General features: G+C 38.9%; 1 protein-coding gene across 2 annotated transcripts; it reads left to right on the top strand.

Annotated features, from left to right (window-relative positions):
* Positions 1-46,876: 46,876 nt before the first annotated feature.
* On the top strand, positions 46,877-141,661 carry LOC113029339 (cadherin-18). 2 transcript variants are annotated; one of them, XM_026180171.1, is made up of 12 exons: positions 46,877-47,187; positions 68,858-69,390; positions 88,064-88,358; positions 92,494-92,613; positions 103,035-103,202; positions 104,228-104,415; positions 105,052-105,305; positions 116,107-116,243; positions 118,966-119,087; positions 121,557-121,674; positions 133,859-134,110; positions 140,540-141,661. In XM_026180171.1, the coding sequence occupies exons 2-12, from the start codon at positions 69,160-69,162 to the stop codon at positions 141,043-141,045; spliced, it is 2,391 nt and encodes a 796-aa protein (XP_026035956.1). In that variant the 5' UTR covers positions 46,877-47,187; positions 68,858-69,159; the 3' UTR covers positions 141,046-141,661. The 2 variants fall into 2 exon arrangements, 1 of the variants encoding a protein (XP_026035956.1); XR_003273388.1 differs by lacking the exons at positions 46,877-47,187; positions 140,540-141,661 and adding an exon at positions 122,002-122,197 and having other exon boundaries at positions 67,583-69,390; positions 133,859-133,907.
* Positions 141,662-144,179: the final 2,518 nt, after the last annotated feature.

Genomic DNA, 144,179 nt, shown 5'->3' with positions numbered 1-144,179 from the left:
GTTAATACACCCTGTCCACTAAAAGCATCTTTAAACATTACGAGGGCTCAGGTCCGATCAATAATGCATTTTTAGTTAAAATGAAAGACTCTAGAAATGTGTTCCTAATTTCAAGTTTGGCCCTACATGATTTCACTGACATTAGATGACTACTGTACCAGACTATTAGCTTTCTTAGGGTAACTACCACTGTGTAACAAAAAACAATTGTGACTTATCCCTGGAAGCTAAGTGTACAGGTTGCACCACTGGTCAAACAAAGATGTGAGAAACTCCTCACACCTTTGTGAAGTAGAAATTATAGCCACTCCAAATCAATCCAATTCATATTTGGACTATTATGTATGTGATAACTTCCACACTGAAATAATTAGAACATATTTTACAGAATAATTCTGAAACTGAAAACTCTATATTAGCACACACACATATCCTACAATAGGCAATTTGTCTGTAGCTACACATTTGACTCAAATGGGAATAAAGAATGAAAAATCCTCCTTCTGATGGACCAGAATGAGGATTGGATCAGCTGATCCAAAGCAGTACTGTAATTTATAGAGTATACCTTTTAAAGCATAAAAACCAAGACATCTGTTTAGCAGTATTAAAGACTATCACTTATTCTCATGGGTTTTAGCATATTTTAATAAATATGGTGGCAAGGACTAGAAGAGCCATAACCATCCCTTCCCACACACAATGTATTGGTAGCGACTAAAAAAGCGGGACTCTGTAGACACAGCTTTTTCAAGGATGGTGACTTGAGGTCAATGTCCCACCTAAAAGTGCAATTAATATATGAGATGTATGAAAGGGAAAGGGTGAAGGTGAGAGAAATGAGAGAAGGACAGGGAGGCAAATACAGTGGATACACTGACGGTCAGATACAGTAGACAGTCATTTTCTGTGTGCTCTGCATTACCAGCTTCATAATCATGCTTTTCATGCTTTTCATTCAGGGCCACATTACCATGGCACACACCCTACAGGCTGTCTGATTTCTCAAAGGGCCTTTGCATATTGAATCAATTCAAGTGAAACAGAGCCAGCACAACGTAATAGGAAATCCAGCTCTATCACTGTAGGACATCAGAGTCTCCTGTATGACAAAAATTTTCATTCAGCTGCTCAATCCGAGCTAAAAATCCAAACAATGCAAATGTTTTTGTTTTTTTTATTTTATTTTAAAAAAGGCTATTAACATCAATCTATTTATAAGACAAGAATTAGAGTTCACAGCATCCTTTAGATTATTTCAGATGTTTTTGGTTGTTGGGCAATTAAAAGAGAATATGAAGGCCATACGGGAACAAATGTAGCCTTTTGTCTACTTTGATCGTACTTAGCGAGTATAAGAGGAAGAATTATTTCTGGGATTTCTTTTTTAATTAATTTTTTTTTTTTTTATCGGGTGAAGTTGTTTTGTGTGCAGTTCTTCTCTCTGTTAGTGACGAGTACTAAAGGACACTTTGTGAGTATTTCTGTCACCCCAGCAGCAACAGACAGAACAGCAGCTTTTTACACCATTAAACAAGAAGGTGCTGGACATCTGGAGTTTATTACAACATGTCTTTCATGCCTATCCTCATTTAGCTTCTTGATGCGTTTGACTGTGGTGAAAATGGCACTGTAACCAATTTTCCTCTTTTTGTTTGTAGCTCAAAAGCATTTTGGTCGGTCTTCAGTACAAAGAAATGATTGCTCTTTGTTATGAACAATGCCGGTAGCTATTTTTCAAGTGTCTGTCCTTTGTTTCTTCACATGACAAGAAAGGACCTAATTACATTCATTCAGAAAGTGAGCTGGAGTGTTTTCAAGTGTAAGATGGAAACATAAACACACAAAACAAAGCCCAGACATGAGGTCAGTTAGTTGACTTATGTCGATGTTTCTCACTGTCAGCATGGGTCAGTACTAATGCAGTTTGCACTGACAGAAAGGTAGACGGCAACTGTGACTGTAATTGTTTAGATAAAAATCAAATTAACAAAGCAATTAATCAAGTGTGGGAATTATCTTTGTGAAGAATAATAACAATAAATTACAGTGAACCTGAGGCTGATTATAGTACCCTGCTAAGCAACAATCAATCTGACTACATTTTTTTAAAGTGGCAATGACTTTTACAATCTCATTCGCCTGCAGCAGTGTACCACTATTTAGATATTCAGTTAAGTTAAGAATAAAATGAATTGAAGGATGCTGACAAACCTTTTCTCTTCATCACGTGGTCATGCCTTTGACATGTGTTTCCACTCCACAATCTCCAGCAAATTGTTGATCATAGAAAAAGTAATTTCTGCATACACAGTAGAACCTCAAACATGTTTCTAAACTTTATGCCCAGTGACGGACATCACATTAAAGGATGCCACAGAAACTGAATAGAAAACATTGATGGTGCCATGTTTACATTTTTGTCCAATTACTCACCATAATGTTTCATCGGTGCTTGTGTTCCTTTCAAAGTGGCGTTTTGTACTCACAATGCAGAATACATTTGTTGTGCAAGGAAAACATCAGTGATGAAGACGGCTGAAAAAAATTGGCATGCTGTCAAGAACTGAAACACTTTTCTTTGTGCAGGCACCAGAATTTCTCTTCTTTTTCTCCTGTTTTCTCCCCATCGTGTTTGCTCCTGCAAGTGACATTAAATGTGTTTTTGCGGGTGAGTTGAAAATCCATAGCATGTCTTAACCTGCAAATGTGGCCTTATTGTGGGCTAAAAACCTCAGATTCCACACAACCTTTCATTTATGTGTGGCAAAAGTCTGATCGGTGTTTAAAGATTTCTTGGGAAGTTTTGTTTCACTAGTAGCTTCTGACTGGTTTTTGAATTCAAATTCCTGAGAGGGGGAATTAAGAACTCTTCTCTCCCTGTGTCTGCTTGTTTGCTCTCTGGCACTAGTTTAGCTTCCCCCCTCTTTCCACTGCTTCCCGCTGTGTTCTTAAACATTGGCATCTGTGTCTCTGCGGCAGGGTCGGTGGATCAGCTCGGCCGCCGCGGTGGCGGTCACAGCAAAGCTGCGTGCTCCATGTCAATAAGACCTCAGCTCAGCTTCAAGACCCTAGGCTGTCAGAGCCTAAGTCTCATCAGCTCGCAGTAGGACTAACAAAAACCTCAGCAGTTCATGCAAATGCATTCTGGTTTTGAGTCCCTCAGCGGTCCTGTGGTTTTTGTGCAAAAACACAGATTCCAGTGATTCCAAAGGCTTACTGAACCAGGGTGGTCCAACAGAATTAAATTATTAATTGCTACAAAATAATATCAAACTGGTGGTCAATGGGATGATTTAAAGGGTGGGATTGGTGATTTAAGTTAACAATCAGAAAGACAGAAGGCCTGTTTGCCCTGCAGGTCTGTTTACAATGCAGGCACAGCTCAGAAAAGACCAAATCGATCCAGAGCTACTCACCGACTCCAATTACACTAACAGGAGAATGATGATGGGGATCATCTGGTATGCCACACAAACCCAGTCAGGGTCGCATCGGCCACATCGCCTACTCATTTTCTCATTTTTCACTCAGAATCTCATGGGCTCCAAACAACCGTGAACTGATGATATGTATTCTAGCCTTCCCAGTATGAGATGAGAGTTTGCTGATTTAGAAATATAAGTTTGCTCCTTATTGGGCATAGATGTTTAATGATTAATAATTCAACGGGTGTAGAGAAGCTGCTGGACAACTAAATTGTTAGATGACACTTCTTCTTTTGTTCCTTTTTTTTGCTTTAAATATTGGGCTTCATCTGTATATGAACAAACCCAAAATAGATGAGCATTTTACACTGCACGTATTAATGTGAAATTCCATGTAACAATCTGTTTTCCACTGGAACAGCAGCTGGTGTTGTTTTGGTTTTTTGGGGTAGTATGTATTAAAAAAAGAAAAAAAGGCTGCAGTTGGAAATACTCTTTTCTAAATAAACTGGGTAATTTATTGTGCATATAAAATTACAGGTATACAATAGTTACATTGGTTGTTACATTTAGTCTTGTGACGTTAGCTGGGAAGACATAGCCGTCAAATTTGAAGGTTCTATTATGAAGTAATAGAACACAAATAGTTAAAAAAAGAAGAAAACTGAGTGAAAACAGAATACAACTGAGTCTCTGCAGCACAAACAATTCCACATTGGCACATACACTACACACAACAGAAGACAAATTTTCAGAGTGCTACCACTGTCACAGAAGTCCTGGGGCTAAGAAGCTTTCTGATTTACTTTGGTAATCCCAGCTGTAAGTCCCCTTATGACTGTCAGTGTGCACCGCTGATGCTAAATAAGAGAAGAGAGCGGTACAAAATGTAATTACTTTAAATCTTTATTTTGTTTGGATGCAATTAGCAATGCAACGCTACAATCTTGGGAAGATTTCCATTCATGCCAACGATCTGAAGTAATATTAACTGTACAGTCATGGTTTTGGGAGGGCCTGCTAACCACAAAACATTACGAGTTTTTCAGATTTTATATAAATGCCAGTGCTACCTCTACAGAGCAACGTAAATACAGTATGGTTTTTAAAAATGTGCCGTATTGCCCTTGGACAGGTTTGCTGCTTTTACATTTTTAAGTGAAAAAAAAAACACAGATGAGTGGTTTTTAATGATGGTAAATGATGTTAATAAATACAAAAACTGGTCTACAAAGAACATAGAGGCATACAGGTCAGCAGCTACTTGCAAGAAGGGGCATTTTGATGCATTATTACGAGATGCCTTCTTTCCCCTGGGAGAAACAATCAGACTTGCATGGAGATTGTGATTCTCAGACTGGGTGAAACATAATGCACTTGAGCTATGTGCCACACAGTAGAGAGAAAAAATGGCTTTCATTAAATTACACTAAAGTTTATACATCAGCGATGATAAGCTCTCAGAGGGGCCAGCCATAAGATTGAAATGTGCCATCTCTCACTATATGAGGGGAAAAAATGAAATATTCAATTGATTTTCTTTTTCCTTTTCGAAACGTGTATATATAAAAGGAAATCTCATGACAGAGTAAAGACAAGGTGAAGTGACAAGAATGTTGAGCATCACAACCACTGAGCTCATATGTTGGCACTGAGATATGGACACCAGCAATGTAAGTGCTTGAACAGCGTGCCCACAGCTACACAGTGGAGCTTAATAATGAGTGTTATTACAAAGACCAGATGTTCTGCGCATAATCCATTTTCTAATTTGATTAACAAATTGTCAATATAAACTCAGCCTCTTTAGGGAGGCTACATTAAGTTGCATCAAGCACTAATTTAGCTGTCTGGTAACCACTGCAGCTTGTAGCAGGATGTGCACCAGATAGCATGCATATGCGAGTTTGTTTGCCCTTTTAAAAGTAATTTCAAGCATATGTCAAACAGTGGTGTCGTCACTGTCCAGATATTATGAAATAGGTATCATTATCCCTCTATTCAGCTGGCAAACACATTCTGAAAATCCTACTAGATGCTCATGACAGTGAATGTTCCATAATCAATGTGGTTCCTTTGCTAGAAGAAGAAATGTCACAATTAAAGCTAGGATGACTTGAGATGCTGCTGCTTTCGCAGTTACATTTTTACAAATTAAATCAAATTGACTTTGCTCCGGTTTGATTTTCAGTTCCACTGCGTGCATTGGATCTTCATCAACACTAATTGCTCTTCAAAGAGGGTAAAAAGATTGAGGGATCTGCTGTGACAGCTCAGGACATGGGTAGTAGGCATGTATCCAGAATACAGTAGTGGGGAGAGAAATGGAAAATATACCCTGCTTGTTTACAAGATAGAGCAAAAAATTAGTTTTCACACTTGCTCACGTTCATCATCATCAGAGAGAGAAAGAGGCATATGTGACAGGCTCTAAGTGGTTAAAGCAATCTTAACAAGCCAGCCTTTGGAAAAATTACAAAATGGTAAAACACTTGGCTACCATTTGGACATAGTGAATTAGGATAGTTGCACTTAAACTCTAGAGCTCTACAGTAAAAGATGGATGGCCGTATCAACGAGCTTTATGATTCAATTTGACGGGATGACAATGGGGTTTTTTTTGCTCTGTGTCAGGAAAACTGTTTTCTATTCAAGTTTGTTGATTGCATAAAAGCTTCATATCTCACTTGGGACGGCTGATAGTGACTTGATAGATCCAAGGGCATTAATCTGTCAGGATCCATGACCTGCCATCTTTAGATCATTTTCTTCTGAGTAAAAGTGTTGTCACTTGCACTGGACTCAGTACCTTTGAGTTACACATTATCAAGACCCTGTGTTGCAGCAGAGAAATGTAACCGATAATCTTGATGTGTTGAAAGTTCCTAAGTGTGTGGTCCACACTTATCCAGACGGACAACAACAAAATTTGTAGCTTTGTGAAGCTTTTGGAGTGAGGAAGCATAAAGATGATCTTAGTCTCAGAGGTGCACGAAATGACAAAACATCTTTTAACTTCGGTTTAGGAAACAATTCTGAATATTTTGGACCCAATCTTGTTGTATATACACACCAAAAGTTCTGCATTTTTATCAAAATGGTATCCTCAAAAGACACACTGGCAGCAGCAGGAAGAATTTCATAGTTTGACCCAGTAGTTGAAGCTGTATCACGACCACTTTCATACATATATCAGATGTCAGTGGGGCAGTTTGAGCTCCTGTTGGCAGAGTTGGGACCAGATCTGAGGAGGCAGAGAAATAATTTCAGCGAGTCGATTGACCTGGAGCAACATCTAGTTGAGTGTCTGAGATAAACTACTGGAGAATAATTTCACTATTTCCATATAACTGTATATTCAGTACCAGTTTTGAGCTACGAGGGCACTTGTTGCAAAATGCTGTTGTCTGATTGGTCAGGTATGTTTATTCATACAATCAGAAAAGTCTAACTTGATCAAAAACTAAAATAAAACAAATTCTGTAAGTTCGCCCTTCAAAATCACACGGTCTGATTCATGGGCTGCATTAATAGTTGAATCTAAAAAATATTTTTAACCCTCAAAACATTTGCACAAATTTCACACTGTGTGTAAAGGCCTTCAGGGTCACAAAGGCTGAGGTGTATAATGCATAAGAGTCACCAATGCTCTGCTGACTCAATAACTGCAGAACTGCAAATCTTCTCTTGCAGTTAAATAAAAAATAAAGAACAATGTGCACCACTAGCTTTGTTATATGGCATTTAATCTGCAGGTTGCTCAGTACTTTTATCCATATGGATTAGGTAATCTGACATTTTTGTAGCAACATTTAAATGTGTCAGTCATCCTTTAGTTTTGCAGTGTTATCACAGAATAAAAAAACTGTTTAAATGTTATCTATTCTCAGGAAATCATGCCGGGCATCTTATCACCAACATTTATTCATCATTTCCCGTGTCAGCTCTAAATTGGATTAGTTTACCTAGCGCCTATGTGATAATGTGCAACATTTCACACAGGAGGAGTTTTAGTTATATATTTGCAGTGAATCCTTAACAAATATGTCATGTTGGATTGTGCGACTGTGGGTCGAAAAAGGCTTTTTTTTCTTATTCACCTAGCAGCCTTGACTTAACAGACTGTTTTACAAGTTAATGTGGGAAATGACTTTGTTGGAGCTGACAGCTCAGATCACTAATGAGGATTTGGCTTTGTTCTGATTGAGGCACCCCATTCTGAATCAAACAATCACACATCAAATGAATGATGTTGTTTGCATTTGTCGCTTCCCTTGATGAGGGGGCAGGAAAACAACAGAATCTGTTTGTGTTCGACTCGTTTAACAACCAATTAGTCATAAAGCTTAAGCTTTAAGCACAACTCAACTGGACAAAATGAGAATTCACATTCCCCACTATGTGGAATTAAAAGTGCTTTCTAACTTATAAGCCTATTTTTTTCATGCCAAAACAATATTAACACATTTTCTTTCTTTTTTTTAAGACAGAAAAGTCCTCCCATAGGAGCAAAGAGGCCATTATCAGCGGTGCACATGCAGTATCACAACCAGCATAGTTGTCATCTCCCTGCTACAGGTTATTCTTCATGCAAGACCTTCATTAGGGAGCCTCTGATTCATTGTCTAGTTAAATCCTTCCTCATCACGTCAGAACGAGGATAATGTGTTTAAGGCTGACATGCTGAAATGCAATGTTGCATCGCAAAAAAGTATGAAGAGACAAATCAGGTCATCTCTCTGGTAGCAGCAGCAGCTCAGGAAAATATTTTAGGTGTTTAACCGGACCATCATTATCTGAAAAGGTAGAAATAACCCTTAAAACAAGAACATTACAGTAAAATCGGAGTCAAGCAAGCGATCCTATCAGTTATGTTTGGTTTGTTGGCTTTTTTAAAAGTCTTTCTTTTGTGAAGCAAATTGCTAAGAGACATCTGTGCATGGCCAGGAAGTTTCTTTTTTAATCGTGATTACAAAAGAAGGGAGTGTATTTATTTATTTTTAATAAAAGAGATGTCATTTGTTTTTAACAGACTCAACAGAACACATTTGTCTCATTTTGTATCATTTTGCTCTCCAGAATTTGACTGTTGTTTAACCATGCCCAGTTAAAGAAGATACCAGTGAGGGAGAAAGCGGTAGGTGTAAGGCATGCAACACCAGGCACAAAGAGCATTCCAGTTCTGCCATATGAATAGAGTCGAAGACTTTAATGATGGTGATGGTGATGATTTTTGTTATTATAGCTGGCTCTTTCCAGAACTCGGATGTTTTTGAAAGGTGTCAGAGAAGCATCGTGGTGCAGTTTGACAACTTTTGAATATGATTCAAAGCTGCTCTATGTCTGCAAGGCCAAACACGGGGTTATTTCAGGAGTAACCTTGGTGTAATGTGCTGTAATTTTACAGCTTCCCCTCTATGAGATCTAAGCACATAGTTCCAGCTTTCATTAAAATAGCTGCCATTTTCATCACAACAGATGCCCCTGCACTCAGCACATGTCCAAGGTCATAAATCCAGATTACCTACTTCTTGTGTCGCATCTTGCGCCATCTGGTGTGATTTAAGCAGCAGGCAACAGTGTCTTTTTTGTTGTTGTTGTTGTTTTTAACTCCAGCCCGTTTCTGACCAAAGAGAAAGATGGTAACTGCTTAGAAATTACTTGGCCACAACTTCAGACAATTAAAAAAAGAGCTTAAAGCTATTAGTGATTCAGCATGCTCCCAAGATTTTTCTTTTTGCTTATTTGTATTTTTGTGTGTTTTGAATTAACATTTGAACTCTTGCTGCTCAGAAGGAATCTGCTTTAAATTACATTTTGCTGCAGAATTTGTCTTTTATGTTCTTTTTATGATTCCTTGGAAAACAAAATATAAGGAAGTAAAAGAGTTTGCTGTCTAATTGCACTTTGTTAATTGCTGTTACTCAAACAGGTGATATGGAAATGATACCGATGAAGCTGTTTGGACAGTGCAGTTGACTTTTAAAGTTAAAATTGCAACCTAATGCAACAATACATTATGATAATACATTGTTGTATTTTATGAACATAAAAAGAAAAAGAAGTCATAGTTGTGGAGTGAGTAAATGTTTGGACACCCAGCTAAGTCAGTGGGAAGATGACACACTCTTTGAAGCTAGTGAGGTTTTCTCATCTTAATTTGGATTTTCTTTTCAGCCCTTCTAACGTCAGATTACTTTAGGTTTTAAGGCTATTTTGCGCTCATAATAATGTTCAGTCAAGGACATTGTGAAAAGTGTTCCTACTTACACTGCCTTATGTAGTTCATTGGTTCATGGATGATTTTGTAGTACAGTCATGGTAAAAAGAAAGTACCCCTTCCAATTGATATGTTTTACATATCAGAACATAGTCCGAATCATACCAGGACTTAATGAGGCAATGAGGCGAAAAGCAAAAACATGTATGTAAACAACTAAATACCCCCTATGATTCAATAGCTTGTAGAACAACTTTTATGATTTTAAGTAGTTGTTTTTCATATGACTATCAGTCTCTCACACATCTCTTCACAGCACTGTCTGTTCATTGAGGTTTTTGGGGATGTGTTTCAGCACATCTCTCTTAAGTTTTCCCCCCACAGCACTTCAAACTGGTTGAGCTCAGAACTTCGATTGGGCCTTTACAATACCTTGATTCTTTTCTTTTTCAGTCATTCTGTTGCTCATGTGCTTGGGATCATTCTCCTATTGCATGATGAAATTAGCTTTAACTGTCAGACAGATCACATTTGACTGTAGGATGATTTGGTATATAGATGACTTCATGGCTGACTCACTGACTGAAAGTTTCCCAGGCCCTGTGGCTTCAAAACAAACCCAAATTGTCATCTTTCAACCACCATAGTTGACAGTTGGTGTGAGGTGTAACAGTGCTATGTTTTCTCTGAATGCAACTATATGGGCTAAAATCGCCTAGAAGTCTTGTGATTCATTCAGATACAGCTTTTGCAAACCAAAGCTGTGCTCTTATGTTCTTTTTAGGAAGTAAAGGTAACTCCTCCAAATAAGCAATACTCATACATTCTTGTAATTCTAGTTTCTAATTGTACTGTAATGAACTTTAACATTTAACATGCTAACTGAGGCCCGCTGGGTCTGAGATGAAGCTGAGATGTTTTCCACTGGTGAATAATTATTTTCACTGTAGAATGATGGACTTCAGATAGTTTGGAAATGGCTTTATAACTCCTCCCACACTGGTGGTCAGCAACAACTGCTTCTCTAAAATAATTAATGATCTTTCTCTATCAGCCTTTGAGGCTGAAGTCAAGGTTTCTTTTTGTTGCTGTGAGAAGGTCTGAAGGAATGAAAGCTCCTATGCAGTATGCAATATAAAACTTATCTTTTTAATCTTATTCTATGTATTTATTTGTTTTTGTATTATTTTTGTCTCTTGTTGCTCTTAACTGCTTAAGTTTAAAGCATTGTCCTTTTTCCATTAGGTGAGATAGTCCCAGGAAAAGGGAAAAGAACATTTGCTCATATATACAAGGTATATTCCTGTTCTGGATTCATAAATTAGCTTCTTTTCAGAGCTCTTAGTTGTTGACAGTTATTACAACTTTTGAAGAGTCTCATAATTTAGCAATCTCAGGAATTGTCAAGAGATGACAAATGACAATTCTTAGTGTATCTTATAATAAATCAATGAAGGTGTGATTTAGGAAATTGAGTTCTGAGACCTCCCATCTGTAAGTATTCTGATACGCCCTTAGAGGGTCGCATTGTCATTTTGATTGACAAGGCCATAACAAATTATGTAATCTATTAATTACCTGTCATTTTAATTGTCTTTTGTTATGATAATGATGCAAATATTATGGCAGTTCATTTTAAAAATAACTTTATCACAATAATATCTAGTTTACGACACAGTATGCAGTATGCATTTGAGGGCAAAAGATGAACAGTGGCACTGCTCGTGTGGTCACTTTTTATGTCAGCACCCCAAATAGGAGATAATTATTTTCCCCCATAATAACCTCAGGGACCACTGACACACCACAGCTATTGTGCCTAAACAGGCAAATATGAACTAAATTAACTTAAACTGGATCCTCGCTTGATCGGGGACATTGCTCCAGAGGCAGCTGCATGCTGTCTTTTAGTTTTGTATTTTTCCCCAGATAAATCATTTCTCATGTCCTATTTAATTTTTCTCTGAATGTTGAACTGTGAATGCTTCACTGGAACACCGGTAACTAGAATTACCTGTGGTGTCTAATGGCTCTGTCTTACAAGACTAAAAAACAGGGCAGCAGACTCCTCGCTTTTCCACATTCAGTAACCGATTGCAAATATCTATAGCAACTACGTCATTCTTTGTGACGGACTTTCTGTTTCAACTATACAAGATTCTGACTGAATTCTGTTGCTATCTGCATGCACAGAAATTCACATTCATTACTTGCATTCAGAGTTTTTTCGGTTTGTAAATCAGTCACAAACTGGTAGCAGCCTGAGATTTTTACCATTTTATCACCATCTTGGCTCAAAGAAATCTTACAAAAGTGAACTGGCTCTCACAAACCTGGTCCCTGTCTGTGAAGCAACCATTTCAAAGGCAACAACATCCAAATTCACTGCACACATTAGCAATAATCTTGGTTTTTAGATGGTCTCCAAACACTATTTTCCCTAGTGTGACTGTAGCAAAAGCCAGAGTTTTGAGCGACCGTTCCACCTGGGCATTGATCACAAGTTGTCAAGATTGTCTAAAAAAGGGACTTCCTGTGAGCAATAATGATTTTTCTTTCATTTTCCCATATGTTTATTCATGTGCATTTATAGAAATCACTTGATGAGTGATCAAACATGATGTATCTACTGATTTATTATTCTTTTTGTTCTTTTTTTGGTTAATTGTTCTAAGGGTGCAATTTGAAAAATGTAACTGATTCCCTTATTTTTCAGTTTTTTTTAACCTCCTGGGACCTGGCGTCCACATATGTGGACATCACATTTTGGGTTATTTAGACCAAAATACTCAATTTTGCTCTACAAGGGCCTGATATCCACTTACGAGGACGTTATACTGCTACTGTTCTATCGACATTTTAAACGAATATCCTCATATGTGGCTCTCATTTTTCTTAGAAACCAAAATTCTGTAAAATAAAAAATCTATTATTTCTTTGTTTTTACATTCATCAGGTCCCAATCAGCCCAAATATCAAAGAGAAATTAAAAATGCCGTGGAAAAGTTCAGGTCTTAGGAGGTTAAAGTTCAGCCAAAACTTTAGAAGACTAATATTTGACCAGTCCATTTATATACTGCTGAAGTGTCAAATAAAACTTCTCCCAAGCTCCAGTGCACAGTCTGATGTTGAGCCAATACATTCAAGAATAAAAAATAACGGATTTATATCAAATAACCATTAATGCTTGCTTGACATACACTGGTATCTAATCTTCTGTCTGTAGCGATAACTTTCTGCGCACTAGCTGGAAGTTTTTCCCATCTAGTGAGTTTCTAGGTGTTGAGCGAGACACCTGTCACATTCTGTAAGAAATTAAAGAAATAAAAAGTGTTAAATGTCAGCTTGAATGTCAGCCGGAGGAAAAAATAAAATCTTATCAGTTGAGGCCATTTAGTGAAGTTTGTACTTCACTCTTTCATTTTCAGTTCGCCTGGTTTGTACCTCGCTCAAGAATTTTATCATGGTTCAGGACACTTTTGTTTTCAAGGAAAGACACAACAACACTCTAGTATATAATTAGGTATGTGGATTATGAGCATAATCCATAAGGTGCAAAATCCTTTAAACCAGCATGGCTAAATCACAGAGTTCAGTTATTGTCAGAACAGTTGTAAACTAACATTAGCTAACAGTGGCGCTACCTAAGCCATTTGGAGAGCACTTGGATAACAATTTCTTTACCACCATAAGTGTTGCAATCAGTGGCCCACAATACAATCTCATAACTCTGTTTATGTTATATCTGAGTCTTTTCCCTTTTCTTTCCTCTCCTCCAGTTATGTCTAGGTGTCTTGGCTCATTCAGCTGTCCTGCTGGTTTGCTGACATGATCAAAGGACCACACACTAGTTATGTTGTTATTATTATTATTTTTTATTTATTTAAAAGGCCTGCAGTTTAAATTTTCAGTATGCTTTCAGTATGCTTGGACAAATTATGACATCACCGTGCCACAATAGAATGTGCTTGGTTGGGGTTGCTATGGAAAGGAAGAGGATATTTTTTAAACTTGCTGAAAGAAATATACCATTAGAATATATGTAAGGGCACATGTTCACAAATTATATGAAAAAAAATAGACATGTTACAGATTAGCAAGGGGATAATCACAGCTTTTCTTCCATGTATCTGTCAGCAGAGTAAATAAACTGTCTTTCCTCCAGATGAAACCCACTGACAAAGTTTGCTTGCTTTTACTTGCATTGCCTTTAGGTAGCAGTGCTTTGACCATAAACAGCAGGTCCAGACAAAGTAAAAAGTGCTAGCACTGCTCCTCTCCTGGGTCTCATTTTGAGTGCTGCCCACTGGTGACACTTTGTCCTTTTATGTAACATTCCTGCTTAGTGCAGCTTTAATTTTGGATTCTCGCTTTAGAATAAAATCAGACACTGCAGTCAGTGGCAATAGCTGTGCCAGGAGGTCTTCTGTATCTGCCAAGGACCACTGACGATATGGCACTTCTTCACTGTAGCACAGTGGGAGAGCTACTGACACCTTAGTAACCCTGGGCCCTGTGATGGAGAATCTCGCTTTTCCAGGTGGACATGCTCATTGTCCGACTGCCTTATCTCTTCAGGGCCATTCCTCCTGAAGATCACTGGGACTGACAGAGCCGAAGCGTAGGCATTCCTACAGAAATTTCTGGAGCAGGCAAAGCCCCGGAGAGAGTGTTGGCGATGCAAGCAGGAAAAATCTAAGGCGTCTGGACTAAAGGCTGTCTGGAGTATCCTAAACGGTCTCTCTGAGATTTAAAATCTAGTTTGTTAATTACCATCGCTGGGCTATATTAGGGTGAGTGGAGGCTCTCTCTTGCTTTCACTGCCATAGTGTTTAAGTGGTAGTGAAACAATTTAAAGCACCCTTGAGACTGGATCGATGAGATGGCCCATTTGTGTCCTAATCCATTATATTTGACAAGAGATTCTATATCTCAGGATGAATTGTCACTGAAGCCTGAGTGTAGTTTGATGGGATCCCATTACAGAAGAAAAGTTTAAATACAGCTGACATTGCGCTGTCAGTGTATGTTAATAGAAATTACTTTTTTTTTCTTCATAGCAAGAAAATTGAATTACCTGGTATGATTTTTTTTTTCTTTGCAGGTTCTCCCTGAACATATATGGGTTTCCTCCCACAGTTCATGTGTATGACCATGTTAACTGGTCATTTTAAACTGGCTGTAAAGGTCCTTTTAAGGTGCGCCCTGCAGGGGGTGGCAAGAGCACAACAGAGGGAGGTACCCAAGAAATCTGAATATTTATCAAAAATATAATAAACGTACAAGACCGGTACCTGGTGGATCTACATAAGAATTTAAACACGATCTTGTGTTGGATATTTGGTTTGCAAACTGTTAAAGTATTTCAACCTTTTACTTAAGTAGATTTATTACTGATTCATAGTGAACGAGTATATTTGAAGTAACAATTATTAAATGGAATGACACACTGTACTCCTGATATCATGATACTCACCAGAATCAAAATTGAATCATAATTATTGATTCACTGACATTCATATTACTTTAATGCTGCAGCCGTTGATGTTTTTAATTACTTGTATATTGCTCGGTAGCTTGATCTATAATAATGCAATTGATCAGCACCATCTAACTAAAGTTTTAAAGTAAGTAGCATGGAGTACAAAGAAGAACAACTACACCCAAAATAAAGTGGTGTAGAAGCAGATGACATTGAAATATTTCAACAAAGTACAAAGTTTTTAAAATACTTGCAGTTAAACACCAAAGAGGGAGGCAATCATATTTCATGGGCCAGGTGCCATGCTACACCCCTGCCCACACTTGACCACAAGCTCGACAGGTGGTTAAGAAAAGAGCTGGATAGTAATGTACCTACATATATATTTATTATTATTATTATTTATTTATCATGTAACCTACTAATGGAAAGTAATGTTATGTTAGCTACATTTTTTTTCCAATTTGGCTTTGTATTTTACAGAACTAAATTATGTTCACAAACAAACTCACTGTTTGTATTTCTCCAGTGGATGTATTTGTTCCTTCTTTTTCTTTTTTTTAATGCTGCCACCTGGTTAGAAAGATTACAGTGATGACATTTTGAAAGTTCAGAGATCTGTACCAAAAAAATAAACAAACAAAACGATAAAAAAACAAGATAATAATGATTTGTTACAAATCAATCATGCAACAGCAATCTCTTTATCTGTTTATTTCCCTGAGTTAATAAGAAAGGATTAATCAGCTAATAACGTCAAGCCTGGATAAAAGTGTCTTACACTTGCTGTGTGTTGCTTTTCACACAATGCACCTGCTGATGTCCATGTGGGATTTTTCCACCACAGTGACTGGAAATAACACTGGACTCTGGAGTCTAAACTCTTCTCTCCTGTGCTTGGAATGAGAATTTTATTCCACATTATACAACTTAATGAGGTAAGAGATTAAGATGTTGCCCTTGCATTGCAAAGGCTGTATTGGCACACTGGACTCCAAATGACTCTGCTCAGCAGTTACCTCTCATTGCATTGTTTGGGGCGAGAGTCATGGAGTGGATTCTGATTACTCAACAAATCTGTAATTTGAATGTAAATTCTAGGGGTGGAATTTGGAGTTGGTAGACGGGGATTTCTTATGGCCTCTTAGGTTGACTGGACAATTCGAGACAGAGGTTGAATAATGTGCTGATTCTTGCACAGATAAACAGAGGTTTATTTAAAATAAGAAGCATGAACATAATGGCATTATTATTCATATCTAACAGGAGTTTGCAGTTCGTCTGCTAGATTCCTATCATACTTATGATACAAGTTTACTGGGTTGCATTGATATTTGAAGAACCACAATTCAAAAACAACTTAAATGAAAATTATGTCAAATTCTCTGAAACTTTACTATGAAACTATGAAAAGGAAAAAGACTGAAATGGACACCACAGAAAGTAGAATAATTTACTTCCTTTCATAGATTCGTTGCGACAAAGTAAATCTTCTCTAAGACTTCTCATGTCACACTTAAAAGGTGAAAATGAGGAAGTGTTACATTTGAAAGGCTCTTTCATAGTTGAGGATATGGTATGAACAAAAGATGTATTTCAACTTCTATATCAACCTCAGAGGTAACTGCCTCTGCCTCCATGGGTCAGCATGCAACGCTGGAGGGCTGTTATGGGTGGATAGTATTGATTGGGCTAGGTGTAACAGCAACTGACATGGGAGTTCACAGTAAAGATTATGTGATTCTCCAATCTTGGATGCACTCTGTAGAGAGCCTCTAGTTTGTAAGTGTGATGTCTGGAGGTCTGAATTTGTTAAATATGGTGGTAGGGACACAATTCCTTCTGACCCTATGGTAAGACATGGTTCTTTTGGGCAGTGTAAAGAGGAACCTTACTTCTCTCGTTATTTATATGCTTTTAAAATACTTACTTTTTTTCTTAAATAAAAAAAATAAATCAACAAGCATAGAAAAATAAACGCAGCGTTATCTCACAATTATTTTACCTTCTGGTAATCTAAAAAGAGACTACAAAGCAGTATTTTAACTTTCAGAGTATTCATAACTCAGCGACCTGTTCCAGTGAGTTGACCTACAAACACAGCTTGTTAGAGTAGGTGAGACGATTATCTCACCGGATTCTTTCTGCCATTCTGCAGAACACCAGCTGGAGGCCGTATTTAGCAGCAGACGCTGACTTGCGTGACCTCTGCCATTGAGACGCAAGCTGGATTACCTGGTGATATGGTCCTGATTCTCTAATCCCAGATCTGTCTCTCAAAGATTAGTGCTAAGGAAATCAACTTTACATGAGACTGAGAAGTGACACGCCTCAACTCCCCACAGTGCACCCCACCACTTTTTTTTTCTTTCTTCTTGAGCCGCTCTGCAAGTAGCTCTTAGTAAATAGCTGCTGGTGCAAGTGGTTTTAAAATATTAATTGAGCTAATTCCAGCTTCCCCAAACATTGCTCTCATTAGATAATGATTTTTCCCACAAGCAGGAGAAGGAGGAAGTTGTTTGTTGGGTTTCATCAGAACAAAAACACAGTAGACTTGTCATTTTTACATTTTCACTTCAGACAAACTATGCCCGGATGAAATAATTTGCTCTACAGTAACTTGAAAAGAAAATGTAAAAAAATAACGGTAGTACTTTAATTAAAAGAAATGTTTTAATTAGTAAATATTATATCAAATGTTCATTTGAACAATGCTTAGCATTTCTTGAGGATTGTTGTCAGAGTTAAATTCTTAATTTACATCTATGAAAAAAAAGGCGAAGGATAACAGTCTGACAGAGATAAAAAGTGATTCCCACAACAGAGGGAGGTCCCCAAGAAATTTCTAAAGAGCTATTGGTGTGATGAATTTAAATTTGAAATTTTTTTTATTCAAATTTATGTCAATATGTACAGAGAATGTCAGGAGAGGGGTACAACAGCCATCTGTAAAAAACAGTGGAGGCTCTGTCATTGTTAAGGGCTTTATTCCAGCCAGTGGAATTGGAGATCTTGTAAAAAATTGGTGAGCACTGAGAAGCAGATTTCTATCAACCATGCAATGCTGGAACACATTTGGCAACACAGTGACAGTGTAGTAAAGTCGTATCTGTGTAGAGAAACACACAATAGAATACTCATGGATTGGCCTCCCCATAGCCCTGATGTCAACATTACTGAAGCAGTGCCAGATCATCTCGACAGAGAATGGAATAAAACTAACTCTTTATCCCAAAAGGTTGATTCTGTTGACGTAACGTTTTCAATGGGAGAAACGTTTCGTCACTCATCCAAGTGACTTCTTCAGTCTCAGCTGACAGCAGGTTTCCCCGACCTTATAAACTTAGAAACCATAGAAACATTTGCATAATGACAGAAACTAGCACCACTGAATGAGCATGCGCTGTGAGGTCAATCCCCATTAATATGCAAATTCTCATGACAATTCACATCTTTATATATCGCTAGAAAGTAGTTTCAGGAATTGTATAGACATGATATGTATTTTTAATATTGTTAAGATTTTATAGCTTTTTTTTTATTATTTCCCAGAAAATACTTGGAGCTAAGGTGTAAACAGCTGAATTCTGCTGTATCCGAGACACATGGTCTTTGAATTTAATGTCTACTTTGGTGTTATGGAACATAATGAGTGCCTCCCATGGAACACTCTGTGTTGGAGAAAAGAAGCTGAAACAAGGCCTGCATACAAATCGAGACGCTTGCAACATTTGTGAACAGTCTCACTTCTCAGTGGGAGAGCATCTTGTTGCTCCAAGATTATGGAGCCTTATTCTCAAAGGAAAAGATAGTGTAATTTGCCAAAGCAGCCATGACTGAATGAGAGAACTATTCTTTCTCTGTAGAAGATTTAAAGCATGCCTGATTATGATCATCTTTTTTCTTTTTTTTTTTGCATCATGTCTTCTTGGATCCAGAGTTTTCCTCAAAATGCTTTTTTACCTGCACTGAATAAGGACAGAGGTTTATTGCTTTAGTTTGAATATGATTTTATGAATAAAACAAAAGTTTGACATGACAGTATGATACCTAGAGTGCAAAAGAAGTGTAATTTTTTTCTTCCTAAATGGTGTTACTCCATGCTATCGTAAGACAGTGTTTGTTCTGCTGAGAAATATGGCTTATATAATCTGAAACTGTCTGTGTGGCCGTGTGCCTTTTGATAATATTGTGCTTAGCAAACTCAGCTCATGGTTACAGGTCAGCAAAGCCAGCTCGCCCACTTAGTTTCTGTTGCAACCCATGTGTTTAAAAAACACATAGTAGGCTCAAGATTAGAAAACATGTAATTATGTTTACAGTAACGCAGCACTGTAAAGCGTTAATGTGCTAAATTCAGTAATCAGATTACATTTACAATTATGTTGTTACTTTATTTACAAAGGTGTTTCAGTTATCTGCATGTCGGGTGGATAGAAAGAATACAAAAGTAGTGGAGGTGTGGTCTGCAGGGCTGGTGCAGCGGGCAGCGCAGCTGGGGCCACTCAGGTAATCAGGCTATAACTATTTTAGTGATGCCGGTACCCAGAGGAGGGTGGTCGCCACCAGGCTGAGATATGTTAGCTTGAAACTTGCCACACCAAAATAAACGCTGTGTGTTTTCACAAACATTGAACAAACACGCTTTTGTCTTTCTGTCCACTTCCACGACAACAAGCTGATTTTAGCTGATGTAAAATTGGAAATGAAAAATGGTGGAGCAAAACAGCGATGCAGCTTTTCAGAAGCAGGGATATGGACATTACTTTTATTTTTATTCCACAAAAGGAAAAAGCATGATTGGAAAGTGCAAACTGCGTCCAGAAACGCTTTGTGTTTTTGCAAATATCTGCACAGACAGCATACTAACAGAAAGACAGCCAAGAATCCACAGTGATGATAAAGCTATGAATGCAGATGCCAGCCCAGCGACCAGATCCCGATCTTTAACAAGTAGCAAACTGATGAACAGTCTTCGTTTTTCATGCTCGTGTTTCTACAGTAGAATCAATCAGGCGATAGCTTTGAATTCTCTATGAGCTATTATGTTTTTTTTTTTGTTTCTTTCTATTTTTGTATTTTTTTTTGGGGGGGGGGGGTTGCTTTTTGTTCACATGTAAACTTTAAAGAAGGATTGTATGCGTGTCTTCATTAGGAAAGGGATTGGCGTTAGTGTGTGGGACTGTAACTGAGTAATGAGAAAGTAATATAATGAGTGGTGCAATAAATTACTTTCTCCTTTCTCCAGCGAGTAATTAAGTAAGGTATTGAAAAGTAATGATTGGGTGAAATGCATTAATTTTTTTGTAGTAACGACCACAACACTTGTCATGATTGTCTTGAATGCCGATGGTGGGCACACCATTGTTTTTCCATCCATCCTTTTCCACTTGTCAAATTCAGAGTGAAAGGGGGTTCACAGCTTCACAATCTTAGGGTAGGTGTGGGGGGAGGCTGGGGGTGTACACTCTGAACAGGGTGTCTGTCTGCTGTAGGGGAGACAGAGACAGACAACTTGTCACGGGTAATGGGGGAAATACAGACTCAGTCGCGGAGCTCTGGATGCGAAGCAAACAGTGCGTTTATTTACAGTGCTCAAAACAGTCACAAAGCGAAGTACAAAAATCCAACGGTGATCATCTCCAAATTCCCAGTGGTGTGCAGGTGAGTCTCCCAAGTGATTATCTGAGTGTGTTTCTCCTCCGAGGGCTTAATCCAGCGGACTCCTTCTCTCCAACCTTCTGCTCCGTATCACTTCCTCCTATAAACAAGTGACGACAGCTACAGGTGAGAAGGGTAGCCAGCTAAGGCTATGTTAAAAGTAAGAAAACACTCTTTACTACCGAGCCTCCAGTACAATCCAGCGTCGACTGCCATCCAGACACATAGTTAAGTACCTCAGTCCACAACGAGGATGATCAGTGACAGCTGGATGGCAAATTAGGTGCAGGTGTGTCAGCCACTGGGTGGAGGAGGAGAGAGAGAGAAGCACACACATACACACACAGACAGGTCGCTCCGGGAAGGACTGTCCGACCATGACAGTACCCCCCCTCTAACGGGAGCCCCCGGGCGACCCACGAAACTTGTCAGGGTGCCGACGGCGGAACTCTCTCACCATAGCGTGGTCGAGAACCGCAGACCGCGGCACCCAGGAACGCTCTTCCGGACCGTACCCCGCCCAATCCACCAAAAACTGGAAGCCCCTACCGCGGCGCCTGGCATCCATTATGCGAGTAATGGAATACGCCGGAGCGCCAGCGATATCCAGGGCGGGTGGCGAGGGCCCGGGAGGCGGGCACAACGGGCTGGTCCGGACCGGCCTAATTTGAGAAACATGAAACACGTCGTGTATCTTCATGTTGCGCGGGAGGGCCAGTCGGACAGTCACTGGATTCAGGATGGCTTGCACAGAAAAGGGTCCAAGGAACCGGGGAGCCAGCTTCTTGGACTCAGTCCGCAGAGTGATGTTCTTAGAGGAAAGCCACACCTGCTGGCCCACCCGATAGGCCGGTGTAGGGACGCGGCGGCGGTCAGCCAGTCTCTTGTTTTGAGCGCTCGTACGCAGCAGTGCCGCTCGAGTTGCCCGCCAGATCCGTCGACAGCGCCTCATGTGATGTTGCACGGAAGGCACGGCCACCTCTCCCTCCGTGATGCAGAGGAGCGGGGGTTGATACCCCAGGGATGCCTCGAAGGGAGACACACCCATAGCGGCCGACATGCTAGAGTTATGGGCGTATTCGGCCCACGCCAACTGCTCACTCCATGACGACTGGTTGGAGGAAACGACGCAGCGCAGCATGGCCTCCAGCTCCTGGTTCGCTCGCTCAGTCTGCCCATTAGTCTGCGGGTGGAACCCAGAGGACAGGCTGACCTGGACCCCCAGCTCGGTACAAAACATCTTCCATACCCGCGAGGTGAACTGGGGCCCACGGTCAGAAACAATGTCCAGAGGAATGCCGTGAAGGCGGAAAACATGTTGGGTCAAGAGCTGGGCAGTCTCTAGAGCGGTGGGAAGTTTGGTAAGGGCAACAAAATGGGCAGCCTTAGAAAAACGGTCAACGATGGTGAGTATAACAGTTTTACCAGAGGACGGAGGGAGGCCAGTGATGAAGTCCAGAGCGACGTGCGACCACGGCCGGCTGGGGACAGGCAGTGGTCTGAGGAGTCCCGATGGAGGGGAGTTGGACGTCTTATTTCGGGCGCACACAGGACATGCGGCCACATACTCCCGGACGTCCTGAGAGAGAGAGGGCCACCAAAACAGCCTTTGTAAGAAGGTGACAGTTCGGTTCCTGCCCGGATGGCAGGTAAACCGTGCGGTGTGTGCCCAGTGGATGACCTTACCCCTGACCGCTGAGGGAACGTACAATCTACCTGCTGGACCGGTGCCGGGGTCGGGTTCTTGTCGCTGAGCATCTTGGACCACCCTTTCTATCTCCCAGGTGAGGGTCCCCACGATGCATGAGGCTGGCAGAATGGGTTTCTCCTTCTCCTCAGGGTCCGTGTCTGGCGCGAACTGGCGCGACAAGGCGTCTGGCTTCGTATTCCGGGACCCGGGCCTGTAGGTGATGGTTAGGTTAAACCGTGCAAAAAACAGTGCCCACCTGGCCTGTCGGGCATTCAGGCGCTTAGCCGCTTGGAGGTAGGCGAGGTTCTTGTGGTCCGTCCACACGATAACAGGATGTTCGCTCCCCTCCAACCAGTGCCGCCACTCCTCCAGCGCCAACTTGATGGCAAGAAGCTCCCGGTCGCCCACGTCATAATTCCTTTCAGCCTGAGTGAGCCGACGGGAGAAAAAGGCACAGGGGTGTAATTTACCTGCCTTGCGCTGAGAGAGAACCGCCCCAACTCCAGAATCAGAAGCGTCCACCTCCACCACAAACGGCAGGGCGAGGTCAGCCTGGGCCAGGATGGGGGCCGAGGCAAACAAGCTCTTGAGACGGTCGAATGCTTGCTGAGCCGCTGGAGACCACTGGTACGGCTGTTTGGGCGACGTGAGTTGGGTAAGAGGCAATGCCACCTTACCGAAGTCCCGGATGAAGCGTCTGTAGAAGTTGCTGAATCCCAGAAAACTTTGCAACTTCTTCCGAGTGCCGGGCACAGGCCACTCCAACACAGCTTTGACCTTAGCCGGGTCTGCTCGCAACCGGCCCTGTTAAATGATGAAACCCAGAAAAGAGACAGTTGAGGCATGAAACTCACATTTCTCCGCTTTACAAAACAGCCGATTCTCCAGCAGGCGGTGCAACACCAGTCTCACATGCTTAACATGCTCAGCTCCGGACCTGGAGAAAATCAGAATGTCATCAAGGTAGACGAACACGAAGTGGTTTAAAAAAATCTCGTAGGACGTCATTTACCAGGGCTTGGAAAATGGCAGGGGCGTTAGTGAGTCCGAACGGCATTACCAGGTACTCGAAGTGGCCCAGATGGGTGTTGAAGGCCGTCTTCCACTCGTCCCCCTCGCGGATGCGGACCAGGTGATAAGCATTGCGGAGATCAAGTTTGGTGAAATGGGTGGCTCCTTGAAGGAGTTCAAAAGCTGAGGTGAGCAGAGGTAGAGGATATTTGTTTTTGATAGTGATCTTGTTCAGTCCCCGATAGTCAATGCAGGGGCGTAGGGACGCATCTTTCTTTTTAACAAAAAAGAAGCCTGCACCCAAGGGAGAGGTGGAGGGACGGATGATGCCTGCTGCCAGGGAGTCTGTGATGTAGCGCTCCATAGACTCGCGCTCAGGTTTCGAGATACTGTAGAGTCGGCTAGTGGGCAAGGGGGCGCCTGAGAGCAAATCAATCCCGCAGTCGTACGGACGATGGGGGGGCAGCGATTGGGCCCCGTCTTTGCTAAAGACTCGACCTAGATCATGATATTCGGCTGGCACGGTTGACAAGTCGAGGCGAGAGGGCGGCCCCGCAAGATCGTCTGACATGCAACCCGGCACAGCAGAGCGTAAACACTGCTCATGGCAACGGGTGCTCCACCCTACAATACATCCCTTGGCCCAATCAATCTGTGGATTGTGTCGCTGGAGCCAGGGGAATCCCAAAACTAAGGGTGTGTCAGGTGCCTTGAAGAGAAACAGGAACATCTGTTCAGTGTGGTTGCTGGAGAGAGTGAGTGTGATTTCTTGAGTGCGGTGAGTGACAGCGGCTAAAGGCCTGCCATTAAGCGCTGACACCTGGAGTGTTTCCGGGAGAGGAACAACAGGCAAACCCATCTTGTGGGCCAAAGCCTCATCCAAAAAACTTTGTTCAGCTCCTGAGTCTATTAGTGCATCACAAGAATGGGTGCGGGAAAGAAACCATAATTTAGCAGGGCAGCTGAGGTGGAGGAATGTATTCACCGGCGCACCCGTCAGTATCCCCACCTTTACTGACGGGCTGAGTCTTTTAGCCGTGAGGGACAGGAGTCCGCGAAATGCCCCTTCTTCCTACACACAAAACACTCACCCACCAGTTGTCTTCTGCTCCGGGTGAATTTAGTCCGTCCGAGCTGCATGGGTTGCTCCTCGTCAGCAGGTGAGTCCGTTCCCTCCTCTCTCCACTCGAGAGAGGGGAGTCCAGTCGAAACTCCTACGACCCCTACTGACCGTCGCCCATCTCCAGTCCGCCTGCCAAACTCCCGCATATGGTCGTCTAGACTGATACACATGTTAACCAGGGCACTTAACGATTTAGGAAGCTCTTTAGTGGCCAACTCACGTTTGACATTCTCGTTTAAGCTGTTTAGGAATGCTCCTCGGAGCGCCTTTTCCTCCCAACCCGTCTCCTCGGCCAGGATCCAAAAGTCCACGGAGAAGTCTGCCACGCTTCGCCGGCCCTGCTTTAAAGTAAACATGCGATGAGCAGCACTGTCAGGGTTAGAGCCTTTGTCAAACACACACCGAAATTTGCTCAAAAAAATCACTATATGAGATGGAGGATTGGGCGCTCAGGACTGCTTGAGCCCAGAGTAGCGCTCGTCCAGTCATGAGCTCCACCATGAGGGTGATCTTGGCGATATCAGAGGCATAAGCTCGAGTCTGCTGCCTAAAAATCAGAGAGCATTGAGCCAAAAACCCCCGGCTCTTGTCCAACTCTCCACTGAATTTTTCAGGTATAGGGAACGTGTGTTCTCGCTGAGGCGGAGGCGGAGATGGGGGAAGGGGACAGGCCGCCGCTATATTTAGAAGCTCCACTGGTGGTTGTGGTGGTGTACTGGGCTCTGGTGGTTGAATGGGTGCCCTAGGTGTAGCAAGCAACATACCTTTCAGTTCAGATACCACCTGTAGTAGCGCAGACTGCTCCTTGGCCACATGCTGCAGCATCTGTTCATGCCGCTCCAACCGTTCAGCTTGAAGCGCGAGCTCGCGCTGGACGGGGGTTGAGTCCGCTGAGTCCATAGCTGGCTGGATTGTTCTGTCACGGGTAATGGGGGAAATACAGACTCAGTCGCGGAGCTCTGGATGCGAAGCAAACAGTGCGTTTATTTACAGTGCTCAAAACAGTCACAAAGCGAAGTACAAAAATCCAACGGTGATCATCTCCAAATTCCCAGTGGTGTGCAGGTGAGTCTCCCAAGTGATTATCTGAGTGTGTTTCTCCTCCGAGGGCTTAATCCAGCGGACTCCTTCTCTCCAACCTTCTGCTCCGTATCACTTCCTCCTATAAACAAGTGACGACAGCTACAGGTGAGAAGGGTAGCCGGCTAAGGCTATGTTAAAAGTAAGAAAACACTCTTTACTACCGAGCCTCCAGTACAATCCAGCGTCGACTGCCATCCAGACACATAGTTAAGTACCTCAGTCCACAACGAGGATGATCAGTGACAGCTGGATGGCAAATTAGGTGCAGGTGTGTCAGCCACTGGGTGGAGGAGGAGAGAGAGAGAAGCACACACATACACACACAGACAGGTCGCTCCGGGAAGGACCGTCCGACCATGACACAACTATGCATGCTTTTGTTCACACCTATTACCAATTTAATATTACCAGTTAACCTAATATTCATGACTTTGGACTGTGGGAGAATCCAGAGTACATGACATCAAGGCACACAGAGAGAGCATGAAAGCTCCACAAAGAGGTTTGAAACTGGGATCTTCTTTCTGTGATGTGACAGAGCTAGCCACCACAGTACATGGCATCATTATTTTTGAGACACTAACATCAGTATTTTTGTTTTGTACAGTACTTTGCAAAAGTTCTGAGCCACTCCTCATTTCAGCTTTTTTTGCTAGGAAAATATCAAGGTAGAAAAATGTCTTTCTTTTAATTTCTTTAAGTATTTTCTTGAAAGACATTTCAAATGACTCTTTGGATGCTGTTTGCTTTTGTTCCAGTCGCTGTCAAGATCATCCCACACTGCTTTAATAATGTTGAAACATGGGCTTTGAAGAAGCCAATCTATAAATTACTGTTTTTTTTTCCATCTATGCTTTCACTTCATTGGCAGTATGTTCTGGATTATTGTCATACTGAACAATTAAGCTGTTGCCAAGCAGATGCTTTCCAGATGGTATTGCATGGTGGATTAAAATCCGGTCATAGTTTTCTGCCTTCATAATTCCATCAGTTTAGACAAAATCCCCAACACCACTATCTGAAATGCAGCCCCAAACCAAGACACTCACTATTGTACCTCTTTCCTGACCTCCTCTTTACCTACAATTTCAACAAAAAAAATTGTTTGGATTCATCACTCCATTCCCTTCCTTAAGGATGGCTTTCGTCCTCTGTTATGTGTAGACACAACTATTGAGTGGCTTCCAAACGGTCCTCTGAAAATTGTCAGTTAAAATTTTGAAAGACCTTAAGAAAACCTGGAGAACTATGGCCCAGAACCACTTCAGGAAAAGTTTAAATGTTCTGGTTCACTAGAAGAAAATTAATGAATAAAGAAATGAGGGCTTGTTTAAGATTTAATCAAGAGTCTGTTTTGTGTGCCTACATTATTTCATACCTTAACATATGAAAAACAATGAAATCCATGTTAACACATTTTAATAAATGGCAGTTTTACCTGGTTACAAACAAATACACCAGTTAAAGAAAAACAGGAAAATGCAAAATAACAAACAAAAAAATAGCTAACATATAATAAATCGCTATTCATATGTATCATGTTGATAACAACAATGTTTATATTTGTAAATTAATTATTACATTTATTAATCATGTAAATTCCCTGCACCTGTCATAGACGTCCACATGGCGGTCAAAAACATTGCCCAGTAAAGTTCAAATGTTCAGCGTCATATTAATGTCCAGGTCGGGTCATGGTTTGACGTCCAAATTGTGGACCAAGTTTTGAGTAGGAGGACATAAATCTCATTACTTACACTTGTACTTGCCCAATTAAAAACAAAAGACTTCATAACATAGTAATAAAAAATCAAAATGGGTATGAGTGTACGTTTATTCCTTCGTGGCCAATGACAACAAATCATATCATGAGAAAAAAAAAATGTTGGTAATTAGTGTTTAAGTCTCTATAATATTATTTTTATTAGTTGTGTTTTTTGGGGTTTTTTTTTACTTCAGTCTAACATTCACCACCAAAAAATTATATATAACTAAAACTTCACATATTTTAACTTTCTGTAATCATTTCCTGTCTACAGTGTAAGACTATTTGAGTGACACAGGTGTTTCCACATTGCTTCCTCTTAATCTGAATGACATCTGACAGTGTGGATTTCCCCTGAATATTTTTTTCCCTCCCAGGCTTCAGGCACCTTTCAGCTTGTCTCATCTGCAGCAAATCCCTTCCAGACATTTAGGTGGTGTTGCTGTAGAAAACACGCCTGTCACTTCATGTTTTATCACATGCTCTTGACTCAGCAATGAGTGAGAACCTCTTAAAGCCACAACCAAATTGTAACTTGTATCCATGCCAGTGATGCCTTTGAACTAACTGTGTTTAACCATCCGAAAGGGTGTAAAAGATATTGGAAATGATCCACAGGCTTATTAGTGTTAGTATAGCTTTTTTGCTGTGAATGAAACACAAGATGAGACAGAGGCTGACTGGGACTTCAGCACTAAAAGGACATTATTCTAATTGGTCCCTTGAATGTTACAATCCCCATGTATCCCTGCCATTATAAGAAAAGATTGCAATTTCACTTGTCACAAAATATTACCTTCATTTTATATGTGCACAGCACCATCTAAAAGCTTCAGAGAGCTTGTTTAGCAGACGAGTATCCTTCAAGAAACCACAGTATTTTGTAAGCAATACTTTCTCCTAGAATAATAACACAGAAGGTAAATGTAAAAGGCAATTTACAGTAGTAAGTTTTGCATGCAAATTTCAGCTTTTTGTAATATTTATATTATTATTGATTAATAGTTAATTATTGCATTACTCCACTAAGCTAATGTATTTATCAAGTTGAGGGTTAAGGGTTAGAAATTAGCATAGTTAAGTAAAGTGCAAAGTGTGTGATTGAACATTTTGACCTATGACTTTCTGCATCCATCCATAAATTACTGGGTATTTCTTTACATAGATTACTAAAGATCATTTGTTTTTTAACAACTAAAAGTCTGGAAGCTGTAGGCTGACATTTTAAAGGCAATTTAAAGTCGTTTTTACATGGCCTGTTTGCTTTGTATTAATACATGCAATAATGAACTATAATTGACTATAGTGCAGCAAAAGCTGATAGAAAATGAAAAATAATAATGGCTAAACAATGCACCCACCCCGCTGGGTTTTAGGAGCTACTTAAAATATATTTTATGTCAATATTGCAAAGAATTTGAAATACAGTGTAATCAGAATGGTCACATGCAATATTGTCAGATTCTCTTACAAAATACATTATATGGAAGCATATTATTAAATCAACTTTAAATTATGTCTTGATCCATTTACTGACTTAGATATCACATAAGCAGTTTAAGTGACAACACCATTTCTACAGATCGGATCCCAAATGACAGTGTGACATAAAAGATGTTCCACTGCTGTGTTGAAGCAATACCCTGACCAGATTCTGATACCCGAATCAGTCTTGGATGTATTGCATTTTGAGCCCATCAAAATAGCCGGCACCGCAGCCTGACACGCACAAAATGTGACAACATGTTGTTGTTAGGCAGACCACAAGCGGTTGTTTATTTTAATAGCAATATGCCATGTAAGCACTCAAATTAATATAAACATGGAAAGCTGATTTCTGGAACAATATTTCTCCTGGCTTGCTGATGATGTTGATGTCTGCTAGCATGGCATCTCGATTGGTCTATGCTTTTTGCATTGCAACAATATGAGTAAAATAGTTTTGTTGTTTGTTTTTTTAACATTTATACCATATTTGCTTCAACTATGACATGATGCACAGCTCACTCAGTGGTAGTTGATTCTCTGTCAGCTGCACTGAGATATATCCCAGTGGCCTGAGGGTTATTTTGGCCTACCATGAACAGGCAGCTTATCACAAAGAGGAATAAGTTTATGGAAGGTTTGCAAAGCATGTGCATCTGCTGCTACCTGCTGTAACATCTGTAATGTCTACAGATAACTTTTGCACAAGTGGCCCACTGAAGAAAAGGAAATGTGGAGGTGGCTTCACATTTTAGCCCCCCCCTAAACGCAACTCCAAGGGGATTTGTGTTTCATCCCAAGATTGAACCAGGGACCTTTTACTTATTTTGAAAATGTGTAAACCAATACACCCTAGAGCAATTGCTGGACATATAGCTAAAGGTGGCAAAATAAGTAACAATCAGCAGTAAAGTACTTTATATATGTTATAAACATGCCTAACTTAAACATAAAACAGCTGAAAGGGGGTATGCACACTGCCCACTCAAAAGTTAGAATTTATTTAAAAGGAAATAGATAGGGATATTGCACACAATTCATACCATGAACATTTTGCAGACAGAAGACTGGCAATACAGATGGTCAGACTATAAATTGAAGTTGTTGTTGTTGTTGTTTTTATCTCAATTTGATCAGTTGTTATTTGCTCAGTTTTTGAACTGTTCAAACAAAATCACAAACTAAAGGCAATACTATGATGGACTGCAGCTTAAGAAAACACCAATAGGAAAAGTCTGCAAAAGAAAAATAAAACAGCAATAAAAACAGAAATTGAATAACAACGTGACAGAATTCAGACAGAATGTGACTCATTGTAATGAAACATGTTTAAAAGAATATATATATTCTCTTATTTAAAAATAATAATAATAGCAATATCTTGTTAAACTAGATCATGGTTAAACATTTTCAGAAACTACTCTTAATGCCTTTAAATGATCAAGTTCATCTGAACTATGCTGACACCCGTTTCTCCCACACTTACACAAGTGTTATTCAAATGACATATAGCTCAATTTTCCAGGTTCAGAGTACAACCTTGGCAGAACTTTGTTAAAGCAATTCTGGTTTACAAATCAGTCACCTTCACACTCATTGCATCAATAGGGGAGAGTTCATGGTGTCTCATATCAATCCTCTCACACAATCTTCTCAACCTAATGAGCGAGTCGTTGTTGATTGCTTATTTGTCCCAAAATCCTCTTTTCAACCTTGCTTACTGGGTAGCAGTGAACTGATGCTGGTATTTGTTAAGGGAACAGAACCCATATCATCACGAAAAGTACAAGGCAGGCTATATTAAGGAGCTATTCAATACAGTGATGTACCCCTTGGAGTCACCTTTCATTTCATTTTCACAACGTGGAGTCATGTAGTCATAGATATGTACTATTATTATCTGTCCCATGAGGTTTGTCAAACCAAAAGATGAAATGAATCCATGTTTTCAGCCTCTTCTGGTGCATTGCTCTTAATGCATTTGCTGCTAACTGTTATTCGCCATGCAGTCTCTCATCCAGCTATTAGGACAGATGATTCAATGCCTTGTGGTCGCTGTGCCTGACCTGATATTAACGTTCCAACTTGGATTTCATCCACAGCTGCAGTACTCAGACGCAGTATTGATCACATCAATGATTCAAAGGGTAAAGGGAGTCACAAGCAGCAGACAAATGACAATAATAAACAAATATGCCATCACTGATAGTATTTAAATTTAGAGCATCGTTTTATTTTTATTTGCAGCTGTCAGATAAGACAAAATACGTATGATTTGTCTTTATTGAATTAAAGGATTAATTAAGTGGCATAAAGTGAATCAGTGGTGTATGTTAAGCCTGTGGCTTCCAAGGAAAGCGATTGTCCAGCTTCTTTGTACGAACATTGCAACAGCTCAGCTATGTTCCTTATGTGTATTTGAATGGAATAATAAAAAAAATTAAAAAAACTCACAGCATTTCAAAAGATTCAGGTACATACATATCCTACTTAGTTGTAAACAGTACATCATCAGATTGCCTATCCAAGCTGTCTTAGGGCAAGAGGCAGAGTACACCCTGGACAGGTCGCCAGTCTGTCGCAGGGCTAACACATAGACACATGCCTGATTATATAACATATATAACGCAGCACTGAAGGTCCACATAATACATCGAAGAAATTTGGAAACACCAGGACTCTTCCTAGAGCTGGCACCCCAGCCAATCTGAGTGATTGGGGTAGAAAACATTTAATCAACGAGATGACCAAGAACCAGATGATCCCTCTGACAGAGTTCCAGCATTGCTCTTTACAGAGAGCAGAATCTTCTAGAAGGACAACCATTTTTGCAGGATTTTGCTAATCAGGCATGTAGTGTTCAGAACATTTCTAAGTAAAAGGCAAAGTTTGACTAAAGGCAACTGGACTCAGATTATGCTGGAGGAAACCAGGAAATGAACAACACCACCCCTGTAGTGAAGCATGGTGGTGGCAGCATCATGCTGTGGGAATGGTTTTCAGCTGCAGGAACTGAAAGACTAGTCATTGTCAAGAGACAGATAGATGCAGCAATGTACAGAGACATCCTTGATGATGATAACCGACTCCATAGTGCTCTTGAACTCAGACTGGGGTGAAGTTTTGTTTTACAGTAGAAAGAATACCCACTTATGTATTATATATTTTCACTGAATCCTTATTACAATAGACTGAGCTTCTGATGTATGTAAATGGTAAATGGCATGTATTTGTATAGCGCTTTACTTAGTCCCTATGGACCCCAAAGCGCTTTACACTACATTCAGTCATCCACCCATTCACACACTGGTGATGGCAAGCTACATTGTAGCCACAGCTGCCCCGGGGCGCACTGACAGAGGCGAGGCTGCCAGACACTGGTGCCACCGGGCTCTCTGACCACCACCAGTAGGCAACGGATGAAGTGTCTTGCTCAAGGACACAACCACCGAGACTGTCGGAGCCGGGGTTCGAACTGGCAACCTTCCAATTACAAGGCCAACTGCCAACTCTTGAGCCACGATCGCCCCCATGTACAAAAATGTACAAAAAGTATGATAAAATACTTGAAACATTAAGAACTATGCTCTACAACTTTAATTATGCTGAGTGCCTCAGTGTGAACTAAGTCTTTGAGCGAGTCCTGATTGGTTACACTGGCTATAGCTAAGGTCTCTGTGCATGGGAGGACAGAGATCATTGGGCTAGTAAGAGGCAGGACACACAGCTGTGGAGGGTTTCCAACATTAACCTCCAAATATTCTATGGTTTTTGAATTACTGATATAATTTTATAATCTACACACATAAAATTCAGTCTCATGTAAGTGTGACTGCAAGAAAGAAAGGCACCCACCTACAATGGCATAGAAACACGCTTCACAATCACACATACAGTATCTGATGGTGTAAACCGCGCCATACGTGATGTTAAGTAATTCATTCACAACTACATTTTAGCACTGCCATTTAAAAATGGAATAGAAAGGTTTTCACACTTCAAAACAATGAGACACCTTTAAAGCAGAATAAGATTTCACTCAATAACAGCAGAATTAATTACCACAAGGTGAAAGCTAAAAAATGCTACTTAATTTTTAATTTCCACATGATTTCCAGTCTCAATTGTAACTTTTACAGATGGGATTGTCAAGACACTAAAGAAGGTGGACACCTGAAGAAGATGCACAACCATTTTCTTTGTATAAAGCTTGGCTATCTGCAGCTTAATAGCAAGATCTGATTCGTCTTCCCAAAAGAGATGACGATCAGTTGTGTGAGAGGGTGGCCTACAGTTAGATAGACCTTTCAATATAGACGTATCATCTACTTGTTTTGAATAGCTGTAGCAATTTAAATGTAAGATTTTAAAATCCATTTATTATTGTAAAAGTGATGTATATTAGTACATATCTTGATCTTAACCTTACAGTAACTTAAAAGCTATAAACTGAAAAATTGAAAATATCATTATGTGAGATTCAATTCCTGGTCTCTCCTGTTCAAACATTAACTAAAAGTATTTGCACCACTACTACTCTGTCTATGCAGACTTTATAGATATTTTAGAAAACAGTTAAAGCACGTGTTATTTCAGGAACATTTAAGATGGCAGGAACAAATAGCAGATGATTGTCTCACTGGAGGGTTTGATAGATCTGGCATGCTGTACCTCCCTCACAGCTGAATAACTGAACAGAGGACAAAAAGCAGGATTACAGAAATATCTACTATTTTTCAACAGGTTACCTTGGAGCCCCCAGTTAAGCTTTAAGATATGACAGCTGGGACTTGACTCATCCCTGATATTAGCGGGGTAACTACAAACCAACAGTTTCTTTTTCTTTTCTGTTTTGGGTGTTTTGGTTATACAGGGAGTGCAGAATTATTAGGCAAATGAGTATTTTGTCCACATCATCCTCTTCATGCATGTTGTCTTACTCCAAGCTGTATAGGCTCGAAAGCCTACTACCAATTAAGCATATTAGGTGATGTGCATCTCTGTAATGAGACGGGGTGTGGTCTAATGACATCAACACCCTATATCAGGTGTGCATAATTATTAGGCAACGTCCTTTCCTTTGGCAAAATGGGTCAAAAGAAGGACTTGACAGGCTCAGAAAAGTCAAAAATAGTGAGATATCTTGCAGAGGGATGCAGCAGTCTCAAAATTGCAAAGCTTCTGAAGCGTGATCATCGAACAATCAAGCGTTTCATTCAAAATAGTCAACAGGGTCGCAAGAAGCGTGTGGAAAAACCAAGGCGCAAAATAACTGCCCATGAACTGAGAAAAGTCAAGCGTGCAGCTGCCAAGATGCCACTTGCCACCAGTTTGGCCATATTTCAGAGCTGCAACATCACTGGAGTGCCCAAAAGCACAAGGTGTGCAATACTCAGAGACATGGCCAAGGTAAGAAAGGCTGAAAGACGACCACCACTGAACAAGACACACAAGCTGAAACGTCAAGACTGGGCCAAGAAATATCTCAAGACAGATTTTTCTAAGGTTTTATGGACTGATGAAATGAGAGTGAGTCTTGATGGGCCAGATGGATGGGCCCGTGGCTGGATTGGTAAAGGGCAGAGAGCTCCAGTCCGACTCAGACGCCAGCAAGGTGGAGGTGGAGTACTGGTTTGGGCTGGTATCATCAAAGATGAGCTTGTGGGGCCTTTTCGGGTTGAGGATGGAGTCAAGCTCAACTCCCAGTCCTACTGCCAGTTTCTGGAAGACACCTTCTTCAAGCAGTGGTACAGGAAGAAGTCTGCATCCTTCAAGAAAAACATGATTTCCATGCAGGACAATGCTCCATCACACGCGTCCAAGTACTCCACAGCGTGGCTGGCAAGAAAGGGTATAAAAGAAGAAAAACTAATGACATGGCCACCTTGTTCACCTGATCTGAACCCCATTGAGAACCTGTGGTCCATCATCAAATGTGAGATTTACAAGGAGGGAAAACAGTACACCTCTCTGAACAGTGTCTGGGAGGCTGTGGTTGCTGCTGCACGCAATGTTGATGGTGCACAGATCAAAACACTGACAGAATCCATGGATGGCAGGCTTTTGAGTGTCCTTGCAAAGAAAGGTGGCTATATTGGTCGCTGATTTGTTTTTGTTTTGTTTTTGAATGTCAGAAATGTATATTTGTGAATGTGGAGATGTTATATTGGTTTCACTGGTAAAAATAAATAATTGAAATGGGTATATATTTGTTTTTTGTTAAGTTGCCTAATAATTATGCACAGTAATAGTCACCTGCACACACAGATATCCCCCTAAAATAGCTAAAACTAAAAACAAACTAAAAACTACTTCCAAAAACATTCAGCTTTGATATTAATGAGTTTTTTGGGTTCCTTGAGAACATGGTTGTTGTTCAATAATAAAATTATTCCTCAAAAATACAACTTGCCTAATAATTCTGCACTCCCTGTACTCTCTCAATGGCAATTTGTATTTGCTAAAATATTGCTTGTATAATGCCCAAACTCAAGTGGATTTTAGGAATCTTACATTTTAAAAGTGTGTAATCTAGTCCTATAGGACTGCAGACTAGACTAATTTCCTTTAGTTATATTCTTCCTTTGAACTGACAGGTTCTCAGCTTTAACTGGTTTGTTGTCATTTTTTCACCCATCAAAGTTCTTTCTCAGGCGCCAAAGTTGGAACGAAAATAGCTGAAATACTAATTTGAAGGAAATGGAGAATTTTCCTACTTTCTTGCAAATTACAGTGCATTTTCCAACCTTGCATCCCAAAAGAAATCCTAACAATAGGTATAGAAAAATGTTTAGTTGCTGCATTAATAGTAACTAATGGAAAATAGAATATTTTGCAACTGAGTGTTTTGAACATATTTGTTGACATATACAATTAGCCACTAATTTAAAGTATTTATCCTGCTTACACAGAGAAAGACAAGCATTCTGACACGACATCACTAATCAAAGTTCCTTTTTTCTTTGCCATTTAAATATTTTATAAACTCTCCCACTAGGATTTATAAGCCTTGCCAGTGTCTCTTTTCAGAAACATAATTTCTTGAGTTTAGTCATCATTTACGAAAATGGAGCTCAGCTACATGATGTCACTCAAAAGTACGAACAAGAGGTTTGAAAGTTGATGACTTTGTTCTGTTATAGGGTTGATGCGTTTCTTTTCAGATGTAATGTTTGCTGTTTGTCAGATGTTACAGTTATTACAGTTTGCCTTTATAGCTGATAATTCAAGAAAGATGTGACTTGAGGGTACTAAGTGTTTCCAATGAGTGTCTAGGCTAGATGCTTAAACTTCCCAAAAAATCTGTGACACATCAAGTGCAGTTTTAAAATCATTTACACCCTATGTGTAATCCATCATGGCACAAAGACAGCACATCAAATGCTCAAACTGTTTCGTTTGGTTTGAGTTTTTTAAAGAAATATGTGCTCATTTGGAATGTGTTCATGTTGCAAAAACTTTGGGATATGAAAACATCTTCTGACAGTCATAGGGATGTGAAATATGATCTACCTTCATTTGCACCACTATTTTCCTTTTTGTCGTTCTTTATTTGTTTGTTTATTTGTGCATAAATCAGAAGTCATTGTAAAGGGATGCACGTTTACCATGGAAACCCAGTCACGATTAGTGGGTTATTATCAGTGACCACCTTGCTGAGGTGGAGGACGTATTTTGTCACTCGTAAAGCTTTTTCTGTCGTAGGCTTTTGTTAAAGTTACAGCCAGTGACGGCCACTTAGACTTCCTATCTTGTGCATCTTGTAATGCAAATCCAACGCTTGGAGTCTTCTTAGTGTCTCATAAAAGAATAAGGAAACAAGATCATATAATTTAGCAATTTAACTTCCGGTCAGTCATTTCTCCAACAGCCTTTGCAGGTCAATGACCTTTGCAACTAAGCCTAAAAACAGAGCTAAAAGTCTACATTTTAATCACATTTTAACTGTTATTATTTCAAATCCATTGTGTTTCTGTAATTAGGCAAATTTATAAAATCAGGCTACTTTCAAAGGCCCTTCAAAACTTAGTTATACCATTTTCCAAAAGCATATTTTATTGTAATAATTTCAACTAATATCATGTATTCTTTTAAAAGTTCTCTAAATCCTTTAGTTAGCTACTCAGCAGATTTTCTAAAACATTAACTGTAGACACTCGGATATTCACAAACCATTGTGCATGAGATACTGTAGTGTTGCAGCCCTTTAGAGGCAGCGTGCTCTTCAGCAAGACGTTTGATGCATTCTAATGAGGAAACAATGTTTCCATAGTCGGCAGAAAAAACAGCGATTTGTTTGATTCCTGAGCAGCAATTTGTTTTGTCTGGTTAAGTGCTCATGTGTAACAGTACTCCAAGTATTCTCCACAGAGGGAAAAGTGGTACATGTATTTTAAATGTTAGGGCAGTGTGTAACCTTGATGCTCGTCAGCAACATAAATTAAATGTGCTGTGGAAGGAAAACAAATTCCCAGTCCTACTCTGCTGATATGTGTCTCCCAGCTTCAGTATAGCCGGCTGCCTCTGCCATTTGTCTGTGTCCACAACAGTTCCAGTGCACACACCCGCCCAAACCAGCAGCTTGAAATGAGATTCACTCAAGTGCATAATCCCTCAGTTCTGCTTAGCTGTGATTAATTGACCAAATATCTCTTATATATGAAGTGTCCACAGAACCGTTCACAATTAAAATAAAGAAATAAATAAACGGGCTATCTTGTACAACACAACGTCCTCACAAGTTAATCGCTTACAAACTTGTCCAAGGAGCACACTGTAATCTCAGAGTATCGTTAAAAGCTCTTCCCCGTTTAGCCCCCCTGGCAAAATGATTTACTGACACGTCATTAAAAACCCGTCAGGGAAATAGACATCATGCAGAGAAATGGCCCTGCAGATCGATACCCAAGTAACCTCTGAAGCAATGTGTAGCTTGTCATAAGGAAGAAGCATTCGTGTTTACAGTTTCATACTCATAATTTCAAGGAAGTTATTTAGGCCTTCATTATTGAACCATCGTTGAAATCATTCACTTCTTGTCACCTTCATACAGGTTTACTGGCTATTTGCTACTCTTTGATGAAACTTTACATTTTACCATATTGTGAACTTCATACACTTTTTTAAAACTTGAACCTGGTGTATTTTATGTCATAATAAACATTTGATCCCTTAAACACATGCAGTCTTAAATAGAATCAGGAAGTTGTCACCTAATAGCTTAAAGTGGAGTTTAGAGGGAGAAAATAATTAATCAGCTTTAATTTAAGTGCTGGTTACCACAAGCAATTATAACTTTATGGACAGTAACCAGTGACTGAAGTTTCTGAGAAACCAGAATGTATGGATTGCTTTATATCAGTCTGCCAGAATAACATGTCCTCATCTCACTTATTCCACCAAAGATTTTACAATACTTTCAAGTGAACTGGAATCCTGGCCTCCTTAATGACTGAAGAGTAGAGAAGTAGTAATTCTGTCACACTATTCATAGCGATGCAACATTCGACCATTCATGGAAACGATCAACAATATTGACAAAGTGCTGCAGACCATATAAATGTTAACTATAAGTACTGGTTGCATGTCCGTAGCCTCCTAAATTCAGTATAAACAGGATATAAACTCCCTTATTCCAGATTGTGAGGTATAGTCAATGATCAAAATGCAATGAGAGACAATTTTTGCATTGTCAGCTTTTTGTATGATCATGAATTCATTTTTTACTTTGGGTTTAGCTTCAATCTGGATCAGTATTAATGGACAGAATACTACCTCATTCTGAAACAAATCATAAAAAAGGAGCAGGAAAGGAGTTACACTCATAAGGAATTATAGTCTCCAGCAGGAAAATACACAAAACATTTATTGTTTTTCACAGTAAGAGCACATTAGGGGTGAACTAAGCTGTGCATTTTAACTGCATCTGCTTGATATTGTAGTTTCAAAACAGCAGATATCAGCTGTCACATTGTTACAGATTCTAGTGTAAGTGCATTAACCATTCTCTTTTCCTGAGTGTTTATCAATTCTCCTTTGCAACTTTCCTCGACATCATGATGGTTTCCACCAAGGTCTAGGAAAATCAATTAGGAAAAGGAGATAGGAGGCAGTATTTCTGGGTATTTCACCTTACCCAAACATTCAAAGTAAAACAAGGAGTAACCCCAACTGACACAGAGACATGGCATTTAACACTAAAGATGACGACAAAGACTGGGGAAAACATGAGGCAGGAAAACTAGAGGCACAAGGAAAGTAACCAAACTTAAAGTCAAACCAAAACACAAGACTAACAATACAAAATCTCAGGAGCATTATTTTGTGTTTGCCAGACACATGAGTTGAAAGTCAGAGGTTTTTGTTTTGTACAGAACAGAGCAGACATCAGTGACAAAAGTGACACAGTAATTAAGTAAAAGGAGGAGATTGGATGGAGGTGGGTTGCAAAGAGGTTTGCATATGTGCAGCAACTAAAAAGTGACCAATGCAACTTAAATATCTCACACTATTTGGAATTTGCCAATTGGACACAAGGAATTGTGGCTTGGCACTCAGACTAGCTGATGTCAACAATGTGGTTTGCCTGATATAACATTACAAACGATTCTCTTCTAAACCTAATCCAGAAAAATCAGCTATAACGTCTACAAGTGATGCATATATTACACGGCAGAGTCAACAAAGGCTTTTAAAATTAGTTGTGTATTAATATTTAATCTGTAGGAGACAGCCCTGACTACCTGTACTGATATTGCTGCAAAGCATTGCCAGTGGTTATAAATACAATTCTTAAACTTAAAATAATTGGGATGATATTTTGCAACTAACTAAAACCAGAAAGCTGCATGCTCTAATTTTTTTAGAAACACAAACAGCAATAATTTAGGACGACATATGAAGGACCAAAAGTAACACCAGGATTATGATTTAAACCAGCTACTTGTACTGCACAAATGCCTGTGAAAGTGTAAAATACAGCCTGAACATCTGGCAGTAATGGAAAAGTCAGATCCTCATGAAGTGTGAGAGGGTTTTTTTGTTTTTTTTTTGGTTTAAGTGCTAAGACTAAAAACACCTGCCTGCCGTTTCAAGGAGAGTCATTACTTTGTTTAATATACTGAGCACATCCTTTTTAGAATGTTTTTGAAGCTGTATGCCAACTCTGGATCCAGACCAGAAACACAGTTGTCTTGGCAGGAAGAACTAGGCTTGGATGATAGATGAAGCTGGAGGCAGTGTGCTGAGGAACCGATGCCTTCGAGACCCCTGTCTCTCCATGTCCACTTCCTTCTGTCTCTCATCTTGCTGTTCTCCTCCTCGTCTCTGACGCCTAATCTGTCTCCTCAGCAAGCACACTCTGGTTTACAGAACCCCGTGATGCATCAGCCTCCATTCTCTTCATGTCTCCTCTGTGGCCTAATTGATGGCAGAACACTAACAAGTTGCCCTCCCTCAATCTCTCCAACGTATCCTGCTCTTGAAGGGCCTCTCTCTCCCCCACTCCTGTACTCATCCTCCACCCCCACTCTCCCATTTCACCGCTGTGTTCATTATTCATTAAGTTTCCCTTTGGATCCAGAGAGAGCAATAGCATAGCTGGATTCATAGGCGAACTCAACAGCTGGCCCAAGGGTAGCTGAGTGATGTGAATGTGTGTGTGCAGAAGAGAGCGGTAAAGAGTGGTTGACTGATAGAAAGGAAAGAGTGAAAGTCAAATAATGCAGAGCACCGTGCTGAAAAAGAGTTTCCAAACAGTGTAATTGGCCTCTGAACCCATGAAACACAGTGCAGCCAAGCTGAGAAGTGCTGGTTATAGGAGATGATTGTATTTTGAAACTAAAAAAGGACTGTCGTTAAGGTAAGAGGCGGAATGCACTCATGGACTCGGGATAAAAAGCAGACTTATTTTGTGTGTTGTTTTAGCAGAACAGTTCTATAGAATATCAGTATAATTTCAAAACATATTGTTTGCCGTTTGCCCTAGTAATCATTAAACAACTGGACTTCCTGGTGTTTCCTACACTGAATAACTGCAATGCCCTTAGAGATTTTCATCTGTTTGGTTTTTTCTTGTTCGTCTAATGGCTCTTTTTTGCCTTTGTCTCCACTTCACCCTGTCAGTGTTCATTGTTTTGTTTTTGTTTTAGTCTGAAGTCACCTCATGCTTTATTTTAGTATTCAATTTATTTGGTGTCTCTTTGGTTGGTTTGCTACCTTTGTTTTCTTCCTTTCGCCCTAATCGTTTCCACTTGTGGCTCATTTCCTGTCAGCTCCCCATACAGTGCCAAGTGTTTCTTGTCAGTTGTGTCGCTGCTGTGAACCTGTCTCAGCTTTATTTCCCATGTTCTTGGTCACCTATTGGATTCACTCTTGTTTACATTTTGGATTATTCTTTGTTGGACTCATCTGTTAATTGCTGGGTATTCGCTATGTTTCATTTGTTGCCCCATTGTACCAATGTTACCTCCAACAGATTCATGAAAGAACACTTTTGTTCCTTGTATTCTGCCTCTGTTAGTTTTTTTGTTTGCATTTAGATCCTATTTTTCTTCTGAAGTGAAATGCTAAATCAGGACAAAGTTGTAGTACATCATTATTATTAATGATATCATCACTGCACCATCAACTCATCATTAAAAATGATAATAATGAATGGCATATACATAAATCAAAAAATAAAATAAACAAAAGAACAAAAACTTGTGTATGGCAATGCATAAAAATACTAGGGAGCTACACAGCTGGCAACAAAGACATATATTAAATAACTAAAGCAAGATGCACAAGAAAAGTGACTCTCAAAATTAAATGGAAAGTCAAGCGACAGAACTCAGGATAGTGGGAAATAGTGAGAAAGCTTGAAAGAAACACCTGCAGTAGAGGATGCCAACAGGATGCACAGCAAGCTAGAAGAATAAAAGAATAATTAAGGACATGGCAGAGTATAATTTTACATGGTTAACTTTAAATCAATTTATACTGCCATTTCACTCACCTATTATTATTGTTATTATATTGGAATTCTATGGATTTATGGATTTACTCAGATAATAACATCTAACACATTTAGCTAATTTAATCCATTCTCACTAACAGGCTAAAAGATTGTTTAGTGGTTTACTTTTGTGTACTGGGGATTAGAGAATTAATATTTGACCAGCTGTTGAATATATTAAAAATAAGTTTTGCATATTCTGTGACGCTGTTTGTTCATGCTGTGAGTCTGTGCATTTATTCTTGGGTCAAGTTGTGGCCAGACAAACAACATCTAAAAGCCCCAAGGGACAGACACTGTGACAGCCTGACAGTGACATGAGATGTGCTGACACTTGAGTAGGAAAGTTTTTCTTTATGGATGCACATGTGGCTGAAGATGCAGCTTCAAATTTCATAGAGCATTGTAAAGCAATACAAGGACAGATTCAAAATAAAACATAGACCTTGATTCAGTGGCTCAGTACATTACATATGCACAGCAAGGCCAGAACTGACCAATACATTTCTTTTTTTTCACAAAGGAATCTATTCTGTACAGAAAAATTAAAATTCAGTTGGTATGAATACATGGGACAGCTGGACTCAGTTCATGGATCTTAATTTATCATAAATGTTGTTTTTGTTTGATAAGCTACATAAATGACTTATAAGTCAATGTTAAGTATTAAAAACACACCTACATAATTTAAAATATCAACCAGTGTTGTGTCTACATAAAAACAACTTGGCAAATTACCTGTTTTAAACTGCTTTTAGGGCACTTTATTGCTAGCAGCATGTCACAAAAATCACATAATTTGTTCCCATTTCTTTAGCTGAATCAATGAAAAATCCCAATGATAACACAATTTGATAGGCACTAAAAAGGTGATTTAGAAACAGCTTTTAAGGAGGAACAGAAAGCGTGTAGTGTGTCCTGAAAAAAGTCACATCCTTAAGAAATATCTAATAAATCCAACAAAGACCTGACACGAGGTCTTAGAAATGCATCCTTTGGCCCTTCAATTGAACCTGTTCACTGAAACCTTGTTAGAAATGGTTTCAGTGGAAGGATGGTTGTCAAGAAGCCATTCTTAGAGAAGGGGAAAAGTAAGAAAGCAACGAGTTATTACTCAAGAACTGGACTGAAAAAAGTGGTAACTGGTCTTATGAAGTGAAGAGACCAAATGTTGTTAATATATTTGGAGGAGGTTGAAAGATGTACAACAGAACAAGAAGCTGATTGTACTGTAGCTCATTAAACTACTGCATCCTAGCATTTTCCTAGCAAAAGATGACCCAAGACTTTTGCACAAAGTGTGGAAAACCACACTCCTTATGCCTGGAGTCTATATTTGTAACAATGAGGTTAATGTGTAAAACTTTTGAGTCCTTAAAGACACTGCAGACAACAGTTTGCTGGAGCAGAAACTAATGTATATAGTAAACCCAGGAGGGATATATGTTTTCATTTCTTTGAGACATAAAAGATAAGCTAGTAGAAGAAATTTCAAATTTTGAAATCTATACATTTTCGTCTTAGAAAATGCCAGAGAAGCAAATTAAACTTTATAAATCTTCACCATGTTTTACTTGAATACCACTGCTTAGATGTTGACCTCACTCCCTCAAGCCTTCTGAACTCACCGGAGTAATTGCTAGCCATGCTTCGCTTATGGCACTATTGAGATTCTGGAGGATGAAAGTGCTCAACTCCTAGTGGTTCAGAAATCTCAACCAGAGAATCTAATGGATGCTACATGTTTTTAACGAGTGCTCCATTTTAAAGCTAAGTATGTTTGATTGGGTTGAAAGCTTTTGAAATATTATATCACATATAAATGGGTTTTTTTCCCCATCAGAAAATTTTTTATGAGGAAAAAAAAAATCAGAAACAGACCCTCCTGCTAGCACTGCACTGGGCAAAGATCAACCTCAGAAGTGTAGCTTTTATCCCTCCAAATCGCAGACCAATTATTTGGTCAGGCATGTTCGTAATAATAATAATAATAATAATAATAATAATAATAATAATAATAATAATAATAATAATAATTATTATTATTATTATTATTATTATTATTATTATTATTATTATTATTATTATTATTATTATAGCCTACAGAAACAGTTTTGCAATATAAAAAATTATATTATAGTCTTGTGTTGCATGGAAGCTTTACAGTGTATCACTACCAGTTGTTTGGCATTATTAATCTGTTAAGTTTAAATTTAGCACTGAGTTGAATCCCTGTAGAAACTTTGTCATTGTGGGCGACATCGCTGTTTGCATTTATATTTTGGTGCTGGCGTGTCAGCTTTGCACGAGTGAAACTGAACTGTTTATGTTGGATTTTGAGCTAAGATATCATAAGCTAAAGAAAAGAAACAACTTCAGAGCCAAGTGAGTCAATGCATGTATAGTCAGGGCCATGAAAACAAAAAAGCAAAACAAAAAATGTCTACATTGATAAAATACAAGGTACTGAATTAGCATAATGTGAAACATAAATACAATTACAGTCTATTTTGTTTTCTTTCACAAAGACATTATCCATATGTCAATCAATATACTGTGTTTACATCTCATATTACTTCCAAGCATACTTGTTACAGTTGCGGCATAGGACACGCCAGAGCAACAGTGTAGATTTAATGCAGCACTATAAATCAAGCATTAATTTAGTGTTACTGGTGCAATCTCACATTTTATTGATATAATAAAGTACTACACATCTATATGCGTAAAATGCATATATATGCATCATCCCTCATGCTAAACTGGGACTCAACTTGCATGCCATCACCTGTGTACCTTGTTTGATGAATTCTGGCAAGATATCAACTTAAATCAGCTTCTCTCATGATTCTCCTACTATTTGCAACTCACAGTTATAACACAGCTGATGAAATACTGCTTCTGAAAATTTTAGCACCCCCCCCCGAAGATGAGCACTGGCCAGACATTCTCATTTGCTACAGAAATCTTGACAATGGTAGCTATTTGCTGGCTGAACCTTCATAATTTTGTCAGCCATACAAAACACTGGAAATCCCATTTTCACAACAATCACATTCAAAACTCAACATGACAAACAACCAATACATCACAACTAAATTAGCAGTTTGAACTTAAACACACACATTCATGTGAGTCTTTTTGCCGGCCAGTACAATATATGACATTTTATGCCTACTTTTCTGCTTTTTCATTTCTTTATGTTGATGATGAATCATGTCTGGGCTTGAGCAACTGAGTTACACTGAGGTCTGATTTAACTATAAGAATTTCTGTTATGCTGTAATTTATGACTGAACTGTAGCTTGCTGTTTATAATTTTCCCCCTCGAGGGCATCAGCATTTACTTTCTTCTACTGTCCATTTATGTGGTTTAATGCTTTTGTTTACTATTCATTTCAATGCTTTGAGTCAGAATTGCTAACAGTAATGTGCTATGAATTCATAAATCTTAATCACAAACTTTTGATTTAAAAAATATATTTTTTTATTTTAACAATTGGAAAACTCAGTGTGGGAAGGGTAAAAGAAAACAAAGACAATTTGGAACTGAATTAGTTTTAAACACTTAAAATGAGAACTTAATATTAAGTCTGTTGCTCCCACTGTTCTAAACACCAATTTGATTTATAGTCTCTTGTGCTTTTAAAATGAAACTCTAGCTTCAAGTGAAAAACAGACTAGAACACATATACACTCACCAACCACTTTATTAGGTATACCTGTTCAGGTGCTCGTTAATGGAAATATCTAATCATATGGTATGGAGTCATGATAACCTGCTGTAATTCAATCCAAACACCAGGATGGGGGAAAAAGGTGATTTAAGTGAATTTGAATGTGGCATGGTGGTTGATGCCAGATGGGCTGGTCTGAGGATTTTAGAATCTGCAGGTCTACTGGGATTTTCCCCACACAACCATCTCTAGGGTTTACAAAGAATGGTCCAAAACAGACAAAGTATCCAGTGAGTGACAGTTCTCTAGGAGAAAATGCCTTGCTGATACCAGAGGTCTGAGGAGAAAGACACAGACTGTTTTGAGCTAACGGGAAGGTAACAGTAGCTCAAATAAATGCTTTATCCAACCAGCTTCTGCATTCAGAGATGCTCTTCAGCATAACACATCCAACTTGAAACAGATGGGCTACGGCAGCAGAAGACCACACTAAGTGCTACTCCGGTGAGCTAAGCAGAGAAAACTGCACAATTCAACCAGGCTCATTACAACTAGACGACAGAAAAATTGTTAAACACCATCATGTCTGATAAGTTTCAATTTCTGCTGTAACATTCGAACGCTACAGTCAGAATTTGGTGTAAACAACATGAAAGTATGGCTCCATCCTGCCTTGTATCAATGATTCAGGCTACTGCTGGTGGTGGTGTTGCAATGCTGTATATGCCACAAATAACTAAGGCACTTCTGAAGGCAAAAGAAGGGTCCAATCCAGTGGTAGCAAGGTGTAATTAATGAAATGTTCAATGGAAGTAACTTTTTTAGATGATTTGCACATGAACATAATAATAATGATATTTAGAAAACGGTAAAACACCCTTAGTAACTTTTTAAAGCCTTTAAACTTTCAATTTGCCATTTTTTTTCCAGTTTCAAGTACACCCCTTCTCTTGCCATGAAGTAGTGTTCGTTGTGTTCTGTATTCTGCTGGGACGCTCTAGGAAGGTAGGCTGTGTCTGGTGCTCTGTGTGTGTGTGTATGTGTGAGTGTGTAAGAAAATGAGAATGGGATAACGTATCGCTTCCTGATCACTATCTTACATAATCACGTGTTAACAGAGAAAGACAGGAGAAGAGGAAGAGAGGGAGATAATGGAGAGAGGTGGGGGAGCGGAGGGGGGAGAGGGGGGGGGGGGCGCTGCGAGGCGAGTTTCAGAGCCGTGGATTGATCTGAAAACCGACCAATCCCGCGCCTTCCTCGACTTGAGCCGCCTCAGTAACCGGGCACGATTGGAGGATTCATTGGCGGAGAGATGCGCACACACGCACCGACTCGGCTCTCGTCCGGTCGCTCGCACATACGCGCACACGCACACGGGAAGGAAGGGAGAGTGTCGGCTCTCTGCAAGCCGCGCTGTGAAGCTTTGCCCTGGAGAGGATGACAGTGGTAGAGGAAGGGAATTGAAAGACGCAGAAAAGCAGAGGATGGGGAAAAAACTCAAACGCGAGCATTCTTTTCGCCCTTAATCAGCTGTCATGTGGGTTCAGGGGGGTGCGCGTGGACAGGTAAGAGAAAAATAAGTTTGTCTGGCTTTTTTCGCTGTCTAACCTATTTTAAGTTGCCATTTGTATGTGTGCGTTTAACTCTCGGTGGCGTGCTTGTGCCTCCGCGTATACGCTGCTGTGCTTCATAGACCTGGTAAATAAATTGCCTGGGGGTCTTGCGCGTGTGAGTACGCGCTTCTAAGCCGAGTTTGACCGTGCGCACGTTTGCGTTTTCACCCCGCATGAAATTGAGCATTAGGCGGAAAGAAACGGACATAAGAAGGTGGGGGGAAAAAAGTAAAAGAGTGCGCACACGTCATTTTTTGGGGTTATCAGAAGTGTATTTGGCTCTGAGGCGTTTCGGTCTTTTCTCCCGGGGTGTTGTTTCACACATCGGCTCGGTGGAGTTATGAATGATGGACAGGCTGCTCTAACAGAGTGGGAGTTGGAGGCTATCCGATACCTCTGATGTGTGTGCCGCACCAGTGTAGCCAGACTGAATTTTACGCGCACTGCAGGAAACAAGAGTCCACTCATTGACTGCAGCTTCTCTAAGTAGAGCTTTCTCTCTCCGCACCAGACCCCGTCTCTCTGTAGGGAGACAGAAATAAAGGCGCATTTAGAGTGAATGCCTCAGTTATCTGAATTCTGGGAGATGCTTTGACAGTCGTGTGTGTGTGTGTGTGTGTGTGTGTGTGTGTGTGTGTGTGTGTGTGTGTGTGTGTGTAAAAATGTAAAAATGCCTAAGGCAAGTGTCAGTTGTTTAGCTGTCCCTGTTAATGTTGCGTTGATTGGCTCCTGGTAAGCACAGGGTGGATTGTATAGCTGCCAGTCTTGCGCTGCATCTTTCAGGGATCCTCACCTCTTTGATGTGTTTGCAAATGTTTGAGAAAAAAGATGCCAAGTGTCATGCAATTCAGTGGCATGTTTTGGGCTGCAGTGTCTGGGAAAAGGATGATATTTGCTTCATAGCTGAATACTGAATGGCTTTATTAGAAACCATCTGGTTGTTACTGTTGGAGTTCTGACATTGATGTAGACAGAAATGCAAATCCTGTTTCTTATGAAAAAGGTTCTGTGTACGAATGTTCCTTTTCTTTATTTGGGGCCCTGGGAATACTCACAGTGGATACTATTCCAATTGCCAATTTAGATATAATTAGAGGAAAAACAACTTTATTTTAGTAGTTTAGTATCAGTTAATTTGTCAAACATTTGCCAGATACTTGGCCAAGGGTTTAGTTGATAGGATGGTGAAAGATGACTTAAAATGGCCATAAGAGTATTCCATGGTGCAAAAATCACTAAAGGCCCACATTTGGAAAGCTTTTACCAACACTCACTTCGTACTTCTGCATTATAGGTGGCTCCAATAATTAATCAATCAAACATCATTGATTAGTTTCAGAGCCAGACTGAAGACCAGTAGTTTGGTGACAACAGTGACCATCTGTATGTAAAAGGCATCACATACTTGCATTCATTTCATGAAGGAAAGGCCCTCTGCAGAACTGTGCTACAAATTGCCAGTCTTATCTTTCTGTGTTTGCCTGGATAAGCCATTATCGCCTATTTTTCGAATATTTTTCAGAAGATGTTACAGGAGCACCACACGATTACTGACCTAAGCTTTGAATTAATTATCACAGCCTTTAAAGTCCAGTTATAATGATAGCAGGAACATAACACAGCAAGTGTTAACTTTATCATCATTTCTATGCATGTTGTTGAAGCAAAACTGAGGCAGCTGACTGGGTTCTAAAGAGGCCTTAAGAGTTGGTGCTTGAATCTGAAATGTACTGGTCATCTGCCCAATTTAATCTGGCAAGTGGAAGAGTCTGGAATAGCATGGCAACATATGCAAAACATAACCCACCAGCTGCACTAGCAAAAATAAAATACCTAAAAAAATAAGAGCTAAAGAGGAGCAGATAGACTGACTTCGCAGTTTTAGGTGATCAGCCTCAGTTTCATGTTCATCTGAGTAAGATGTGTTAAATCTACGATGTTGACATGAACCTGCACACACCTATTTTTTTTTTAACCTGGTAACATGGCCCAGATAGTAAGTTTTACAAATTATAATGAACTTCTGTGAAATAATGAGTGAATGATTGGAGTTAAATTCATTTTCTAAAAACGTGTACACACACACACGCACATGCGCGCGCACACACACACACGCACATGCGCGCGCGCGCACACACACACACACACACACACACACACACACACCATGTAATTCCAGCATTTAACAGACCAGATGATCATGTAGGATGCATCTATCCAATAAGATGGAGTGGCACATTAGAGATCATTACCTGCCTGGTAATAATCCAAGGTGAAATGCAGATGTACTAAAGTAGCCTGACTTGACTTCATTAGACACTCTTGGTTGATATGGAAGATTTTTATTTTCTCCAAAGTGTCCAGAGCTAATTGCACCATTCAGTCAAATTTGATTTTAAGCAAGCTGCATTTAAAATCATCTGTAAGTGTTTGAATATCACGCTGATATATAATGCATATGGTTCATAGTGTGATAAATGCATCAAGGCCAAAGTGAACATGTTAATCACTGAAATCCTTGTTTGATGCGAGTTATGCAAACATTACCATAAAGTCAAGTGTCAACTGAAGTGTGAAAAATTTAGCAATTATCAGTCAATTATCAGTGTGTTTGTAACAGAGCAGGCATCTTAAACACTCAGCATGGCAGCTACAAAATAACAGTTTGTCAAACTAGGTGCAATTTCAGAGAAGGCATTCAAATTATAGGAAAGCTACACTCAGCTACCCCCTGCTAGCCACAAAAAAAACTGTGCCAAAGAACTCTGAAAGGCAATGCTTTGATCGTTTCTTTGATAAGTTTGTCTAACTGAACACCAAGGTTCTGTCATATCTCTAGGAGACTAGACAGCAATAAGAACAGTGGATTGTTATTGCTCCAACAGCACATTCAAAAAGGTCATTTAAAAGATGAATCATGCCTCCAAACAATCTCTTCCCAGAGAGCAAAGGTGGTCATACTCGCCCTATGTGTGCTCAATAGCACATAAAACATAAGAACATAATTCAAGGAAGAATAATAGATTCGGAAAAGCAAGTGTTGACGAGTCTTGTCAGCACTGCAATCTTCTTCTAAATCCAGGATGGTGAAATAATCCCCTGCTTGTAATGCAGCAGTGTGACTGTATTGTGTGGCTTGCAGTGTTAAATGATGTATGGGATTTTGTTGTTAAACTTCTGCGACATGACACCTTGATGGGAATGTATTCATACACGCAAAAATGAGTTCTCAAATTGAGAGTTAATCATGCACTAAACACTGTATTTTAAATTCCCGGCAGGGGCAGCAGTCATTAATTTGAAACAAGTAAGAAAAAAAAGAAAGAAATAGCTAATTTGAACAGCTGATGGAGGGAGAAAAAGCAGCCCTAATAAAAATTAAGGAACTGAGAGAATCCAGGGGACACCTTTACCAGGATATAATTGAAAATGATTGTTGCAAATGAGGTGCAGAACAAAGTTAAAAAATAAAATAAAATATAGACATCTTTCAAGCTGAATTGTAACCCATTCTGGTTTCATCACTGCTTTTTTAGTAAAATAGTTTTAAGATTTGTAGAAAATCATTTAAATGGGGTGAAGTCTGTTGGATTCACTGATATCATACTGTCTGGAGTTCATATTTTATCACATATTCCTGATATTTTGGTATATAATCCATTGTCCTATGGTAGGTGCCTACTGTACACTTGTTAACCAGTTTAGTTAATCAGGATCGGTGCTTACTATCATCCATTGTGAGATAGTTATAAGATAGTCATTAGCATTCCATAACAGGCACCTTTTGCTAAAGTTTCTGTGCTCTCCTGTTCACGCTATTAAAGTTGCAATTATGGACAGTTAGTTGATCAGGTCTTGGCCCACACTGCTTAACTGATACGTGGCAGTGGCTCAGATCAAATAATCCTGGAGGAGCCTTGGTCTTCCTTTTCTTAGAAGAAAGGCAAAGAAAAATCAGTGATTCAGCAAAACCCAATAACACAAAGCTGGCTCATTAATACCCACCAGTAAGAGCCTGAATCATTTCTTCTACTTTTAACTCGCCATTTCAGGTCAGTTGGCATCTAGCGTTTCCTATATTTTGATTTAGGATTCCACTGCTTACAGTGGAACTCCGAGCAGTCTGCATCACCCTGACATTATTGCACTATGGGTGTCTTCTGTATGGGGGAGAGCAACATTAGAATGATTCATCTCCTACTCTCACTGTCTGTGACGAAAGAGCAGTAAAGCATTTCCTTATAGAGCACTCACCACTATAAATGGAAGTGTGATCATTGGCAAGCCTGTAGGCCATTGCTTTGTGGTTTCTCAGTAACACAAAGTGAATGATAAACCTGTTCCTATTTGGCTAAAGAATGAATCCATAACCAGAGTTTTTCGTTGAACGATTTTGGAGGAATTCTTTTGGCTTCTTTTAAACTTTAGGATCCTTAAAATGACTCGTCCAATCTTAACAGGAGCCCCGTCTTCTCCCCGTCTCCAGCATCTGCTAACTTTCAGCAGACAAAAGCCCCAGCTCACAGCTCTCTAAGCACTGAAAAATGCCTTTTAAGGATTTAGTTGAAACACTGGTCTCTTGTACAGGAGACAGACTTTGTGTTCTGTCAGAATGAGTATAGTGCCATTAAGGAGAATTACATAAAAACAATGCATCTAAAAATCAGTTTTTGCACAATGCTTTATTTAAATGAAGACAAAAGTGTATGAAGTGAAATATAAATGAATGAAAATATAGGCGTCCTGTAAAAGAGAGAAAAAAGGAAAGTATATGAGAGCATTTTGTCTGAATATTTGTTCAGTGTTTTATTGGAAGAATGACTTTGCCAGCCATGAAAACAGAGCCATTTGATTGCCAATGTGCTGCATGAATACTTAATGTACTATTAGAGGGGTTGGATTTCCATTTCACATTTGTTAGGGTTTGTTCAGAGACTTTCCTTTTTTTTTTTCTTTTTATTACATAGCTCTTACGGGTGAACTGTCATTATGTAATCACTGTGCATTTGTGACTGGGATCCTGAAGGCTGCCTCACAGTATTTTATTTTCTTCTTTGCTTGAGTGTGTTGTGGATACGCCTTTTTGGTCACACTCACCATATTCACCTGGTTACATCTTTTATTATACGTAGTCCCAAGTACAAAAATTCTAGAACGTCAGAATGTAAATCTAGAGTAATGTGGCTGATATTTAGCATTATGCTCAAGAACAGTTCAACACTGTTTATGCACATTTATTCATTTCATTATATCCAAAATGGGATTAAACCTCCGGTGAACGAAACACATTCTTTTCATTAACAGGAGACATCTGAAGACATATTGTGTTTTTTAGCGTTAATAGGACTTTAAAGAATACAGTCCATCTACAGTAGTGTGTAAAAGTCTGGAGTCAATCCACATTTCTTCATATGTTTCTACAAGGCACTCAGACTTCCTGGTAATTTTTAAAGTTGTCTTCCGCAATAGATCTTCAGGCTTTCTGAAGGTCGAAAGATTTTTTTAGTTTGTTGAACCACTTAACATCGGCTTATGACTCATTCAAGCACAAACGAGGCTCAAGAAATGGCTCAAGAAATAAACCAGTGTTGTGTCTACACATAGCAGACAGTTTAGCAAAGAACCCATTTTAAGTTGCAACTTTAGGAAAATGTGTTGAAAATGGAAACAAATTATATGGTTTTGTGACAGGCTGCTAGTAACAAAGATAACAGTTTCACAGGAATAAAATTTTCTGCACCAACAAGTGGAATACCTAAAGAGCTATTAGTTGAAAATTTAGCATCTCTCAGCATGGTGTGTGTCACAGTCTGTTCTTAAAAGATTTGAGGAGTGGACAAATGGAGAACCAGTGAACAGAATTTGAAAGTCATCTCCTTAAGAAACAGGGAAAATAAATCCAGCAAAGACTTGAAATGAAACCTGAGAGATGCATCTGGAACTTCAGTGTAACCATATAAATGCTGTTTGTGGAAACCTCATCAGAATTGGGTTGATCTGATATCCTCGTGTTGGTGTTGTTCCCAGATCATCATACTAAATGTTGTTCCAGGATCAACATTGCAAGTGACCAATCAGAATGTTGTGACGTCATACTTTTGCGACTTCGGGAAAAACCGGCGTAAAACAAAAAACTGTACTAAAGCTGCGTGAAACCGCCTCTGTCCGCCGATCAACGGACCCTGACCCTAACCCTAACCGTAACCCTTTAATAAACAGTAAGCAGAACTGATATTGTCCTTGCAACATTGGAATTTCATAAATGCACGAATGGCAAAAGAATAACGTCACAACAATGTGATTGGTCACTTGCAATGTTGAACCTGGAACAACATTTTCATGATGGTCTGGGAACAAGACCAACACGAGGATATCAGATCATCCTCAGAATTGGTTGGTAAAATGTTTGTCATACTATACATTCAAACTTGAGGGGCATTGCATCCACAAACTCAGGTGGAAGTAACAACTCAGGGTAAATACCTCAGGGTCCTGTTCATGAGCATACAGGGGAAGAGTAGGCTGAAAGATTGACAGATGGATCTGTGCAGTTTGTAGTAATGTAGATAATGTACTTTTGTTCTTTTGAAAGGAGAGCGATGCCAAGAGGCAAAAACTGATGATTTATCTACATTTCTACCCATGACCCCATCGCCACGAGCTATGAGTGACCAAAACAAAAAGATTATAGATATCAGCCCCTGTTGACAGACTGATATCATAAAATCAATGTTTTTGTATTACCAGTATGCACTTTTGTTCTTTTGTGTATTTTTAACAATGTATAAAACCCTAACTGTGACCTAAATCATAGTTCTAACCTTGTTGTTTCATTTACAACCATGAAATTAGAAATGCATCAATATGTCGTGTAAAGAGGAGTATTATTATTAGTAGTACTATGTTGACTGCCTTCAGCCTTTAATCAAATAAGATTGCATTTACCAATGTTTAGGTGTTTCGTCACATCCGTTTTACTCTCACTGAGGAAGGAAAAAAAAAAGAAAAACTTTTTTTAGTTTTAGGTAATAAAATGAAATGAGTTGGTACAAAAAGTTTAAAATATGTCAAGTTTACATTTGAAGTCCTTGAAGTGGTGTGCTCCTTATACCTATGATATGTGTTTGAAGGCTGTATGGACTCGTCCTTTAATCAAGGAAGACGAGCTAAATCATTATAGAGGGGCCCAAAGTACAGCTAATGTTCTTCATCACCAAAAAAAAATAAAAAAATAAAAAATAAACACAACACAAGCATACCCTGCAAGGTGAGGTGTGTTTGGCATGCCCAACTGGCATGAGACCTCAGATCAGACCCAAGAAACAGAAAAAAGATGTGTCTTAACTGGCTTGGGGACCCTTTTGTGTCTCTAAGGAAGAGCTAGAGGAGATGGCAGGGGAGACTGAACTCTCAGTGGGTCTGCTCTGACTGCACCCCCCAAGACCTAGACTTGAATAAGAGGCAGAAAATGGAGGGATGGCTTGATGGGTGGAATGCAGACTAATTCAGAAGTCATGTAGTGAGCTGACAGAGTCAAGTCGGTAAGTTGTCTGTGTCACAGAGCGGAGAAACCCTGGTGTGTGGTGCTGATAAAACATTAGTGTGCTCTGAGTCTGTCAGACCTGTTCACCCTTCACGTGCATTTCTGGCATGCGAAAGAGATGTTAATTGGGCCATGTCAATGCTTTATGAGAGTGAGAGGGCAAGATGGGGGATGGATAGGGTATCCATACTGATTCACAGGCCTGAGGAACACGAGAGAAGCATGGGAGGCTGTCCAATAGAGTTAGACAACACATGGAATTTTAACACCCCTTGAGTTACTCCTGGTAATTGTTAAAGTTAGAAAATAGTCTAACAAGCTATTGAAACTTCAATTCTACTCCAACATCACCTTTTAGAGGAGTTTAACATTACTGTTCCCACATAGCAAGAATGGTGCCATGCTTGCTCTTTTCCTTATCCTAGTTTAAATTTTAGACTTTGAATTGTATTTATACCCAAGTATTCATACGTAATATTTCTGAAATAACAAAAATATAATTTATCCTGTCACAACACTGACTGTACTGACTCACTGCCATTACTGTTAGTTCTCGAGCCAAGTTGCGTGGCGTGTAATCAGCCTGTAGTTTTAAGACTCATGATTGAACCATCCATTTTGTAACATCTGCCTGTTACCACAGCACAAAGACTGTACGTGTGAGCTTGTAAACTGGCACATGGTTTGACAGTTTGACTTACTCACGCACATTCAATTAATTTCAATGCATGGAGAGACACTTTGTTGCCAAACATGCCAAGAACAAATCTTAAGCTCGATAACCTTGACATCCAGTTGATGTTTGATTATTTTTGTTTTTTTGCATTGCATTTTATTTGTGGCATTGCACCAAGTACCACCAATTTCTCTGTAACGAGCAAACCAAAAAGGCCAATTTGATATTCTTTTGCAAGAATGCATTAAAAACTAAATCCAGAATCTGGAAAATAAAAAGGTTTGTGAGAAACTGACATTTGCTTTTGGAGCATGAGGCAACATTAGACATTTTCAGATTTGTCGACTGGATTATAAATCACGAGAAATCTAATTTGCAATATTTTTGAGTACACAATAAGATCTGAAGACATCAACACGGGGCCTGGGTAAAGTTGATTGTAGCAGTGATAATCTTGTATTACTCAAATCTCCTAGCACAGAATACACTGAACTCTATACATCCATCCATTTTCTTCCACTCATTCCATGCAATTCAGGGCTAGAGAGTATCCTAGCGGTCATAGGGAAAAAGGTGTGGTACCCCCTGGACAGGTTGCCAGACTATTAAAGACTACAATCAAACCTCCAGCCACTTTAGAGTTGCATAGAGAAGCAGCACAGGCACATGCAAACTCAACATAAAACTGTCCCAGTGGGTATATTTGAACCCAGGATCTTTTTTTTGCAATGAGGCAACAGAGCTAACCATCACACCAAGGAGCTAAAGACCATAGTCAGAAATGTATAAAACTCAACAAAAAGGAATGTAGATTGCATCAAGACATGGAAACCTGCATTAAGCCAGGGTGGTGAAAGAAAACGTACCATGTGTCAGGTCTCACTCTAATTACTGAAAAAGTAATTGTTGGAGGAACGATAAACAGAAAACTGAAGGAATCGAAATCTAGGAAACCCCAGTGGTGATTCAGAGAACATAAATCAGATTCTCAAATTCATAATAAATAGGGCTAGATTACGTTAACGATATTACAGTTATTTTAGTTTTTGACAGTCCTGAAAGTTATGTACATATAAAAATAAAAAAAAAGAAACCTTTACTGCCCTCGTCTGCCCACAGTCCACTGTACATATACCTCCTTACACGTTTCTATGACTATTCTCTCCTCTCACTGCCTCTGCCGTCTGCATCACCAGCTTATTCTTTATTTGGATGATGAGGTGGCATATTTGTCTGTTGATGCTCCTAACACCCTCCCTGCTAGTCTCTGTGGGCACTTGAAAAGCAGTGCGGCAAGCATCTGCGAAACCCCCAAATCTCTCGCACTTCATCCTCTCATGAGGGAATCTACCTGGCAGCAAGAAAGCAAGCTTATCTGTGTATGAAATGCTAATGTGAATAGCCTCAGCCCTACTTTGTGGATGAGAGCACAGACACCCTCCTTGTTGTAAAACCCACCTGCTCTCTGTGTTTTAGCATGTGTGAAACAGTGAAGCCTGCCAAACTCCAGTAGCTTCAGCTTGAATTTAGACTCCTCAGACATGAAGAGAACCGAGTGCTGTAGGTGATATGAATATGTTTCCAGTCTGAATCCACCTTGTGCCTTTTTCTCTTGTTCTGTTTGACTTAAATCCCAAAAAGCATGGTGTTCATTCAAGTAGTGCTACAATGAGTAGTCAGTTCAATGACCAGCCAATTGGTGGAAAATTATTCAACAAATTCTCTGAGCAATTAGTCATTTATTAATGCAGTATGGCCAATATTTCTTGAACCACCTCCTAGCTATTAAATGTGATCATCAATGCCTTTTTTGTTTGTTTGTTTTGATAAAAAAATAAATTCATCATTTTGAAGATTCATTATAGGATTTATAACATTCATTATTTCCATCTCAAATTCATTTCATCCTTATTTAGTTGACATTGCTATCAAGGAAATATGGATGAAAACAGTGTAGATTTAAAATTCTTCTCAGCCCCCTTTTCCCCTGCATTTGGACTTATAGTGCTGAATTACCACTGAAAACTAATAATGTGTAGGCCTGTCACGATACTAGATACCCAAGAAAATACTCAATACCATTTTTGATACAATGGCATTGTTTTTTTAAATAAAAAATTTATTACAAAACAATGAAAGACAACACTAGTTATCTAACAAAAACAGCTGAAAAGGTAATTTAACTGTAAGGTGTATATGATCAGTTTCCTTTAGGCAGTGCAAAGAAACAAAACAAAAACACAAAGAAGACAGTGTTTTTAGGTTGTTTGAGGCCATATTTTTGTTGCTGATCAAAGAGAGATGTTAAAGTAGGCTGCCACTCTTTCTGTGTAGTTACCAGTAGATTTTTCTCACCATCAATCTGGGATTTTAAGAAAAACACAACACTTCTTAAGACATTAATAATCGTGCTATGCTTTAAATTAGAACTGTATCTTAATATTACAGATGGGCAATATTGATGTTGTTTGGTGCCCAGCTCCAGTATTACAGTCATATTTTAATTATCCATAGCTTCTTGTCACTACCTTAATGATAAGTTAGCAGAATATGGCTCTCAGACAACTGCCAATAAACACGTTGTAATAAATATTAATATTTAAAAGAAACAAGTGTGACGGCCAGGTTCACATACATGATACTTTACAGTTTTACATGTTTTAAACCTCAGCGTTGGTGAGATTTGAGCTTTACTGGCCTCTCAAAATTCCTCTTAAAGTGTTACTCAGTGCCGTGAATGTCAACTACTTCAGCTGCTAGTGAGGGAGGCTGTGAGCCTGTCTGCAGTGGCGCTGTGTGAACTACAACACTACTGCTGGTATTGATACTGTTGTAAATTAGTATATAATCAAGTGGCAATATATAGTTTTCTTCCCCTAATCTCTAACACTACCAAAAGTAAAGAAAAAACAAAGAAACAAAGAACCAAAAAAAGACTGCAGGTGACCTTTTGGAGCATTTTTCAGTGCAGCTATACAATCTCTTATAGAAATGGAAAAAAACCAGAGTAACAATGAACTGATCATTTCATAGAAATTGATTAAATAGCGACACAAAATGGTGCGCCTGTTGAACCGGCTCATTTTATGTTTTTCCTTGATTACAAAAAACAAACAAACAAAAAAAGATAAATAATAAGCTCCTACATTTAGGCATTTGGCAGTGTGCTGTAGTCTGTCTGCATAATTTTGATGGACCTCTGCTGGAGTGTTTTGCTGCACTCAAAGTGAAGAGACATGATGATGATGCGAGCTGAAAAACTGTTTTTTCCCTGCAGTGGCCAGCAGATGGGTGCTGTCTACTCCATCCTGGCAATCCTCCTGTATGAGGAGAGCTCAAGAAATCCAACCATTAAACACACAACAGATGGGACATTTTCCATCTTCCGCCCAGCTCTCATTAAGCAGCCAAACAACATATAGTGTGGCTGACGAGTGCAGGCATGTTTTCTAATTTGACACCAAGAAGGGGAAAAAAAAGTCTGGGAAGGAGTCCTGCTTCACAGATATAATTAAGGTTGTTTAACTTGTCAACATGGGGAGATGAAACCATTAGAGGTTTTGAAGAACTACACGTTTTGTGTGTGTGCTATGGATCATATTGAGAGAAACGTGTAATGTAATGTGGGGCATCTCTGCAGTATTGAATGACAGACTGTGTAAAGCACCAGTTTTAGTTATCTAATACTAGACGTACCATAATAACTTTTTAAGATGGTCAGCGCTATGTGTGAGTAGGTGCTCATAAACATCGGTCATATGGACCTGGTTTGGGTTTAGGCAGTCGGAAGTTGAGCAGAAAAATATCATCTGCAAATTATGCCGGGCGACAGTAATAGCCAAGAGAAGGAGTACAAGTAATTTGTTTTATCACCTGAAAATGAAGCATGTTTTGGAATATGAGGAAAGCCAAAAACTGCACCTTTCACAAACGCCCAGTCAGTCAGGTGGAAAGAAAAAAGGTGGCCCTACACACTAATAGACTGATATTCTCCAAGCCTTTTCCAAAGGCACATTTTGCACTTTATTTTAAACCATTTAGAATTTTGTGTTTTATCGATATTTTACTTGTATCTTTTTACTCAAAAAGATTTTTGCGCATTTGTCTTCATTTTTATTTGTTATTTAAGAATTTTGTGTCACATTGAAAACAAGAAAAGTTTTGCACAATAAATCTTCTTAAAATGGCATGATATACTGTTCAGTCATTTTGACATACAGAAGAAATAATATATCGCGATATATATCATTACTGCACATGCTTCAAATTTTACTGCAATATGGATTTTAGGCCATATCGCCCTAATGCAGATCATTGGTGGAATAGCGTTGTACGCATGTTTCAGTGTTTACTATTCTTGTTGGGACACTTAGTGTTAACCGGAGTTTGATTGTACATATGTGCAGCTATGCTCACTGTGTTCACTCGAGTGCCAAAGACAAACTTCTGTTAAGGGAGACAACAAAGGCTAATCTAATTCTCGCTCTCATTTTGCCAATCTTTGCTTTGCCAAGTCAAGTGAGAAATGGTGCATTTTAGGTCTGAGGTAATCAAAGCTAAGGGTTAGGACAGATGGTGTTTGGAGGGCTGTTTACTAGAAGGACAAGTTGCTGTTGACTTTGGGAGAAATGGTGGGAGGGGGTGACTGACACACCATCCTGCCTACATGACTCAGTGGGAGTCATTACTGCAATGGGCCTAATTACCTTCAGGCCTAATCTGTGTTTAAAAACCTGCTGCTTATTGCTTTTAATTACCCACAAGTGTTGGAAGAAGATTGAAATGCAAGGCTGGAGCATTTGTCTCTTGTGTTTCTGCATTTGCCATGTGCATGAGAGAGAGAGAATATATGCAGGAATGTTTACAATATGCCACCTTTTCAAGCTTCTCACGCCTAGTTGTAGGTACTGTGAAGTTTGGAGTCTCCTGCACTCTGTCGATTGAAGGCTTTTACTTCCCTCATTCTCTGCAGCACAAGTGTTTTTGACAGCCCAGTATTCTCTGTTTTTTTTTTATCCCACAAAATACACATTCATTTAAAATGTTAGTCAGTCAGTCAAGTTAAAACACTCAGCTCGCTCTTTCTTCTTGCCTAAAATGATGAGGCCAGATTCTCACTTCTTTAGATCTTGGTTTGACAAGATGAGGGAAATGTTATCTATAGAACTTACTCATGATTAATATATGATCCCGAGGCTGTTTTGTGCCGACCATCCTTGGGGTATGCAATGTGATCAAAGTTGATTCTTGCAGGTACTGGAATATATGCTCATAGTAACTTGGAGAAGAAAACAGTGAAAGTACACACACACACACACACACACACACACACACACACACACACACACACACACACACACACACACACACACACACACACACACACACACACACACACACACACACACACACACACACGAAAAAAGTTTGGGAAGTTCTATTAAAAGCAGCAGTGTAGAGCAGTAGGATGTTAGAGCCTTTCCAGTGTACTGTTAATGTTGGTGTTTTGTCTTTAGGGGTCCTGGAATTTTGGGATGTTAGAGAGACAAGTGTGTGATTTGCAATGTGGGTTGCCTGTCTGAACTGCAGGACATATTTCTGGTTTAAAAACTTGCAATATTCTCTTGAGGAAGACCAACACCTGAGCACCACTTGCTGTAACACAAAAACTGTATTATTGTAGGGTAGCTTTCATCTGTAAGAGTCATTTTCTTAAAGCTGTTTGGACCTCTAATGCATCAAGACTGGAAGGGTTTTTTTTGGGAAATCACCACCAACTAAAGCCAGATTGCATCTTAGAAAGCTTATGCCAGAGTTGTAAGATCAGGCATTTGGGTCAATAAACTAACCACTAAAGCAGTCCATTCAGACATGATTTCCTGCATACTCTAATAAGATTTCATTGTGGAAATATTACCGCTTGGGTAAACCTCTGAATTCCTGGCATCTCTCTACAGCCTATTTGTCTCCAATTTCATGGAACCTCCAGGGTTTGCCACACATTCAGAGGATTGCCCTGCTTGTGAAGCTGATCAGACTAATCTCCTTTCTTTCATCAACAATGAGCTGGGTCGAATGACCCAACAGACTCTAGCTAAACAGTGGTTATTTTTAGAACAGGTACAGATCAATCAAATGTGATTTTTACAGTTCTCATAAAAGTAACTTTTCAATTCTGTATTGTAGTAAATAGGTAAATTGTGTTAACAGGGAGTCATTAGACAAATTCCAAACAGCAGGGCGTCTTACCGTTAGTCCTCAGTTACAGAGAACTGAGCAAAGAATAGTTAAAAACTTTGTGAAGAAAAAATGATCCATAAATTGTCTCCGCTTGCCTTTCTGTAAGAGTCACCACACGCCACTGATCTCTATAAATCCAACACTTGCCTCAGGTGTGGTTTTAAGGATAAATATCTCTTATAGTATGTTAAGTTTTACATATTTGTTTTAAATAGGATTGTTTTAGGACAATGACAGGACAAGGAGTCTGACAAAGCAAAGTAGTTAAAGACTTCAAAGGTTTGGCAAATCCTTTGCATTGATTTGCAGCATTGACCAGAACAACAATATAATGAGGACAGATCAGCAGCATTTATTGCTAAAATTTGCTTGCCGAATAACCAAAAAACCCTTTAAGCAGTTAAAATCAGCTGAGAAGCAACATCAGAGAAGAGAATCTCAGATGAAGGTAAGAAATAGTGGTTTTACACCCCCAGGGTCTTTATGGATAAGGCGGAGATGGGCAGGAGGAAGGATGTGCAATAGATGGTCAAAAGGTAAAGTGAAGCACATGGGCAGATAGATTATTGGAAAAGAGAGTGGTGTTGACAGCATGGGAGAACAAAAGTGATGAAGACAACTGAGCAGCAAGATTAGCACATATGACCAAAAAGATTAGGGACTCCTTATTGACCTTACAGAAGACAGAAGTACAAAACTGTAGCGGGGGGATTTTAAAAGACTAGAACATCATAATTAGAATAATAAACCACTAGAAGATAGATAAATCTATGTTGTCTGGCTGCTTCTATTGTGACACTTGGCAACTAAATTGTTGTCTTTCTCCTCTTTTCAGAAAATGTTTGTTTTTTAAAGAGGAGACTAAATGACTCAACGGACCTATTAGTGAAAAATATGCCATTAAATTGGCTTCTTTTAAGCATCCATTAAAACAAGTTTATTGAGAGCCCTTTCTGAATCAACAGAAACACCAGAAACATAAAATTATGTTCAGGCCTCAGGAACATTTCACAGCAGTGTTTCAGTCTGATTTCACATAATCACGTATTGCTGTGTCACTAATTTTTCTTTGTTGCTTGTTTCCCTGTACTCACTTCAGCCCTCTTGTTTACCTTCTTCAGCTCAGTGTAACATTGCCTGAGACTACAGGCAACAAACAGGCCCTATAAACTGGTGGAAAATGTTTGTATTTCTCTCCTCTGTGAGGTGACAAGTCAAGAGTCTCTTTTGCTGTGGCCGTCGCTCTCTAGCTGGCCCTTTTTGTTCTGAGGATAGAACAGTAGTTCACTGATATGTGTTTTGACCCGCCCTGTGTTCTGCTGTCTGGTGTTTGACATAGACAGAAAGCCGATGCTGTGAAATCGAATGCAGTGGGTGAGCTCTCAGCAGGAGGCCAAAACATTAGCTATTAGCAGCAGGCGACAGACGCCTGTTCTCCATCTCTGCCATACTGAATTGAGGTGCATCTCTTCTGCGTTTTCCAACATCTCTTCCACCATATTGGTCCGTCATTTTGTTTTATCTTTCTGTGTTTTAAAGTGTTTCATCTCCTGCAGTGTCATCAGCGGGTGTGATTACGTGCAAAAACGATTGGCTCTGCCGAGGTCTTATTAAATTCAAGTTGTTTACAGGACCAGTCGAGTCACTGCGATTGAGTTTTCCAGTTCCCATGAATAAAAGAGGAGACAGAGATATATTTTTTTAAGTTGTTTGATGTTTAGAGAGAACAAAAGTAGAAGAAAAAGTATGTAAAGATTGAAGTACCACCAATTGTGGGAGAAGTCAAGGTGGCTGATCGTTCTTCCCCATCCCCGAACAACAGGACAGTGATATCAAACACACATCACCATTGGTTTTGGAATGAATAAAACAGGCTAACATTAAGGTTCTTGAATGGCCTTTTCTTGGCCAAATTGGTAGAGTTATTTTAAATTGGTTGGTTTTTTGGCAAGAGGCATACTCATAAGCAGAGTGTTAAAATGTTTGCACTGAAGCACCGCAGCAATTTCCTAATGTTGTAAACCTGCTCAACATTTGGCAATAAACCCCATTCTGATTCTGATTCTGAAAATGTCTTGTCAAAACTAGAAGACAGAAGCTTGTTGATGGGCACCAAAGGCATCTGGTCAAGGTGCAACCTGCTAAGGCAGCGGTCCCCAACCTCCGGGCCTTGGACCGGTACCGGTCCGTGAGTCGTTTGGTACCGGGCCGCAAGAGTTGAGGCCCAGGTCTGAAATGTATGGTTTTCAGGGTTTTTATCGGTTTTCAGGATTTTTTTTGTTATTGTTTTTATTGTTAACTCGGTTTTCCTGAATAAATCTTTTTTTCGGTACCATTACTAGTTTTATTTTGTTGTATTTATCCGCGACACCTTAAAGGCCGGTCCGTGAAAATATTGTCGGGCATAAACCGTTCCGTGGCGCAAAAAAGGTTGGCGACCGCTGTGCTAAGGGATATTTAACAAAATATCCCATAGCTGATATTCATGCCTGTATGTATAATAAACAAACAAACAAACAAACCCTGGGATCCTGGAAGAGCAGTGTGAAGAAGGCCCACGACATCATAAATGACTCCTTTCCAAACCACAAACAATTCACTGTGTTTCCCTCTGGGAGGTGGTACAGGCTCCAATTCCAAACCAGCTTCTTCCACACAGCCAACAAATTCTGGACAATAGCAACACACACAAAGTTTTCTGGTGGTTTTTGTTTTGTGTATACACACACATACACATTTATTTATTTATTTTGCATAGGGTTCTCAATATTCTTCTCAGTGCTGCCTAGTTCAGGATTTTAATATGGCAGTGTAGGGGATTGACTCCCTTTTGGAGCCAGCCTTAAGTGGCCTCTAGAGATGTCGTTTCTGGCACTTTGGGATTGGCTTCATTTTTCAGCCCTTGAGGTTGCCACTAGGAAAAATCAGAAATATTTGCAGAAGGAGCTTTTATGCCAATATGCTTTTGTTTGCAGATACAGATATTTGTAATGTAATACATCTTTCTGTACTATTTATTTTGTTTGTATTGTTGTATTTAAATGTTCTTGCTCATATGGGCCTTTGGCTATAGAAAAAAGCTGTCCTACTACTGTACAGTAGTTGGATCAAATCCATTAAAACCAGTTAACCCACATTGGATTTGTTATAGAAAAATATCAAATATTTGGTGATTGTTGATATCTTTATCCTTTAAAACTATTGTAGAAACATTTGGTTTGGCATACTTTGTCAATGCAGTACTTTTCATTATATTATCCCAGTTAAGTTCATGCACAAAATCATATTGAAATACAACTGACGCGCTTATAAATGTAGACAGTCTAGCAAACATTCTGCCAAAATCGTTGCGGTTGCCTGTGCTGCATAACCCATCCTGTTAAGCGCTGCACATATTTAAACATGCCGTGGGCTGAAGGCTGCTCAAAACAATATAATCATCATAAAAGGGGGGAAATTATTTCCATTGATGGAGCCAGATGCTGTTGATTTCATGGCTCCCTGAAATGTATTTTGCTTAGAATCAGCACGATAATCAGACAATTAGGAGGCTGATTGAAGTGAGCCCCAGGAGGTGAAAGTGAAACTACTGGAAAAGATATTCTGACACCCAGTCTGACTTGCTCAGGTACCTCAAATGGTTCACCAGTGCTTTCCCATGTAGGAAAATGTTTTACACTGTCACTGAATTGTATTATTGAGTCAGAAAAATTATTGTGATCCAAGAAACAAACCTTAAAATCTCTAAAACACTTTATTTATGATATTGCTTTACAATTTTCTGCAGGGTTTGGTATAATTTTCTCAGATATAGGTGGAGAGCAGGAGAAGCAGGATTTGGGCGTAGCTACCTATAGAGATGAAAATCATTTCCAAGATTGCAGGTTTAGTGTGTGGTTGAGTATTTATCCTGCTCAGCTTTAATCCAAGACTTTGTACCACACCACTTTTCCTTTCCTTTGACTGCACGGGCTGACATTCAGTATTTCACATTACAACCACTGCACTTAGTGAACATGACCAACAACTATAGTTTAGCTCAATTTGTGTGTAAAGATATTTAATACATGGGGATTAGCCAAGGAGTTCTGAGCACATCTTAATCCACATGGAGAAAAAAAATATTTCTAAAAAAATAATTCAGTGATTATCCTTCAAAGTATGTGACAGTGGTAAGTTGCATTAATATCCTGTTTCAGCATTTCTCTCTAATGTTGACACATGCATAGAAGCACACTTTGAAGTCTGTCAGCTCCTTTATCCTGTTATATATCAAATGCAAGTATTTGTCCTCTTGATAATCCCTGTGAAGCTGCTATTCTGCTGTAACACTTGAATGCTAGACCAACTCTCTGCTGTACGTTAGTATTCAAGACTGTGGAACATTTTATTATGGGGGGAAGAGAAGGGAAACAAAGTACAAACACGTTTTTCCTCCTTGTATTTATTTCCTTTTTTTTAAAACTTTTTTTGTATTCTTGTACTGTATTTGTGTTTATTCACACTTCATTTATCATTTCATGTTCAAATGGAGAACTTAAGTTTTAATTTAAAAGCAAAAGACATGGGGAGAGGTTTTTAATTAAAAAAAAAAAAATCCATGCATTATAAATAGTTTAGTATAATATTTGACATTATTACTTGCTTCAAACATGGTTTTTTGTCATAAGCATTTTTTTTAACTTCCTGTCTTCTCTCACCACTGGTCACGGCAGGTGGCCGCCCCTCCCTGAGTCAGTTTCTGCCGGAGGTTTCTTCCTCATAAAAGGGAGTTTTTCCCCTCCCACTGTCGCCAAAGTGCTTACTCATATGGGTCCATATGATTGTTTATAAAGCACCAAATCACAACAAGAGAAAAACCCAACAGAGTTGAATTGAAAAGTCAGTCAGTATGTTCCAATTCTACGTCTGGATGCAGTCAACATGCATTACAGATGCTTTCTGTAAATATGGAGCGGACATGTATCCTGTCAGATACCTAGTATGAGTGATTAATATCACAAAAAGCTCCTCACAACACTTGCTCTCTCTTGTTTGTTCTTCGCCCACTTTGCACTAGAGAGAGGAAACCAGCGGCTGAACAACAGCAGCACATTTAACCTTGATAAGCTGTTGTTAGATTTTTTAGTATTACTTTATATACCAGGATCTTTTTCTACGCAGCTGACGGCTGGTAACTGGGCAGGGGCGGATCTAGCAAAGTTTTGACAGGGGGCCAGGTGGGGCATTAACAGGGAAGAGGGGGGCACAAAGACAGACTTTTCTTTCTTATTCTCATTTAAAATGTCTAGCTTTTAATAAATAATTATCTGAATCTTACACCCAAAGTTTTAATCTGATGTAAAATGTATAGACGTCCATTACTGTATATAGTAACTGTTAAGTCTAATATACCCTAGTAAGCTATAGTACTTTTTCCTTTGGAAAGATACCATCTGTGCAGTCTGCAATTCTGTAGAAGAAAGATGATGAATCTATTTAATTATTCTTGAAAAATAATTTAATTCTGTGCAATTTTTTTTCACACTGCATCAAATTAAAGTTGATTACGTCGATTAAGCATCATGAGGTGGTTCCCTATTTATTTATTTTTTGCTGGGAGTTTGCAACCATAATAGTTAGAAATATAAAGCAACCTAAGTAATCTTTACAATACCAGAATAGGAAGGATGGAGTAGGTTTAAGTTTATTAGATTGATCAGTATTGCTGAACTATGAAATATTTTGGGTGCAGTGTATTGTTTTACATACAGGTATAACAGAATAGCTTTAGTGTTGTTGTTTATTTAAAATTGAGTATGAACTTATACAAAATGCAGCAAGATATTAAAAAAACACTATCGGATTCATATTGGTATCGGCAGATATCCAAATTTATGATATCGGTATCGGACATAAGTGTTATCGTGCCATCTCTACTCTAAACATGATTTACAAAAATGGTGCAAACTTGTCCATGACAAGGTGTTTTGTTTTGGCCTAAGGTAATTTCAACATTTGTGTTCATTTAAGTTGGTAACAGCGGACAGCTCTCCAGCTAAGTACTTTTAGCTTTGCGCATTACAAGGAAAAGAAAAAACCCAACAAAACTCATTATGCGTCTCTGTGTCTTTACAGTTATACCTACTACTAATGCACAATTTTTCCTCCTCCTGTGTCCCCGTGCAGTAGAATCACATATCAGACACTGAAGTTGGACATTTTTCTTTAGTTGTGGCATCAAACTGAAGGGCATTTCAGAATAGCAAGGTCACATTGAAAAATTTCCTCAGCAAAAAAACAAAAAGGAAAATGAGCAGTGAATACTGATGTCATGCTTCAGCAGCAGTTAAATAGCACATCTAGCTTTAAAATACACCCCAGAAATCAGACAGTTCACTCACTCATACCTCCTCCTTAAAGGCCGCTGAGTTGCAGGTGCGCCTGTAATGCACATTCTTTTTAAAGGGAATTCAGGGACTGACTGCGCTTCACTTGAATGCACACTAAGAGAAATCCAGCAGTGCTTGCAGTTATTTTTTACTACTTTAATTCCATCTTCGATACTGTATATAATTTTGATTTAGGAAAAATATTCCTTCTCCCTTTTTTCCATTCCACTGCCATCTGAAAATCACCTTCTGCCTTACGTCTGAGTGGCTTGATGTCTGTCCTTTTCATTATAAATGTGTTTCTTCCTGCCACATTTATTATTCACTGTGCATGTGGCACAGTCTTCAGCCTCACAGTACGCCTTAGCTGTATTTAAAACATCCACATTAAAAAAAAATAAAGCTAATAAAGGTTTTAATAAAAGGTTTTAAAGTCCTTGTTTGGGTCACACTGTTGCGATCCATGAATCAGACCTTACAGGGCAGGATCAGTCACCAAGCGCTCTGACCTCATAGGCACGGACAACCTTATTAACAGCACTGTTACTCAAGAAGTCAGAAGTTGTTTTGTTATCTGCATAATGGCAAAATTGGCTGCAATACTAAGCAGGATTTCTTGCTGCTTTTTTTGTTTTTGTTTATCACAGTCAGCCAGTTTGAAGTGGGCATCCTCATCTGTAAGGATTTACGAGCTGCAATTTAATTGGAGGGAATTAGTGAACATTTAGCTTCTAATATCCATCAAATTAATCTCTAACTCTGTGTTTCTCTTCCCTCTTCTCCCTCTCCCAGGAAATCCAGAATGCCTTCCGGGATTAACCTCTGCTCTTCATAGATCTACCCAGAAGTTCACGTCCATGTGTACAGCCTTTCTTAGTCGGGGAAATTCCATAATGTAAATGTATATCGCTTTGGGTCATGAACCTTAGAGGATCCTCCCGGACCATCCCATCTATAGTTTGGATTTAGATTCCTCTTTTGCTGGGACTACTGCACAGGTCTGCAGCGGTGGCTGTAGGTGGCAGCTGCAGCGGCGGCGGGAGGACCTTGCCACCTCGAAACGCGGGGATAACTTTACAAAAGCACACGCCACCATGAGGATATCCACCACCTCTTGTCTGTGTCCCTTTCTGGTCTGCCTCTGTTTCATCCAGAGGTGCTCTGGGGCGAGCCATCACGTTCCTACCAAAGTGCCCTCCAAGAACCAGACCAAACTGGCTAATGGGGAGACGGAGGTGCACCACAGGCCTAAGCGTGGATGGATCTGGAACCAATTCTTTGTTTTAGAAGAACACATGGGACCAGATGCACAGTATGTGGGAAAGGTAGGGTTTTTATTCAATTGACTGAAACGTGGAGGAAAAAAAAAAGGGAAAAAAAACACTATTTTTATCTCAGGGAACTTGCTTTTAAATGCTTACTTGACATTTTTCCCCCCCCCCTCCCCCATTTTCTTTATTATTTTATAACAGTTTACAAAAGGAGCAAGCTGTTTAATTGCTGTGTTGGCATTATACATGTGCCCTCCACTACACCAAATCCCTTGTCTTCTGATGTGAAATATTCAGGTCTCATTTGTAAAGGTGTGTAGTTCTGACATTATGATGTCCATCCAATTCTGTCATGATAATGTCCAAAAATGTGCTCTTCTCTGGAGTTAATGAGTGCCTCTCAGCATGCCTACAACTCTGGGAAGCCAGCTATGCGCAAGAGTGGATTAAGGCTGAAAGTGAGAGTAGCCCTCTACATCAAGCCATCTTTGAAGTGAAATATTAGATTTGGTTTCTCTGTGGGAAATAAACCCAGATTTGATCAGATGGTGGGAAATTAACCACTTCAGTAAGAAATTGGACACTGGCACAGTAAGCTGGGATGCCTCGTCGTTGGAAATGTTACAAGTGCCACCGGAGTGTCAGAGTGACTGATATCCCTCACAGTGGAAAACATAGTAGTGGGTGTTCTTCCTGGTTGTGCAAGGTATGATGCAGCCTAGTGTTGGCGTTTGGTTGTGACTTTTCTGTCAGCTCCACAATAAGCCACAGGGAGCTGGTTAAGTCCTCTGCTTGCAGATTGCCTGCCCTTATCTCCTGAAATGTGAAAATGTGTTTCTCCGCTGCAGTGATCATTATTCTAGGCACTCAGGCACAGACTAATCCTCAACTGCGCTCTGAGAAAAAGGGAATGAGAAAGGCAGAACGCTTCTCTGACTCCACATATGTCTGTATTTCAACAATGGTACTATTTGAAGGGGGAAAGAAAGGAAAGAGGGATGACATGCTTGGACAAAGGGTGAGATGGGAAAAAAAAAAAAAAGCATCAGCAAATATCTCTTTCAACCTTAAATGTCTGCTATTCGTGCCAATCTGGGATCTTTATTGTTGAAAAGTTTTCTTTTTTCCCTAATATATTGTAAAATCCCACATCGGCACTCCCAGAAAACCAAAAATATATAATCCTTATCATCGATGAGGCATCGCATCCTTAGTAGAAGCAGTAATAAACAATAGCTGCACCATATCTGGGGCACCGGTTTGTTGATGCACTTACTGCATAAACATGGTTACTTTTATATTAAATTTGTCCACTGCTTTGAAGTTCACGATTGTTAAGTTTGCTGACTGCTCTGTGCTAGATCTGCTGCTACCTTAAGGGTACTCTTGTTCTGCGTGTTCACTCTGTGTTTGTGTGAGTGTTTGTATATGTGTGTGTGGAGGGTGATGCTGATGAAAGCAAAGTAAACACAAACAGCTAATCCTGGATGATAATAAAGCACTGAGAAGAAACATAAACATTATTAAGGAGTCAATTTGACATGCATGTTTAAAGAGATGAGGTCTCCAGATGGTAAGCACAAAAACATTTAATTATGTGGGTTGAGACAAGTGTGCAGTGTCCTAATGTGGCCAGGAGACAGAATGACCCTTAATTAGACAAAGACAGGGGGGGAGGAGGAGGGGGGAGGAGGAGGAGGAGGATTAATGCACTTGGCAATTTTTTTTTTTTTTCTTTTTCCCCCCTTTGCTTGATTAAAAAACTCTGGACGTTAGCAAGCAGCAAATGAGCAGCTCCACTGCAGGGAATTGCCAACACTCATCTAAAAATGTAAAATTTGAAACAGACGTTCCGTGATCATTAAAAAATTCAGATAAAGTCATTGCATGGTCAAAACCCCCCAAAACAAAACAAGGAAAAAAAAACCCCCAAAAAAACCCGCCGCTTTGTGCTAGGACATCTACACAGTCAAACATACGTGTCTATCGCATTATAAGATTTGGCCTTTGACAGTCAGATACCTCAGGTGAACTTTTTATCAATACTTTCACATACGACAGCATAGAGAGACGCCTGGGAATAAGTGAAACAGCCAGTCTGTCAAGAACATTTTAATCCCCCGAGGTATCCTATAATCCCCAGTGACACCTTTCTGGGGGGGTTGATGCATTTGGAAAATGACAGCTTCGTGCATGAGTGAGACGCAAATGCTTGGCAGGGGACAGGGCTTGTCCAGAGAGTAGACAGGAGACAACCCATTCTCCCAATGGGAGGTGCAAATGTATCCATGTCAGTCAGCTCAGCAGGCTGCTTTGAAGTCGTAAGACGGGTACAGATTGGACCGTAATTTTTTGAAAATGATGGAAATCTCCAAACCCTGAATACAGTATATGAGTGAAGCTTCACTGACTACTGTGACGTAATGGAAGCTGTTGGAACCAGATCCCCTAGTCAGGAAATAAAAAACTTCAAAATGAGTTTCACTGGGTATGCGCCTGCCACTAAATTATACCTTAAATAATGCGATATTTGACGGAGTGGGAGCTCCAGCCCAAACTAGAGGGAGCACCAGTTGTCTTATCCTGCGTTCATTTGCAGAGCAAAGTGGCAACCTCTAAGATGGCTAAATGTTTTATTCATGCATCTAAAAATGGATTGTGCTTTGACAGAATCAGGCAACTGTCTTGTTGTATGTATAGTAATAGCGCAACAGTGCGAAGAAGAAGAAGAAAAATAGCAAAGTAAAGTTTTTACATAACATTTCTTTTCATCATCATTCTTCACAAGGGCGTTCAGATGTTTTCAGCATTAAACCATTGAAGCGTTACATGAAGTAACAAGAGAAATTTCACAGCCAGCATCTCACCATTAAGCTGCGCTGTTGGAAACTTTCTAAAAAAGGGCAGAAAAATATTCAGCAACCACTGAGAAATATTTAGGGACACAGTCATCCGCAAGAGCGAGGATGTGTGTCTGTATGCATGCAAGAGCGCTAAAGATGCACTTTTCAGTATTGATTGCACTAAAATTACTGTTCAGATGTTGATAAAACATGCACGGATTGACTGGCCACCTTGAGTTGATGTAGGTATAAATGTCAGCTGGGTTTGCTTTCAGCCTGATCTGTGACACCAAACTTGCAGAGCTGATAGTGCGCTATTAATGACATGTTAAAAGCTGAAATACCTTCGTCTTTGATGTGCCTGTTAATTCAAAACTGAAATGTTTTCCATTCATATGCACATCAAATAGATTTTTAGGAGCTGCACAGTGAATAATTTAGAACAGCAGCATCATATTTATAGTCCTACTTGATTTATTTACAAATCAAGTAGAAACTTATCTGAAGCTTTCTGGGCCGCGTTCCAGGAAGCAGGTTTAGTGAAGAGTGTATTAACCCTGAGATGAGGGAAACTCTGAGTTTTCCTTTAAAAAGAAACTTTAACTTTGATTCCCTTAATGAAGCAACAGACCAGGTCAACCTAACCTGCTCGCTGGCAAGCTTTCTTCAAAAAAAACAAAACAAAACAACAACAACAAAAAAACCTTGACTCCTCCCCTCCTGATGCACCTAAGCTAAGCGATTGATATTTGGAGTCATTTCATCATTCTTCAGAGCGCATTAATTTGCATCCGTTTATGCTCAGGTTAGACATTAGCTTGTTATTTTCATTCGTCCATTTGTGTTCCCTCTGCCTATACAGTTAAGGGTTGCAATGTGACAGCCTATGCCAGCGGTCACAGGGCGAGAGCCAGGGTGCACCCTGGACAGGTCTCCAATCTGTCGCAGGGCTAACACACAGAGACAACCGTTCACGCTCACATTCACACCTCAAGTCCGTTTAGAATCAGCAGCTGGCCTAACATCAGTTCCTCTACACTGAAACATTTACTGTTTCCTATTGTAGGAATCTTTTTTTTTTTTTGTGATCAGCAACACTCACAGATTGGATCTTGGAGATGATGTGAACATGAGTCATGTTTCTAAAACTGGATTAAAAGCAGAGTTTTAATGTTTCATCTTAAAAACATGCTGGCACGATGAAATACAGTAAAATGCTGGGCAACATTTTTAAATATATGTTGTCTGAAGTTTGAACCTCCACATCTCCAGGAAATCAACTAAATGAGTCTTACTGGTTCTGAAAGTCACAGACCTGTAAGTAAACTGGTTAATCCCACAGTAAACTGGGATTACAGCTACATTTATTAACTATAATAAATGTAAAGTTGATAAATGATGACTGCATGGCACTGAATAAAAGGACATCATCATCATCATCCACACAGACATGGATTCATATTCCTCTCTCCACTGGATTAAAAATTAAGGTGTTGCTGTTTATTTACAAGTTGCCATGGTGAATATAGGCAATAAGTTCCATTGATAACGATCCTTCCCCCCCCCCCCCCCCCATTAGTCATGGATGCACTTAACTCCGGTCGAACACATTCACAGCTGTTTGAACCAAATCTGGTTAATGCAGCATCTTAAGTTAGACTCCTTGTTGAACAATTTGCTGGTTTTATTTACCAATGTTTGAGCAGAAGCCTGTACTATAAAGGCAATATTTCACCCCGAGCAGGTAACTTTTTTAATAAAATTTTATAAAATAGTCAATTATGATAAGTCTGTCGCTTACAGTGTCTGCATTTTTACCAGTTTTGCTTCCTGGCTTCGAATAGGTTTAGCTTTATTAGCACACACACACACACACACACACACACACACACACACACACACACACACACACACACACACACACACACACACACACACACACACACACGTTAAAGCCTGGGCTGACTTAGATTCATGTCACGGCTTATTCTGACTGCAGGCATCAGGGTAAGTGAATATAGAAATCATACAGATTCTGTGGGTATGTTGAAATTGCTTTCCAGCGCAGGCCTCAGGTTTGGCTTCTCTGCAGGTAAACATGCGAAGAGCAAAATGGTAAAGACATTTGTCAAAATCCATTCTAAACAACTCGCTATAGTCTGACAATGATTTCACTTTATGAGGTTTGTTTTTTAAATTTATCAGAGTTTGTAAACACTGACTGGCAGGTAGTGTCATAGCATGAGGATTGCAAACGAGAGAGGATCCAAATGCAGGACATAAAGGCAGACGATAAACAAAAGCAAGCTCTTTATTGGCCAATTTAGAGTCTAAAAAACTAAAAGTCCAGGAAAACAAAAACACAGTTAGTAAAACATCCAAAATTATCAAAGTCCAAATGATTAGATAAAATAGGAATCTGGAAAAACAAAAGTCTTGGAATTAAAAAAAAAAAAGGAACAAAGAGGGCTGCACAAAACAGATTTAGCACAACAGGGAGCACAGACAAATGAGCTGACAAAGAGGAAGACAAGACTATTTATACTCTCAGGGCAGATTGGGGGATGACAAACAGGAGGGGAATGAGACACAGGTGAAAGCAATTAACGCAGGTGAAAAAGAAATTCAGGGGAGGAATCGCAGGATACAAAAGAGAGCTAACCTTTAAAATGGGAAGTAATTAGAAGTAGATGGAAAATGAGAAAAAAATGGCAACAGACAAAGAAACAGTGAGGGAACTTAAACTGACATTAATAAATAAATAAGACGTATTCGATTTTAAAAGTAATAAATAAAAAAAACACAGAATCACAACAAAAAAAAACTAGCAATGGGAGAGCCCATAATCATATGGAAGAAAAAATTTTAACTTTGATTTCAGACACAAAAAATGATTAAGAATGAAACCCAAACGGTTTGGATAATTTGTGTACTTTTTATTATTATAATAAAATAATAATGATTAATGAATTTCAGTATCAATTAGGTTAGCTATTAGCAAGGTTATTGACTAAAATGGCATGTAGAAAAAAAAAAGATATTTAAAGGTTAAAACAAATTGAAACACCTAAAAAAAACCCTGTAATATTTGTAAAAAAATAAATAAATAAATGTTATTCTAATTTAGCTGGTGGATGTGTTCGCAGAGACATTGGATGTCTACAAGAGTAAGACTCAGCTGCTTTCAAAATGTGTGTTCTGATTGTCATACCTGTGCACATGTCCTTAAATGCTGGCATATATCCTCCATACATTAAGATTGAAACTAACGCAAACTAAACTAAATTGAAAAGAAAAAGTCAAATCAAAATAAGATTAAAACCTTATTAAAAAGCTTTGGGTATGAATATACAACCAACTTTTGCATGATGACCATATTATATGAACACAAAATTAAGTTTAAAGAAACCAAATGATTTATTATAATCAGTCTTCATTTGTAAAAGCTGATCAATATGTTTTTATATATTCTAAACGCAACGCAATTACTCTTTGACAAAAGAGAACAATTAACAAGCGGAAGCTGGGTTAAGTAAATTACACTTCAGAAAATTATACAACTATGTAGACAAGCCTTATTTCCAAGGTGCACTCCCTCCTCTTTTTGCTGAAGCACTCAACAATATTAGCACAATTTAGATACTTGGAGCCTCAACCATTTGCCTTCACTCACTATGACTGACTATGAGGCAGAGGCTTCAAGTTTTCAAAAGCTGATGTGCTCACATTTTCATTTCTCTCATTCAAATATCAAATTTAGCAGCGGTTAGAGGCAGAGCTGTTAAATTAGTGTCAGAGTTGCTTCCGGGACAGTGATAATCTTATTACTGTATATCAAGAAGTAAACCATCCTTCTGCGAAGACAACGACTCATTCCGTTTCCCCCCAGATGTCAAAATAGAGGACAACTATCAGGGCGGATCCGCGATGTGCATCGACGGCATGTCTTCAGCACGCCCCTCATCACCACCTCTTGATGTATGGTCATTAGGCGGGTGCTTCATCATCAGGGTTTACTGTGACTGTTACAAATCAATTTAATAGAAGGGGGTGCTCAGAAGAGTTGATTGGGAGGGAGCATGGTCAAAATGTGGTGATAATCAGACAATCAAGCACACCCACATAAAAAGTGATTAAGTCCTCTTGAGTGGAGCATAAGAGCCGCGATTTAATCAAAAACAAACCCATCCCCTTCACTAATTGCAAATATGAAGCCAAGACATTGATTATCAGCAAGGGTGCATAGCCTCCTCATTTCTCTTTCCTTTCCAAGCCCCCACCCTCACCCCACTTGCCATGCACATTGTTGATGAAATAAATGTTCTTCGGTGTGACTCTCACCTTCAACTCCTGTGCATGCTTTAGAAAGACCTTCTTTCAACATCAAAGCAATGTTTCAGAAACAGCATGAACTAAATGTGTCTATTCTTTGTCTAGTGCTTTTCTGATTAACAGAGTTGTGAAACTACGACAGTGCACATTCACTGGTAAACAAAGATGTTGACCTAGAATTATGGACTCGCTGCTTTGTGTCCCACTAGTCCCCAGGCTGATTTAACTGGTCATAAAATTAACATGCGACTGAACATTAGCTTTCTGGAAAACCAGTTAGAAATAGGATAAGATTCATTTCTGGAAAAAGGTTGTATTTGACATGTAGTATGAAATCTGATCGAGAATTTTATGTACTTCGTTTTCTGTCTGCATGGAGAACATTCTTCTTCACTCAGTTGATATTGATTGGACATATCAGCTCCACAGTGGCTTCCTTTAAACAAACAGAGAAAACAAGAGAAGCTAGGCACATACATTATGTAGATCTCCACACTGAATACTACAAAGTCATTAGAAAGGGCATTCACCAATAATGCAATCCAACGAGACACATACATTATCAGGCTTTGTACAATGAATGGGATAGATCTAGTGAAGGAGAGAAAAGAAGTATAAGGGGGGAAACAGATGAAGGTCAAACTGCGTAGCCACTAATAATGTATCAGGATGGCACTCAGTAGAGTGTATCGCAGCTAGTGTGATGTAATTGTTAATAGGGCTGTTCGATATAACGATATATATTGGATGACGATATAAAAACGTCTATTGTTTCTTTTTCTTTCTTTTTTTTTTTTGGCCTGTCCCGTTTGGCTCTTTTGCCATCAGAATTGTTGTCTAAAGGCAAAGAAAGATGCCCAACGGATTTACTTTACCAAACTGACCATCCCAGCCTTGCCGTAATGGTCCATTTGATTCACCTTTTATTGTTTATTTTATTTTCACTTACTGAATACGGGACAGACTTGACTGGGGGAAAGAAGGGGAGAAAGAAAGAGGGAAAGAGAAACAGCTGAGAAGAGGGACGGGGGAGAAGGGCAAAAGACAAAAACCAACAGAACGGGCAGAGAAAAAAAAATGCATATATCAATCACCTGGATCACCTGCTGAGAAAGAAAAAAGAAAACAAGCAGAAGAGAACAAGAGTAATAGAATAAACAACATCACAATGATATATGGGAATATGACAGTAAATACTAAATGTTAAACATTATTGTGCAGCACATAAGATCAACAGAACACAGTGTGCTTTGAGGTAGGAGCCAAAAAGGGTGTAGTTTGTGGGTGTGATCACCAGTGTGTACACCTGTGAGCATGGACGCGCTTGTTTTTTGTTTTTTTTAAAAGGTTCCTTCATGTAATAATCTGCTAGAGGGTGTGGGGGGGCCACAGCCCCGTCCTCCAGGGCGTGAAGCAGGTGTGGAGGAGATCAAAACTCCAGACATCCAGAGGCCCCCAGAACACAAGAGACCAAGGAAGACCAACAGAGGGGCAGCTGCGCCACTGTCCCGGAAAGAGCTGAGGAGAGTCCCAGATGAGGGCTCACTCAGCAGCCGCGGAGCAGAAGCCAGGGGGAGTTGCAGTGACGCGCCCGTGAGCTCCGCCGGCAGCCAGCTGCGCCTGAGTGACCGAGCCCCAGGCCGAGAGGCTGGGGGCACCCCACCTCCGAAGTGGCCCGAGCGAGCCCCAGGCTCCAGGCCCCGATAAGCGGCCGCCAAGGAGTGAGCCGGCGTGTACCTGGACGCCCATCCCCGGACACAAAGAACCACCAACGCACCGATGTCTGAAGGGGTCCGCCACTGGCAGGGAAAGTGGTGGTAGGGGGAGATAGGCCTCCAAACCCTGGAGGGCCTGGGTCTATCGTTTCATTTTACGCTATCGTTTGTTTCGTGGTGTCGCAAAATAAACTGTTTCCGGCAATATTTTTTCATCGTCCTGATGGTCACTGTAGTGGCTATATTCATTTCTTAAAGTTCTCTCTTTCTCTTATATTTAATACTGTTGTTATGCGTTGTGGTTAGCAACAACGACAGTAACACCATCGCGTGTCCGCTTGTTTATGTTCCACAAACCTTTCACAATAAAGCTCAAGATCCTGTTGAGACTTTTCAAAATAAACTGAATCACTTGAAAGAGCAGATTATTTACGGATGAGAAGTAAAAAAAAAAAGAGCCGTCAGGTGCTAAAAAATAAACCTTAGACTCAAACGTTAGAAGAGGCTTTTCCCGGCAGCACGCCGTGTATTAAATACTCACAAAGAAAACTGCAGCCGTTACAACTTATGTCTAAAAATGTATAGTTTCATGCATCGGTAAAACACTCGACTCCAGCTACATGACGCGCAGCTTGAAACACTTCCTGCAAGTCGAGCTGCCCGAGATTCACAGAATTTACAGAAAATGTTACATTTTTGTGATTTATATCGTTATCGGGATGATAGAATTCTTATATGAGATTTTGGTCATATCGCACAGCCCTAATTGTTAAGATTCTGTTACTGTTTTATTTTAGGAAGTTGATATTTGCACACTCCATTTAAGTTCACAGGCAGGCTTTAAGTAATTTTCCCGTCTCCACCTGTAATGGGAGAAGAGTTATTCTGGTTTGATTTGCACACAGCTTCTAAGCCGTTTGCCTGATTGCTGCAGAACCAGGCAGTCATTCAGCTCTCTTTCTTCAGCAGAGAAGAATGGAAGGAAGAGAATTGTTGGCATGGTGGTTATGTCTAAGCCACAACTTAATGCCTTAATAGTTCATGTTCCAATATTTCATAAATTAAGACTTTTAATCTTTACCTATAATTTTTTTGCCGTTGCATTTAGAACTGTTTGTTCTCTGTATGTTGTTGGTTGAAAAATAGCTATGTAGGGGGACTAAACAGCTCCTAGATAATGTCCCTTTTAGTAGTAAAATCTGTTAATACATTGGATGATCAGTTGACAGAAAATTGCTAATTCAATATTTGATGGGTCAAGCTTAGGGATATGTGGTTTTGATGTGTTTCTTTCTCATTATAAAACAAAGGATTTAATATTTTTCAGTTGTGAAATCTGAATCTGTCAAATTTGTATTCACATCCGTTTGGTGTAAAGATTCATTGGCTCACTGTACCCTGTGAGTCAGCTAGTCTTCGAAGTCTTTCATGTCTACTTACTTGTACCTTTGAAATTACATTTCTAAAGCACAACCTTCACCCGAAAGTTTTGACAGAGCATGCTTGCCAGGTTAGGCTTGATGACTGGGCAGACAATGTCGATTTCATTCACATTTTTCACACCAACTGCAGATTGATACTTATACTGAGTTTTAATCAGCAGCACAGACACAGACTGGGACTTGACACTGCATTGACACTGATTGGGTCAGTCACTATAACGTGCAGAAAATTGTTCGAATTGAAAAAGTACACGGAAAATTACCTTCAGATGGAGAATGCACACCAGCCATTTTTGTTCTTACCACCATTGAAACGTTAGAGAATACAAAACATGAAGGTTTTTCATAGAGAAAGTTATAATCTTCTCATAAGAGACAACCCTGAGAACTATACCAAAAAAGAGGAGAACTGCTGTTTGAAGAAAATTAATCTATAGTGTCAGGACCTTCAAAAGTCACAAATTTCCTTTGGAGAGCCGATGTTTTTCTTCAATTTTTTTTAGGGACAAAAAGCAAGGCTTTGGCTGCAATAACCAAGGTATTGGATGCCATAGCCCCTGAGACATGGACCGTGGCTCAAGTCCAAAAAGTTTGACACCAAAGTGGATGTGAAAAAATAAAAGCACCAAGTGGAGGACAAGGAGCTGTTAGCCTAAGATTCAATTCAATTCAATTCAATTTTCATTTGTATAGTGCCAAATCACAACAGTTGCCTCAAGGCGCTTTGAGTAGAAAGCGACTGCTGTTGTATAACAAATATTAAACTAGGGCATAATCACTATTTTGTAGAAATGTTGCAGTTGTGGGACAGCTAATATTATGAAAGCCGAGAGTCTCTCATGAAGTGCGGAGAGTTCTCTATCAGAATATTTTAAAAGAAAAATGTACACTTAAGCCTTTCAGCTAAGATGTTGTATTCTTTTAAAATTGTGTTTATTTTATGAGCTTTTTTATTGTTGTTGGTTTTCAGACTATAAGTAAAATCAGGTAAGAAATTATTGAGGGATCACATATTTGTGTATGAAATATTTCTTTGCACAGTTTAAACACAGCAGTGGTTTTATTTATTGACTGTAAATACCAAGGCCCTGGTGCCAGTGTTACTAAGTGAATTTTTAAAGCTCTCCCGTTAATTTATATGAAGTTATGAAACTTTTTACACTTAACTCTTTTTTTTCCAGCCATTTTAAATTAGATATGATGAGAGGGTCCAGTAACAGGCAGCACGGTGGCACGGTGGTTAGCACTGTTGCCGCACAGCAAGAAGGTCCTGAGTTCAATTCCACCATCAGGCCGGGATCTTTCTGTGTGGAGTTTGCATGTTCTCCCCGTGTTTGCGTGGGTTCCCTCCGGGTACTCCGGCTTCCTCCCACCGTCCAAAGACATGCAGCTTGTGGGGATAGGTTAATTGATTAATCCAAATTGCCACTAGGTGTGAATGTGAGTGTGAATGGTTGTCTGTCCCTATGTGTTAGCCCTGCGACAGCCTGGCGACCTGTCCAGGGTGTACCCCGCTTTTCGCCCTATGACAGCTGGGATAGGCTCCAGCGCCCCCCGCGACCCTGAAAAGGATAAGCGGAAGCGAATGGATGGATGGATGGGTCCAGTAACTTAATTATTATAGCAGATGATGATAATAATAATAATAATAATAATAATAATAATAATAATAAATGTTACAAATTAGTTTTGTTGTTGTAGTAACATTTTTGGGTACACAATTTCTTTGAACCTAACGATAAAAATCAGTTTAAATGTGGCACGTACTCATCAGAAATATTGCTACCATTAAGTGTATGTATGTGAGCATGGTGAGTTGTGGGGCATTTTGGAGCATGAACTAAATTAAATCACCAAAGAATGAACAGTCGCAGATGGAAAGCCACAGAGGGAGAGAGAAGGCTAAATGAGCTGGAGTGGCTTTTATCCTGGCTCCCCAGACCAGATATGCCAAATCAGCTGATTACTTCAGCTGAGCTTTGCCATGGTGTGTTCAGGGACATCTACATAGAAAGACAGGTGCTGTCCACATATTTAGACAGGGTTTGTTAGACAGGGTCCTTTTAAAGGGAGGGTAAAGTATGAAACCACATTTGTAAGGCTACATAACTGTGTGACCCTCTTATTAATTAATTCTACTTGTAAAGATTTAATAAATACACCAGAAGAATTGTGTGAAAAGTGAAAAGTGTGTGAGTGTGTGAATGTGTGTGTGTGAATGGGTGGATGACTGGATGTGTAAAGTGCTTTGGGGTCCTTAGGGACTAGTAAAGCGCTATATAAATACAGGCCATTTACCAATTGCACATTAGCAACAATAAATATAATTAAACCAGCTATAACTCAACACAGCAATCTTATATTACAACAAAAACAAATCAAAAATAAGCAAAAGAAAAGAAAAATACTGCAAATACTATACTATTTGATTATTTTGATCAGTTGTTAATGTGAACCCTTTCAAAGGCTGGTAGTCAGCTGGTAATCTGACAGGGCTCGTCAGTGTGGAGCATTTATATGCTACCCAGGATTGCATGAGTTACACAGGGCGCTGTGGTTTCTCCCACCATCAAAAAATGTGCCAAGATTATGCTGCCTGTCTCATCCCAAGACACTCGCGGAAAACACATTTCAAATATGTTTCCTGGTTAAATGTTATATGCAGGTGTAGAAGAAATTGTTCGTGTGCTGCTCAGTTATTGTAATTTGCGGGTGCAATTTTTCACATCATGCTTTAGTAACTCATAATTTGTAATTTGAGAATTTCTATTTGTCATCAACTCTGACAGACTAAATGGGCGATTCTGTTACTGTAATCATAAGTTACAGCTTTAGTTTGATTACGTCTGACCCATTAACTTTATTATGCTTTCCAGCATGACTACAATGAGTAAAATCCATGTTTAATGTTGCAGAACTTATGTTCTAGCTGCAGATTTCTTTCAGGTTGGAGGATCCCTCTCTTCCTCAAATCTCTTCTCTTCCTGTAATTGGCTTGACAGTACCAAAAGTAAACTGGTTGGCTCTGAGTACCAATTAGCTTGTGAACACAAACAGTTGCAAGCCACTCTCAAGAATGAGTCTACGTAGCCCAAACTGTGAAAATATACAGCATGTTGACAAAAGAAAGTGAAGATACGCTATAGATACCGGGTTGCTCCTGTGGGCATATGATGAAAGCACAAGGTTGGTTTTCTTTGACATTGGAGTGTTTTCGCTATGCAGCTTTAGAGCTCCAGACTCTGTTGATCTCTTTAAACTCCTCAGAAATGCATTTCCAGCTGCCAGCCACATGCCAATCATCTATTCGACTAGTCTTTAATATAGTCACCAGTGGAGGCAGAGAGATAAACACAATCCTGTTTTGATGGCCTGTGGATGAAAAGAATTCCTCAAAGATTTTGTGCAGAGATATCAAAACAACAAGGTTTAGAGGTTATATTTCACCTTCCTCATAAATTCTTGGACCTTTCCTGGCAGCATTTGTGAAAGATTGTCATGCATTTTCATTTATTATTTACTGCAAGACTTGGACATTGCCATCATTTTCAATCCCCCATCATCTGGATTGCCACACATGGTCTTGATGTATGCTAAGTTCACATCAAGCCCACTCTGTGGTTTAACAAAATTGACACTAATTGCATTAAGGCAGGATGTCATGAAATTTTCCGTGTGATCAAAATTAATGAAGTATAAATAAAATATTCCAACACTGAAGGCGGAATGTAGTGGAAGCACCCACTGCAGAGAAATAAAGCCTAGTTTTCAAAATAGTGTGACAGCAAATTGCCACAAGCTTGTTTTGGTACAGTTAGGGGAGGAAATATGTGAAGTATAAATGTCCCCCTTAATAGCAGTGATGGGGACCATAAAGGGACAGTGGTAAAGTCAGGGTACCGTCCTGGGTAAAGTCTATTAAGTTTCACGGTATTTACGATTAAATAGGTTATCAGACTTTTTAAAATAATGTTGATTTAAACCCCAAAGTAGGCAGATTTTGTAAAATTACTCGACATTTGGGTGATTTGGATCACCTGTGGCCTGGAAGGGAAAATAATATCTAGGGGAAAAAAGTTTGAAAGTCCACCTCTATGTTTAGAAACTATTTATTTCTGTTTATGGTATAATGGATGGTTACCTACAGCAATGTTATGATTCACCCAGAATTCATCCAAATCAACAAAATGAAGGGACAAAAATGAAGGGACGGGGCTATTTTTTGAACATGAATACATTTGAAAAGCTGATCTTTTCACATGAGGATCAAGTCCACTCACACCCTCTCACTTTAATACATACACCTTGCTAATTCCAGGTCATCTTTTGAACTGTTTTCATTCTTTTTGGTACAGATTCAACAAGGTGCTGGAAACATTTTTTAGAGATTTTGGTCTATTGTGACTGTGTCATGCAGTTGCTGCAGATTTGTTAGCTGAACATCCATAATGCAAGTCTACTGTTCCACCACATCCCAAAGGTGCTCTACTGGAGTGAGAGCTGATGACTGTGGAAGGCATTTGTGAACTCATTGTCATGTTCAACAAACAAGTTTGAGAAGATTTGAGCTTTGGGACATGGTTTTTTATCTCGTTAGAAGCAGCTGTCAGAATGCTGACACGGTCAGCAACAATACTCAGGTAGGCTGAGGTGTTTAAAATATTGTTTAGGGAGGGAATAAGGAGGGAATAGGGAGCCCAGAGTGTGCCAAGAAATTATCCCCTGCACCATTATACCACCACTGTTAGCCTGAACTGTTGATGCCCAGAAGGATGGATCCATCCTTTCATGTCGTGCCAAGTTCTGACCCTGCCATCCAAAAGTTGCAGCAGAAATCAAGAATCGTCAGACCAGGCGACATTTTTTTTTTTCAATCTTTGCAAATTGTTAGCAGTTCTCATTTGACAGGAGTGGCGCATGGTGTGGTTTTCTACAACTGTAGCTCCTGTGCTTCCATTTCCCATTGCTCTACATTCAGAGAAGCGTTTCTGCATACTTTTGTTTAACAAGTTGTGTATTATTCACTGTTGCCTTTCTATCAGCTGTGACCTCTGGCATCAACAAAAAACTGCCATACACTGGATACGTTCTCTTTTTCAGATCATTCTCCATAAACACTGGCACAAACAACCATGCCACATTCAAAGTCATGTAAATCCACTGTTTCCCTTATTCTGATGCTCAGTTTGAACTTTAGCACATCGTGTTGACTATGTCTACATTCTTAAATGCACTGAATTGCTGCCAAGCTGGAAATCAACTTGCATTAACAAGCAGTTGTACAGATGCAAAAAGTGGCCGATGAGTAAATGTTATAAACTCTGAAATATTAAATGTAATGAAGGGAAAATTTACCTCAGTTATATTTTGCTGAACACCTATGGTTGTGATTTACTTTTTATAGCAGAACCGTGTCTTCTAAGGCAGCAAGGTAAATGGACTAGAGAAACTCTAAAAATGCTGAAGAGACCATATTTGTTAGCAGAGAAGGTTGGGGAGCTTGAACATGTTGATGATCAAAATGGACAGACTATTTATCAAAGGCATTGCATGTGCTACATGTCTATCATGAAGATGAGTCAAGACCACTTACCATACTGAGCAGGCATCCTTATTGCTCATTAAACTCCTTTGATTTAAACGTTCATTGTCTTATTGTTTTATTCTCAGCTGCTGTACTTTGAGCCTATGGTGTTTATGTAACGACCCGCAACCTGTTAACAATCATTCGTCATCCATAGATTTTGGAAGGCAATCATCACCATGTGCATCATTGGTTTGTGCTTTTGCCAAGCATAATATATTAACTCCTTCAAAACAAGTCAATGGCTAAATTAGCAGTCTGACTGGAGGCAAAATTGTTTATGAGCTGGAGCAGAGTGCTGCTTGATAGAAGCGAATACGTGCATGTTGAAGATATAGAATTGAACTGTTAAGTAATATCTGTAATTCTCTATGTTTGAATTATTTAATATATTGGGTGATTCGATTATCCTTCTACAGCCAACACTTGAAGCTAATATTTCTAAATTGCTGGAACTGAATTAAAAGTGGGTCAAATCATGTCTGAAAAGTAACTTGTGTCCACTAGTATGTGGACACATCCTGATTTCTTGCTTTGTAGGTTCATATTAGTACAATCAAGAAGCTGATTAACCACCTAATTCAACAGGATCTTTGACTGCTTATCTAATTACAGGCTTGATATTTACCACAGAAAGGACAGTCAGCTCTCATCAAGAGTCAGGCTGCAACCAGCTGCAGCTTTCTAATTAGTCATTTATTTGCTAGTCCAGGTTTTGATTAGATGTGGCCAGAGGACCTCTGCTGAGGACATGTTAAATAACTCTGTGTATTCTATAACGATTGTACATTTTAGACTATGTGTCCTTCTTTGCTATTTTAATTCAGCTTTTCTTTTACTCACATGAAAGTGAAAATAGAGCAGCGCTTTAACATCACATGTCCTATTGCATGTTACAGGGAGGTTATACAGCTTTTCTTGTGGTGCAAAAAGCAAACACAAAAAAGACACAATATGATGAGTCTTAGTCAATAACGAGTGCACTCCTAAATGCGCTCAATGAATTGAATGGTAAGATGAATTGCTACTATATTTAGGTTACTTTGAAAATGGGCTGTCTTGTCTTCAGTTCTGCACTTCAAAACATTTTAGCTGTGTCCTAATTCAGACGCTGCACCAGTCCTTTTTCTCCCCCCCCCCCACAATAAAATCAAAGCTGCTAGCTGGCCACTTATTAAAAATCCTTGATAGCACATTACCAACACTTTCATATACACTAAAAATAATCACTTTAATTATTTATAGAAATAAACAATTCTTTGTCAAATGATTTTCAGTATAAGCCTTTGTGACTCTTACTTTGTAAAATGATACAGCCAGAAAGCTAAATACTTGTACCAGTTATGTTCCATTGGTTTAAAGTTCTCATTAATGTCTTGTGCTAATACAAAAGCAACTGCTTCACAGTAATGTTGCTCCAGTGTTTCTATGAGAGCCTTACTGCTTCTTTATCTCATCTAGGAAATGGGTCTAATTGCTGTGGTTTGAGAGGGTGTGCTATGCAGAGGGTTTTCTATCTTATTTGGTTTAGGTTTGTATTATAATACTGCATATACTGTACATTATCATCATTTGGTCCTTGTCAAACTGAATTTGGGAGAGTGTGTTCCATCTCAAGGACAAAAAGGTTGATATTCTTAAGCTGACAAAGCACTGAGGAAATTCTTTATTGCGTTCAGTGTTTTTAAGTTTCATATCGCTGAGCCCAAACTCGATATGTCAGTGGAGAAGGTTATTTGTTGACAAACTAGTTTAGGCATCTAAGGCTTTGACTTGTGTCTCCCTGGAAACACTGCTGCTGCACCCCTGCAAATCAAACAAGTCCCAGCTTGTTTCTTGTCTGTGTTTGCAATTTTTTAATAAATACTGATTTTTTTTTACGTTTTTTCTTTAGCGTGTCTATGATTTACCCTCTGTGGTCCTCTGTTAGGAACTGTTGGTGACTGTGAAAATTTAGTGCTATGACAGATGCTGCTAATTGTCATTGAACAGAAATGTGACTGTGATTTATTACTTCTCAGCTAAAAATAGTTAATGTGAGAAATCTTTTCCACTGATCCACTGAAAATATCAGTTTGTATGAGTTTATGTTCTTTCACCTTTTGTGTTGTGCTGCTTACTATTTAGTCTTTACAACTAATATAAATTATTTATCTAGTGCATACGTGCCTACATCTATGTGTCTCCATAGACTAAATCTTCCCTCAAACCAGATGCTTTTTTTATTGCTTAAAGATGAAAAAATTAAATTGTTTAAATCTGAATCTTAATACCATCATATCCTTCTTTTGACATTCTGTAAAATAGTAAAATGTTATTCATATCTAACTGCCTGCTGAGCTGTGGGGATAAAAATCTTAACCCTTTTGGTAACAATTATGGCTTAATAAGTGGCTTGGTTTTCTCTTCTTCTCTCCCCTGGTGAGAAAGAAGAGCAGCTTTGGAAGGATTGTCCCCCAAAAACTTCAATCTCCAAGGATGCATTACTTTAGCACGAGCCAGAGAAAGGATTTTCAAGTTAGATGTTACAATTCTAATACTAATTTTAATATTTTTCAACAGTATTTTATCAGTTTTTCTACAGATCATTTCCAAGACTCCAAAGCCTTCATGTTACTAAGACCAAAATCTGCAGATATTCCAATTAATTTCATGATGAAGTTGTAATTAAAATGAGAAAAGCTTAAAACAGACTTTAAGTGTGCCTTAGTAATTTTATCTTGCAGGTATTTTGCAGTTGTTAAGAAGAAATTTGACTTTGCACTGTTTTTTCTCCATATTCACACACACTTTGTCTGTTTTTCATTCCAGCTTCACTCAAACTCAGACAAAGGTGATGGATCTGTCAGGTACATTCTGAGCGGCGAAGGAGCTGGGACTATATTTATCATCGATGAGGTGACAGGGGATATTCATGCCACTAAGAGCTTGGATCGGGAGCGGAAAACACATTATGTCCTCCATGCGCAAGCATTGGACCGTAACACAGAGGAGGCCCTGGAACCAAAGTCAGAATTCATCATCAAAGTACAAGACATCAATGACAATGCACCCAAATTTCCAGATGGACCCTTTGTAGCTTCGGTCCCTGAGATGTCTGAAGTGGGTGAGTAGCTCTTCAAAATATACTGGACCTTCAAGTGATTGTTCTCTACTGCCAATAGCAGTAAGCCTCCATTTGAATGGTTTGAGAGATGAAAAACTTTTGTTGCTTTTCAAATCTTCTTCATGTTTATAATCCTTTTTAATCCATCATCTTAAAAAAAGAAAAAAACGTAAAACAAAACAATAAATTACAGTTAGATCTTTGCCTTTACACACTAAAGTACAACCCAAAGCTCCAACAAGTTGGATTTAAAGATATAAGTGTGAAGAACCACTATCAAATATGTCATTACCCCATGCAGCATTCTGGTTTGTCCTCTGCGATAATGTTCTCCAGAATGTTTGATGTTCTGTAAGCCAGCAAAGTCCTCTTTCTCATCTTTGTTTTCTGGTTGCTGCGATGGTTTCCGTCCCTGGTGGGCAGGTCTTTACAAAGCACTCAATAGTGGCTCTGCAGCAAGTCTTCCATATCACGGAGAAAAGTAAAGCCTCTATCCACCTCCACCGAGACAGCGTCCCATACGCATAGCATCTTGTGGCGAACATCGATGTTGTATGTCTTTACTCTCTTGTTCTGTTTTTAGGTTGTGTGAACAATAGCCACCATTTTCTCAGTCCAGTGGATTCTGCCTCAAGACACAATAGCTCAAAAAGGTTACTCTAATATTTCACAACACTCTTTCAAAATATGTAGGTTGTCCAAATGGTAGACAAACTGCTGTCAGAGCAATTTTACTCGGTATACAATGTGATAATAAATTCTTGGCGCTGACAGTTTGTTGAAAACATTCCATTTCTATCCATCTGTCTAAAGGAATCTCCTGAGTTACTGGAAAATTCTTTAAACAGAAAATTAATAACTTCATCAGCTCCATGCAGGAGCGAGACGGAAATGTGATAAAAGAAATTAAATATGCAAACCCCAGCAGACCTGTACGCTCCCTCTTTATAAACAGTCAATATCTTCCTGGTTGTGTTCATGATTATTCATGGCAGGCCTCATGAACATATATTTCTAGTCAGTATATTTCTTTCTCAGAAGTGTCAGGCGCATGCCTTAATCTCTTTTGAGAGTGTGCTTTAGCACTCTATGCTGTGATACCTTGTTTACAGACTATCATTAGGTTTTTGGGTCCAGTTTTAAGTACATTAAAGGGAGAGTCTTCCCCTTACACATGTTTTAAACTCCACATGAAACGGTCGTAATTAAAAAAAATTCAGCAGTTGCTGTAATCGTCAGCACAAATTAATTCATTATAGGTTAATGAAAACAGCACTAATTTCTGTATTGGCATCCTTAGTTTAGTTCTAACAAGACTTCTTATTCTAAAGTTCCCATGTTCGCTGCAAACTTCGTCATCGGTTACACAATAAGAATCAATCACCATTGATGACCCAAGGGAGGAAATCAAGGACTGTGAAGAGGAAAATAATTAGCCTTTTTTCCCCCCCACCCTCTCTTTTGCTCATGTCCATTAAAGTAATTCCTCTTTGGTTTGGCATCTGCAGCATCAAATCGGCTGTAACAATCAACTGTCATCACACTCTAAAGCGCTAATCCCCCTGCATTTGTCAATACCGGAGCTCCCAAGTGTGGGAAAGGGCTGTCTTGGAGTATAGCAACTAATTGGTTGTGATGTTCTTTTTCCTGTCTAAATTGATCAGCTGGGCATGCTCCAGGTTGTCCAACTGTTTCATTCCTTTTATTTAATTGAACAGTTATATTTTGAGTACAAGATGAAAGGAGTATCAATTTCCTGCTTTATCTTTCCCACTTGAGATGGAGTTATAGTTGCTCTTTTCTTTAAAGGGAAAAGTTAGTGGTTTCAAAACCCAAAGGCTTGGATAGCCCCCTGTTTAAATGAATAGTTTAGATTAAATGCGTGTTATTGGGAATATAAATCTTATTGATAAGAATGTTAAGCAGAATCTCACAATCAGGTAAGTCTTAAACTCTTAATGAGCATAATAAAATGTAATGCTTGTACGCATTTGACTTATTTTTTTTTTTTATCTCTTGCTATTTCCAGTAGATGCTGTTATCTATGAGAAAGCACAGATACATTTTGTTCTAATGTACTTGTAGCACATGTTGTTTTTGCTTTCACATTTCAAGTTAATTTATCCCAAACTAGGAAAGAAGCTAACACAAGAGACGTGACTCAGGTTGTGAGAATAATCTACTGGTAACCTCATTATCCAGTTTCACAGTCAGACGAGCCTTTATCCCTTTAAAGTTAATTTGTTGTCCCGTATGACAGAAATATTGCTAAAATCTTTAAATAAGGTAATGAAATTCGATGTAAAAATTGTAAACAGGGTTTAGGTTAAGCAATGTTTTCCATAGTTCAGCTGGTAAAAGTTTCCAGCCTCCACTTTAGTTAGAGTGGTTGTGTAAGACATGATGGTCAAGCAGCCACCAGCTATTTGTGGTGTAAAAGTGTTAATCCCTTGGAAGACTGTAACATGAAATGAAGGCACAGTGACCTTAAAAGTCCTGAAAAAAAAACAGATTTCCATTTAACTTCTCTGTTCTTTTAGAAATGAGATTTAAGTGTTCATTTTCTGCTGAGTACAATCAGAACTCATCAAGTTAATAACTGTAAATATACGGTACATATATACACTGAGTACTTGAACACTTGAGTTGAAGTGCGTTGTGAGCAAAGCCAAGCACACTGTACAGTGTATTAGGGCAGCATAATGAGTGCATTATCACTCAGAATATGCGTTAACACGAACCCGTTACCGCCTCTTCCAGCAGCCGTACACACAAAAACATTATATATGCTATTCCTGTGGGGACACTCCCTCATATAATGCAGCCTTTAGCCCCTTAACCCTACCTTAACCACCATAAATTAGAATCTAACCTGAACATTAATTCTAAACGTAATCCTGAAATGAAGTCTTTACCCTCAAAAAACGCAGTCTGGTCCAGTCTGCATGGCTCCGTTTGCAGTCAGTTTAAAGTCTCTACTGGGATATTACAGCAAAACATTACCAACACACACATACACGCAAACACCAAATAGAAAGCAGAGTAAAGCTGTTTTGTCGTTTCTGCTACGATTTATAGAGACGTTGCTTATGCCTGTAACACGGAACAAGCTAAGGTCTGTCAGTTAAATCATGTTCTAATAAGTTTTAATTGACAGATGATTTAGAACCAGTTGAGTTTCCAGAGCAATCCCAGAGGTGATGAAGTCCAAATAATTCCCGGCACAATTTCCGCTGCGAGGCTGAGAGTACACAAGCATACTGTGAGGTACACGCTTCATTATGGCTGGCATTTTCCTCTGCTCCAGCAGGATTCCAAGGAAAAAATAAATCATATTTGGTGGGACACAGTAGAGTGAGTTTCCCTTTTTCAGTTTTCTTGTTTAATATAGTTTAATTCTCTAAGGAGCACAAGAAAGCAAGTGTCCAGATGCCTTAAGATATTTATACTTTATCTATCTGCATGCCTCTAGATCTACCTCTAAATACACATACATATACATTAAATAATGTTTTAGCCTGTAGTCCAATTACAGTCTACTCATCAAGTAATTATAATGAGTTAATGAACCTTGTAATGAGTAACACTCCAAGTGTTTAATTTCTAAATAACAAAAAAAAAAAAAAAAAATTTCCCATTCAAGCGTAATCGGAAACACAAATGATCTTTTTACATGACATGACATAGCTCATGACATTCTGCAGGCAAGATTTTTTTTTAATTTAGATTCATTTCTTTATTTATTGCAACAATAGTTCAGAATTTATGGATAAGTTAAGAAATGCCCAGCATTTTAAATATCATATCATATCATTCTGAATCTAGCACTGTTATCCCATATTCAAATTACTATTATTATTATTTTACATGGAAATAATTTTTTTACATGAATCTATTTGTTAAAAAAAACAATTGCACAGTTATAGCTTGGGTTGTGGCAGGAAGGTCATCAAGGATAAAACTGCCAAATCAAACATGTGGAGCTGCCCGCTGTGGTGACCTCTTGTGGCAAAGAAGCAGCTGAAAGTAGCCATAACTCATAGTTGCATTAACATTTGTAAACCTTTTAAAGAAACAACAAGACTAATGTGCTGGATTTTTGTTTGTTTGTTTGTTTGTTTGTTTGTTTTTTAAGGCACATCTGTGTTGCAAGTCACAGCAACCGATGCGGACGACCCCACCTATGGAAACAGTGCCAGAATAGTCTACAGTATCCTACAAGGACAGCCATATTTCTCTGTTGACCCCAAAACAGGTATGGTATAACTGCATGCTTGGGGAAAAAATGCATCCATGCTCTTGAAAGCATGGTAACAATGAGTTATAAATGGGAGGTATAACTTTGGTGTCGATCTCCTAAAATGATGTGTGCGTCATGCTGTGAAGTCTTTGCTTCTCACAGTGGAACATCCTGTTCTGTTATTGCAGCACGTCTCATATCGTAAAAGCTAAAGCAGCCACAGCAGAGTTATGGACTGCTCATACAGTGCAACTGCTGTATTGTTGAGCATGCGATCCACTTTTTGTGAGCAATAACTGACTCCTCAGGGGTCAAAGGAGGCATTTGTTGAGATGCCTTCAGAAGCCATTGTTTCTTACCTTTTTTGAAAGGGGTTGGTGGGGGCCGCACAGCGTTTTTTAAAATCTATTTTTTGTCCAGGGAGGCTAATAGAATCTATTAAATGTTAATAAAGCATCTAAAGTGCAAGACATATATAACTTTTATATAATGTAAAAAAGCACGGAGGACTGTGCATGTGCATACATGTCTGACGTTTTGCACGCTTGCCTCTGTTGCTCCTGCTGCTGTTGGTTAACATGAACAACACTCTACTTGTAGGAATTGATTCATTGCTGTCTGGAACAAGTATTGGTCCCTGTGAGACCATACCGCCCATGTAAAACATGAATTCTTTGCTGAATTAGCAACACAAATAAATTGCTGAATATTTTGGATTTGCCTCGAGGGAAAAGGCAGTGGGGATTGATGGAGCAATTTCACAAGGGTGTGGTGATTCAGAAGCAATGCCGATTTTTGAATGAAAATTGGCTCTCTCGTGCAATGTAGCATATTTTATCCTCCCAGCTACTGGATTCGTAGCTTTCTATTTAAGTCACGTTTTTGAGGTATGCCTCTGCCAGATAGACACTGGCACTTTAAATTCATATGTCTACAGAACTAACTTTTGCGATTTTGAAATTTTGTCACAGCTTTTGTAAAATTGTGACATGATTTGCCACCAAAATAACATTTGATGGGATCACAGTGAACTTTACCCATAATTAGTTCACCCTTGAGTCCACATGGCATAAAGCATAAGGATTTTCTCTTAACCATTCCTGAGACAACATGTTCACGAAAATGGGATGTACAGATCAACATATGTATGGACAAGTGTACAAAAAAAAGCTCTCTTTAGGCATGATTGCCGCCAGCTTGGAGGCATAACAATGATTAATCACCAGTGATTTCCTTTTCCTTTTTCCATATGCAGAGTGTTTTTGACACATCAGATGGCTTGTTTTGCTTGAGCTGACTAGGCATCTTGTCTTCATTGTAATTCAGCATAGGGTGCAGAGGAGGAGGTGGGGATGCGATCGAAGGCTTTTCCAGCTGCACACTCTGCACAGCGCTGTTCCACCTACACGTATTAATCTATACGAGTTGGCTTTTGATTTTGCCACTAGCAAACCGCTCTCCTCCCTCAAATTAGGACAAGGGCCTTCAGCGGTCAGTGGAAAATGTGCAGGTTACTCTTGCATGTGGTCTTTAATATGCCAAGTCCAAGTCTTAAAGCTGTTGGAGTTGGCATGCTGCCACGTTTGAGTGCCACAATGGGGAAATGAAGCTGCTTCTGCATCTGTCTCACAGTGCATTAGATTGCTTACACCCTCTCCTAGCCTCATGTACCTGGCTCCCACTATGCTTAAAGTGCAGAGATGCTGTCATGGGAAACACATATTAGTAGCAAGATTACAAGAACATACAGACAAAGACAAACAGACACACACATACACACACGCACCTCTTCCCATTTGACCTTGGTCTGGTGGCCTGATACAGCAGTGATAGATTTTACAAGACTCATGAGGTAGACAGAAAGATCACTTAAGGACAGGGGAATAATAGCATTTGGCCTGCACATATGGCATTGAGGGAATACCCAAAGGATTTTCTCAGACTTGACCCAAATCCTCACTAAGAAACAAAGTGAACAGTTTTACCTGTGCTTTCTCCCGAGCACAGTGGTTTTAACATTATCATCCCAACCACTTGTGTTATGAGATGGATGAATTGTGTTAAATGCTAAATTGACCACAATTACAGTGCATTACTCTTTTCAACCTCAGAGGAGGACAAAATGCTGACATTACAGGTTGTCTTAGCAAAGCATTCAAAAATTGTTGTTTCAGCTCCTGAAGCATTTGTGTATCCAATTAAGTAATTTTTAATGTCTTGCAGCTGTCTGATTAAATAAAATTACTTTACCTTAATGTCCCTGATCAAACTAAAGGGCACCTGCGGTTGTTGCTGTGGGGTACTTTATGCCTTTCAGTAATCAGAAATATCATGTATATACTGCCAAAACATTTATATTTTAGGACTCGGATTTCCCAAAAAACCCTCAAGTAACAAACAAACCAACCATTCCTGGATGTATTATTTAGTTTATGTAAGCTTTTCAAGTGAAAAAAGAAATCTTTCAGCTATTCAAAAAGGATTACTTGATCTAATTTGCAAATTAAGTCCATCCATTTGTTTCCGCCTAACCTTATTAGGGTTACGGAGGGGCTGGAGCCTATCGCAGCTACCAGAGGGTGAGAGGCGGGGTACACTTCAGACAGGTTGCCCGTCTGTCGCAGTGCTAACTGCAAATTAAGTGTTAGCTTAATTTATAACATCCCATAAAGCTTTAAACACTTCCTGAAACAGTCAAGCTTGACATTGGTTTACATTTATGTTTGTTACTTCACCATTTTTAAAAAGGTTAACACACATAGTTATAATATGAAAAAAGGCTTTCTTTAACCGTTTTAATCCTACAGCTGTAGGTCACTGATTCTAAGAGTGTGATGCATTTAAAATTGTGGATACAACACATAAAACATTGGTATCAAGAAACCAGTATATCAAAGCATTTGGTGAAGGACGTGGTGTCAAACTGATGTTTTGTTCTTTCTAGAGTTTCGTACATACCAGATATTAAAACACAAATAAACATCTGAGATATTTACCTAACCGTGGTCCAATTCTGTTTTACACTGTGCATTTCAAGGTCAGTCACAGACTGATGAGACAGATGTGCTGAAGCGCCCGTACATTTGGGTCACTCAAAGGTTCCTTTGTGCTGGGACTTACCCTGACAAAAGGAGCTAAAATTGTCCACAGTCTCTGCAGTGTAGAAACAGAAGAGAAGGTACTTCAAGTAAAAGAATGAACAGTTCCTAGGTTGTAAATTTGCCTATAAATAATACTGATACAACTGGTAATGATGGAAGGCCAGAGGGGACAGTGTGTGCAGGAAAAAAAACAAAAAACGAGGCCACAGAATCCATTTTCATTTGTAATTTTTCCCATGTTGCATAGAAAATAGTAAATTTGTATGCAGGCACATACTGTATATAACATAATAGGGTTTTTGCCTACTCTAGCGATATGATGTGCAATTTAAATGCTCTGATTTGTCAGTGCAGATAATGACAGTGTTTGACAGAATAATATTTCTATCACAACCATTTCAATTCACCAGTATGTGCAATATTTAGGATCTGACATCTGGATAAAGCTCATTAAGTCCTTGTAAGCTTGAAGAATCAGAACAGGAGAACCAGATTTAATGGTTAAAGGTGCCCGGCAGTCTGTCTTACTGATATAATTAATTACGATGATACCGGTTTAATAAAAGAGTAAGTAAAGAGGAGATTGCTAAAGCAGAAAAAGAAAAAAGGTAATGACTGAATTAGCCCGTGGACACTGTCATGATTTTAACATTATTTACTGTGAAACCAAGCGTTTCCAAGACATGTTATGAATTGTCTTAAATAACAGTTTCACAGATAATCAAAAGACGTATATGTATGTATATTAAAGTAACACTGACATTGCTACCAAATGTGTACTTTAAACAGACTGCTGCTAGAAATATGATTGCATGCTAGCTTAAATTTTGCCAATAAATGTGCGAATAATGTAAATAGTATTTATGCAGAGCCAAATGTACACGGTGTCCCTGGTATTATACAAAGCAAATGTAATTTAGAGGTGTGTTATATTATTCACTTGTCAGAAATTGATGCACGGAGACTCTGCAGCAGCACGCTACAACAGCATCACATATTCTAGAAGTGTACACAAGCTTATCAGTGATTACCCCGTGCGTTGCTAACTTCAACACTCTTAAAACAATGCGATTTTTTTTTTGTGTGTGTGCATGGAATTATTGTATATAGCATTTTCCTAGAAATGGATTTAACAAAAAAGAAGTGCTTTGATATTTGACATTTTTCGAAACATATTAAATTGTTGCCAAGAGGTAAATGAGAAGACTACAACTTCTGCAGGGGGAAACATGCAAATTGTCTACCGGCACTTTTAAACTCACCAATTCACTGGATTATTCTTATTATTTTCTTCTTTCCTCTTTTCCACTTCAAACTACAGCAGCTTTCATGCTGTCTCTGCTTGTCGCCTACACTTTTTCTGGAGAGTACCATATTATTAACTGAACTTTACAGTTGCCGGTAAGTGGATTTTACCCTTGAGCAAAGGCAGGCTAGATGTTTTATCTTAATTCCAGCCTTGACACTGGACTATCTACTGAAGGCTATAGAGTTAGATAACATTTACAGAAGTGATGCATTATATGGACATCTGTAAAACTAACATTTTAAAAACATTTGGCGGTTAAAAGTTTCCAATACGAGTCACAAATCATGTCAAGGTGCCCTTTGAGGAAGGACCTGGAAACCCCTACCTGCTGCGTTTGTTGTGACTTGTCTGGGGATTTGGGTCAAACAGAAGAGATGAAGCACAAGGACAACAGAGAATTAGACAGACAGACTGAACTGCTTTCTGCTGAGTGAATGTTAATCACTGCAGAGAAAGAGTCCAAAATGCTGCATGGGTGTGCATCTGACACATATTTCTCTGTGATGGCTCTGTCCCTTTTTATCCGAGTGCTGTTGAACTTTTTAAGAAATATTGATAGTCTGATGTTGGAAGCTTAGCGACTTGCTAACTCTGTTAAGAACATTCACTGCAATGGATTTGCTTGATTGCATGGTTTGGAAATCACAAAACTGCAAGCCAGCAAATTTAGTAAGCAAAAAGTCAGCAAAAGATGGTGACAGCATTTATCCTTTTAATGCTGTGGTTGGGTTGTAACTCCTGTTTTTACTACAGTGCATCTGTCACAGAGGCATCAAAGTGGTTCCTTTTGAGTCTTGCCCCTTAACCCTTCTTCACTTTTATATACACACACACACACACACACACACACACACACACACACACACACACACACACACACACACACACACACACACACAGACAAACCACAGTACAGGCCCACTAAGTCCCCTTTGCATCTTAAATAGGCTAATTTCTCTGCTGATCTGGGATTTGTGACTGTTCGAGTTTACTGATGGAGCTGACACAGATCAAGACATTTTCACCGTTAACGGATTAAGTCTTACCTCTTGAATCAGGGAAAGTCATTTGTGATGTAGGCTTGAGCAGCCCAATCAGTTTTTCACAGTTAGATAGATGGACTGATATATAAACAGAGAGAAAAGTTTGTAAAGTAACAAGAAGCCGTGTTTTTGTGCGATATCTTTGATTATTCAAGTGGCTTTTGCTGAAGTTATCTACCTTTTTTTTTCCGGGAAATGCTCTTCGAGTTCAGACACACAGGGATAACATCGTATTGGAAGGGCAAAAAAACCAAGATTCCTGAAGCTGGAGATTGAAGAGCGCTTTAGTAATCTCCTATAATCCTTTTTGTTCACCCAGGAGATTGTCCTCCTTTAGAAGTTTCCAGCCAGACAAAGAGGTGGATAGTATGATGGTATCAACTCTAATAGACTGGGGAGGTTGAGGAAAAGGCTAACCACCTCACTGTGTCAAATGGGCCTAGGTTGAAGGAAGTCAGCTCTTTCTCAATTATTTTCTAAATTAACTGACGAGCTCCACTGAGATTTAGCAGAGACTTTCTGGGTATTACAGCTCAGAAATGGTCAGGATAGGGAGTTCAGGGGTGCGATCTTTGTGTCAAAGTACTGACATACCTTTCAGGTACTTGCACTTTCTGAAGAATACCCTCATCGCCTTTTCTGTATTGTTATGGGACTTTTATTTAATACTGAATGCAGTTCGCTGATTGTACATTACTACAATAAATGCATTGCAACAGCTGTGAAAGAATGGTCACACGTTGCAGAAGGTGTTATGTCATTTGCTTGTTTGATTTTAAATGTCTGATAGTTGTCCATCCTCATTATTGTGAATACCAGTGGAATTCCCATAGTAAAAGAAGAAAACCTCATACTTTCGTGTTTGCTCATTGTTCTTAAAACCACTGCCGTGAAATATTGCTGAGGAGCGATGCACCCTCATGAGTAAAGGGGTAATAAGAGACTTGAAAGGTCAGATCGTCTGTCTTGGTGTGGTTTTAATGGAAAGCATGGCCACTTGCCAAGGTCTGTGTGTCTCAAGGACCCCAGGTTAAGTAATGCCAAGACTGCAGTTAATAACAAAGGCCTTCCAATAGAGTTTGCAAAGCTCGCATCATTACATGAAAATGGCTGCAAGCGCTTTGATTAGTTTTAAAACTAAGAAAAGCAGCAGAGCCATGCTGAGATCTGGCATTTGAAAAGAACACTGTGACAAGAATAAAATGCTTGTGCTCTAATGAAAGCTTTTCAATAAAAATCTGGAGTATTTTCATCTCCTGGAGAGGCTTAAAAGACAAACATTGTGTTTCTACCCTCTCTGATAATATATTTTATATGTGAAATATGTTAGTCATTATATTTAATTATTTAATGTCTTTTTTATTATTTTATAATAATAATAATAATGTAAAACATATGCCCAATTTAAACATTCCATAGAATGGTTATTAATTATGTACAATGACTGCTTGTTGACTCAAATATCTAATCACTTGGTAACATGGTAACAACTCAATGCACTGATGCATGCAGCTATGGTCCAGATGACCCAGCATCAGAATGGGGAAGGTAGGTGATTTAAGTGACTTTGAGTGTTACATAGTTGTTGGTGCCAGACAGACAGAAACTGCTGTTCTACTGGGACTTACCTGCAAGACAAAAAAGACAAAACATCCAGTTAGTGGCAGTTTGCTGGGCAAAATGCCTTGTTGATGCCTGAGGTCAGAGGAGATTGGCTTCAGGCATATAGGAAGTCAAGAGTAAATCAAATAACAACTTATTACAACCAAGGTATGCAGAAGAGCATTTCTGAATGCTAAATATGTCCAAACCTGTTAGCTTAGCACAGGAAATTCTCAATGGCTCGCCAAAGTTGGACAATAGAAGTTTGGAAAAATGTTGCCTGGTCTAATGAGTGTCAATTTATGCTGCAATAATCAGATGATAGGGTATCAATGGCTCAGATTGCCAACACTGGCAGTTTAATGGTATGGGGTGTTCTTTCTTGGCATACATTGAAACATGAGAATTGTTTAAATTTCACAGCCATCTTCCAACGACTGCATTTGGCAGAATACCACGGGCGACCATGGTTCAGGGGGTTGGGAAGCTCATCTTGTAACTGGAAGGTTGCCGGTTCGATCCCCAGTTCTGTCTGTCTTGGTTGTTGTGTCCTTGGGCAAGACACTTCACCCTACTGCCTACTGGTGATGGCCAGAGGGGCCGATGGCGCAATATGGTAGCCTTGCTTCTGTCGGTCTGTCCCAGGGAAGCTGTAGCTAGCTTGCCTCCACCAGTGTGTGAATGAATAGCGGAATTGTAAAGTGCTTTGGAGGTCTCGAAAAGCGCTAAGTGCAATCCATTATTATTATTATTATGCTTGAAAGCATGTCACCAAAAAACTGCTTAAAAGTTTAGTAAAAAAAAGTAAAGTATAATGTCCTTGTTACTGGATATCAGGCCCTTGTGGAGCAAAATGTATTATTTTGGTCTAGACATCCCAAAATGTGATGTCCACATATGTGGACGCCAGGTCCTAGGAAGTTAAAGCTTGCATTAAGATTACACAGTCACATTGGGGGAAATCCTGGATGCCTTTTTTAGTAAATTCCTTTTCCTCATAAAGCCTGCCTTTATATTTAGATAGTACTTGTCCACTCTGGTCTTGATATTTAAAGTGTGGCAAGGCTTTTGTTGATTCACTACTAATGAATCCCAATTCACTAGCACTCTGTGGGACTTCAGCCACTGCTCTGTGTGACAGGTGATGTTTAACCTAAGATCCCCTGGATCTTAATACTATTGGCTGCCTTACTCCTTGACCCACTTTTAATGATTATTCAGCCTGAGGCAAGTGGATTAGTTTCTGTCTATAGTCCAGGAGAAAAGAAAGAGGAAAATGGCCCATCGTATAACTCAGGTATATAGCTGCCTCTTTTGGGGAATTTTGGAAATCATAGCCCTGCCTTAATTCACTTAACTCAATTTTTTTTTAAATGCTGAGTTTAGAACACAAATCAGATGTTGATAACTTACTTGGCCCCTCAACTTTCAGACATTGCGTAGCAGCGAACAATCAAATGTAAAATGCTGTATTTTCCTCCACTTCATTAAAGAGCTATAGCATCACACACCTGCAGCAACAGCATCTATACTGTCCCCATATTGCAATAGGTGCTGTGAGCATTTTATGAACATAACACAGGAGTAGTAATTTCATTTATTATTTTAATATTCTGACTTTCCATTGTGATCTTATGTAGCCTTATTACATCCCTCTCTCTCTATAGCAAATTGCTTCACTGCTTCAGACTCACAGTTTCTGCAGTGAAATCATTCTGAACAAAACTCCCACTCAGGATGAATCCAATGGCACTAGAGTTACATTTTTAATTTCAGCTAAATCCAAATATTGTTTCCCCTGGAGAATCCTCACATTTTTTCCTCTACCATATCAAGTGGATTATTGCAGATAGTTTAGTTTTGCTGCTTAAAAGCAGCTTGCTTGCAGTAGTGGCACGGCTGGATGCATGAAATTGATCTAACCACTCTGTGAATTAAAAAAAAAAGGGGGGGGGCAACAGACAGACAGTTGACCCAGTAATGAAAACAATTCACTATACTGTGACACAGCCCCCATCCCACTGCTCACATATCACAGTTTAACCCCTGTTAAATTTTCCAAATGCAAGTGTTTTACATCAAATATAATAATATCTAAACGTAGTCTTCCTATGATAGAAATACAATACTGTAATTCTTTTTTGTGAGTTAAAGTTTGAAGATAACTGTAAGGAAGGTGACCTTATAATAGAGCAAAATTAAGATACAAAAGGGATGTTTTTTTAAATAGGCTCATGAAGGTGATTTGATTTTTTTGTAGAATGTAAGCAGCAGGTGAGGGACACACAACCCCCTTTATGTCAGGGCAACTTCATATAGAAATGAATAAAATAGCCAAACAATGAGGAAAAACGTGGTTTTATCATGCAACACAGTTGATGGGAAACCTGTAAAAAGCCAGGTTAGGTTTTTCCGAGACCTTAGAAATGCCTCGATTAATTCTCTCATGTTGATTGTTGAATCACAACAGGAATCGACAGCAGCAATGTGGATTTCACCCTGTGATCAACACCAACCCGCAGGTGTCACTGCACTGCACCGGGACAACCCCTGTGAATTATGGCAGGGTTCAGAAGTTCAAAAGAACATGAGTTCAGTGGTTGCCAGAGGGTCTCTGCTGTGGGGAAAAGCACAATTTACAATCAACGCTCATGTAACAGAACATATTAGATCAGGCTCCATGTGCTGCTGTGGTTTCAGGACCAAAGATGGCGAATTAAGCCCCGAGCACAGATATAGACATACACGCACACAAAGCTATATAGGCTAACAAATAAGATATAGTTGCAGTCAAACACACACTCGCACGCACAAACACATTCCCATGAACCTATTACATTCAATAAATCACCTACTAATGGCAACACAGGAAGCTAATACTGCTTCCATCTTTTTAGCTTGTTATTGTGCTGTGATTCACCTGTGTACAGTTTCTAATAGTGGGAAGAGTTCCGGTCATATATCACCGAGTTAGTATTGTGAAAGTTCATGGCAGTGTTTGCTGTGTTATTGTAGTAATAAATGTGACAAATTGGGTCCCCCAGAAAGTTGCATTCTGCCTTAATCCAAGGTTGCATAGTCATTTCCTATAACATAATGAATATTAAGGAAAAGCTAACCTTGACAGTGAGAGATGAGGAAAATCAAAGATAAAGAGGCACGGTATTATAGTGTTAGCCTTTAAGAAGAAGAGTGACACAGCGCTGTGTCAGTGGTACAAGAGGTGTTGGTAAGAAAAAAAATATAGCAATGTAACAGTGAAAAAAGTATATTCTATCTGTCCTCTAGATAAAAACTAATAAATAAAAAACGTGTTAACTGCAAAGTTATTAACCTAGTTTATGTTTTGTGTTTATTTTTTCCCTCTCAAATGTCGCACAGGAATCATCAGGACTGCCTTAGCTAACATGGATCGAGAAGCCAGGGAACATTACACTGTTGTCATCCAAGCCAAAGACATGGCAGGTCAAGTTGGAGGCCTTTCTGGTTCCACCACCATCAACATCACACTGACAGATGTCAATGACAACCCGCCCAAGTTTCCCCAGAGTATGTACAATGCACCTGAAGACGATGTTTGACCTAACAAAGTTTAGTGCTATTTTAAGGGGCATTATAGTAAATTATTATGCTGCAGAACTGACCTCCTCCAATTGCATTTGTGCTGGAATATCGTGCAATTCCATTTGGGAGATTGTATGGCAGCGCATTTTAAACTGGCAAACTAGCCACAAGGTGAATGTACAGTAGTTAAATAACCAGTGCCAATGTTGACATCTTAGTTTGCTTATCTGAATACATTAGCTTCTGCTGCATTGCATGACCATGCAGGCTTGGCCTTGGGCAGAAGACTTACAACACACCTGCCTGAGGCAGTTACATTAAAGATGCATTTATAAGAGGAAGTTTCTACTGTATTTTAAGTGTGTTACGTTAAAGGGAAGGCGTTTCTAAAAGTCCTAATGCGTTTGCACAGGAAACATGGGGCTGTTTTTCTGCAGCATATATTGTCATTTCATACTATAAATTTCACCAACTCAGCAGTCGTCACTGTGATGAATGATACTTGTTTTGTAACTGTGTATCCTCACATTGGAGTCAAATTTTCCATAATTAGCTGTTTAAATTAAATGAGCATTTCATCAAAACCCTGTGTTTTGCAGTCTGAATTTTCTCAATTATAATGATAAATTTAAGTAATGACAAAGTTGTGATTCTTTGTCTTTGGAAGCGCCTCATCAAGTATAATCCCCCTCGGCTCTGAGTTTTTTCCATTTGTGCTGCAATGAAAAAAAAAAAACTATTTCAAGACCATCAACATTTTCTGAATAATCATCTGCCTCTGAGTTTGATGTGCTCCACTGCAGCGCTATCAACCTAAGTTTCTCATTTAATGACAATTGAAACACAGCAAAATATTTTTAATTACATTCCCCGAGGAACAAGTGGTTACACATTAGAATTGCTTAGCTAAGGCTTTTTAGGAGAATACTCAGACAAGTGTATGAGGCAGAGGAGGCAGATTATGTGTTTAAAATTGTTCTGCTGTCTCTAACATCAATGTTCATCCACAGAAAACTACCAGCTCTACGTTCCTGAATCAGCTCAAGTAGGGAAACCTGTAGGAAAGATCAAAGCCAATGATGAGGACCTTGGCGTCAATGCGGACATTCGGTACAGCATCATCATTTCAGAGGGGGCCAACATGTTCTCAATTTCTGCAGACAGAGACACGAGGGAAGGAATCATCAGCCTAAAAAAGGTAAGTGCATTCTCACTTTAGTGCTTGGAACATTTGCTTAAAATGTTGTTGGAACATAGACCATTAGGATAAAATCCTCATATCACAGATCTATCACATGCAGTGTTGTAATAGCATATAGGAGCAATTGATTTATGCACTAATTTCACCACAAAGTACACACAGTTGTGTTTGTGGAGTTGGTCCAGAAAGTGTGTTGTTGTTTGGAATTAATGGGTCAGCTTTAGGATTTTTTAAAGTGGGCTTGTACTATTTACCAGCAGGTAAATGAAGTTGTTATATGAATCTCTTCAAAACCACTAGAAGGTTATTTTACCCAGCAGAAAACAACCAACTGAGGAAGCAATAAACTAGAAACTCCTTTGGTCTGTGAGGTAAAATAATCCCTTCTGCTATAACAGTCTCACTTTCTTGATAGAAATTATGGCAAGATAAAGCCATAATCCTTTACAGTCTCTTTTTATGTTGCTAAAAACTGGGGGCACGCCTACTCCCATACACACTAGGCCCTGACCACAGGTATAAGTTCCTCACTACCCCGCTTTAAAAAACGAAAAGAAATAGTGGGTGCGATTAAATTAGTTGTACTATGAGCATGCTAATCATGTGGCCCCTGTGGGGCTTTTTCCCCAACAGCCTCTGAACTTCGAGAGGAAGAAGACCTACACGCTCAACATCGAGGGGGTGAATACACATGTGGATCCTCGTTTTTCCTATCTTGGCTCTTTCAAAGACACTGCCACCCTTAAAATTACAGTTGGGGATGTGGACGAAGCCCCTGTGTTTTCTATGGATTATTATATCATGGATGTTTATGAAAACTCACCAAGTGGCACGGAGGTGGGGGCTGTAACAGCTCGAGATCCTGACAGCAGGAACAGTCATGTCAGGTGAGATACTCTTATTACATTTACCAACATATACAATCTGCTGTAAGAATTATAGACATTTCAGAAGAAGGGCAGTCCTTAAACACTGGACACTTAAACACTTTTAGACTTTAGTTAGACTTTTTTCAGTTGATAAAACATAAGTTTGCCAAGCAAAATCAGCTGGGAATAAAGCATAACAAGTGATGTAGCCCATGGATAGTATCTTTAAGCAACACGTGTGAAATGTTAAAAACTGTGCATTATTTAGAAGACTTACAGTCCGTAAGTCTCGAGCAACCCCTCATTTAATCATATCTTTTGGGAAAATTGGAAATAAGTGGAGTTATGTATCATAACACATGTAGTGTAAACATCCAAGGTACACAGTACATAAGGCAAAAGCAGAGTTTTTACAATTCTGAGCTTGAAAGTCAATATTTGGTATGACTACCCTTATTCTTCAATAGAGTCTGCTGAACTATTAGCCAGATTTTATTTATTGTATTTAAGTAGTCTTGAGGAATAGTTATCTAACACTGTTAACCCTTTAGAGCCGATCGGAGCGGGAACGCTCTGTTATGCGTAACTATTTTTAAATCCCAGTAGCACTGCAACCACGTAAGCTAGCGCAAAAATTTTTTTTGCATATGAAACCGGAGGAGTTGTACTTACATCTTATGCCATCAGCTTGTCCTAGGTCACGGTTTCCTTCCACATAAAGCTTTGCAAAAACTGCATAAAAAGCACTTGCAGGAACAAAAACATAATATTCCAGAAACACGCTTTACCGATCCGATCAGCTGTCCATAACACTTCCTACGTTGGAATAGACGTCAGCGCGAACTTTTGCATTTCCGCCATTACCTGCCCGAAACCGGAAGTGACGTCATTTTCGCGGAAATGTAGTCTTTTTTGCGATCAGGGCCTCAGGGCCTATACTGCTCTTTTTAAAAGTCATGTTTGACTTTATGACTTTCTGTGTCGTTTCTGGGATGCTTAGGACTCATATTGCACTGCTGGAAATAGTTTATTTTGATGCACATGCTGCTTTTTTGCAAATTTGCACTATAATATTTATTTTAGTTTTTCCTGCAGTGTATAAAAATTGGTGTATTTCAAAAATAAAACTATGAAGACACTCAAAATAAATTTCCTGTGGTGGGAAACTATTTTGTGCAACTTTTTTGTATTTACAGTTTTGAGGGATAAGCCTCTTAAATTTCTCTAACTACAAATATATGTTAAAAAAAATCAAAAACGATTTTCAATTTTTTTGTAGTTTATTGCACTTTTTTGCAATTTATGTAATTACTATGCACTTAATGAATACATATTATTAAAATCTGGGCTATAATGGTTGTATTGATGTATAGCAACTTGAAATGCTCCCAAAAATGGCTCCACAGCATGTAAAAATATAATATAAGCTCTGGCGGACTTGGTTCTATGATAGGTCTTAAAGGGTGAAGTTCAACTCTGTAATCTTCACTGTGTCACAGAGTTCAGTGAGTCCCGTTATTCACAGTATCAATCAGATCATCAGAGAACAGCTGATCAGCAATCAGTGGTGCCAACAGCGCCTCCTGTGGTGAGAGGATGCAATAATGCAATGTAGCATTTTTCCACTCAACACTTGCAGTCATGGAAACTGTCTGTTGGATCTGTGTGACGTTGCTTTCTTGGTTAGAGTTCCTCACAAATGTCCAGATGATTTCAAAGCTTTTCCCTGGAATTTGGTTGCCTTTTGTTCCATTTTATGTTAAGATTTGGGCTCTGGGGAGACTCTGTGTTCTATTGTGTGTTTTTACATCCAGATATGCTTTTACTAGTATTGTGTTTGGGATCATTGTCATGCTAAAAAATGAAACTATTACCATTGTCAGATGCTCTGCAGATGGTATTCCATGGTGGATCCAAATCTGATGATACTTCTCTGTGTCAAAATTCCATCAATTCACCACTGGTTGAAATGCACCCCAAAATCATGACAGATCCTCCACTATGTTTTACACATGGCCTCAGACACTCACTATTATAGTCTCCTGACTCCCTCTGTATATAATAATAGTTTGAACCAAAATTTTCAAATTTGCATTCATCACCCCATAAGACCCGTTGGTGGGATTTCTGGTGTAGTTTAGTGTAATCTGGCACACCCCAGCCTTTTCTCCCTGTTTCCCTTTAGTAACAATCAAGACCTCAAGACCATATCTGATTTAACCCGATATCATGACAAAGCGTGTAATAGATACGCCAGTCCACCGTGTCCATTTCACGCTTTAGCTCTCCAAAACTTGAAGTGTACACGCATGCAGAAGTTGCAGTAACAGCTGAGGGGGATATTTTATTTCAAGCCAGCATGAAAATAATCATGGGGAAAACATTTAAGCAGAAATTATTAACACATTTACATGTCCATACATGTTAGACCCTGGTGTGCATTTAATATTTTTTTTTGCTCACTGCTGACTTCCTGGCTTTGAATATATCATCTCCCCGTGCTTGTAATTTCAGCACGTGTGTCCATTTGACAGTTTGGAGAGGCAAAGCGTCAAATGGACACAGTGGACCAGCTTGTTTATTACACATTTTGCTGTGATACTGAGTCATATGATGAGGTTTCAGTAAACAGTACGTGGATCATCTTCAGGGGCAGATGCGTTTCTCAGGTCCTGTGTAAAAATAAACAAATAAAAGAAAATAAGCAAAGAGTGAAAACGCTACCAGTGTCCAAAAAAGGCCTTGGAAGACATTTAGAAAGCCTGGAGAACTATCACTCAATGCCACTTTAAAAATGCAAGAATGTCTGTCTCTTTCCAAGAAAATTATCATTCCTCTATGTTCTTTATATTCTCAGTGTCTAAAGGGTTTTTCCATGGTGCTGTACAACATCATGTTTTATAGATGCCCTGCAACATTTCAAATAGACTCTTGTCTTATCCTGATACTAGAATTGTAGATAAACACAAACACAAAAAAACAACTGCAGTGTAGATTGTGAGCCTAGTGAATCTGAATTTTTTGGCATCAGACGGCTGGTTATTTTGTCTCTACGCTTATGAAGTAACCTGAGGCAATGCAACTGCTTAGCACATTTGTATGCACTATAAACACATGGTTTTGCACTGTTGAAAGAAGATTGGTATTAGCCTTAGGCTGTGGACTAATCCTAGGTTGTCTCTCTGAACAGGTATCTCATTTCATGACATTACACTCAAGCAACTGTCCTGCTTGTAATCATTTGAATTCTCTTTATAGCCTTGATGTAAATGGCGGACCAGCTGTAAACATGATACTCCTCTTGAGATGAAGTATTGCTGTTATATCAATAAGAAGCAATCCTATATTGCTGTTAACCCCTTATGCCGTGGACCACAGAGCAATGGGTTTTTTTAAACAGCAGCATGGCACTTTACAGTTTTGGTTGATACTACACGTAGTGGGAATAGTAGGTGAGCAAGAAAATTACATTATTATTCAAAGATTATGAGTTAAAATGGGGGCATGGATGCAGGCAAGGTACGATACGCAAATCCCAGTTCTTAATGACAATTTTATTTAGTTATTAACACTAAAATACTCTAAAAACCACAGAAATTGACTGTAGAAAAGTCTAGAGAGAGTGTAGGACACACATTTTAACAAACTAAAGATCTGAGACTGGTACATGACAAGGCATGCTCCAGAGGTTTGTAAGAGAGTTGCAGTTAAGGATGTATGGGAAAAGCTGTGTCAGCCATTATCAGCATCAGCTGGACTCAAACTGGAACATATTGGCTCATGAAGTGCAAAAGAAAAAAAAATGTGGACTGGCACTGAAGGTTTATTTTCATTAGTACATACCCTAAGGTAATATAAAGGGGTTACATGGGGGGGAATATATATACCCAGAACTCTGAATTGTAATCTCTCCCAGTAATTTGTTTATCCAGGGCATCATGCAGTGCCTAAAGACTCTTCCATTAATGCTGGAGCCTGATGGGAGCTGCAGTGGCGCATGTCATAAGCACAAGATTGTTTGGGTTCTTGATACTGTACTGTTGCAGCAGCAAACAGTTACAGTAAGCCACTGGTTGAAATCATCTCTCTGCTAGTCACCTCCTACACAGCTTAAGCAAACGAAAGTGGTGACCTCAAATGTTGAAGTATGTCACAGCTTTCCCCGAAGCAGAAGCAAATTTTATCAGTCAACATCGATTTGACCTTTCACTTCAACAAATTAAAATACATGTTCCTTTTTGCAGGCATTTTAGGCCCAGTTGGGGTATGATGCTTTCTGAATCTTACAGCAGCAAACATCTCTGTTTAATATTAAGGTCCTTTAACCATGGAGAGCTTTATTTATTTATTTGTTTTCATTTAACATAGCAAGGTTTTTAGGGTGTGTGGATTTTAAAGTTTGACTAATAGATGAGTGGAAACTTGGGCACAAGAAGAGTCTTATTTGCACATTGGTCAGGGTGTCACACTCCAACAGCTACTCAAGGAGCAGTCTAGCAAATAACCAGCAGGAGAATTTCAGTAAATGTACAGCTGCAGGTATGTAGTTGATGTCTATAAGGTGTCCCATGGAAATGGGTGGAGGTGGTGAAGGCCACAGAATTTATTACACACCTTTTTTTCTGCAGGACAGTGACCAATAGCAAGTGTACTTTCCATTTCCATATCCATTGTGGCCGGCTTCAAATGATGCTCAACGCATCAACTTCAAGGACAAAGCTAATGAAAACTTTTACTCATGCTATAACAACTGTAAACATAAGCCAAAGACTTTATTATGTATTTTTATTACCTCACAGGAGCCACATTATGCTTGAGGCTTATTTATATCTACATACATCCTGGGATCTATTTTTCCGTCTAAAATTAATCAAAGGGGCAAAAATGCTTGGAATGAGTCCACTACTGAGCAAAGAAAGCCACGAATTGTTTGTCCATCTCCTTATCTTTACTACTCACTTGTTTGGATGGTAATTTGAAAAGGAATTTATGATGTTTATACACTATCTAAAACAAGCTGTTCTTCCAATAAGGACAGTGGCCCTTTAAAAACCTTCTCACTGGCTGGTCCTAGCAAATGAAAGGCTTGAAAAGCAGGTGGCCAAGAGTAGAAAAAACTGTCAGAAGCAAGAAATTACGTGCACTGACTCTAATCACATCAATAACATGACAGAAATACGAATATGAAAGAAAACACTAAAATCACAACAGGTTTACTTCTGACATTTTCATGCATTTTTATTTATTCCTTCTAATTAACTGCAATGAAATGTGCACATACCAGAGCATTTACATACACGTAAATTCAATAAGTTACTGCTCCCTAAAAGGCACTTACAATGTGGAAATGCTTAAACCCCAAGCCCATCAGTCTTCATCCACTTATCCAGTTCAGGGTCATGGTTGGGCTGAAGCTGCTGTAGGGCATGGCACTGGATACACCCTGGACTGGTCACCAATCACTCTCACATTCACAACTATGGCCAGTTTAGAATAATCATTTAACCTAACAGTCATGTCTGTGGGAGAAAGCTGGAGTACCTGGAGAGAATCCACCCAGACACTGGGAGGATGTGCAAATGTCCCTTCTTGCTTTGAGACATAAATCCAAACCACTAGATCACTCTGCTGCCCAAACCTCAAGCCATTATTATTATTATTGTTTTAATCTAACCTTTCTATATTTATATATAGAAAGCATATATTTACTATGTACAGTATTGTTACGCCACATTGTCTGCTCTCTCTAACTCGCACTCACCTTAGTTTTAGGTTGGCATGTCTCTCTTAGTGAGACTTTTGTTATATTACAATCAAAACCTATTGTTGGCAGCTATAACCATTTTTACTAAGTGGACAGTTGGCCCATGGCATTGTATCACGACTGTTTTGTAGTTGCCAATACTGAAAAAATTCTAAATATTTTTGTCGCTTTTAATAATGCAGAAGCCAAAAGTTAAGAAATGGAGGGTGGAGGTTTAAAAATACAGGATTTTTCCTTTCATACTCTGCCTGAATGCTTCCTGTGTTGACTTAGATGGAGCACCAGAGATGTTGCTATAATTGTGAGTGCAAGGTACATGACAGCTGCTGCCCTGCTAATGTGCTGCTCAAGCTACACTGTCTATTTAGGCAGGCTGTGTTCTTCATACCTTTGAAACTTCACTCAGAATTTTAATGCCAGAAAGGTTATTTAATTTAGAAACAGTTTGGATTTCTTTCCATTTTATTAAGTCTATGTTGGGATTTTTCTGCTTCTTTTCCAGCAAAGATGAATTACCAGTCAGAAGTTTTTTTTTGGAATAATATCAAAACCAACTGTATGCAGAGGTTTGTTTGAGGTACCTGGCATTGTATCCGGAGCTCAACATAATATATGAAATATATTATATGATTCAGCTCATTAATCATTATTCTGCCTTATTTTTCACATCTAGACCAAAGCACACAGGTCAAGATTAATCAAACCAAGACTAATTAATCAACTGTTTGGCATTTTTGTTGTCACAGACAAAGTAAAGGTTTCACGAATTTAAAAGTATGCAATCATTAGTCTTTACTTTTCTCCTTGTTAGTTCAGATTTCACAACTCTACATATAAATGATGGTTATATGATCAAGAGGGTCTTAAAAATACCAAAAATAATCAAGTCCAGGTTTGAAGAGTATTTTCAAAGCTGTGAAGCTGGTCTATTGTAGAAAAGAAACTATATATTGTTTTTTAAACTTACATTTTGGAGTTGGTTTCAAACAGCATTATGGTTTTAATTGGGATACTAAATTCCTTTTCACATTGGAGTGGTAAAAAAAAAGATTTCTTTCTGTCCATTATTCTATTCATTTTTCAATGTTTCTTTTGGATAATATTATGACTTGTTGTATTGGTGTCAGTCGCACCACACAGATATGACACCCGTTAACTTAATCAGCCATAAAACCCCCTATCACAGCATCTCTAATTAAGTCTGTTTTGCATGAGGTGAGCTTCGTCGTCCTTGATGAATGTTGTACAGTTTGAAATGTCTGGAAAACATAGGGTGAAGATTTGTTTTTCTGATTCATGTATTAATCTTGACAAGCTGTGAAAGATGTGTAGTAAACAAAAAGGTAATCTACATATGAAAGACTTTTCCTTGCGTTCCTAGAGGAATACCTGGTCCATTCCCGCAGTACATTACTTGCGCTGTTCATCACGTAAAGAAGAAGGCAGCAGGAAGTATTTTGATAACATCCACTTGAACACTGAAAGCTAAACAAGTGTGCCTCTGCTTCTTGTGTCTGCATCAGAATGTAAAATTCAGCAGTGTTTGCCTCTCTTTGATCATCAGAAGTCTGCCCATGCATGCAATGAAATAAATATGTGATTGAAGTGACATTTGAAATGTTGGGAAATGGTTTGAAATTGACATCTGAATAATCAAATGAGTTTTCCAGAGGTCTTTACCTCTGATTGCTCTTATACATTATCATATTTATTAGGAATAGTTTTGAAAAGTTTTTTGGCCTAGTTACCATTAGTCACAGCACAGACTCCCATCTTCAGCCAGTATTAACTGACTGCATCAATTGTAGTATCAAACAGACTCATTAAAGTAAGACGGGAAACAGTGAAATACCACTAAAGTCTACCATTATAATTATTATAGTGTTTTACCATTTTAAACACTGTGTATAAATTAAAATCTTAGGTTAAATGCTTAGTTAAACAATTGGCAGTTTATAATAAAAAAAAGTAGAACAAAACATATTTTTAGTGTTGTGCATTGTGTACGTTTCACTGTGGTTATCTGACATGCCATCAAACTATAGGTTTTTCTTCTGAAGACCTTTACTTTTACAGCTGAAAGGATGTCATGCTCTTATGAGCCTGAAAATATTAAATAAATCATGACAACATGCAGGTTCCAGGAACACTGGCAATCTGAGCTCAAATATTCAATAAATGCAATCCTGGCATCAGTAAACCCACTGCATTTCTACCTCTCATGTCGATTGAAAATTGTCGACTTAAGGGTATATTGCACAGGAGAATGAATGCTGGATTAAAGGTATAAATAGGTCATTAAGAGATAAATTAGGGAATACGTAGTCAATGCTCACTTTGTGCTTGAACTCTTGAGAAGCACTGGAGCTCATTTCTGCTTTGTATTCCACAGACTCCTTTGCATTCAGTTTGATAACACTGTCGCTAGAAAGCCATTACAAGAGTGTAAACATTGCCAGGAGAACACTGCCTTTTGTTATTATTAAATATTGAAGATAATTGCTCTTGACTTAGAAATGTGTATTTTCAGAACATTCTGTCAAGACCTAAAGTCCATTTAAAAGCTGTAGGGATTATTCTATTCATGTGCTTTAGTGGAGGTACCAGGCTTTGAAAATCACAGGAGCATAAATATGTCTCCTTTGGCTCACGCTGCCTCTCCACTTCAGTCACGTCAGTGTGTCAGTTTGTTCTTGTTGTGCTTTACTAAATCTTATTAATTCGGGGTTTTGTTTTACTTCTTTTTTTTTTTGGTTTTTTTGTCCATAAAATGGACATAAACAAAAACAAATAGATATTTATTGCATAGTGTTTTGACTCTGGCTTGGTAAACTTTAAGCCAGGGTCAAAACACAATGCCCTTGCATAATATCCTGAGGCTTCTATAACTTGGTACTGAAAAGGATACTAAAAGAATTACATACAAAGATGCAGCAGGGATAGACTCCACGCCCTGGTGATTTTGAATTGGATAACCAGAAAATAGATGGATTGGTGTACGCTTGACCAGTATCGCTCAGTGATGGTGGTTGTGTGGGTCTAAAGGAGCTTCCAAGAGTTTTGTTTTGTTTTTTTAATCTCCTAATCACATTATCAAGATTGTGTTGGAAAAATGATGCAAACTTGAGGAACCAACTTTAAAAGAGTTTATTTATGTCGTCTTATTTTAGTTATTTTTTGTATGACCGGAGGAATTCCATCAGGTTTGGTATCAATTAATTAAAATTTTGCTGATCTCCTCTTTATGAAATGTCTGTTCCTTGTGCAACTCTGGACCGCTTCACATGTTCCTGCAGATTTTAGATTTTTCTAGCCACTTACCCTTGTGCATTTGCAATTTCACCTCAATGAACATCTAGAGCAAACAGTGTGTGAGACTAACCCCTTAATGTCACGATTCTAGAATAATCACTGGTAATAAAAGCTCCAGGACTCTGACACCAGACTTGTTTCTTTTCTTGTTTTTCTTTTTTATTTGTTTTCCATGAATGAATGTGGAGGCTAAGCCTAAAGGTGGCACACAAGGTCAGGAACTGACCATGAGCATCATTATTTCTTCCAAATACAGAGTTGTGCACAGGGAATTCATCCCCTGAGGTCAGATTGTTAAAACAGGGTACAGCTGTAATGTCCTAAGGCATCTGGGAAGAGCACAACATGCGGTGTGGGCCATTGTTTACCATAGCAGAAGGCAATGAAAATACAAGAGCTTTTCGGCCTTGCCGAAACAATCTTTCCATGCCACCTGCTGTACTCACCAGATTAGGCTCCCTGCAAGTTTGTCCTCTTCCTCAATGTGGCATTAAAGTTGAAGAATTGCTGTCTTGTCACATTGGGTGAGATCCAGCAAGCTTCTCAAATGTGCAAGTGGTCAGGACAGGACTAAATAAGAATTATCTAAAAGTAGCAGCAGCACAGAGAATGGTAAAGGGATGGAAAACAAGACTACCTATTAAAAACAGATGCAGTTTTGATTTTTGTGATTTGACCTCATATATTTTTGTTTTGTTTTAATGTTTCTTACGAGCCATTTAAATTTATGCAATTTAGGTAAGTTAAGTAAATACTTAAAGTTTTATAATTCTTTATTATACATTAAAAGTATTCTACACACAAAATAGGAAACGAAGAACAAAATTAGTACAGAATGGCACTTTTAGAGATTTTAGGTTGTTGATAAACACGTTGCTGTGGCGTAGTGTTAATGAAATACTGAAATGTTAGATTAGTGTTTAACAAATTAGTGTTTATTTCTTTATGTTTTTTTTCCAAGACTTTCTTGTAATGTTTATAATTTTTTAAAGTGATCTTGACCAATAGTTCTCTAGGCTCAAGAAATAGGAAAAGGCTTTCCAAAGAGACAAGGGAAACAGGAAGAATAGACTGAGGTAAGGACAGAGGCTCAACGGTGACCTCCTTTTACACGGGAGAGGTTCTGTCATGGTTTGGGCCTGTCTTTCAGCCTGTGATGTTGGGGGTCTTGTCAGAATTGATGGAATCAATGAAAACATATACTTTCAGATTTTGATCTTCCATGCAGAAGATTTGACTGGCAATGGTGTCATTTCTCAACACAACAATGGTTCTAAACAAACATACCTGGATAGAAAAAAACGAACAAACATGAAATATAAAGGTGGTCGTACCAAATATTTACTTCAAGCTTGGTAGAACTGGGAGACTTGTAGAATTGGACAAACTCTGGGTTTTGCCTTATTCAATGTATTTCTATGTATGAATGCACAATAAATAAATTGCTGTTCTTATTCACCTTTTTACTGGCAAAATAAAAGTGAGGGGTGCGTTCAGACTTTTGGCCATGTGAAGAGTGATTGTCATTTATGCTCAAGTCTGTTTAGCATTTTGAATTTCCTAGAATACAATAAGATATTAGCATTTCAAAAACTTTCTGACATCTCAATGTAAAGAACAGTGTGTAGATATCCTTATCCTGACAACACTGACATCTCTAACAGAGGGTTTCGCTGTGGGTTTGTACTGCACATTCCAAATGTATACATAACATCAAATGCAATCTTGTTTTTCTTTCAATAGATACTTCTTGGACAGAAAAGAGGAAGGTATAAATTATTTCAGAGTCGACGAATACAGTGGAGTTATATATACAACACTGCCCCTGGACAGGGAAGATATGCCTTGGCACAACATCACTGTTATGGCCTCGGAGGTTGGTAGGTATCCAGGTTGCTTTCCGTATACAAAATGTTTACAAGAGTAAGTAAATGTAATGCCACTGGTACATCTGTTATGTGAATGTTCATGAGTGGGTAGTGGTGATACCAGCTGTGCTTCATCTTAACAAAGCTTATATGAAGTAACAACTTGCCTTTTCTTGTAGCCCTACAATTTCAGGTAGTTAATTAAACTTTAATTTTACAGTTATAGTATTTAACAAAGTGGATTTTTTTTGTTTTATAAATCCATAAAAATTAAATGTACTGTTTGTTAAATGTAAATAAGCAAATTGGGAGATGCACTGCACATAATGAACTGAACAGTCATAAACACTTGAAAATGCTGTAATGCATTCGGTTGAAAGAGGCACTCAAGAGATTGATCAATCTTTCCACTCTTGTTTTGTTTTGCCTCAAGCTAATAAGAGACATTATAAATCAGAATCACATTCAAACTATGGTTGAGTTCTGTGTCATGACAGCAAGATGATTCAAAAAGCAGAAATTACAAAATAGGTGTGTGCTGTAGTTCTACCCCGAGTTTGTTTTTTTCTTAAACGCTCTCCCACCAGATAACAAGACACCCTGCGGGGATCATATACTCAGACAGAGGGTAAAATTGGAGTCCAAATCAATATCACCAAAATAAAAGGTTCCAAAAGGAATGAGCACATGAATCTGCACTGAACAGTTTCCATTTATCTACTGAGCAAAAAATGCATGTAGATAATCATATTTGAAGGTGCATCAGTACAGTGTATGTTAATGGACACTTTCATTGCTGCAGATTTGTAGCAGTTATTTAATTTTCTATATTAAATGTTTGGAATACAAACAAATATACTTGTTCTACCCAGGTCTACCCAGGTCTTCGATTGAAAACTAGTTAATATTATGGCTCACAGGTGTACCAACTTCTAAATATATAAAATCTTATATTCCTCTTATTTTGAAATACAGACCATAAATGTGTGTTATTTGAGCTATGCTGCAAAAATCTAATGTAATTTGAATGGTAAATAAAAAGGGAAAATATTTTTCTAATCATTATTAAGAAAACTGCTTAAAGTCAAGTAATTAAAGTTTTGTAGTTAACCAAAAAAGGTGTGCAGTCTGTGGACTGTTTATATTTTATCCACGTTTAACTCAGTGCACCAAGATGCCTAAATGGGATTATTAACAGCAATACAAAAATAATCAACAGATTTAAACAGTCCAGTGTAAGTAATGGAATTAACAGTCTGAAGACTTGAGAAAACAACAGTGAAGGATAATATTTGCATATTGATTAGAATGTGCAGTATAATTTTTTCTTATAATTAACTAAAAAAATCAAATTAGTCTCAATTGTTTCAGTGTCCTTTCCTGCAGTGAAAATTAATTAAATCAATACATGCCCCTCTAACTCCAATTGCTATCAGGTAACTTGGATAATTTGTAATCACAATTAGGCAAATCTCTTGCCAGGCGAGTGGGATTCTGAATGCTAATGTTTCTTTTAACTTCTCTTTAGTATTCAAGGATACAGTTACATGCCAAGACACTGTCAAAAGGCAGAATGATAAATTTTTACCTCTTTGAATGAGCAAGGACACAGTGTCATCGAGACAAAGCACCAAACAGTTCACTGCGAACCATCCTGTAGAGATTTTATCCTGAAAAGGCGTGGGAATAGATGGACTGTCCAAACTGAGAAAGTGAATTAGAGGATGAACGTATGATAAAATAACATTTTAGTGTTTGGGGGTTTAAATTGGTAGTTTATGGTGGAAATATTGTCTTGGAATACCATTGGTGCAAAGTCAAATCTTCAATTAGTGGTGAAAAAAATGCTGCACAAGATAAAGTAAGTAAAGATGCAGGAGCATTCATTTAAATCAAAGACATGAACACCTGCGTTAACTTTGTGTGTGTGTATACATATATATATATATATATATATATATCTTTTTCTTTCACTGAAGGTTCTGCTGAGGAAGCATGCTATTTTTCAGCACTGTTCTGGTACACTCATAATGTAAAACATACTCGCACCTGGAAGCTACAAAACAACTCTTCTGTCAGTGACAGAGGGGCTGCAGGCTGCTGAGGTTAACTAGATTGCTCAAGGGCCCTTGCTGTGGGGCCAGAGAAAAATTACATGTGACCTGTATACTCCCAGTCATAAGAGTAGCTCAATCTGCCATTTTCAGACACTTGCATTATAACAGTACATTTAGCCCTGCTTTTTTTTTTTTTTTTTTTTTGCTTAGTACTGATGCTGTTTCAGGTGGTCTTCGTAGGTCATAAAAGCCTTTTTCTTAGACAATGTTGCAGTCTTGGACCTGTAACATCCTGTAAATACTAATGTTCTTCACATTACACAGACAGTAAAAAAATGTTTCACTAAATTGACTTTAAAAATTAACCATTGAGTATATTTTTTTAATCTTTCAAAGTGAATATTTTGCATGTAAGATGGGTTATGTATTATAACCAAGAACTACAACTGAAAAAAATGCCATGATTATATCAATTTTAATAAACAAAGTTGATTTGTGCAGCATTGCACCCCTCAATGCTTTTATAAGGACAAACCGACAGACAAAACCCATAAACAATCTAACAGGAAGAGCACACCATGCCCTAGTTTGAAATGTTGAATGTTTCACTTTGCTATTAAGGTTCACGCTTGGCTTTTATCTTTTTTGTCTCTTTTTCTTTTCTTTCTCTGCTTCAGACAATCCCAGCCTTCTCAGTCACGTTCCTGTAACTGTTCAGGTCCTCGATGTGAATGACAATCCACCAGAAATAGCAACAGATGAGGAAGTTATTGTCTGTGAGAGCTCAAGACCGGGACAGGTAAGTGTCAGGGACTCGCCTAGAAAAACACAAAAACACCTATTTCCGTTTTTTGGTTTTTTTCCCTCTACATCTCTGACTTCAAACATTAAAACATTCCTTCAAGTCAAAAACACCTCAGAAGTAAAGTGTTGAGCGCTGTCCATTAAGCACAGTCATTTCCCTGGCTACATGAATTCTGCACCGAACTGTTGTTTCCCTCAGCAGTTCGGGTTGCTCACCGAGAGCTGAGCAATAAGAGACTGCGAAGGCACTGGAGAGAGCTGCTTAATCATCCCTCATTCAAAATGAGTATCTCAGCAGCAAACCATGACAGCTCTAAATCGAAGCTCATTCCAATTTGCGCTCAGTAGTCTTTGATTCATTCAAATTAAGAAGGTTTTTGAGATACAGCGCGATCAGCAGCATGGAAAATGGCTGAAAGGCTGGTTCGGCAAAGGATGATGAAGTAAAGACTAGGAAGACACAACTAAATACATTTTTAATAGTTTTGAGCTGTTGGAAGAAAAGTTTGAAGAAAAGTTCGAATGAAAGTTTGTATTAAATTTGTATTAAGGTTACATTGTTGCCTGAGGGTTCTTGGCTCAGGGGATTAACTGGTAAGTATTATAATGCACCGAATGAGACAGCAGGATACCACTATTCAGAAGACAATGCATTTAAAAACTGAGCTTCTCATTAATGTTTTAGAATATGTTTGTATTTCTTTTTAATACCACAGCAATTCGATTTTTTTCTTTTTAATTTGTTGGAAGATGACAATCAAAATTTTGACACAATACCTCTTGCCAATAAAGAAGTAACATTTTATCACACCTAATTTAGTTATATATATACGTTATATTTAGTGGTACACACTAAATGGTTGGGAACTGGTTCTTATATAGTTCTTTTTTACTAACTGAGCACGTTTTTGCCTTTTACGGTACATTTAAGTTTAAGCTGATTTTTTTTAAAGCTTGAGGTGTCCCATGGTTAGAATAAAAAAATGAGTTACTGTTACAGCAATACTGGCCAATTGCTAAAGGAGTAAAAATGCTTGACTTTTGTATAAGTGACCTCGTGTGTTTAAACACATTTATTAGACCAATAACAAAACACAAATATTTTAGAAACATGTTGAAAATTAAAAATTACATTCAGCTATTAAGACACTTGTTTTCTGTTTAGGGATTATAGCAATAATAATTGAAAATGTAATAATGTTCTTTACTATTTTTTGGCTTTTTTTGTAAAACTGTATATTTGAAAATCCATGAATGGCAACAATAATTACATCTTAGCATTAGAAATGTAATTTAAATTAAAGAGCTTGCACATACTGGTGGATTAATCATTACATAAACATGAAGCACGAGTTTAGTAATTAGAAGTACTTTTAATTTAGTGCAGCTGTGGCATAAACCTTACGTTAGGTGGTGGTTAAGCAGTGTACATGTCCTTTTAAAAGTAGGGATGATAACACTTTTCAAGATGGGCTGTTTAGTTTTATAGGTGACTCTTTCAATGCAACAAATTCAGTGTGAATTCTCACTTCAGCAGTCACTGGGCTGTTCTGGTGTATAATTTGACATTGTGACATGTAGGATTTATTTATTTATTTACACTAAACTAATTTACTAATTAGATCAAAGACCACTGGGCATGTTCAGCCCAAAAGATGCCTACAATAAGAGCTGATTGTCACTATCTGCCAAACAATGGATTAATGGAAGACAAATTTGCACCCGCTATCAAACCATGCAGACATTTTCATGCTGACAGCAAATTGTATAGCTCCATCTTGTTTGCTAACATCCCACTGAGTTTTAAGAATGATCTTTTTAGCATGTGTCTGTTTTTTCTTACACTGATTAAAACGACAACAATTAGAACTTAGCTTTTGAGCCCTTAGAAGAAAGAGAGCTCTGCTCCACTCAGCCACTCTGTCAAGCATTACATCCACATAAGTACAAATAGACACAAAGGACAGAGGCTTGAGCAAGTGCACCAGGAGAAGAAGAAAAAAAATGCCCCTAATCTCACATTTAAACTTTTTCTCGGTGACAGAGGGTATCAGGTCATTGTTTTCTCTCCTCACAATCATTTACATTTACTCACTGTGTCTTTTACCAATTAAGCGTAGTAATCTGACAGAAGTGGCAGTAAGGTTGCCCCGAGAGCACGTCTTTCATTGTTAGATTCCAGCTCCCCCTTGCACAAGCCAAAAGCTCTCAGATGCAAGTGTCACAACTAGATAGTCTCCTTCGAGCACCGCACACAAGTAAAGAAAAAATAGTTACATGAGCATTTGGCTGTAGGTCAGAGGCACTCTTGACTGTGACTAATTATGATCAACAAATCACAAGACATGCTAGAGAAACTAAATCAGCTCCTTGTCCTCTGTGCAGAGTTAGTGTGTGGCAGATAATTAAATGTTGCAGGTGTCGTCACTGGAACGTGATTTATCCTTTGTCTTGTGAACAACAGGTGATCCAGACTGTCACAGCAGTGGATAAGGATGACTTTGCCAACGGACAGCGGTTTTCCTTTGCTTCACCAAGCCAGCTACCAGTTAATCCCAACTTTACCCTTAAGGACAATGAAGGTAATCAAAGTGATCAATATGTTTGTTTGCATTCCTTATGAGTTTTGCACTCTGCCTACAGAGATATCCTCGTTGCTCACGCTTCGAGATCCAATAAGCTGCACTGATATTCCAGCACCTTGGAGGTGCAATAAAAATATTCTCTCTGTCAGCTGGGTATGGTAAGCATCTGAAGACTCAAATGCTGCCAGTAGTACCTACTGCGAGTCAGGTTTGCATGAAACATAAGCATCATAGAGGGTTGGCATGTTTGAGCATTGTGTTGTCAAATGGATTACCTGCTCAGGCACTCTCTTTCCACCTCATGTGTGCATTATTTTGTTCCAGCCCAGGGCCAACAGTGGGTGTTACCATGGCAACAATTTCAGTCTTAGGGGAATACCTAGCCCTGGGTTGGTCTGCAATCACAGGGCTTTTAAAAGCTCTCAGCCTGAAGATCTCACAGTTTCCCACTGAGAAGAGGAGTTCACAGCACTCCAGAAGAATCTCTGAGCCAGAGAGGGGCATAAAAACAGAGAGGAAGGTAGTATGAGAGAGATCAAAAAAATCAATGTGATAACCAGAGATGAGTCTGTTTAGCCCTTGGTCCAGTTACTTCCCACCACAAGAATTCCCTTGCCTACTTCAACTACATTAAAGTGCAGAGGGAAGTTTTGCTGCATTCATGTAAGTGGCACTCAAAGACATCCCTCACTCCCTGCCCACCTCCACACCTAAGGGGTACATAAATCAAACAGGGCAAAGATCGACTTTAGCACTGCTCCAAAAAACATTTCAGTGGATACACAGTATAAGTAGTTAATTTGGCTCCTGTTTTTTTTTAGCAGTTTTACACATGACATGCATACAGAGCAGCTCTGCAGTCAGCTATTGAACCTCCAGATAGTGGTGTGGTGCAAGAGTTTTTCAGAGGAAGCCAGAAAGTTTGAGTTTGCTATAAATCCTACAACTGTTTTAGATATGTCGGTGTGTGTGTGTGTGTGTGTGTGTGTGTGTGTGTGTGTGTGTGTGTGTGTGTGTGTGTGTGTGTGTGTGTGTGTGTAACTGTCCTGGAAAAACACTTGTTAAATATAGTTCTTATTTTTGTCACTTTAAAGGGTATGAAGACATACACCTCCACTGTCACAAAAACATCTCTTGCTGATTTGCCATATGCTGTGTTGAAGTGACCATATTTAGCGTTTTTGGGTTTTACCTTAGGGTGTTACATTCCTTTTTTGTGCACATTAAAAGCCTGCCAGGTAATAAAGCCCAACGTTTTCGGCAAAGGGAGAAAGCAGTGCAGACAAACTGCCTGCAGGGCTTCATTAGGAGTATATAATTTTCTTCTTCCAAATGTTGTGAGCAAACAAGTTTTCCTGGCTTCACTCTTGGCATCTGAGTTACTGAAATGCGCAGTGGATTAATTTTATTTTTGATGGCACTCTTCAGTGTTGGCACCTTGTGCGGTTAATGTGGTTAAAGTATAAGCTGAAATTTTATGCCCATACCTAAACAAAATTGAAAGAAAGTGATCTAGAACTACAACAGAACTATATAGGTTCTGCTTTGGGCCATGTTGCTTCTCTCTACAGAGTTTTATGACATGTGGCTTGGTTGTTTAGTAGTCTTGTGTTTGGGCCAGTTCCTGTTTGGAACAAAGGATTAAACTTAGCTCTTGGAGTTGTACTAAACATGCACTGATTACAAAATGTTCTTGGCTGATTTCAAATATACTCTTAGTGTGACTTGCCTATACCAATTTCGCTGATTTCAGTTTTATTTCTAAGAAACAGTAACTGACAGCATATATGAACAAAACTCAACTTTTTCTCTGTGGAAACTTTTTCATAACAAAGACATTATTAAAATTAACAATTTCCCCCAAATAACTTACAGGATCCTCTCTCACTCTCACAACTGACAATATATTGTTATCCTACTGAAAAGCAACATAAATAAGGATCTGAAAATGAATTGCTGTACACCTGCCTTTACCTGACATATTTTACCTTACCGATCAAAAGCAGGTGCATCAGATTTATACAACAAAAACCAGATTCTGTCACACATCATTTTCCAATATGTTTATAACTTCACCAGGTAACAGGACATTGACCCTTTCTCTTCACTTTTTATTCTAAATGCTTCAAAGCTAAGTTCTTCTCTTGACTCTAGAATTTTTATTCGTGGCAGCTTTCATCTTTTACTGTTCGCTGCTGGCTTGTGGCTGATTCTGAGCTCTCGATAGCTTTAGTGTTAGCCACTTTTCCTTTGTTAGCTTGATTAAACTGTCCATGTGCATTTGCAAACTTTGTTTCTTCGTTCACTTTCGTGCTAACAGCGTAGCATGGAGCTGTGAGGGTTTGTGCGACTGTTTACCTCTGTCACAGTGCACATTTTCCATGTATTGGGTCGCTTGTATGAAAGGATGACCAGCCAGTCACTAATCCGAGCTTTAAACACTGGAAATCAGTTGAGTCTGGTCAATTGATGTTCTTGAGATGCACCTGGGAGACAGAGGAGAAAGGACACTTGCCAAAGGAGCTATTATTAAATTTCTTTGTGGAAGTGTTTTTGTCTTGAGTGTATTACCTGGAATATGCCAAACACAGTGGGAGGGTGTCTCTTTAAACAATTCATTATTATTAATATTGTTATTGTTAACATTATTTATTAATGCAAAGCTAAGAAAAGGGACAACATCAAGCTGTCACAGTGAGACAGTAATTCTTTGCTTTGCTCTTTGCTTTTGTTTTTTTTATTGTGACAGGGGTATTTTATGGTTTTGAACTTTAGAAATAAAATGATGCTCTTCACAGCAGACAGTATCAAAGTGTAAATGCATAGTGAGGTGAAAGGGGCAGTCAACATTTTCTTTGGTGCCTGCTTCACTGTAAAAGTTTAATCCAGTGATTTACAGACCTTTGGTCCTGGCAGCTTTTCTGTGTAGGGATAAAAGCTCCTTATAGGGTATAACAGGGTAAATTGGTTTCACGTTACAGATAAGAGTGATTCACAGCCCTTCTTGGATCTGAGTCTTTTGAAAGATCTGCTTGTATTAGGGAAACCAGGGCATCTTCCTGGAGCCAGGTGTTAGAGGCTAGTGCTTCATGGGTAATGCATGCCTGTGACTATTAAGATTGGCGAGGACTGCATCATTCAAGTTTTTAAAGCTTTTGAAAATCTACACGTCCAGTCCACATACCCATCATTTGAAAATATTTCTCACTCTTGCAAAATGATTCTTTCAAAAGTTCTTAGATTTATTATAACAGAACCGTCTGCAGTAAAATATTCCCAAAGCATTAAATAAAAGGAGCTCTTCATTCTTGAAGGATCGATGGCAAGAGTTAGGGTTTTTTTCATGCTGTTTGAGTAATAGTGCTTTTCATTTTAGATTTCGTTGAGATTTGAGTGCATACCATCTCAGAGGCTCTTGGTTTTTGACATAGTAGATCTTTTATATAATCCCATAAAGGATCACCCAATTATGTGTTATGGCATGGAAAGAGTTTTTTAGAGATACATTATACTAAAAGGAAGAAAATCACATTACACGTTATACAATAATCATAATTTGTAACTTTCAAACCTCCTAGTATTTCCCCATTATGTTAGCATAGAAGTACTAATGACTATCTTAACTCAAGATGTGCAGTTGTCCAGATGAAGGATTGACACCTCCAAGTTCTCTCGGAAGCACATGTGCTTCTATTCCCACATAGCATTGAGCTTACCATTTGGCACTTTCTGATCTTTTAATTCGCTTGCCTACTCATTTATACTACAATTCCTTGTCCACTTAGAATGATTCATATCACCTTTTATTCTAAAGTTGTCTCTCATCTGCATAAATCGCTCTCTGAAATGTTAAGCTGCTGGACTCAGAATTCATGTGGTTTCAGTTCGCTCAAATATTAGAGCCTACATGTGCTGCACTCAGAAAATGGTGTAAAAAACATATGCGTAGCTTTTTGCTTGCGCTCTGTGTTAGAAGGTATCTGCCTGCTCACGATATATGAGTGAGAGTGAGAGCGAGGCACAGTGAGCTATACTGTTGACTCCACTGTCTGATAATTAAAGTAAGCTCTTCACACTCAAAGCAGCTTCTTTCATTTCTGTTGTAGCAGACCAACAGTTGGTAGCAGCTCTCTGCCAAGGCCTAATACCCCCCTCTGTTGTTGTGCAACTGATGAAAATCCCTCTCAGTCACTCACACGGCTAACTCTCTCGTGACCTCCTTTCCGTCTCAGTTACCATTTGCACAATGGATCGCCATGAAACGTGAATTATGGTGGCTTTGTGCCCAGATTTTTGTGTGAGAAAAACAGGTTCAGCTGGACTCACTGATATATTTTTAACTAATTAACCAATTAGAATCCACCCTTTCATTCCTGATATTTAGTATTCACTTGAAAAGAAGATGACAGCTAAAGTTCTGTGTGTGTTTTGGGGTTTTTTTTCCATCAAGCTATTTCTTTACTTCACCATATCACATCTAATATCATATTACTGCTAGTGCGCTTCCTGCAGAGATGTGCAACAGCACTGGCTCTGTTTCACAAAATCACATCAGCAAAGAGGTTGAGTGAGGATTTTTAGCTAAAAAGGAAAACACAGATTTAGTCTTAAAATTAGATCAGTGCCTTCTGCTTGCAGTGGAGCTGAAGCCAGGACACCTGAAATACTGAGCTGTCATGCAGACGTGTTGATGCAGCTGAAGTGGTGGATGCACTACAATAACTGCAGGTCAAACTCCTACAGCGTATTAGGCACCATTAAAGCTGAAAAGCAAGGGGATGCTTCTGCTCAGCTGCTCTGGGAAAGCACTTTGTGACAAACCTATTCTGTTAAAAGCCCTTTAAATATAATCAACTTGACTGTGCCTACATTACAATGACTGAAAATTGAATGCCTCTTTGATCTTGTTATCTTTCACATTGTGATGGCATTTTCTTCTAAAAAGGCAATTAAACTAAGGCTATCATCTCTGAATAAGCCACATACGTAAATAGATCAATCGATTTCTGAAAGCATCTTCTTCCACTATACAGAAGCCGTTATAATATTTCAGTTAATCAGCCGTTCTGAAAGTAACGCTGTCACGCCACAGCAATATGGGACGTTTAATTAGCTTTTATGTCATTCACACTTCACTTGCAATTGGTGTCACGCTGCTAGATTCCCAAGCACCTAGTATCTGCTGAAACAGCATTGTTTGTGTAGACCTGTCATGTGCTGCTTTGTCAAAACCTATAGCAAACAACTAAACGCTGTCACAAACTCACACTGAAAGATTTGATTAGTTTTCCTTTTATTCATTTGAAGTTCAATTGGTTTTCTAAATGATCAGTCGTAACATTTTCTTGGCTTTGCCCTTGTGTCTGTGAGTTTTTTGTTTTGTTTTTTTCATCTATATTTTCTTAACTCTCCTAACTACTTCCATTCTTTTATTTCGAAGGCTGATCCCTCAGGTTTTTAATTCCTCATGTTCTTCTCTTCCCAACCTCACCAGTGTCTGTTTAAGGTTATCTGTGTCTTATCGCTCTTCTCCCCAGTGTGTAGTTTCTCTGTGTGTCTTTCCTACTGTAGGTCTTTGTCAAGCACTTGTGCACCCTTTGTGTGTTTCCTGAGTTAGTCTTTTTCCCCTGTTGAAAATTTGCTTTTTCCTTGTGGATTTCTTTCCCCCTGCAACCCTGCTGCAGGCTCTTTTGTTGTTTCACAATGTTGAGATTAGAGTTCCTTTTAGTCATACCTCCTGCCAGTCAGTCTAGCTTTTTTGTTTGCAACTGGGTCCATTTTTTAAACTTAACACAAAATCACGGGGGCAAAAACTCATATGCATAAGCTTATGTTATCATGAAAGGCCACAGCAGTCACGTTTTATAATTGAACAAATGTGATGCAGTAACAAAGAGGTGCACAACGGCATCCTGCAAAAGTAAAAAGATGAACCCATAATTAACTAAACATGCAAAACACAACCCTTCATCACACATGATAACCGTAAACTCAAACACAAACTGCTATCTGTTGTCACTGAACATATTGTCATAAATTAAGTTGAGTCCCATTAATCTTTGTTCAATATAATGAGGAGTCATGTGAAACAATGGAAAGAAGTGTTGATTGTGCATGAAATGTCTTATATTTTCTCAAGAAAGATATGTTAGGGCACAGTCACATAAGCCTAGACACAAGTCGATGATCCCCCTGGATGACTGAATGACAAAGAGGGCAGTGCAGCAAATCCTCCTTGCGATTACTTGGAATTCCTCTGCAAAATTCCCATGGTCGCCCATAGTTTGGAAGATGCCAACCTGTCTGAAAACACTTGCCTTTTATTCTCCAAACTACAGTGAAACTTCAAAAAGTGCAATACAAAGTGGATACAGAACAATCACCTCCAAAATAAATGTTTGTAGTTACCTACAACTTTTACTTTGAAAGCAAGCCTTGTCCATTTTCACTGGACTTCACTGTCACTCAGCGAGTAGTCTGCCAGTGTCATCCTTGCGAACCACGGGTTACTTTGGTAACCTGCTACCAATCAAAAAGAGGCTTTTAGTGCACCATTGTATACCTCTTATCAATCAATGTCATTTCCACTCACCAATCAGTCATACAAAGCACATTTTTCCTTTACAACACTTTCCCCTGACTTAGTCTCCAGGCCTGTGTGAATGGGACTTTGAAATCAATTTCACAACAACTGACAGAAACCTTGCACTTAGTTGTCAAACAAGCATTTTCCCCTTACAACCAGTGGCTATCAGAAGGTCACAAAGATGTCTCTAGGAGCGTGTGATTGAAATCTAACCTAACCTATATATTTAGTCTGATTAGTCTCATTGTACAGTTTCTCAACCCAGTAACCTTTAGCAACATCGAAGTTTACCGGAAGCCCACACACACGGACCAGTACCTCCTCTTTGACTCCCATCACCCTTTGGAACACAAACTTGGAGTAATTAGGACCCTACACCACCGGGCAGAACATGTTCCCTCTAAGCCTGAAGGAAAAAAGAAGGAACACACACATGTAAAGGAAGCACTCAAAACGTGCGGCTATCCTAAATGGGCGTTCTTAAAGTCAGCAAAGAGGCACAGAAAAGAAGACCAGACACCAGCGAGGGGGTTTACAACACCAACTCTCTGCCATCTATAATCCAGTTTTGAGATCCCTTCCCAGACGCCTTAACGCCCACTCACATCCTGGCCCATCTGACCTCAGGAATTCGCATGATAAGGTGGGGCCAGGTTTCACAATGAACACACCCGAAACTCTGGCTGATTGGGACCCACACCCAGTTTCACACCTTGGCTCAGGCGATTAGAGGATCATCAGGGGGTCCTTTTGTCCCTCTGTGGGGGGTTACTCCCACTAGGTTTATATCTGGGACTCTCCACCATTTGACCTTAGAACTGAAGAAGCTTCTCGGATGAGAGGTGAAACGTCTTCAAGCAACTTAAAGAAGTCCAGACGCTTTTCTTTGCAAGCTCCTTTGACTACGATGACCTGGATGACTGAGAACCTTCACAGACAGTAGTTTGGTTGTTAAACTGCTTGCCAGCAGACATTAACCTGGTTAGCTTGAGCTACACTACATGAAAATCCTCACAGTTTTAGTATTTTCATATAGTACGCCAGAGCATATAAGCCCTCCCACAATATTAAATATTTGGTAGCATTATAGTTTCACAGTGAATTATAACCTTAATTGAATTGGCAGAAAACTGTGTTTCTGCATTATTCACTCAATTTCAAGTGACCTTATTTTCTCTGATAAAAGCTTATTTGGAAAAAAGAAAAAGCACCTATTTTGTTTAAATAGGTCATAAGACATTGTGCTTATGATGTGCTACCATACCACATTAAAAAAGTTATTTTTTCTGCCTTTCTTTGGAAACTAGCCAGTGTCATTCATCTGTGATAAATGATACAGTCTCAGCATCCAAAGTAAAAGAAGTTTCAGCAGCATTGAGTGATTTATAAGGTGACACAGGGATTGGTGCCTTGTGCCAAAATTGTCCGATTTGATTCCACGCCTTACACTTTGACACACTTCTTTACTGAACCTTATCAGAAAGTGTTTTTAATACTCTTTGATATTGTAAATTAAACTGTTATCTGAGTCTCATATTATTGTCTTATGAATTAACTGTGAGATTGTAGCCACAAATTCAATATACTGACACATCATACTTACCCCTAAATTAATTAATAAAAGTATTGCTGAGTCTGTAACACCTAAATAAACATATTTTCTTATTGTTTGTATGTATAAGCCTGTACAAACATCTGCAATGACTGTAATCATTAACTTTAAGTACCCACGTTTGCTCTGTGACCCAGAATATATTTTTCCCAAAATAGTGGAACTATAGAACAATGTTAAATTTCAAGTGGCAGCTAAGAAGAAAGTTCGTGCTGAATCCCATCAGCGGCACCTACACACACCCACCAAAGTTCACAAGGAATCCAAGTAAGTGCATGTGTAGGCAAGTGTGAAGTCTGCAGAGATGTGGTTGCGTCGCATGTGTCTATTGTTGGTTTATTTTAGCTCTGTTTTATTTTTTCAGGCACACTTCATATGTTCTATAGAGCATCAGAACAAGGATTCCCTATTCACACTATGAACATTACCAATAGGAAAATACAACCCTGAGCACACAATTGAGTTCATAATTGACTCATTATTGAGTAAAGACATTGCCATTAACTATCCTGATCATCTCTGCATGTCTACCAAACTTATTTGATAGGTCTTTATAATAACCATGATTAATAAACTGCAACATTGTAGTGAGTTAAACTGCAGTTTTCATCTGTTTGAATAGAGAGCAGTTTCACTCTATCTTTTATTTTGTTATTAATCATTATTAACCCTTAGATGTCAAACACAACATCTCTCACAGAACAACAGCACAAATGGTGACCTTGGTACAAACTGACACTGGCAATTTCTAAACAATTACAAGTGCATCATAAAATATTGTGTGTGTGTATTGATACCATCAGAATGTCATGGCAGCAGTGTCATAACTAATGATTAATATTAATGCTGTTATTTGTCATTTCATGGTTAAGAGCAAAATAAGGCAATAATAAAGTTTAAATAACTGGCTATTTAAATTTTATCATAACCACATTTTATGAAACTTACTTTTTTCTGCTGTAAAATTTCTGATGCACTGTATAATAAATGCCTTATCTCAAAAAAGGAGAGACTGGAATGAATAAGTGGCACAAAAGTTATGTAAGTGATAACCAACATCATGCTAATGCTTCTGGTAAAGTAAAAAAAATAGGCCATTTTAAAACCCAGTGTAAGGAGGCTTTCACCATGCTGTAGCAGACACCAGAAAAAAAGGAGCATTTTTTCTAGTGATTGCCAAAATATAACTTTCCTAATACTTTCCTAAAAACCAGATCTTCTCTCATTTGCTGTTTGATTACCTGTCATGTACTGCAAGAAATGCCACATGGTATTGGAGACGCCACATGGTTAAACTGAGACTTTACGAAAGAGTACTGTGTTTCCTCTCACGTGGATTCAGTGTGCTTGCAGATGGCCCTTCTCGCTGCAGTATTAATCAACAAGCACAGAGCTCTCCTCCACCCACCTGTGATGACAGGAGGTTTAATGTGAAATTAGCATGACATAATTGATGCGAACTTCCTCGCTGTGGTCTGTACAAGGACCTATGCTGCTGTGGAACTGTGCTTCAAAGTGCACAAGCTCTGTTGGAGAACATCACTTACACAGAGCTTGTTTGTCTCTGTGTGCTTTAGCCTCCTTCTCCATCCTCAATACTCCTTCCTTTGGCTCACACATACATACATTCCTCCTCCATTCATCCCCATGCATCGCCCTCTTCTGCTCTCATCTTCCACCTCCCCATCTTTCTCTCTTGTTATTTGCATCTCTCACACTGCACTCTCTCAAAACCCCCACCCATCTGCTTGCTGATACAGTGATACTGCGAGTCTGACTTAATAAAGCTTGAAGTACGTGTTGTCATTCCAACTGTCGATCATTATAATTATTCATAGATGGAGCAGAGATTGGAGTGGGAGGCGAGGTCTCTGAGCAGCAGAGCGATAGTACAGCATGGCGGAGGTGTTTTCACTGAGTGCAGAGAAAAGGTTGCCCTTGTGCACGATTCAGCATTTTTGAAACCTGAAATACTTCACGAATATGTATCAGCATGCAATGTGTCATCTGCTAGTTTCTGGGTAGCCAGTCATGTGAGGCCCAAGTTATTCATCCAGGTAGCTGATTCACCCATGCTTATAGCTAAAATGAACAGGGATGGCAAAGCTGGTTCTGTTCAAGGATAGTACTTTGATACATCATCATCATTATCTTTATGTTACTATACACCTACATGTCTTACGTCCAGTTATGTGCAATACCTTAAAAGTCCTGCTTATGCTGCTGTCCTAGTGTTCATGTTACATCTGTTAACGTTTCCAGATTTTGCACACCGATGCACGTTTGTCTTCAAATTCATAAATCTACCGCCAAATATTAAGATTTGCACTAGTATGTATCGCACTTAAGTTGTTACTTAAACCTGCAATGCATCTCTTACACTGGAAGAGGGGAAATTCCTTTTCCAAATCGAATATACAATACAACTATCCAGTTTTATGTGTAGCTCATATTTTAAATATGTATTTGTCGTTATGCACACACCTATACCAGCAGCAGCTAAGTTGTCATTAATATCCCAAAGGAATTAAAAATAAAAGATCTCTAAAGCTTGGTGAAGCTGCAGCATATAATTATATATCTGCATAATAATCTGCAACTGATGCCACCTCAAAACCCTCTGTTCCCATTAAAAATCTATTAATGGAATTTACTAATAAGGCACTGTGTCAATTTTGCAGATTAAAGGCATAGACACAAGTATTTATGCAGCTGGCCGTTTTGGGAGTTTCCTTTTTGGAGCTCAAAATCTTGGAAGGAGAGTTTTCCAATTGGTCATGCAAACCTGATTTACTATCCTTTGTTGTAGGCAGTTTACGGCAATTTTATTGTTTTTGGAATGCCAGAGGCATCAAAACAAGTGTTTTATTGGCATGGGTGAATCCCGTCCTGTTGCTCTTCACTTAGTCATCCTGAATGTTTGAAAACCAAGCCTCGCATATGAATCTTTATCAGAGCTTCCAGTATTATCCAGAGAATTACTTTTTAAACCCTCAAGATCACACACAGCTCAAATACAATTTCTTTGAGAAGAATTTGCTCTCTATCAAATTCATATTGAATTTCCTTCAATTACCTTTCATTGATCTGAATTGCTAAACTCTTCCAGTGGAGAAATACACCAAGTAAACCTGAGCTTAGATTATATTGTATATGTATTTTTCTTATTAGATGACTTGCTTTCTCAGTGGTTCTTCTTATATTTTGGCCCACTACTTTGATGGTGTTGACTCATTGAAAGTAAACTTTGTTTAAAGATGATTGTACTCTTGGAAGATGTTGTTTGAATTTTTGTGTCCTGCTAATTTACTTTGCTTTGTAAATCCAGCCCTTAGATTTTATATATCTGTAATTTCATTATTAAAATAAATATTTGCTACTATACTCCCCAGTCTGTCCAATAGATGTGGTGAGTGCACACGATTATAAAATGGTACATTCAGGGTAAAGGTTAGTAAAATATTAATGTAATTTCCAAAGATGATTTTTCAGTGATTTTGTGTGTCTTGTCATTTGCTTCAGTTTTATTGCTCAGCCTTGCTATAGAACCTACTAGAAGTCTACCTCATTTCCTTTTTTCCCCAGCCTTTTTACTTTTGTTTATCTAAGTAACATGTTTCATTGACAGAAATGTTTCTGCAAGGGCCAAGGTGATCTGCTCTTTTGCAGCACATTAAAATAGTAAATGAATACCTTTGAAATGAATTAGCTTTGGCACACAGGAAAGCTGTAGAGTTTGTAAGAAATCGACCAGCTTCAAATACTTCAAAAGAAGAAGAAAAATAGCATTCACAATACCCAGTGAATGCTTTTTTTGATGTATTTAGCTAATGACACTTATACATAAACAGGAAATTATATACTTCACAGGAAGAGACATCTGACTAAAAAGACATCTGACTAAAATGAGGAACCAGAGAATAAGTCTTTTTAACCAAGGACACCATTTTTATTAACTCTTTACTTTTGCTTTTCTTTTACAGACAGTACAGCCAGCATTATTGCAAGACGACGCCGTTTCAACCACCTGACACAGGAGCTCTACGAGCTGCCCATTGTAGTGTGGGACGGTGGGGAGCCTTCGTTGAGCGGAACCAGCACCTTGACCCTGCGGGTGTGCCCATGCCAGCGCCATGGCAGGATCCGGATGTGCCAAGGCGAAGCATTCCTATCATCAGCAGGTCTCAGCACGGGGGCCTTGATTGCCATCCTGCTGTGCATCGTTATCCTGCTGGGTAAGTTGGGACAGCCACTGTGGGGATTTCGGCAGGGGTGCGCTGCCCGGGGGCAAATATATGGAGGCCATGGATGGAGGAGATGGACCATAGAAGTGCAAGGAAGAGTGGGAGGTTTTGAAAAGCTATGACAAGGGCAGAGGATGAAAAGGCATGTGAGGACACAGGTAGAATCTGGAATGAGGGTAGAAAGAGTTAGAAGAAAAGGAAGAGCATGTGAAGGACAGAAGAGAAGGAGAGCACACAAAGAAGAGTTTAGAAGGAAGGTGACTAAAAAGGAGATGGGAAGGACAAAGACAGTAAAAGGTGAGAGGAATGATGATTGTAGGGTCAATACGAGAAGAGAGAGGCGGTGTGTACAACTGACAGGCTATTATGAATGACGCTGCGCCACTTGAAGACGGGAACTTTTTTAGTCTGAGGCAACTCGATTCAGAAAGAAATGTGAATCCAATCAATTTCTTTAAAATTGGGAATTTAGTTTGAGTCTTCTGTCTTACTTACAATCAAATCTCTTTTTTTTTAATCCTTCCATCACTCCCTGCAGGGAAAGTGTTTGACATTGCATGTTGTGACTAGAAGAGCATAGGACAAGCTTGGAAGGATATGGTGACAGCCAACATAGATACCACTCTGCTGATTTCATGTGTGAAGGATGTGTTACGCGCCACGAATATAAAAGACCATCAGAAATACATTGAAAATACACAGGGCTTATTTGGTGTTGCCAGCTTGTCACAGCACCGAGAAAACATGTCTTCAATGAAAATGCATGCCTTGTTACTATGGCAACCCCTCTTTGCAGTGACAGTAAGTGATTATATGTAAACTTGGAAATATGATCTGGCCGCATGAATTTAGAACATTGGACAGCAAGCATCAGAGGTCAGACCAAAAAATAAATAAATCTTTGACATATATTGAAAATTCAAACAGAAGATTGAATGAAAATTGTTAAATTTACTAAAGGTGTGAGGATTGCTGCAAACCAAAGTACATCAGAACATGATTAGGAAAAACTATGTAATAACAAAGGTTCATCAATGCTCCTCTCCCCTCCTCTCTTTACTGATTGTCTGTGGACATTAGTGCATGAAGGTTATGCATATTCATACCAGCTTTCTTCGTCCTCTATGCCAGCCTCTGGCTGAGACGAACAAAAGGCCATCACCACTGTTTGGTGCAAACCCTTGAGTGAGAGACACATGCTGAATCACTAATCATCAGCACAAGAAAGAGCCTGTTTTGAACAGAGAAGCAAAGAGAACAAGGAAGAGACACAAAATATCACACCTGCTTTCTTTTTGTGTTTCACCTGTGTTGTATTTTGCTTTCACACTTTCTAGTCTCAGGTTCTTTGTCTCTCACGTAGCGCCTCTCGACAGAGGGTCACCCGAAGAAATTTGAGATTTTGTCAGTGTGTCCCAGTCAAAAAATAAATAAATACATTCCATTTTTCTTGCCTGTGTCGTTTTTCATAATTCAACATCTTTTCACCATTCCTCAAAATTTGGCACCTCTGCACCATTCTTTTACCAAATATAATGAAGAAGTAGCTTAATGTCGGATTGAAATGATGGTGCGCGTTCTCTAAACATGATATGCTCATTTTTTAAATTCCCCTGGGAGACTTCTTTTGCATGTCATACACTCCTGTCCCTCAGTACTGTCAGGCTAAGCATCTCAGTGTGTTTAGGCTTTGGTACTAGCATGCAACCAACATGTATCTCGACATTTACCGCATAATGACGTTAAACTTACAGGCCTTTAATCATCTTCCATTATATTGCTGTCATTGTGATCAGACCTCAGTGCAAATTAGGAAGAGCTTATGCACACATGGAGTATCCTAAGTCAAAGAAAGCAACACAATGTGCATGCACTGATTATTTTGAAACTCTTTGCAGCCTTTGAGAGTTTGCTTAAGCTAATTAATGTGCAATAATGAATATGCTATAAACCTTGGACCAGAAAATACAAAAATCTTTTTTTAAAAACATGTAAACTATAGCTAGCTGTTTAGTAAAGAGAAGTGCTACCAAATCAGTGTATCGCCTAAACACACAGCGCACGCAGTTTCAGTTCTTGCTCATCTTTGCTTGTCAGTGTGACTTGTCTGTGGCTGATTGTTTTCTGTTTGTCCGATTAATGTCCGTGCTTTATCTCTGTGCCCTCTAATAAGCCATTTAATTAGGCCTGCAGCAAACCAGAAAGGGATGCAAACTAATGATTCAGCTGATAATGACCTTTACGCATGCCTTAAATAGCTTAAAATATTCATAAGCCCATCATTGTTTGGATGTAGTTTCCAATACTAATATTAACTCACTATGGAGGAAATAGTACACTATTACTTTACTAGCTGGGTTAAATGAGGAATTTTAGAATAATCTCTACAGCCTCCTTGATATCTAAACCCTTATGAGTTTGTACTGACACAGATTACCATAAATATCATTTCAAGGGTAAGATTTAAGTTCATTTTAGCATCTTATTTTATGTAATAAGCCTTGAAACTTGCCTTTCGTTTTAGTACAAATAAAATGGCTACTAGTCAAAGTGTCAGTGTTAGTCTGATTGACTCATTCTTTTCCCTCAGGACTCCATCTCTTATTTACAAACCACGTTTTTTTTCTAATAATGATTTTAAAGCCTGTCTTGCATATTTGAAATATAAATAATGAACTCCATGGCTTGCATATTGATCCATAAAAATAATAGAAGTTCTGTAGCAATGTTCCAGTTAACCAAGTTTTGCTCTCTTTGACCTTTGGTTTGATGCTTATGAGTTTCCAGTTACTTATTATATCACACAGGGCAAAAGTTCTAAGCTACTACTCATTTCTTTAGTCTTGCTTCCAAGGAGCCAGACACATGGTCCATTGGTCTTGAGCAATAGGCTTTCTGAAAGTTTCTCTATGGACACTGACTGCTACTATTTCACTCATTTTCAGTCCAGTCCTTGTACCTGATCATTTTAGGAGGGATCACACAAAAAAGGAAAACAAACAAAAGCAAACTATTTGTGCTTTAGTTAAATCTATGAAAAAGTCCACAGATAACACAGTTTAACAGGCGTAACATAGTATCTCACAACAATGTGATTTCCAAAGACCAATTAGCCAAAGGTTCAGAATGTCTTGGCATGTTGTCCAGCATGTCATTAAAACGTTAAGGAAACTGGTTAACTAACTGGAGGATAACAGAAAGGCTGCTGTGCAGAAGTCATGGATTTACCTCCCCAGAGTCTGGACCTCAAAATTAGTGAACCATTCTGGGATCATCTTGACAGAGAACAGAGTAAAAAGAGCTTTGGGATGTCCTTCAGGAAGCCTGGAGAACTATTCCTGAGGACTAGTTAAAGAAATTTCAAGTAAGATTGTCTAAGACGGTTCATGTCCTGCATACAACATGGTATGCAGGGTGCTCAGTTGCAGACAGGAAAGTACTGCAGAGGGTCATCAACACAGCCCAGAAGATCACTGGCTGCTCTCTGCCCAGCCTGGAGGCCATTGCAAACTCTCGGTACCTCAGCAGAGCTGGCAATATCATTAAGGACTACTCTCACCCCAGTAATCAACTGTTTGAACTATTACCGTCAGGCCGACGGTACAGGTCACATAAAACCAGGACAAACAGATTCAGGGATAGCTTCTTTCCCAGAGCTATCACCGTAGTAAATAAGCACAAAACAATTGAACCTGCTTAACTATACCATACTTGCCACTGTCACTATATTATGCTGCTACTCATATTATCATTATATGAATTTTGCTATTCTGTATATATCGTACTTATTATTGTTTGAGTACTTTGGTTGTTTTATTGTACTTTTTATATTTTATACTTATATTTATTATTGCATTTTGCACCAAGGGAGTGGCACTCCAATTTCGTTGTACCTTGTACAATGAAAATAAACGCTATTCTATTCTATTCTATTCTATGTTGAAGAATAAAGGTGTTCATACCAAATATTGACTTTCAAGCTTGTTAGAATTGTACAAATCCTTTTTTTTGCCTTATATGTTGTATTTCCATATTGCTCTACCTAGTTCCCATTTTTCTAGCAAAATATTAGGAAATGAGCAACAGCTAAAGACTTTCGCACACTACTGTAGAAACCTAATTTTATAATACAACACAGTCACATCTCCTATAATCACATAATAAATGTGACTTGTGCAACAGTCTCTACTGTAACTGACACAAATCTGTAGACTCAAATAGTGCTTCCAGTGCCATGAGTGTTATACTGAGCAACACATATACCCTATAGCTGGTATAGGCTAGCCACATGGAATGACCTGAATAGCCCATTATGAAGCTTTAATGGAGAAAGTGTATTCCAATATAGTTTGCACAGTGGACAGGAATATACTTTAAATGCAAGTAGATCATGAACTGTGGAAACTGCTGTCTGGTGTATGAAATGCCAGCAAGTAATAAAGGTGCGTTTTCTCAGAGTCTCAGTAACATTTTTACTGTATCCTAAGGTTGTTTACCTCCAAATCACAGCGAGGCATTAAACTGCAGATAGCGCAAGAGAGACGTGGTGCAAAACAGTTTTAACCGTATCAGCTACAACACGTGCATGACAAAGTTAAATAAATAATCAAAAAATAAATTGTTTCCTTTTTCTGCTCAGTGATTTTCCCAAGTTGCCTCACACAGTCACATGGTGGCTTTGTGTAATTGGTTGCTTTAAACAAGCTGAGTGATAAGCACTGTCCCAGACAAATTGCATTTTTCACCCTCTATAACCCCACTTGGGCAAAGCACCAGGTGGAATAAAGTTTAGGGGGGGTTGTACAGATTAATCACCCTTTTTTAAAAATAAATTTTAAAACACAAGCATGGAAACACACTCAGTGGTGAAACTTTTAATGAATTTGAGTGTAATCACTTTATTCATCAGGTGTATGAGGGTATAGTGAGACAGTTTTGTGTGTGTGTGTGTGTGTGTGTGTGTGTGTGTGTGTGTGTGTGTGTGTGTGTGTGTGTCTCACTGCACCAAAGTTGTTATCTTGCCATTAAAAAAAAAAATCAAATATTAAAGACATGAAAAAATGTCTCTTTATACATTTCACTATTTGAGTCCTCATGCTTAACTTAAGGAGGCTAGTTTAATTCAGATCCATAGATCTGATCTAATAAGAAGCCAAGCAGTGTTACAAAGTTGCAAAAATAAAAGGGTGTTTTGTGTAATGTATAGATTTTTTAATTCAGTTGAAACTCTGCACTTTGGTTTTACTTTTTTTCTTACCTACAAAATTGAACTACTGGAATAAAGTCTCCAGTGGTTGACTAACTCAAGTTTGAAGAGAGGATGTTTTGAGGTACACTGACAACAGAACTGCTTTATAGTCAGTTACAGCATGCCGAATCTACTGCAATATGTATACAAAAAATGTTTTGCTTGAATAGATCAGGTAAATGCATCGGTGCATCCCTGAGGTTATGAAAGCTGAATCCTGTTACTCTTTATCCAACACATCACCTTCCTATCTCTCACCTTGTATGCGTTAGGTGCCTCATCATTACAGGCCGATCTAACACAACAGTGTGTTGCTTTTAGGTGAATATAGAATATAACAGTTAGATGTGCAATGCCAAAATGCACAGTTTTTTCTCCTGGTAGCTTGCAATGCAGCTTCAGTGTGAAGCCCAGTCGGCTCTGCAGTAATACTGATATATCTCACTTGTCTGTGCTAATGTAACTTAATGAACTCCTTTTAGATATTGCACTGCTGTAAAAATTTTCTTCTCTCACTGAAGCCATTTTATTAAATAAATGTTCACGTTAACATATTGCTAAGAGGTCATCATTAACCCAAAGAAGCATAACTCTCATTAGCTGCAGTAACAAGTTTCAAACTCTAGCACCTTATCAAGTATTACTTGACTTCATGACTTCATTAAGAGTTGGAAAATATATTTTACACTGTAAGCTACTTGTCAGTACAGACATTTGGCAACATCAGGCCGTATTTCCTTTAATGTAGATGAGCAGGCACATTCTTTCTATTCACATAAAACTTAGAAGTCATTGCATGAGAAAAGTATTTGAAATGTTGGACATTTTGATTGAATATGAGGTTGAATTGGCTCCAGCAATGACTCTGATGTGCACATCGCCACCGTGTCAATCGTTAGCATTCAAATAATAATCAGGGATTCATTGCTAATGATTTCTAATGCTTCTTACTGGTATCCAGCTTTTTAGCCCCGTGTTATTTTAAGCATCCTGGTGGAAATTATATACTGTATATATGCCAAAAAACCCAGCTTTGGTGCAGTGATTTTTTTTTTTTAAGAAACAAACACATTTAACAGGCCCGATATTAGCACATAGCACATTAGCATCTTTTAACTGTCCTCACTGTTATTAGCACTAACACTGCAAACCATCTTTTTTCTGTGTTGCAGCAATTGTAGTCCTGTTTATTACTCTAAGGCGGAGCAAGAAAGAGCCCCTTATCATCTCTGAAGAAGACATTAGAGAGAATGTGGTCACCTATGATGATGAGGGCGGTGGCGAGGAGGACACGGAGGCTTTCGACATCATCGCTCTTCGTAACCCGGCTGCCGCAGAGGAGCTCAAGTTCCGACGGGACATTCGCCCAGAGGGGAGGAAACATTGCGGCCCGCCCCGCATCCATCGCAGCCCGTCTGTGGAGCTGGATGAGGTGGATGTGCATCAATTCATCAAGCAGAAACTAGTGGAGGCCGACATGGACACTAGCGTGCCGCCGTACGATTCACTTCAGACCTACGCTTACGAGGGTCAGGGCTCACCTACAGGATCCATCAGTCCTTTAGACTCACCCGGCACACATTCGGAGCAGGATTTTAACTATCTGGATAACTGGGGACCCCAGTTCCAGAAACTAGCAGAACTCTACGGAGATCCAGAGTCAGATGTGACGACCTAGTCTGTGATTTCAGTCTTGTTCAAACCAAATCTGTTTGAAATCCGTTTTTCAGATTTTCAGTGAAGGATATCAACAAACAGATATGCTAACTGTTTCAGTGGTTTCCAACTTATACTGTTGAACTAAAAAGGACTGCTCTATTTTTATTTATTTTGTTTTTCATTTTGTCCCTTTGGATCATGGGTCGTTCATCTGGAAGCATTAAATCAGATTTTGAAAAGGAAAAACATAAATATGGGGAAAGGAAAATGATATTTTCCTTGTTGTATATTTTTTAATGCTCAATAAAGTCCTGAAATCCATATAAGTGGATATGTGAAAATTTGTACATTTGTCTTCTTCCTCCAAGCATGGATATAACAGCACAGCATGGAATTATCATGGTGGGAGGCATTACCAAAGCTATTCATGATTCAACACACAGAGGATGGTGCTGAGGCAGCCATATGCGCAACAATGAAACCTCCAGCAAAATGAGCTTACAATGTGTTTTGTTTATTTTATGTGGTTGTTAGGCTGACTTCTCACTTGTTAACTAAGAAAAAGGAAAGTACTTACTTATCCAGTTAACCATCTATACCCCAATAATGTTCGAGAGTCGTGAGAATTCCCAAAGAAAGAAAGAAATGGGAAATCTGGTGAACACTAAACACCTCTCTATTTAAGATTTATAATTTTAGACTTTCATCTCTTTCTCATCCTATTGTTCGTCTGACTGCACTATGTATTCCCTTATCCTCTTCCTCCTTACCTGTAGCCTCATTTCCTGAACTGAAGTCAGAAAACAGGCATCAGCATGCTTAAACATGCTTATGACCCTTCTTGCTCTGGACAGCTGACAACAAGGTGGCTAAATATCAACTGATGATGAACCTTTATGCTAGCTAATGTTAGGCTCAAGTATCCTAAAAATCACACTTTCCTGTAATAAGCAGATTGATTAAATTCCCACTTTGTAAGAGTTTATTTGCTAATTCCCTGAGTCTGACAATGTTAGAAGGTTCACTAACACTGACACAGCATTGAAACCAATAGAAAAGTTAAGGATATTCTCAGCAAATCATCATTCATATTGGTTAAAAGTGAACTGACTCGTCGACCTGTATCGGACTCATTTTACAAAGTTTAACAGCCTCATCCAGAGCAAACATATGTCGACGCTTCACATCTGAGGTGAAACACTGACCAGAACATTTAAAGTATCTCGGGTACAAATGTAAAACACTACAGAATATTTCATTGGCATATCTATTTTTTCTGTGTTGGTGTTATTCAAGTAAATTTAAATATAAGGTCTCAAAAATGATTTCATAGTTGCTTGTAGAAAATTGCTGGCCATCCACAGCAGTTATAGGGAAACAGAGCACATGCGGCCATAAAGGGGTGCAGAGGGCTGAGGTATATATATTTGCAAAGAATAAATGTACAGTGCGTCTGCATGTATTCACAGTGCTTTACTTGTTCCATATTTTGTCATGTTACAGTCTAATTCCAAAATGGATGAAATTCATTTCTCACCTTAAAATTCTACACATACCATAATTACAAAGATTATTAAAAAATAAAATAATAATCCACAGATATTCACAGCCTTTTCCATGAAAGTCAAACTCACTTCCGTTCATCTGTGAGATGTTTCTACAATTTCCAGTGTTACTCTGGCCTTTTCGAAGGTTCCCCCCTCTCCACAAATATTTCTGCAGCCCTTCACCAATCAAGCCTGTATGGCATAATGGCCAGATGGAAGCCACTACATGACAGCTCACCTAAATACCCTGGTCTGATCAAACAAAGATTGAACTCTTTGGTCTGAATGCCAAGTGTTATATCTGGAGAAAACCAGGCACCACTCATCATCTGGCTAATACATCCGTACAGTGAAGCATGGCAGTGGGGATGTTTTTCAGCAGGAAGACCTGTGAGACTAGTCAGGGTCGATGGAAAGATGAATGCAGCAATGTACAGAGACATCCTTGATGATAACCTGCTCCAAAGCACTCTGGACCTTGGAAGGATTATCTTCCAATAGGACAACAACCCTAAGAAGAGAGCCAAGATAACAAAGGAGTGGCTTTGTGAGCACTCTGTGAATGTCTCTGAGTGACCCAGCTCGAGCCCAGACTTGAACCCAACTGAACATCTCTGGAAATATTGGAGAATGACCATCCAAACTGGTAGAGTTTGGGAGGAACTGCAAAGAAGAATGGAAGAAATTGCTCCAAAATAGTTGAGCCAAGCTTGTAGCATCTTACCCAAAAAGACTAAAAGCTATAATTGCTGCCAAAAGTGCTTCAACAAAGTATTAAGCAAAGGCTGTGTATGCTTTTGTAAGTAAAAATTTTTTGCTTTTGATTTTTACTAAATTTGCAATAATTTCAAGTAAACTGTTTTCACTTTGTCATTATGGTGCATTATGGGTAGAATTATGAGGTGAAAGATTAATTTAAACAGTTTTGGCCATTACATGGCAAAATGTGTGTGTGTGTGTGTGTGTGTGTGTGTGGGGGGGGGGGTTCCATTAATATTTTTCCTTTCAAGATTTTTTATTTTTATTTTTTTAGAAAGAGAACACAGACAAAAAAGATGCAACCTCGATATCCTTAATATCCACTGGAGTCACTTCATGGTTGACTTTTCAATTTTAATGGTTGTTGTGGAGCCTTTCTTCAGAAGCTGTTTACTACAGACCGGACATTTCTGAAAGCACAACTCAAAGTCAAAAAGGTGATGAAGTCAATTTTTGATTTCTCTAGCTTTTCACATTCATATATTATAACTGCCCAACTCTTTCTTGCTCTCACTGCTTGATTTTCTCCTGCAAGCAAGGTAGAGAGAGCAATTAGTGTATTACAGGCACACCTTTGTCGGGCTCAAGCAGGGATAAAATATCCAGGGGCATATTCAATCCCCAAAACAGTCCACACAATTTTGCTGTGGTTTCTGGATTTTGCCAGTTTTGTCAAATGCCTTCACATAGAAATTAACATAACTAGCTTTTCCACAGCTCTTTGATAAAAAGCACAATGTGCTTTCATTTAGGTCATTACAGGAAGCAAAACCTATTAAACACATATCAGAACCTGTAGAAATGTTATAGCACTACCCAGCCCTAACTACTTTTTTCTGACATGCTC

Source organism: Astatotilapia calliptera, chromosome 9, assembly GCF_900246225.1.
Source record: "Astatotilapia calliptera chromosome 9, fAstCal1.2, whole genome shotgun sequence".
Taxonomy (NCBI): Eukaryota; Metazoa; Chordata; class Actinopteri; order Cichliformes; family Cichlidae; genus Astatotilapia; species Astatotilapia calliptera.
This window is presented reverse-complemented; position numbering and strand designations above follow the sequence as displayed.

What these genes read in the sequence shown, in the direction of transcription:
- LOC113029339 (XM_026180171.1), top strand. Translation starts at nt 69,160, where the DNA reads ATGAGGATATCCACCACCTCTTGTCTGTGTCCCTTTCTGGTCTGCCTC. An exon ending in AGCAGGAACAGTCATGTCAG is followed by an intron (nt 105,306 to 116,106) that starts GTGAGATACTCT and finishes TTCTTTCAATAG; the next exon opens with ATACTTCTTGGACAGAAAAG. An exon ending in TGTTATGGCCTCGGAGGTTG is followed by an intron (nt 116,244 to 118,965) that starts GTAGGTATCCAG and finishes TCTCTGCTTCAG; the next exon opens with ACAATCCCAGCCTTCTCAGT.